General features: G+C 45.0%; 7 protein-coding genes, 1 long non-coding RNA gene and 2 pseudogenes across 18 annotated transcripts in view; 4 read left to right on the top strand and 6 right to left on the bottom strand.

The window, feature by feature from the left end:
• Sarnp (SAP domain containing ribonucleoprotein) overlaps nt 1–35,524 on the top strand; it is a 51,589-nt gene extending 16,065 nt beyond the window's left edge. The window contains exons 5-12 of one of the 2 annotated variants that reach the window (XR_007108467.1): nt 218–269; nt 1,320–1,393; nt 1,854–1,882; nt 5,598–5,623; nt 6,900–6,968; nt 26,172–26,259; nt 28,543–28,711; nt 33,712–35,524. Coding sequence is in view for 1 of the 2 variants with exons in the window: in XM_047550970.1 (XP_047406926.1) it covers nt 218–269; nt 1,320–1,393; nt 1,854–1,882; nt 5,598–5,623; nt 6,900–6,968; nt 26,172–26,259; nt 28,543–28,598 (394 nt within the window). In the remaining variant the exon portion in view is untranslated. Of the gene's footprint in view, nt 1–217; nt 270–1,319; nt 1,394–1,853; nt 1,883–5,597; nt 5,624–6,899; nt 6,969–26,171; nt 26,260–28,542; nt 28,845–33,711 lie in introns of those variants that run through there. The other variant, XM_047550970.1, reaches the window with a different exon arrangement.
• Nucleotides 9,462–43,671, bottom strand: Gdf11 (growth differentiation factor 11). Of its 3 annotated transcripts, none has more exons than XM_047550962.1 (4): nt 43,083–43,671; nt 37,536–37,933; nt 36,635–37,016; nt 9,462–9,712 (listed from the first exon to the last, which is right to left on the bottom strand). In XM_047550962.1, the coding sequence occupies exons 1-3, from the start codon at nt 43,522–43,524 to the stop codon at nt 36,636–36,638; spliced, it is 1,221 nt and encodes a 406-aa protein (XP_047406918.1). In that variant the 5' UTR covers nt 43,525–43,671; the 3' UTR covers nt 9,462–9,712; nt 36,635. The 3 variants fall into 3 exon arrangements, with proteins under 3 accessions (XP_047406918.1, XP_047406919.1, XP_047406920.1); XM_047550963.1 differs by lacking the exon at nt 9,462–9,712 and adding an exon at nt 31,399–31,541; XM_047550964.1 differs by lacking the exon at nt 9,462–9,712 and having other exon boundaries at nt 31,548–37,016; nt 37,536–37,703; nt 37,857–37,933.
• A 7,386-nt stretch (nt 43,672–51,057) lies between these two features.
• Nucleotides 51,058–58,124, bottom strand: LOC124983582 (uncharacterized). Its single transcript, XR_007108468.1, has 3 exons — nt 57,285–58,124; nt 54,150–54,287; nt 51,058–51,246 (listed from the first exon to the last, which is right to left on the bottom strand). It is a non-coding gene; the product is annotated as an uncharacterized LOC124983582 (long non-coding RNA).
• Cd63 (CD63 molecule) lies at nt 57,579–60,752 on the top strand. The gene is made up of 8 exons (XM_047550969.1): nt 57,579–57,663; nt 58,248–58,324; nt 59,242–59,430; nt 59,617–59,691; nt 59,785–59,880; nt 59,990–60,130; nt 60,337–60,420; nt 60,595–60,752. The coding sequence occupies exons 2-8, from the start codon at nt 58,259–58,261 to the stop codon at nt 60,658–60,660; spliced, it is 717 nt and encodes a 238-aa protein (XP_047406925.1). The 5' UTR covers nt 57,579–57,663; nt 58,248–58,258; the 3' UTR covers nt 60,661–60,752.
• Nucleotides 60,753–61,566: 814 nt separating this feature from the next.
• Rdh5 (retinol dehydrogenase 5) lies at nt 61,567–65,167 on the bottom strand. 4 transcript variants are annotated; one of them, XM_047550965.1, is made up of 5 exons: nt 65,050–65,167; nt 64,151–64,477; nt 63,702–63,960; nt 62,197–62,396; nt 61,567–61,921 (listed from the first exon to the last, which is right to left on the bottom strand). In XM_047550965.1, exons 2-5 carry the CDS (start codon nt 64,458–64,460, stop codon nt 61,698–61,700), a joined length of 993 nt encoding a protein of 330 aa, XP_047406921.1. In that variant the 5' UTR covers nt 64,461–64,477; nt 65,050–65,167; the 3' UTR covers nt 61,567–61,697. The 4 variants fall into 4 exon arrangements, with proteins under 4 accessions (XP_047406921.1, XP_047406924.1, XP_047406923.1 ...); XM_047550968.1 differs by having other exon boundaries at nt 62,197–62,360; XM_047550967.1 differs by having other exon boundaries at nt 65,054–65,160.
• Nucleotides 65,168–65,857: 690 nt separating this feature from the next.
• Nucleotides 65,858–69,901, bottom strand: Bloc1s1 (biogenesis of lysosomal organelles complex 1 subunit 1). The gene is made up of 4 exons (XM_047549339.1): nt 69,727–69,901; nt 68,928–69,000; nt 66,867–66,999; nt 65,858–66,049 (listed from the first exon to the last, which is right to left on the bottom strand). The coding sequence occupies exons 1-4, from the start codon at nt 69,785–69,787 to the stop codon at nt 65,939–65,941; spliced, it is 378 nt and encodes a 125-aa protein (XP_047405295.1). The 5' UTR covers nt 69,788–69,901; the 3' UTR covers nt 65,858–65,938.
• A 7,158-nt stretch (nt 69,902–77,059) lies between these two features.
• On the top strand, nt 77,060–95,882 carry Itga7 (integrin subunit alpha 7). Of its 5 annotated transcripts, none has more exons than XM_047549337.1 (26): nt 77,060–77,450; nt 81,760–81,887; nt 81,967–82,046; nt 82,941–83,196; nt 83,707–83,838; nt 84,112–84,231; nt 85,100–85,307; nt 85,435–85,628; nt 85,959–86,047; nt 86,165–86,292; nt 86,441–86,536; nt 86,709–86,770; nt 86,913–87,082; nt 87,491–87,640; nt 88,284–88,399; nt 88,945–89,137; nt 89,220–89,300; nt 89,389–89,468; nt 89,581–89,655; nt 89,812–89,914; nt 90,346–90,522; nt 90,673–90,804; nt 92,567–92,680; nt 92,905–93,003; nt 93,089–93,214; nt 95,206–95,882. In XM_047549337.1, exons 1-26 carry the CDS (start codon nt 77,245–77,247, stop codon nt 95,434–95,436), a joined length of 3,546 nt encoding a protein of 1,181 aa, XP_047405293.1. In that variant the 5' UTR covers nt 77,060–77,244; the 3' UTR covers nt 95,437–95,882. The 5 variants fall into 5 exon arrangements, with proteins under 5 accessions (XP_047405293.1, XP_047405292.1, XP_047405291.1 ...); XM_047549336.1 differs by lacking the exon at nt 83,707–83,838 and adding an exon at nt 94,158–94,270 and having other exon boundaries at nt 95,206–95,407; XM_047549335.1 differs by lacking the exon at nt 84,112–84,231 and adding an exon at nt 94,158–94,270 and having other exon boundaries at nt 95,206–95,407.
• On the bottom strand, nt 95,844–98,395 carry Tmt1b (thiol methyltransferase 1B). Its single transcript, XM_047549338.1, has 2 exons — nt 97,713–98,395; nt 95,844–96,618 (listed from the first exon to the last, which is right to left on the bottom strand). Exons 1-2 carry the CDS (start codon nt 98,208–98,210, stop codon nt 96,382–96,384), a joined length of 735 nt encoding a protein of 244 aa, XP_047405294.1. The 5' UTR covers nt 98,211–98,395; the 3' UTR covers nt 95,844–96,381.
• A 9,772-nt stretch (nt 98,396–108,167) lies between these two features.
• On the bottom strand, nt 108,168–108,464 carry LOC124982922 (allograft inflammatory factor 1-like; annotated as a pseudogene).
• Nucleotides 108,465–130,983: 22,519 nt separating this feature from the next.
• LOC124982921 (olfactory receptor 9-like) lies at nt 130,984–131,920 on the top strand (annotated as a pseudogene).
• The last annotated feature ends 7,006 nt before the right edge of the window (nt 131,921–138,926 follow it).

Here is a 138,926-nt window from a genome sequence, read left to right as displayed (position 1 = left end):
AGACTTCTTTCTTGATTACTTTCTTGTAGCTTAGTGTTATTTGAACTTTCTTTGTAGTAGGCGAAAACCAGAGTTTTAGTGGACTTCATATTTCTTTGGATTAAAGGGTAGCAGAGAGATATGGGCAGAGGACATGACTCAGGTGAATTCTTATGTATTTCTAAGGTTTTAGTTCAGAATATCAGTTTTCTGATATTTAAAAATCTTCCTTTTTCAGGGCAGCAGAGAAGAAGGTGGTAAAAATTACATCTGAAATGCCACAAACTGAGGTAAGTATTTTGCTCCTTGGTAGAACCATCTTCATTTCTGTTTCTTACCCTTTATTCTGTCTACAGCATCATTTTTTAAAATTTATACATAGGCAGAAAAATCAGTATTGACAGGTTTTGATGCTGATTTTTCTACCAGCTACTCTTAGAAAAATATTCAGACTGTCGTAGTGGTTAGTCACCTTTGAAGCTACAGTCATTGCATATAATTCTGTGACCTTAATGGTAAATCTCTAAGATGTTTACAAACCTCGGATTAGTTTGGGAGGGTTATACTTTGAAAAAGTAACAATGGTAAATATCCCTCTTAAATTGCCAGTAGGTGAGATTGAAATTTCTTTGGATTGTTTCCGAGATTTCTGATACCAGGTTCCAGGTGACATTTTGTGTTCAGTTTTTTACCTTTAAAGTAGAGAATTTATTAGACTCCTTTAGAATGCTGAGACAATGCTACCTCATTTCTAACTGAAATATTACCACTAGTATTGGAACCAAGCTATTCCTTTGATCCTTTTTCAAAGGTCAAACAAACACAGCTTTTGTGTTCTTGGTGTCATGCAAAATGTGGGTTTTATTTTATTTTATTCCTCCCTTTTGTTTTCAAAGGCATGAATATAATAATAGTCTTTTTGTGTTTGCTTTCTGGAAAGAGCTGTTCACATTAAGTCCTAGGATGGGCACAACCTGAAATCCTTTAGAATTGTCAGTGTTTTCGGTTTAGACCTTAAGAAATTACTCCTGATTTTTTTTTTTTTTTTTTTTTTTGTCTTTGTTTTTATTTTATTTATTTTATTTTATTTTTTTGCAATGCTAGGGATTGAACCCAGGGTCTTCTGCATGCTAAGCAAAGGCTCTACTGCTGAGCTACAGCCCTTTTTATTTTTTACTTTGAGACAGGATCATGTTAAGTTGATTAAGCAGGCTACAAACTTGAAATCTTCCTGCCTTAGCCTCCCTAGAAGTTGGGATTATAGGTGTGAGCCACTGCCTCTAACATTTTTTTAACCAGAAATTCAATTTTTCTCTTCTCTTTCATCTATTGTCACTTAGAGAATGCAGAAGAGGGCTGAACGATTCAATGTACCCGTGAGCTTGGAGAGTAAGAAAGCTGCTCGGGCAGCTAGGTGAGTGTCTTCACCCTTTTGAACCTGAAATGAGTGACAGGGTGAACATGTGGGGATGTAACCCTTGGTTTTAGATATAGTTGTTGATTTTAAGTAGAATAGTGACCCTGCTGAAAGGAAATGGAGTATATATTTGGCTCTATTTAGAATATCTCTGCTTATTTGGATGTAGTGGCTATAGATCATGCTTTATTTTTGAATAGAGTTTTTATAAATAGGTAAAAGTTAGGAATGTGCTACTTCTAGTTCCGATAAAGCTTCCTTGTAGCTTATTCTCTGGACTTTTGGTGAGAAGGAGGGGAAACCTCTTTCAAGGGGTTGTTAGAATTAGCTAATGATTGCAAAGTTTGAGATCACAAGCAAGAAGTGTCAGTCATGTGTACCATTGATGCACAGACAGCCAACCACGAGTGTGAACAGCTTCCTAAAATTTAGTTTGTTTTTGTTTTTCTTCTTATAGGTTTGGGATTGCTTCAGTTCCAACAAAAGGTAAGGATATAGAGATTATTCTAAGAAAGTTTTATTTATTTTGTTTCTTTTCTGACATAACATTTTATTTCTCTAAATTAAGGTAAACTTGTTAGCTATAGAAACCCTGATGAGGTTACATCATTTGCCTCTTTGCTTTAGGTAAAATCATAATTAAGCCTTCCTGAGTAAGAGAAGTTCTGAAATTATAAGAGAATAGGAGGAGGTCCCAACATTTGTCTTTCTTTCCTTGGACATCTTCAGTGAGTTGGGAGGCTGAAGCAGGAGGATTGAAAGTTCAAAGTCAGCCTCAGTGACTTAGCAAGACCCTAAGCAACTTATTGAGACCCTGTCTCTAAATAAAATATTTTAGAAAAGGGCTGGGGATGTGGCTTACTGGTTAAGTACCCCTGGTACCATAAAAAAAAATTTCTACTGCTTTGATTACTTATTCTAGTGCCTTATAGCATAAAATTATTATGTACCTATCAGTGTTGTGGGTTAATGTAAGTGGTAAAAGGGAAATAACTGGGCTGGGGTTGTGGCTCAGTGGAAGAGCACTTACCTTGTGTATAAATAAATTAAATAAAGGTCCATTGATAAAAAATATTTTTTTAAAAAAAGGGAAATAATTATCTTTTGCCTTAAGAATTTTACTTCTAGAAACTTAAATAATCTTGGATGTGCTTAAAGACTTAGCCATGAGGATTATCACAGCATTATTAATAGTGATAAGTAACTGGAAACAACTAAATATACAATAGAGAATTGTAGGACTGGGGATATAGCTCAGTTGGTAGAGTGCTTGCCTCATAAGCACAAGGCCCGGGTTCAATCCCCAGTACCGCAAAAAAAAAAAAAAAAAAAAAAAAAAAAAGAATTGTATAAATGAATGTGTGCCCTAGTATAGTAGAATATACTATATTAAAGATGATATTTAAACTGGGCATGATATTGCATGCCTGTAATCCCTGTACCTTGGGAGGCTAAGGCAGAGAGGATCACAAGTTTAAGGCTAGCCTCGCAACTTAGTTAGAACCTGTCTCAAAATTCATAGGGCTGGGGATGTTGCTCAGTGGTAGAGAGCCCCTTGGTTAATCCCTAGTGCTGTCCCCACACAAACACAAAAATTTTTTAAAAATGTCAGATATTAAGTGAAAAAAAAAGACAAGTTCAAAATTATAACATGTATGTTCCTATTTTAGTCATAAAAACTTGTGTGTATGGATAGGAAAAAAGGATTAGAAAGATGAATACTAAATTGATGGTACTCAACTATCTCTGGTTGGTGGAATTTTGAATAACTTCTTTTTGCTTATCTGTTTTTAAATATATATATGAATCTCCCTCCCCTCAGTACCCGGGATTGAAACCAGGGGTACTTTATCACTGAGTTACATCCCCAACCCTTTTTATTTCTTATTTTGAGACAAGATCTCACTAAATCACCCAGGCTGGCCTCAAACTTAAAATCTTCCTGCTTCAGCCTTCCAAGTTGCTGGGATTATAGGCTTGTGCCACTGTGCCTGGCTTGTCTTGTCTTTTTAAAATTTGTACAGCTATTTTTAAAAAAAGAATATAGCCCTTTTTTCCACAATTGAAAATGTAGTCAGTCTCCTGACCCTATTCCTAATTAGCTTTTAGTAATTTTAAGTGTGTTGATAAAACATCCCCTGGTGATCTTGTAGTAATTTGCTGTGCTTTTACTTGTTTTTTTTTAATTTTATCTTTTTTTTTATTAAAATCTGTTTTATTTTTACAGACTGCATTTTGATTCATTGTACACAAATGGGGTACAACTTTTCATTTCTATGGTTTACACAATGTAGATTCACACCATTCTTGTAATCATTCATATATATATAGGGTAATACTTTGTTTCATTCTACTATCTTTCTGTCCTCCACCCCCTTCTACCCCATTTTCCTCTACACCATCCAAAGTTCCTTCATTCTTCTCTTCCCCCGCCACCCCCACCCCCATTATATATTGTCATGGACTTATCAGAGAAAACATTCAGCCTTTGGTTTTTTGGGCTTGGCCTATTTCACTTAATTTGCTGTGCTTTTAAAAAGACCAAATTTTGGCCGCTATCACTTAAGTGTTTTAGAAACAACTTATTTTTGACTCTTTTAAGTTCTATCAAGAGAGGTATAGTAGAGTTGGTAAAGATACAGCAGAAATGACTAAAGATGGTGCTATTTGAAGAACAATAAAAGCCAAAGTAGAACATATAAAAAGGATTTATGTATATACATAACATTTGCAGTGTTTTTATATAATTCTGACACCTAGAACTATAGAATAATTCTTTAAAGAATAGAATTTGGGGGGCTGGGGAGATAGCTCAGTTGGTAGAGTGCTTGCCTTGCAAGCACAAGGCCGTGGGTTCGATCCCCAGCAACAACAACAACAAAAAAGAATAGAATTTGGGAACATTTAAGAAGAGGGTTTTGGGGGTTTTTTGTTGTTGTTGTTGTTTTTGTTTGTTTGTTTGTTTTAAATGAGAACATAAAAATACCTAACTGTTCCTTGTCGGTAAATTATGTTGAAGTTGAATTCAACTGGGCATGATGGTGTATGCCTATGCTCAAGAGGCTGAGGCAGGAGGAGTACAGGTTCAAGATTATCCTGGGCTTAGCAAGATCCAATCTGAAAATTAAATTTTTAGAAAAGGATATGGTGTAGCCAAGATGTAGAGTGCTTGCCTAGCACATGGGAGGCCCTGGGTTCAATTCCAAGTACTGCAAAAAAAAAAAACCCAAAAAAGCTAGAATCCATCCCTGAATGTTCACAATGGAACATTAGGGAATCCCTTGAGATTACTTAAAATAAGATTTCATAAAGATTAAAGTAAATAATTATTAACTAGGTTAGAGTTTGGCCTACAGACCAATTTATTGCTTGCTTCTTGGTAATAATTTCAGAACAGAATGTTAGCCTTAAGCAACCATAATTCCAGCTCATAGTAGTAGTTCTCCTAATTTGTTCAATCTCTTTTAAACAGTTTTACTGAGATGTAATCCACATACCATATAACTCATCCATTTAAAGTATATAATTCTTTGCTTTTTTTAGTTTATTCAAAGGATTATGCAATTATCACCAATCTAATTTTAGAACATTACACACCAACACCTATTAGCATCTATCCTCCCATTCTTCCTTCTGCCCTAGTCCTAAGCAACCACTGATTTATTTCTCTCTACATATACTTGATTTTGTATCATTGAAGTCATAACAATATGTGATCTTTTATGACTGGTTTCCTTCACTTATGTTTTTGAAGTTGATATTAAAGCATGTATCTATTCCATTCATTTTTATTGCTTATAATATTCCATGGTATGGATATATGACATTTTATTTATCCAATTGTCAATTGATAGATGTTTGGGTTGTTTTCACTCTTTATTTAGTATAAATAGTGCTTCTGTGGACATTTGTGTGGACATGTGTTTTCATTTCTCTTGGGCATATATCAAGGAGTGAAATTGCTAGATGATATGGTAACACTTTGTTTAAACTTTTGCAAAATTGCCAAACTGTTTTCAAAAATAGTAATACCACCAGCAGGGAATACAGACATGGTTTCTGGATGCATATTTTACCTTCTCTCATCATAGGATAAAGGGTATTTTTTCTCTGTGCTGCTTTTATGTTTTACTTGAAGACTGTTAACTTCCTTTCTGACTTCGAAAAATATTAAATAAAACTTCTTTATTTGCTTCATTAGGTCTGTCATCTGACACCAAGCCTATGGTATGAAATCTTTTTTTATCCCTTGAAGAGCGAGATTTTAACTCCATACAGTTAGTTCTAAAGTTAGAGACCCCTTCTCTCCCCAGATCAGAGGAAATTCATGAGTTTGGTAACTTTTCAGTACAGCGTTGTGTGTTCTGAATAATAAAAGAAAATTATTTTCTGGACATGGTGGCATATGCCTGGAATCCTGACTACTCAGGATACTGAGGCTGGAAGATTGCAAGGTCAGCCTGAGCAGCTTAATAAGACTCTGTGTCAAAAAAAAAAAACAAAACTGTGTGTGCATATATGTATCACATGCGCACACACGTAACTATATATTTGAGGTATGGCAAGTTCAGGAAAGTTGTCACGTCATGTTACTGTAGACATCCTTGTTAGTATTCCTCTTTTTGAAAAGATGAATAAATTTTGTTAGCTGGAGACATTCCCTTTGTTTTATGGTATTGATGTTTAAGGCCTTTTCCAGTGACTTTAGGTAATGTTTGATTCTTAATTACCACAAGAGGATCCATGGAAGCAAGTTATGAGGTCTGTTTGTAGATATTTTTAAAAATATTACTTATTAAATATAAAATCAGAGAGTAAAGAATGGTAGAATAAGAATGGCCTAGGCCATTGTAACTAGTCAGCATGTTTATAAAATGGAAACATAGTATGGTAAAATATGTTCAACTTTAAGAAATCTTACCCTTGGGGTTATAGTTCAGTATTGTAAGTGAAGCTGAAATATTTTTTTATTGTTGTTGTTGTTAATAAAAATGTCCTAAACAGCTTTACAATTACAACTCTCATTTGCCAAGGCTTCCAAGAAGAGTGAGGGGAGAGAGTTCATTTGGGTAGTGGTGGTACACTTGTCTTTTGAAGATGGTAACATCTGCAGTGGTCATTTTGTTTTGCTTGAAGATAGAGAACCATTTGCAGAGACTATGAAGGAATGAATAATTTTGGATTGTGAATGATGGGCTTTTTTGGAGGTAATGATTTATACATATGTTTGCTTTTCCAAGCAGTGTTTGGTCTACTTTGGTCATAAACTTTCCCTAGACTCTTGCCATCTTTGATGAATGAAGGAGGCAGGACTGAATCATTCACTGCATTTCAGAGAGGCCTTTTAATAATCAGTAGGATGGATGGGTGATGCTTAGTTTCCATATTTGGCCTGGGGTATCTTTGATGTTATAGGCTTATTTGAATTTTTAATTTTGAACCATAGTTTCTGCCTTCTCTATTTTCTATTTTGATTTTTTTAAATATCCCTGTGTTTTTGTAGGTTAACCTGGATAAGCTAAAGGAAAGAGCACAAAGATTTGGTTTGAATGTCTCTTCAATCTCTAGAAAGGTAATGTAGATTGGATAAGAGTGCTGTTTTTGCAATATTAGAACATCTTGGGAAGCTTACATAAATTGGAAATGACACTATTAATAATGTAGCTGGTTATATTTCATCCAGTCCTTTGAATATCGCCTCTCACTGACTAGTGGTACATTGTAGGAACTGTTTCACGAGCTAATTTTTTTGTTCTGCAGATTGTTTTCAGAGCTTTCACCCATGCTTTTAAAATATGATTTATATTTTTCTTGGCAAAGATGTTGAATACAGTAATGTTAAAACTTGTTAAATTCTCTTTTAACTTCTGATATAGGCATATGGAAATTAAACAATTAGGAGAAAACAGTCCTATCTTTAAGGTTGAAGTTACCAGAAACAGAATTTGGAGGTTTCAAACCAGAAAAATGATCATTTAAAAAAAAAACAAACAAAAATATTATTTCTGACTTTAATATAGAAGCATTAATTCTAGAAAGCTGTTCAAAGAAACTCACCTGATATTGGATATGTTTTTCACGTAGAGGGGGAAAAAATAGAAAACTAAGCACTGAAAGAAATCACTTGTGTCACTATGGAACATCAAACCTTGTACAGAGCTGTATTCCATCTTTCTTTCCTTTAGGTTACTTTTTTCAGTGCTGCAGATTGAATCCAGGGTCTCGTGTATACTAGGCAAGCACTTTGCCACTGAACTGTATCCCCAGTTCTTGGTTATATTTGTAGTGGTTTACCAGAAATATAACATCAGGTCTATTGCCTAGCATGATGTTGACAAGATCGTAGGTGTTCTGGTAGGAATACTTGCCAGTTTATGTGAAATAACAAAAAAAAAAAAAAAAAAAAAAAAAAAGGAGTTGGAAGATAGGCAGCTTATTTGATTCTTAAACTACCTGAAGCTTAATTGGGAAGAATTAGTATAAACCAAAAGTTATTTGTGTTATGATAGATGACTAAGGAGAGGCATCTCTTGGATCTGTGGTTCTGATTCTCATCTAGTTCCCTTTTGGTGTTGTCAGGGGACTGGAGAATGAACCCAGGACACCCTACCACAAGCTTATCCTCAACCTTATTGATTGATTGATGGATCGGTACTGGAGATTAAACCCAGGGGTGCTTAACCACAGAGCCACATTCCTAGCCCTTTCTGTATTTTATTTTGAGACAGGGTCTTGCTGAGTTACGTAGGACCTTGGTAAGTTGCTGGGGCTGGCCTTGAACTTGGTATCCTCCTGCCTCAACCTCCTGAGCCATTGGGATTATAAGGCGTGTGCAACCATATTTGGCTTAGCTCCTTTTGAATATGAAGGTTAGGTATTTGAGAACCTCAGAAGTAACTTCACCCCAACTTCTAGGAGAATTGTATGTGGATGTGTCTTCAGAATTTATAAAACTGAACATAATATGTCCTACTATTTAGGTCATATGACCACATTCTTGAGAAAAATCCTATCACGCTGTCTACCTAAGTTTTTTTTTTCTGTATTTTATTATAAGGATATTCGCCAGTTCTCTTTCCTCTTCTCTTCTCTAGAATCTTTCTTCCTATTTGACCTATTCATTTTTAGTCCACAGGAGGCTGAGTAAAACACATATATGTATGTATTACCTTTGTGACCTTGAGAAAATGACTAAACTTTCTTATTTTCATTTGTAGTTTAGAGTAGTGCCCAGCATCCTGATTGAGGAAAATAAATAATTGTATATTTAATCATTAATTCTGACCTAGTGACCCTCTGGCCCTCAATAAATGTTAGTTTTCTTTTTCTCTTACGTTTTTTGTTTTGTTTGGTTTTGGTTTTTTTGATACTAGGGATTGAACCCAGGTGTGGTTTACCACCGAGCTGTATCCCCAGCCCTTTTAATTTTTTATTTTGAGAAAGGATCTTATTCAGTTGTAGAGGCTAGCCTCAAACTTGTCATCCTCCTGCCCCAGCTCTTTTCTCTTAGTTCTGTTGATAAACTGGGTTTATTTAGTTAGTTTTTAAAAAATCAGTCTATTTTCTTACAGTGCTAGATGGAACATATGGCCTCACATGTGCTAAGTAAATGCTCTGTCACTGAGCTGTACCCCCAGCCCTGTAGCCCAGAATTCTTTTTTATACTTGTAGATAATATTAACAGTTTCAGAGTGAATCTGGAAGGAAGGAAGTTGGAAGAAAGGAAGTAAAAGAGGAAAAAGAAAGATTCTCTTTTTTTCAAGTAACTTTTTTTATTTGTATTTTTATTATTTATTTTTTATTTTTTATAATTGGTTATACATGACAGTAGAGAGTACTATGATCCAAGTAACTTTTTTCCTAGAACTTAGTGTTATATACCTAAATCCTAAAATTGTAACTGACTGAATTCTCTAGTGAGAATTGCCTGGATCTAAGTCTTGAGCTTAATTTGTCTATTGCTGGAAATGAGTTACTACCTTGAATTTGTTTGGTTGGCCAAAATTTATGACATGGTTAAGTTTATTTTTATCAAACAGCCATATTAGCATACTTCTGTTCACTTTGTCTTGAGGTTCTGGATTCCAGGATAACCTGTGTAATTTGGCCACTTGACTTTTAAGTTTTAAGTTCTCTGTAGATTTCCTGTAGTTATATACATATAGTAGACGTAGTGTGGAGATGCCACTTCTCTGTCCTAGTATTCCAAATGGGACAATGAGAAACCTGTCTCCTGTCTTCTCCATTGCACAGAGTTTTTGTTTCTTTGGTCCAGTTTAAGGTCCTGCTTGTTTGCTTTCTCTTCAGTAGATTTGGCTGCAGAGCAACATATATGAATAAAGGAAGGAAGTTATATGGGAGCAAATGAGCCAGGGTTCAAGTAATATTTATAACTGATTTTTTTAAAAGTCACACTCTTCATAATTTGGGTTTACAGCTTTATGTATTATAAATTCAAGGAAACTAAATCTCTGCTATTCTTCCTAGGCTGACTTTTGCATGACTGCACGTGTATTTTAGTTTTCAGCCCCATGAGTATACTATACACATTAGGCGCTACACAGAGTCTTAAAGAAATCTGGCTTCCCACACTAACCCACGCCCCAAAATCATCTTCTCCCTTTCTCCCTGACCAATAAAAGTCTGTCTGTTCATGTTTTTAGCCCAGCTTTCAGTGAATAGGATCCTATTGGTTTAGGATAATGGAAAGTGACAGGGCAAAGAATGGCACTGGCATTTATAGACATTTTTTACACAAGAGGCTGTAAATTGTCCCCTCCAACTCTTTGGACTATTGGAGGATAGAATGGCAAGCCTTTTTTTATATAAGCCTCATGGTGACTATGGGCTAAGAAATCTCCCACCTCCTCAAACAAAGCAAAACCCAGATAAATAAGATCTGCCTATTTGGTTCTGATTGATTACCAGTTTTGTTTTCAGTCTAGTGCTGAACTGTTTTTTTTCCCCCTGTTAGTTTTCCATGCCTGTCAAGAGAAGTAGTGTTTGGGTCAGTCCTATAAGTGAGGGATGAGACTTTGCCTGGCACATAGGAAACTAATCTTTAAAGGAGTGAGAATTGTATAGAGGAAATGATGATGTAAGCCAGCTGAGTTAATATTTGATGGTCAAAGGACATTAGTTTTGGTAAAAACTAAACCTAGGCTTAGAGCTGTAGTGTTAACTGATATAGCTACTTTGAGTAGATTACTTTTTTTTTTTTTTTTTAAACATTGGCACATTTGGGAAGGTGAAACTTAATAGTTTAGGAAGTTATAGGAAATTCATCTAGGTGTTTGTTTGGTTGGTTTTGGGTACCGAGTATTGAACTCAGGGGCACTTGATCACTGAGCCACATCCCCAGCCCTAATTTGTATTTTATTTAGAGACAGGGTCTCATTGAGTTGCTTAGCGCCTCGCTTTTGCTAAGGGTGACTTTGAACTCAAGATCCTCCTGCCTCAGCCTCATGAGTTGCTAAGATTACAGGGTACACCACTGTTCCTGGCTAAGAGGGTTATTTTAATAAAAAGTCTGAAGCTGGCTATGGTGGTACATGCCTGTAATCCCAGTGGCTTGTGAGGCTGAGCAGAAAGATCATGACTTCAAAGCCAGCCTCATTATTAGCAAGGTCCTAAGCAAGAGACCCTTTCTCTAAATAAAATATTTTTAAAGGGACTGGAGATGTGGCTCAGTGGATAAATGGGCCCTGGCTTCAATCCCTGGCACAGAAAACAAAGCAAAACAAAAAAACAAGTCTGGACTTGAATACTAGATTGTGGTTGATGTTCTCCTCTCTTCTCAGAAATATGCTGACTTGTGTTACTGTGGGGTGTGGGTGTGTGTGTGTGTGTGTGTGTGTGTGTTACTTGTAATTGAACCCAAAGGCACTCTACCTCAGCTACATCTCCAACTCTTTTTATATTTTATTTTGAGACAGGGTGTCACTGAATTGCCCAAGCTGACCTTGAACTTGTGATTCTCTTGCTTCAGCTTCCTCAGTAGCTCAGATCTTAGGCATGTGCCACCAGGCCAAGCTGTCTCTTGATTAGTAGTAGAAGGTATAGAGATCTTGTATCCCTATTGATCTTAGTACAGCTTCCTTTTTATTCTTGTAGAGTATTACTAGGTTTCCGAGTATTACTAGGTTTCACCTGCACTTGTGACTTTTCATATAGATAACTGTCTTAAGTTATCTTAAGGCCCATAAACTCTGAAAGCTACTTTTATCTGATTTTTTATTTTTGTCAGTTTTATTCCCTAATGATTATAGTCTGTGTAGCAATGTTAGAATATAAAAGGGTTATCTGTTTACTGACCAACTTGTTGAGAATGGTAACTGAAATATCCTTGAGTAGCTGCATCTATTATTTTCATGGGCTTTTTGTATTATATCTTTACTTGGTATCAGTAGGAGATGAACTCCTTCAGAGTGAGAGAGATATTAAACTTGCCTTTTTATTTTTCTTCTCTGGTTTTTTTTTCTTTGAAGAAGTTGTCACTAAAATGTGTTGCAATACCTAAAAAGAAAAACTGGACTAAAGAGTTAGTTCTGGGCATAGGAAAGCCCTAGTGTGTTATAGCAAACAAGTTCCATTTTTGCTGAGGAGCATCTGTATATGGGCTCAATTCTTACTCTTCTGGAAGACCTATTTGATTCTATATTGATATCCTTCCATCATTTGAAGTAAATGAAAAAATATTTGTTATTTGTTCCTCCCCTTTAGTGCTGTATTTTGGTCATTTAGTCATTGGGATGTGGAAAGAATGAAGTTCATAATATGGATTTAGAAGTTAGTTACCAGTTCTCAGAGGGCACATAATTAGGATTTGTTGATTTAGGTATGAATGTACAAATCTTTTCCAAAGGAAGTCTGTGGGGCCATGCATAGGACCTTGCCAACATGGAACTTTTAAGAACCTGTGGAATCCTAAGCTGTGGTGAGGAGTTTGGAATATTCTGAAAAGGAGTAGTGGTAGCTTGCTGAGTAGATTTGGGTTCTTTCCAGATATATTTAAGCAGCAGTTCCTAGTCCAAGTTCAAAATTTAATTCTCCATTCTCCTTTCTCATAGAACCAAAAAAGTGCAAATATTAGAAATATATGTGGAGGGAAAGTGTCCTTCTTTCTAGTCATCATATCTCATTGATAGGATGTTTGGCAGAATTTTTCATCAGTTTTTCCAAAAAATGCTTCTTCCATTTGGAAAATTATACTTCAATTTGATTAAACAGTAAGAAGGTATGAATCACTCATATACAGATGGTCTTTCCCCAACTTGCTTTAGTTCAACTTAACAATTTTTTATTGTTTGAATTTTTTTTTTTTTCTTAATGACCTGGGGATTGAACCCAGATGTGTTCTATCACTGACCTATATCCCCAGCCATTTTTTTTAAAAAAATGTTTTTCATTTTTGAGGCCAGTTCTCACTAAGTTGCTGAACTTGATGATCTTCCTGCTTCAGCCTCCCAAATTGCTGTGATGTTCAGTAGGCTAGGTATATTAAATGCATTTTTTACTTAAGATATTTTCAACTTACGATGTGCTTCTTGGGATATTACCCCATCTTAAGTAGAGGAGTATCTGTATATGGTGGATAGAGATAGCAATTGAGAGTGGATATCATTTCAGTAAGATTTAAGATCTGACCCCAAATAATTTTCAGTATTTCTCAATACTTTTAAGGCTCAACAAAAATCTAACCTCCTCTTTAAATTTCCTGCTAGTTCATAATACTTTGAAAATAAGTATTTGTGTTTTTTAAGGCAACCAACACAATGTTTAATCTTCTTTCTCTCTTTCTTCTCTTCCTCCTCTCCTTTGAGATAAAAATATACATGGTTCTTCCTACACCTGCTCAATGGAACAAACCTTGAGGGAGTGGTGAAGGAACAGTTTAAAGAAGAAACAATAGGGGAAACTCTCTGACCTCAGATTATCCTGTCATCTGGTTGTTCATTTGTCCTTGCTGAGGAACAGAACTTGTCTTTTGTATGTAGCACAAATACATCTTCACCTCCCTCCCTTCCCACTGCCCCCTTCCACTCACTCTTCTATTATGGTTCCAATCAATGATGTCATTATGTGTGCCATTCAACTGCTGTTGAACCACTTGGCTATAGGAATTTGGAAGAGCAAAGGAGCAGAATGTGATTTTTCTCTCTTGTGCCCAGGGCTCTTAAAAACATCCTAATTTTATCTGGAGAAATAGAAATTGAGTTTTTCTTTGCTTAGCTTCTCCTCCTATTTTCTTTCTATGTCCAAATCATCAGACGCACCCTTCACCTAGTCATGTTATTGAGGTGGGGGTGGGAGGATGGACAAGAAATGTTAGGGATATAAATTGAACACTCAAAGAGGAAAAGTTTTTAAAATTTAGAGAAGCAAGGTAAAAATTCTGATGCTAGGTCAACCTTCATGGTGGTATTTTGCCTTGTTTACCACACTGGATATTTTGGAAATTATTCATAAAGGGTTAAATTTCAGTAAAGGTTGAGACCACTAAGATCTTGTACCTTTTGATATTATTTTCTACTCTGATTTCTTTCACTGAGTTTGAACCCAAAGAGTCATAAGTTAGAAAATTTGTAGTAAGAAAAAAATACTTTTCCCCTGCTCAATACCTCACTCCTGCTGGTGGCATGTGCCTGTAATTCCAGCGACTTGGGAGGGTGAGGTAGGAAGATCACAAGTTCAGAGTCAGCCTCAGCAACTTAGTGAGTCCCCCAAGCAACTTAGTGAGACCCTATCTTTGCATAAAATATGAAAAAGGACTGGAGATGTGGCTCAGTGGTTGAGCACCCCTGGGTCCAATCCCTGTACCCAAAAACAAACAAACAAAAAAACCCAACACTCCTGCTGATGTTGGCATCCTTCTGGCATGTCAGAACTGATGACTTTGATAAAAAAAAACATCAACATTGACAACAAGTTTTATGCCTCTCTTTGGCCTCCTTTGCCCCAACAATAAACATGGCTTGGAAAAAGTGGGGAGTGCTGGGTTCTGTTGTCTTTTTTATTTTTAAATACCTTTAGTTGGTTTTGCCAGTCAGCTTCTCAGAATAGGATCATTCCCTGAGTGACAGTTTTAAAAAGAAAATGCTCTTCTTTTATTTGGCAGGTCGGGGGTTACCAGGGATTAAACTCAGGGGCACTTGACCACTGATCCACATCCCCAGCCCTATTTTGTATTTTGTTTAGAGCAGGGTCTCATTGAGCTGCTTAGTGCCTCGACATTGCTGAGGCTGGCTCTGAACTCACAATCCTCCTGCCTCATTCTCCTGCGTGGCCCACTGCACCCGGCGGAAAATGCCATTCTTAGTACATAAGGTAAATTATTTTTTAAATCACATTATGTCTGGTTGTTTATCTAGGTGCAGGTGTAACATTAGGGTCATCAGTGACTGGCCTGGCTTTTGTAAGTGTAATATCTGTCCATTCCCAGATATTTCCTAGCTGGAGGTGGTATGAGGGGTTTTTTGGTTTCTGTAGGGTTTTTGTTGTTGTTATTTTTGTTTTTGTTTTGTTTCGTTTTGTTGGTGTATATGTTACTAGAATTTTTTTGATGGGGGATAGGATATTTTGATGTTCAAAGGTACCTCAGTGAGAACTATAGAAGTTTAATAATATTTAAGATATATTTTAATACCTAAGAGGCTAAAACCTGAGTAATGCTGTTCTTTGAGCTGGTATTGATAAGGAGGGGTAATATTTTATACATACAGGCTCAGTTAAAATAAAATTTAATAATTACATGATAGTTCCCTTTGTTACGTATCATCAAAATAGTAAAATTGCTCTTCATGCCTAAGGGATGATGGTACTACTAAAGGCTCTGTTTTTATGTACTCTGAGATTCCATATTAAAATCTAGAAGGTATTAACTTTTCTTCCCTTCCCTTTTCCTTTACTATTTTCTCACAATTAAAAAAATCAATACAAAATCTTACTTTTTAATTCCCAGAGCAGGTGCTTAGGAGAAGAGTAGAAATGTATTTGCAGAGTATTCTACATTTGGAGTTAATGTGAAATATTGGATCTTTTTTTACTTTTTTTTTCCAGTGCTTATGATATTCTTTATTCAATTCACATAAAAAACATGCAGTATTAATATAAAACAGTACAATATTAGTGTAAAATATTCAGTATACATTAGAAAAACAAGTAATTAACACACAAACCCATTTTTAAAGGCCTTAATAGGCATAGCAAACATGTTTGGAATAGTATACTTTTTCAGAGCCTAAATTAACTGTGTTTATTAGCTCTTACCTCTTCTCATACCCTCTCAACTCTTCATTTTAAAAAAAAAGATTCTATTAGCCAATGGAAGCTTCTTTTTTTCGGTCTCATTTGTTTGTTTGTAATTTAACAGTGCCGCTGGGGTCTCGAACCCTGGTGTCCAGCACGGGAGGCAAGCTCTCTACATGATGGGCTATAACGCCAGCACACTGGAAGCTTCTTTTTTAAAGGAAGTTTAAAATAAAGAAGTTTTCTTAAGAAAAGAGAGCAAGCAAAAATGGTACCATGCATTTCCACAAAGAATACTGACATAACAAAGAACTTTATCTCTCTGAAAAATCCTCCTCTGATATAAGTGGATCAAGAAGCTTGACAAAGAGCGCTTCTGCACCTATACATCTGGAACAGTAAGTTACAGTGTTTAAGTTCCTTCAAACTTAACCATACCTTCCTTCCAAAGGAAGTAAGTATGCTCAATTTCTGATTTTACATACAAAAAAAAAATGAGCAAATATAAGCTACTTGACATAAAATGGATACTTTTACAGAAAATGTATTATTTCATCCTAGCAGAACATTTTCACAAAAACTGGACAAAGCACAATGTTTTAAAAAATTCAAACATATACATAAAACCTATGAAAAAGTAAAAAATATATATTGGGCTAAAGTCAGTGCTGTTTCTTCATTATGAAAAGTTAGGCCATCACTAAACAAAAGGGGCACACAAATAATCTGCACCCTAGGAGAAGCTTTAAAGAAACTCAAGTCCTATGAGCAGTGTGTATATGATAATAGGAGTTGCCTTAAGAAACCACAGTTCTATAGACAACTGAGCCTCATTAACAGGACATTGTATTTAACAGTTAAATAAGATTCAAGAAACTAAGATACACATAACTTAGATATAAAACTCTCTACCTTCCCAGGTCAAAAGGATATCAAATAAAAATAAAAATTTTAGACCAAAATCTTTTCAAAATGAAATAAGTACTAAGTACAGGTTAAGCTACTATTCTGACCTGCCACTTTATTAAAGATCAGTTATTGAATCTTTAAATCCCTAGCAATGCATATACTATTGAGAAGGAGATTATGTTTATGCTTGGTCTGAACTTTTAGAAAGTATTTATTGGTGGAGAGTTTATGAGGGTTTAAAGGAGAGGCAGTTATAGAATTCTTAGTACCCTGCCCCTGCTTAGGTATGTGATGGTTGAAGAAAAGGAGCATTTGGAAATGAACAGTTTTACAATGAGAGGCCATATAAGATAGACCTCTTTAGTGCTCTAAATGAATAAGCAGAATATGTGAGCCTTAGAAGAAGTCTTCCCCCACTTATTGATATTCCTCCTCTTTATTTGTATTGGTTCTATAGGGAAAAAAACAAAATCCTTTTCATACTTGGACCTACTTGCCTGTCTTTTGCTCCTGTGCACCTGAAGTGTGCCCTCATTTTGTTTTGGCATGTTTTTGTAAGAAATGAGGTCTGACTATGTTGCCTAGGCTGGCTTCCCAATGCCTGGGCGGCATCCTTTGGCACATTTTTCTTTTCTTTTCTTTTTTACATTTTTCTTGTATTGAACTGTCCTGGTGAAAAATTCTCTTTCCTTCTCTATTTGAATTCTAAGAAGGCATAAGATGGCACTACCCTTAGCCCTGTGTGATTCCTTCACAGCTCGCTTTTTACCTTGATATCCCTACAGCTGAGATGTCCTATTTGTAGGAATCATAAATTTTTGGAAGACCACTGGTGTTTGTGGAGGGAAATTGGAGCTGGATGGCCACCTTATTTTATTAGTAGAGAAATTTTAAAGTTTTTGGTCTAAGCCAGATGGGTTTAGTGTATACCTGGTGGTGGTGTAATAGGGGAGGCTGAGGCAGGAGGATTGCAAGTTGGAGGCCAGTTTGACAGTTTAGCAAGACCATTTCTGAATATAAAAATAAAATGGAGCGGGGATTGTAGATCAGTGGTAGAGCACTCCTAGGTTCATCCCACTACTGCCAAATATATATATTTGTGAGCATGTTTATACTTTGTCAAGGCCGTTTGCAATTGTTCCCAAATGTGGCTGCACAGGAGGATCACCAGGGGAACCCTTTTAAAAATATACCTCTGTAGGCCTGCTCTTTTGAGATTCTGATTTATGGTTGGGGTGAAGTCATGAATCTGCCTGCTGTGGGGGGTTTGAACCCAGGATGTTATGCAAAAGCCTTACCCCTGCATCCCAACCCTTGGAATCTGCATTTTTAAATACTCCAGGCAAAAAGCCTGTTTTCCCAGTACTCATTCTAAATTTCTGAATGCTCAGGTAACTGTCTTTTTTTGCCTCTTCGTTCTCTTTATGTTTTGAAGACAGCATTAATCTCCCTTCTAAAGTTTTAGCTTCCCTCTACTGACTTATTGACATTTCTGCCAAGCTGTGCATCGCTTATCCTTAAAAGCAGCAGTTTCCTGGCTTTTAAGGGAGGGAGGTGGAGACTTTTAATAGAAACTTGGTTTCCGGGGGTCTCAAGTGTGAAACCTTCATTTCCTCCACCTGCTTTGCTTTGTCCTACAATCAGCTAGAGCAAGACCGAGACGACCTCCTCTGGGGCTGAATAGAAGCGGGGGGGGGGGGGGGGGGGGGAGCTGGGGAAAGAACTTGATTTGGATGAAAGAAAAAAGATAGGAGCTAGTGAGGCAAAAGAGTGTTTGGGTTCTGAGCAGACTGTGATTTTGGGCTTCAGAATCTGTGAAGATAGGGGGGAGATACAGTTCTTAGTGGTTCTAATTCTGGTGTAGGTTTAAAGTTTCTAACCCCCTACTAGTCCTACAAATTTGGTTCTGATTTCATAGTTGGAGATTGCTGAGTTGTCAAGATGATTATATTGAAGAGGTGTTCGGTGAATGTATGTAGAGTGTTCAAGTATCTCTTTACCATGTTACTTGCTGAGGTGGCATACTCTACTAATTAGTTCTTCATCTTTTATTCTGCATAGGCTGTATGCATTGTTTTGGGTGGGTCTACCTCTTGTTCTGTGGTCTGACTGGCAGAGTGTCTCAAGAATAAAAAAAGTTTGGGCTGGGGCTGTAGCTCAGTGGTAGAGTGCTTGCCTTACTTGTGTGAGGCACTGGTTTCGATCTCAGCACCACATAAACATAAACAAATAAAAGTATAAAAAATACAAAAACATTACTTTAAAAAAAGAATTTAAAAAAGTTCAGATGGATTTCAGAAATTGGGGTAGGGAGGTGACAGCTGTGTGTTTAAGTATTGAAGTGTTTCTGAGAGAAAAACCATCAGTTGTTGTCATTCACCCTGTGAGTATGAAATTGAAAGTTCACCCTGGAGTGTTTCATAACCTTTACATCTGGGAAGTCAAGGCCATGTTGTCATTAATCTATCATCCCTTGCAAGCCCCCAGGCTCTGCTTTTCATCCTGCCATCAGTCATGTGGCAGTGAAATTCAGAAAAGTGACCATAAAGCTCCCTTTTTTGCCTCACTACATTCCCTTCCATTCCCTTGGAAAATCAGATTGGTTTGAGAACTGTTAACATCTTAGTGTGGTAATTCATTTACCAAAGTGGACAGTTTTTTTTGTTTTGTTCTGTTTTTTTTTTGTTTTGTTTTGTTTTTGTGTTTTTTTTTTTTTTTTTTTTTTTTTTTCAAAATATGACCATCTTGGATCACTGTAAGTCTTTCTTCCATTACTACAAGATGGTGGATGAGTTTGTTACACCAACCAGTAACAGTGCTTAGCTTGGTTAATTCTTTTGGTATCCTCAGAGAATATGAAGATATTTCTAATTTGAGTCTATTGGATACTTTCTTTTGTGTTCTTGGAAATTACTGAGTTCAAATGTCCTAAATATGCCTGGGTTACACTTTAGGTCATTGTTATGTTTCTCCTAGTTTCTTTTTATGATCCAGAGTGGCAGTGGTAATAAGATTGAAAAAAGTGAATGCTTTGAACACACAGCGATGGGGTGCTAATTACATCAAATTGTACTCCTTTTGGCAGAGCAAATAGCCCTAGCACACAGACTAGGAGCACTGTTCTTTATTATAGTCAGGATAAAATTTTTAAGTTTTGAAAAATGTCCTCTTGAATTTGAATCTTAAAGACACAAGTTGAGTTTGGAAACTAATGAAGTTATAACTCCATTTTGGGTAGAGTTATTAATATTGGTATTCTGCTAGAAAAAAAGAGGCAATTACTTTAGAAAACATCTATGGGATGGGGGCTGGGAATGTAGCTCATGGGTGTAGTGCTTGCCTGGCATGTGTGAGGCTTTGGGTTCTATACCCAGTATTGCAGAAAAAGAAGAAGAAGAAGAAAGGAGAGAGAAAAAACATCTATGGTATTTAACTGCCAATTGTTGCAGCTGATCTTCCGTTTGAGACTTAATTCCTGGCTACAGCACATGTGCCATGGAAACCATTGTCAAGAGTCCTTAATCTAAAATTTCTGGTTTTAACCTGGTATTTTCTTTTCATCTCTTTTTCCTTCTCAGAGCATTGAGGTATTTTAAAATAAACTCCCTTATATTTAATGAGGAGTAAATTCTGAAGGGACCAGCAACAACCTTGTAACTAACTGCATGCTTGCTTTCTAAGCTCCTACCTCTGGTTCTGATATTTGATTTTTTTCTCTCTAGATCTTATGTTTCTTTCATGTCAATACTTCTGGCCTCTCTTTTTCTTTCTTTCCCTTTTTTTTTTTAACCAGGTATTTAACCCAGGGGCATTTAACCACTGACCTACACCATTTTTTGTTTTGAGACAGGCTTTCACTAAGTTACTTAGGGCCTTGGTAAGTTGCTAAGGCTGGCTTTGAACTTGTGATCCTCCTGTCTCAACCTTAAGTTGTCCCAAGTTGCTGGGATTATGGAGTGTGCCACTACGTCTGGCTATCTGGCCTTTCTTTTATAATAGAAAAATTTTCAAATCACTTTCACAGAGACAAACCACACATTTGGCTCCAAATTTTAAAGTCAGCCAGTAGAAAGAGGGAAGCATAGTGCACTGTCCATAGTGATTCACAGGAGTTCACAAGGTAAAAACTAACAGGTTGCTGATGAAAAGCATGAATACTTTGGATCTAGGGATTAGAAAGAAAAATTTCCCACAGGTCCTCAATTCAGTAATACAAGGAACAACATACACATTTTTATAGTAACTTAGTGGTGAATATCTAAGCCTCATGAGACTGAGGATCTTTATCTTCTTCATCTGTATATTCCATGGCTGAAAACAGTCCCTGACCCAAAGTAGACATTCAGTTGACAATTTGAATGACTAATGAATTAATTAATTTTATGGTTGTAGCACTATTGAAAATGTTGATTTAAATCGAAGCCACAGCCAGGCATGGTAATGTGCCTATAATCCCAATGACTCAGGAGACTAAAGTAAGAGAATTGTATGTTGGAGGCTAACCTCAGCAATTTAACAAGACCCTGACTCAAGAAACAAAAGGAACTGAGGATGTAGCTCAGTGGTAAAGAGCCCCCCTGGGTTCAATCCCCAGTATCTAAAAAATTATAAATAATTGATGCCACATAAGTCAGCATGAGGTCTTCGGAGTACCTGAGATTGGGTCTATATAGAGGCTAGATTCCTACTCAGTCCTTTCAGATGTGTTAGGATATCTTTTTTTGTAGTCATTAATCCTTAGAGTTGATGAAATAGTAAAACTTGGTAGCCTAGATTTTCAGGGTCATAGAAAGAGAAGATGGTAGCCAGGTGCAGTGGTGCATGCTTGTAATCCCAGCCACTCTGGTGACTGAAGCAGGAGAATCACAAATTCAAGGCCTCTTTCGGCAACTTAGTGAAAAAGTAAAAAGGAGCCAGATACAATGGTGAACACCTATAATCCCAACTACTTAGGAGACCAAGGCAGCAGCATTGTAAGTTCAAGGCCAGCCTCAGCAACTTAGCAAGACCCTGTTTCAAAATTAAAAGTTAAAAAAGGGGTGGGGGCGTGGATGTTGCTCAGTGGTAAAGTGCCCCTTTAAATCGCCAGTACCAAAAAACAAACAAACAAATAAATAAATAAGACTAGGAATGTAGCTCAGTGGTAGAATGTCCCTGGGTTAGATCCCTAGAGCCCTCCCCACTACTCAAATAAATAAATACAGTAATAGCATTTCATGGGAGTATTTGGTTTTATTAAATATAGATCATGCCTTCTATTCTTATGGGTGTTCTCTCCTTTTTTGCCCAATTATTCCTCGTTTTATAAGTGAGACTTTAGAAAAGAAAAGCAAACAAGGGAGCTACTGGGTGCCATGAGTGTTGCGTGTGCTGAAATTATTGTCATCTGTCAGTTGGCTTGGTGTGTTAAATCTTGAGGAGGGAGAGGGTGGGACAGGGAGTGAAATATATAGATTAATCTGAACATCTAGAGCCTACATTTGGTCAGTGAGGACAGGTTTCTCTTCTAATTTTGGATGCAAGTTGTATGTTTTAAGGAGTGTGCACTTGATAGGAAATAAAGCACTTTGGATTCAAGCACTTTTCCTCCTGGACAAGATTATGCACAGGAAGAAAAAGATTTTTAGTAGTTGAGGGTTTGGAAGAGGGAATTGAGAGAGTGATGAAGAAGGGAAAGGTTTACAAATGCATGACACTGAGTTAGAGAGGTCAGTACTGTCTGCAGATGTATAACCCCATTTGTGCTCTTGAGCATGGCCTCAGGGAGCATTGGCCTGATGAATGCAGAGAGAGATGCGTTTTGATCGAGGTAATTTCCCTCAGATGGGTCTCACCATCCCATGAATCAAAACCTGTCAGCAAGGAGCTAAAGATGGAGTGAAGTTTATTGTACGTTTGTTTCCATGTGACACCGTCACGCTAGAAGGGTCAAGTGAGAAAGATCATTAAAACTGTGTTGATTTACTGGGCCTCTTATGCACTTTCCCTGCAGGGCAAGGAGGAAAGAGGCTGTAAGATGCGACCTGAGGGGTGCTGGGTTGGGGAGGAAAAGGCAGGCTGTTTGTTGTAGGTGGGGAAAGCAGTGTTAGCCACCCCACCCCTGATGAGTTTGGAGCAGATGCTCTGCCTGGATCTCTAGGAGAAGCCCCCAAAATCTGATTAAAAAGGGAAGCTCCTGGGGAAATCTCTTGATACTAGCCTTAGTGACTAGAGAAGTTTATCCTCACCTCCTCTTCCTGATGCTTGTTCTTTCCTCATCTTTCAACTCAAAAGGAAATACAGGAGATTTAATTTAGAATTCAAATTCTCCATTTCAGGATATAGCAAAATAAAGTATAAGGAAAAAGATTGCCTCCCCCACTTGCCAAATGGATGTAACTTTATGGTGAACTTTATGAAGTGAGTGACCTAGGGTCTGTACCAAGATAAAGGCCAGGTTTCATCAGTAGTGTGTCCTCTGTGATTTGAACTTGCCGAAGTACTCCTAGCACTGAATTGAATGAAGAAGAAAGCAAGCTCATGGTGGTACTTCAGCATGATGTTGGTCTATTCCTGCATCTCTTTTTATTCCCCCCAAACTGGTTCTCATTATGAAATCTCCATTTGTATCCACTTTTATCTTAGTGGTAATAGACAAAAGCAAGGAGAAACTTTCCCCCTTGATAGTGAAAATATGGTGGGGTTTTGTGTTTATTTGAAATGCTTCTTAACAGAGTCAGTTAGCCAAAATTTGAAACAAATTGAGGTGGAAAGAAACTTTAGAGTAAGATTACTAAGTGGAGTCTTTTCTGTGAATGTTTACTTAGTTTATAAAGTGGAGGCAAATAGTATAGTAGGAAGGTGATGGGATCCTAGTGTTGATGATTTATATGAGTGATATGGAAATGGTTAAAGTGCTTCACACCTACTTTTAGGTAAGGGTCTTGATTATCCTTTTCCTTTGAGAATTAAGCAATTCCTGTGTTTTGTTACTATTCTTTCAAAGAAATACTTATGTGTGATAGCAGAAGAGATGGTGAAATTAGGAGTAGGTTCTTGAGTACAGTTTCCTGGGATCCAATCCTGACAATGTCATTATTTGTGAGATTTTGGCAAGTTTTTTAATCATTCTAAGCCCCAGTTTTCATATCTGTGAGATGAATTTAATCATAATGCCTACTTTATAGGATTGGTATACAAAGTAAATGTATTACTGCATGTAAAGAACTCCACACAGTACCTGGCATATTGGAAGCCCTCAAATGTTAGTGACTATAATATTACTGTTATTTTTCTATATGACAAGAATACTTCTCTTTTTCTTGTAACCTGGCTTAGTGTTTTATAGTACTTTAGATTATAGTAAATGGGCACCTAGCATAGATTTACTGATAGTTATAAAAACGGTGGAAAAACTGTGTAGGCAACGGTTTATTGTAGTAATATACTTTGTTTAAATAACTCCTCTGTAGGATTATTCACTCCTTCATGGCCCTCAAGCTTTCTTGGCTCCCTGCCTATTCACTAGAAAGAAGGCACAGCAAAAGGGAGAAAATAAACTGAAAGAATCAAAGACTAAGATAGTATTCCCAATGGCACTGTTCACGAAGCTGGATTAATTAAATAAGTTGAGCACAGAATGCTGGATAACTGCCCTGCTTTTAACTGTAGAGATGGCTGCTGTGGTCATAGGGACAAAGACAATTCCTTGGTGGGTGAAAGTAAAGTAGAGATATGATTTTTTTTTTTTTTTTTTTTTTTTTTTTTTAGGTTTTTTGATTACTTTGCCCTTTTTTTTTTTTTTTTTTAAGCTTTTTTTTAAATGTGGTGCTGAGGATCAAATCCATTGCCTCACATGTGCTAGGCAAGCACTCTACCTCTGAGCTACAACCCCAGCCCTTACCTTTGCTTTTGACTCTGTAGTTTTGGGACACCAAAGACACAGCCTGCCTATAGACTGTAGGGATATAAATTCCTTGTGGAATATAATTTCCACATAGAAAAAAGCTCATTTAAAGCATGCTCTGTGGGGTTGGTGAGTATGTCTGTATGGAATAGAAGGGATCTTGAGATTGAGAAGATGGGATCTTTGAATAGATGGCCAAGTTTTAGAAAATCCTCCTGCGGGAAGAACACCTGGGGAGCCCATGTGATATTTACAAATCCTGAGACTGAGCTTTTGATTACTGGTAACTAGCTGTGGAGGGGAAGGTGAAGGTTAAAGTAACTTAAAATGGATAAATAAAATAGTAATGTTTTGGTCCTGATGGGAATATATCCAGGACTATTATATTGAACAATGTTGGATGTAAACAGTGGTCAGGTTTTTCTTACCTCTTTTTTTTTTTTTCTGTGGTGTTGGTGATTGGATCCAGGACTTGGTGCATGTATAGGACAAGTGCTTTACCACTAAACTATGAATCCATCTCAGCAACTCAGTCTTAAAATAGCTATAAGTAGCTGGGTATGGTGGCCATGCCTGTAATTCCAGCAGCTTGAGAGGCAAAGGCAAGAAAATTGCAAGTTCAAGGTCAACCTCTGGCAATTTAACACAGACTGTCTCTGCATTTAAAAATAAAAGGGCTGGGAATGGGGATGTAACTAAGTGTTAGACACTCCCCGGGTTCAAGCCCCAGTGCTGTGGTGGTGGGGGTGTAACCATGTCCAACTCAGTCACTTTGACTCAACCTTTTTTCAAAATACTTTCAACTGTTCAGAAACTTTTCTGTGACTTTTTGGGGTTGTTTCCAAACACTTGACTTTCTTTATAAGTTCAAAAACACCACTGTGACTCTCTTCCCCTTCCATTCCCTGGTAAGTAAATGGAACTTGTTGGTAGTATTCAACAAGAAACTTGGATTACCTATGCAGAATTTATTCAGTCAAATCTCAGTTTTTCCATATCTTTGAGCTGCCAAAATTTCTTGAGCAGAGAAGTTTGTTTTATAGATTTTTCTGCCGTTTCTCCACTTTCGTTAAGAGTATTGAAGCCCTACCTAAAATTAATTTTTTTAGTCATTCTAGGTACAGTAATGCTGTTATTACTGTTTTTTTTTGTTGCTATAATGAAATAACTGAGGCTGGATAACTTATTTAGCTCCCAGTATTAGATGCCGAAAGTCTGAACATCGTAGTGAGGATCCATACATGTGCCAAATGACATCATGGTGGGAGTGCATGTGGGAGGAAGAGGTAGTATTTCCAGATTGGAAAACAGAACATGACTCAAAAGTCAGACTTGCCAGGTGTGATGGCACATGCTTGTAATCACAGTGACTCAGGAGGCTGAGACAGAAGGATTATAAGATCGAGGCCAGCCTTGACAAGTTATTGAAACCCTGTCTTCAAAATAGAAAATAAAAAGGGACTGGGGATATAACTCAATATAACTCAATGATAAAGCACTGCTGGGTTCAATTACTAATACTGCGCCCCCCCCAAAAAGATCCCATCAACTCTCAATATCTCTAAACTATACCAGTAGCATATTCAGTTTCTTGTCTGTCTTTTCTGTTTGTGTGATCCTTATCTTGGTTACAAAGTTAGCTTGCAAATTATAATCAGTGAATTATAATTTAATTTCTATTTACTTTGATTAGGAAACTAGCTTATTACAACCATTTTCCTTGTCCCTGAACAGTCTGAAGATGATGAAAAGCTGAAAAAGAGGAAGGAGCGATTTGGAATTGTCCAAGTTCAGCTGGAACTGGAACACAGAAGATACAGAGGTGAAATATTCTTTGAATACTCCATAGACCTCTAATGGAAAATTAGGGTGAATACATGAATGGACAGAATACCTCTGTTTCTCCAGCCTACTTCTTTAATTCCTACAGGATAAGTCATTGCCTTTTACTTGGGGTCTGACATCACAGGAATTGAATCAATATACATTCCGATTTTAAAAACTAGCTCTGCCACTTTATCTTACTTATAAGTTACAGTACTTTGCTGAATCTTTGTTTCATCATCAAGGAAGTGTAGATAATATACTTACCTCAAAGTAGAATTTCAAGGATGAAATGATACTATGTGAACACTTGGAGTGATGCCTGTTGTGTTTTAAGTATTGAATAAGTAATAGTGTATATTCTTACTGGCATATTTCTTTTGATAATTTAATAAAGCTACCTCCAACCTAGACATAAGTATAATTGTGCCTAGCTTCCTCTGGAATAGGACAGTGGACACAAATCACAAATGAGACTTATTCTAATTACTTTGGTGGTTTTTTGCAGTGCTTGGGTTTGAACTCTACTTCTGAGTCAGTCCTGGCCCCAGCTCTCATTCTTAACCACTTTGTTTACAAAATAAGAGTAGTTTTTTACCCTCAAAGGTTTGTATTCATCCATGCCTCAGGTTCCACTGGAGTAACTCACATTGACAAGATTCAACATTGAGGACAATGTTGATTTGCTGATTTGAAACTATCTGTAATGGAGACAAGGTATCCATTACAGTACACCTGGGGTTGTACATAAAGTTGAAGTAATGAGTATTTGTAGAGTTACAGAAAGTTTGGAGTGGCAAAGAATTTGGAACATTCTTTAAACTTCCATTTAAGGGCTGGGGATATAGCTCAGTTGGTAGAGTGCTTTCCCTGCAAAGCACAAGGCCCTGGGTTCAATCCCCAGCACCGCAAAAAACAACAAAAAAACTTCCATTTAATTCAGGTTTTCTTCCCTCCATCTGCTTCTGGAGATAGCCTCCAAATTTTGTTTCCTTACACAAATTCTTACTAAGTTTCTTTATGAACAAATGTCAGAGTTGATCTTGTAGATAAGCCTGAAAACTATAGTCAGATCAGTTTGCACTCTCTACTTGAAAAAAACTAAAGGAAGTTTGTATTCTTTGTGCTTCTGAGACTAAATGTCACCTGTTGTAAGTATCCATTTACTCTCTGATTTACCAGAACGAGCTTGAAGTAAACAGGTTTGATTTAATTTTGGTTGATGTTACTTCCTTCTTGCCAAAGAAATTATTGTTAAACCAGGCATGCTTGCTAAGTAGGTACACTTGGCCTCTCACAAGTTAAGGAGGTTGTGGATTGGGTAGCAAGGAACAGTGGCTTTTTTTTTTTTTTTGATACTGGGGATTGAACCCAGGGCCTTGTGCTTACGGGGCAAGCACTCTGCCAACTGAGCTATATCCCAGGCCAGAACAGTGGCTTTTATTAGAGTCAGCGTAGGTAGTGGAGCCATAACTTTTGTGGCTAATGAAGTTCATATGAGGATTTTTGATTCCAGAGAACTGTGTTAGAAGTCCAGGTGGGATGCGCTGGGCTTGTGCATATTCATCTTTCTTTTTAAATTATAAAGATTAGACCTTTTGCATGAATGGGCTGAAAAGGGGCTCCCACTTTGCTAGAGTGGTGGTTGTGAGAATGAAGAACTCAGTGCTGTTTAGAGTCATTCCCAGAAGGAAAAGACCCCACCTCCTCATCCCATTGCTTAATTTTGTGGCCCTTCTCCAGAGTTGCCTCTGTTTTAAGGTCCATAACAAGGAGTCATCTGCAAACACTGTCCCCTCCCTAAATTTATTCTGTTAGCATTGAAGATTTATTTTCTTTTCTGTGGATTAGAGGCCTGAGGAGTAGCTACTTCTGGGCCTGACTGCCCAGAAGGGCATCCTCACCCCCTCCTTGAATAGCATTGGTTAATCCTTTGTTCCCTGAAATCTTCATCTCCCCACTGAATACTTTCCCCATCCTATTCAGGGCCCTGTCTCCTTTAGAAAATCTTTCCATTTTCTATTACTAGTCTCCTTTGCTCCCGTCCCTTCCCACATCCCATAATCTTTCCTTCTCACCCTCCTTTCTCACTAAATCTCTCCAGCTCTAACTGGATAACTGAAGAGATTCAGGAATGGAATCTCTGGCTGCAAAGCTTAAAGTCAAGGTCATCCCTTCTTTGATCTTGTGACAGTTCATGTGAGTTTGGATTAAAGCAGCCAGGAACCTGGGCTACTGTTGTCTTACAAAATATTTTTTTCTTCTTGCTTTTTCCTTGCAGGCAAAGAAGAGGAAAAGAGCAGAGCGCTTTGGGATTGCGTGATGAAAAGTTTTTGATGCTTTCTGTTCTCCTGTGGTTTCCATTTCTGATTCTTCTTGGTCACATGTATACCTAAATGCACAGTCATGTGCCTACGTCCTGCCTCGCAGTGAGGGAGCATGTACCCCAGGTACATCAGTGAACTCCAGCAGCAATTAACGTACTGTTGTTCCAACTTTAAGGTTCTTGTGGTTTTGTTTTTAATTATTTTGCTTGTTAATAAAAAAATAGAAAAGAACAATGTGTTTTATTAGGTGCTTCTCCTGTAAGTTCTTGGAGCCAGATTAGGTCAGATAAGGGGAGCTTTGGGGGCAAATATGGGGATTTAGAATGTCTTTATCCCTTAGAAAAGAAGACAAGGTAGAATATGAGTCTACCCTTTAAGCCTATTTATTACCTTTACTCATACTCACAGGCATCCTTTTACCTCTTTAACTTCTATAAAGAGGTCAAGTTACTCCCTGAATCTTTGCTTTAGCAGGTTGGAGTGACCCATAGAGATAAAATAGGGAGAACATGGGAGGTTTTAAGAGATAGAAAGAATATAAATACCAGGACTAATGACTTATAATTCCCTACTGTAAACTAATAACAAAGTCTTGTTGTTGGATAAAATGGAACCCAGAATCCTATAGTAGGAAGGACACTATTTTCCATGTGGCCTAGCATGATAATTGGTTCCAGCATAAATCACTGTGTGGGACCTTGTTGGTTTTACAGTTCAGGAAGATAGGCTGGATGTCCCTCAGAGATAGAAGAAATATAGGGATTCAAAGCACGAAAGAGAATATCAGAAATGTTGAACATTAAACATTATTACTTAACTAATTGGGAACATAAAGAATGGGACTAGAAGCTGCCTTTTTTTTTTTTTTTTTTTTTCCTCCTCCCTTCAGGGGTGGGATTGAACCCAGGGTCTTGCATGTGAGAGGCCAGTGAAGTACCACTGAGCAATACCCCAGCTTCTGCTTTTTGTTAAGCCCTGGGCTAGTTTATCATCTGTTGCAGAAGGATACTATGCAGTTTTGGTCATAATGTTTCATGGATATTACTGAAATTCATTTTCCTTGCTGAGCCTTCTACTTGGGAGAGGTTTGACTCCTCAAGCAGGCTGCTTGTTTGCATTTGAAGTTTCTTATAAATCTAAGACTTGGTAGTCTTTTTGGATGTTTGGTGTAGAGTATCTCCTCTTAATCTTTATATTTGGACATCTATAGAAGAATTTTTTTTGTGTGTGTGGGGGCGGGTAGGATTATAAAATATACAAGCCTGGTATCTTACCTGAAGAATTTGCTCCCATGATTAACTCTTACATTGCTGTAGCTTGTAATCTTTGTCTTTAATTCTATGAAAACCTGCCTGGTTTTGTGATTAGTAGAAAGGTGATGATTTATTCAAATTTTCTCACATTAAGAATCTCTTTAGGGCTGGGGAGATAGCTCAGCTGGTAGAGTGCTTGCCTTGCAAGCACAAGACCCTGAGTTCGATCCCCAGTACCAAAAAAAAAAAAGAATCTCTTTATTTCTGCCAAGTCTATGGTTGGTGACAAGGGTAAGGATACTTTAGGAAAACTGTACCTTGGAGGGCAGATCCAAAGGTTGCCTATTTGTTGTAAATTTTGCCCCATCTGAGACGCTGGAGAAATGAACAAGAAGGAAAGTTGGTTAAATTTTTGTCACATCTTCAACCAGATAAACCTTATATATGGAGTGACTTTCCCTTCCTTCCTGTTAGTCTGTTCTGTTTGCCTCCCTTTCTTGACTTCAGGCTTTGATCTCAGAACTAGCTTTTTTCTCTCTTTCCTGTGTCTTCATCTGAAAACAACCAAGAGAATTGTTCAGTTTTGTAATATAGGGGAGATTATAGATTCAGTGAGGATTTCTTACCCTAGGATGGTTTGGAGGGAAAAAAAAAAAAGGAATAGAGTAGAGGCTAATAATGGGTCCCTCAGAAATTTTCTTTACTTTGTCTCTGTAGCCTAAATATATTCAGCCTTATTCTCTAGATTCTTTTCTTCAAACTCTTACCATTTTCTTTACTCAGCTCATTTCTCCATACCCCACTGTGTGTGTGTGTGCGCGTGTGTGTGTGTGTAAGTAACCCAGGAGCATTCTACCACTGAATTGCATCCCCAACCCGTGTCAGTTTTTGAGACAGGATTTCACTTAATTGCCAAGGCTAGCCTCGAACTTGTGGTCCTCCTTCCTGAGTTGCTGGGATTACTGGCATGCACCACTATGCCCAGCTTCCCTAAATCTTTGACACTGTTTTCCTGTCAGTCAGAAGAACATAACACCAAGTCGTCTTTTCTGTCTCAGTGTAGTCATTCCACACATAACTTTTTGTGCATGAATAGTTTAAAATGCTCAAAATTGGAAATTTTTTTCCCCCTGAATTTCAAATAGTTAAGTCCATTTTGTTTGCCTAACAGAACAGACACCTAGGCTTATAATTCTTATCTGGGATCCAGATATCCTTCCTTCTTATCCCTCAATCTCACTCCTGTACATCCAAATGTGGTTAGTTGACTCCAATCTTTTCCTTGCTATAAAGCTGTGACATTCTCCACATACCTGGAAGCTCTTAATGAGGGAGTCTATAAAAGCTGTGGAGAGAACTAGCTTCCTTAGCTGTAAATCTGCACCTTTTTATGGTTCTCCAGGATCATTCTCTTCACCACCATCACCCTAAGCTGCCCTTCCCCCCAATCCAGCTCTTGAGAACTACTGGAGATAGGCTAGAAACTTCTGTGTGGGCAAAGGCTATAGGAAGGAAGGGGTGAATAAGGACACAGCTTCTTGGTGTTTTGTTGTTTGTTTTTATATTTTGAGACAGCATTACACTATGTTGCCTGTATTGCTCAAGCTGGCCTCAGACTGGCAGTTCTCTTGCTGTAACTGGGACTGTGGGTACACCCCACTGTGCCAGACCTCTTCTTGGTGTTGAGCTGAGTTCTTTTGCTGTGTATAACATGAGAAACAGATGAGGAGGTAGGGAGGAATTTAGATAAATAAAAGAGAGTCTCCCTTCCGCCCCCAGTATTGAGGATTGAACCCAGGAGGGGCACTCTACCACTGAGCTACATCCCTAGCCCCCAAAATTTTGAGATAGGGTCTGAGTTGCCCAGGCCTCGAATTTGTGATCCCCTTCAGACTCACCTTCCTGAGTAGCTGGGATTACAGGTGCGCATCATTGTACCTTGCTTCTCTGTTCTCATGTGAGGCCTGACAGGCAATTCTGCTTCTGATTATTAAAATTCCCCCCTACATTCTAACCTCCCTTTCTCTTGCTGTTTCGACTCTTGTTTTTTCCTCCAAAGGAATTGTAAGTGACAGGTTTCATGCCTTTGCAGACCCTTTGAACCCAAGGTGTTCCTGAGTTTGTCATCTCTTTCCTCACTATTGTCCCCATATTTTGTTCTCTCTCATATCACTATTAATAGATTAGAGTGTAATATGTATAGTAACTATTTAGTTTTAATCCCTTAGTCTGTCACAGTAGCTCTGTGACCCTGGGCAAATTACTTAATCATTTTGTGACTCTCTTCAGACTTTATATCAGTAGGAACTCTGTTGTGAAGGTTACTATGAAAATTAAGTGATACTATCATATTGTGAACTCAGCACAATTTGTTTACTATAGTTTGCTTAATAATCATTGAAAAATATTAGCTCTTAATTTTACAAGGGTAAAATCAAAATTTAGAACATTTTTTTACAAATTCTAGATAGGGAATGGTGGATGAGTTTGGGCCTGCATATATATACATACATGTGCTTATGCAGTTGTATTTGGGGGTTTGGAGACTTGGAAGATGGGAAGAGTTCTAGTTGTTCTCTTAATCTTCAGCTCATGGTTAGGAAAGCTGACATTGTCACCCAGGGCATTGACTTTCCTGTATCTGTCACACTATATACCAGAGACTTAAATGCTACAGTGCTTGCTATTTCTTAGTTTGGGGTATGCCCCACACATCCTAAACTGAGCAAAAGCAAATGATAGGATAGATACTAATGCTCTTGGAGAGTGTTTTGGGAAAAGGAGAAATGATTTAAAACTCATCTTACAATTCCTTTTGTATTTCCTTTCAATTTGGGAAACAAATGAGTAGTAGGGGGAGAAAACCCATTTTGACTTAGGCCAAAAGCTAGGAATAAAACTGTGGATAAAGCAGTTCCTTAAAGGGAGGATGCAGTGCATGACACTCTATTACTTACCCAGTCCCAGTCTGTTTTATAGTTGGTATGAGTTGGGGTCATGCTGGTGGAATGGACAAAGCAGGGAAAGCTGGTGGCACATTGAACCCTTAGTATCCCTGCTCCTCGTTCTGGATCATGGTGGTGTCACAGGAGCTATCCTTATGTTGTTATTTGATATGTCAGGGAAGAGTTTTGCTACCCCCAACTTTTAACATCCTGGGAATTCCCCTCTAGGTATATGGGACTTCTTGGTACAGTGGACTCAAAGAATATTTGAAATGCTTACTCACTTTTGTTATGCAAAGTAAATGCCTGTCAGTTTGTTTCATGGATTTTGGTGAAACTGTTGAGGAAACCTAAGATCAGGGACTGTAGAATAGCAGACATTAGCTGGATTGTCTCAGAACTTCAGATTTTTCTGTTCTATGGAGGCTGGGAGAGCTTTGTAATCTGGGACTGTTTTGAATCAAGCTCTTCAGAAAGAAAACCCTTCCTTTCCCAGCCTCTGTCCAACTCCCTTGAATTGCATGTCTCAACCCTTATCCCCAAGCACTAAGTGTTTTGTTGTTGTTTAAAGTACAGGGATTGAACCCAAGGGTATTCTACCACTGAGCCACATCCCCAATCCTTTTTATTTTTTTATTTTGAGGTAGGTCTTGCTAAGTTGCTGAGGCTGGCCTCAAACTTGTGATCTTTTAGCCTCCGCCTCCTGTGATGCTGGGGTTACAAGTGTGCACTACACACCCAGCTCCTTAAGTGTTTTTTCTTTTGCTCCAAGGACCCCATCTTCTTAGTTCTAGAGCAAAAGTTTTCCTCTCTTAGATCCTCTTCAATTCCTGGTCTCCAAGATGTAAATGTGGCGCTTGATCAGGGAGAAGAGCTTGGCACTGATTTCTAAACTCTTTGACTGCTTTTATTTTTCTTTTTTCAGGTTCAAGTGCTGGATTGTGTCATGTGACCATCCCAAAACTCAGAGCACCCTATGGCCATCTTTGCCCTCTTGTCACATAACTTGAAAACTACCTGATGGCCTTTTTGCAGTGGTTCCCTCCAGGAAGCCTTGATCTCAGTGAAGAAGTCCTTTCCTGGCATTCCTTTCAGCCCCATACTCCTCAGACACCCTTAACAAACAAAGGCAATCACACACACGATGTAACAAATACACAAAGTAAATAATTACACCAATAATGATATGTTCAGAGGGGACTGGCCAGGTCCACACATAAGGTGGGGGAAAGGTGCCAGCCCCCACTGTGTTGCTGGGTTGTGTCCCCAAGCTTTTTTATCCCATGCCTCTTTGGGGATAGGGAAGAACGGGGGACTGAAACTTCAGCTCAGATTTATATTCGTTAGACAAATGACCCCTTTCCTGACCCTGCAAAGGTCTTTATTTGGTGGTATTAAAGGGGTAGTTTTTTTAAGTATCCCCATGTTTAATGCCCCAGCTGTCTAGATTTTGTAGAGGGAAGTTACCTAATGTTTATTGCCCAGTCCCCACCCTGTTCAAGATCAAGAGGTATTTGACCTTGTAGGGAAGCATGTGCTATTCTTCTTTCTGCTCCTCTCCTTCCACCAAGGAAATGTGAATGGTCAGGTATATCTTGTTTTTCAAGACTGGGGCAGAAGGATGAATAGGGCCAGAGAGGAGAGACTTGGGGTTAACGTAGCTGCTATATGGAAGGTGAGTTGAAAAGCTTAAGGGTCCCTGCCCATTCCTCTCCTGAAACACCTTCTCATTTCTCACTATGAGATAGAAGTAAGATGCTAAATTTCACCAGCATCACCTTCCCAAGGGTGGTCACCATACCTTTGCCCCTTCAATGGTCTGATCCAAGCAGGAGAGACATGCGCTCAGGAAGAACAAGCCTTCCAGGTCTGCTATCCGGCTTGGGCTTTACTTCAATTCAGTACTGTTTCTGCCAGACCATAACTGATGGCTCTACTTAAGAGTACAATTTTGCTGTAGGTCTCTCTCCCCTCCCCCCCATCCCCTCCCGCTTCCTGACATCCTTAGGCTCTTGCCTAGAGCCAAGAGGTCTGCTGGTGAGGTATGGATAGGGTGTGGAGATTCCCAACTCCTTGGCTTCAAGCACTGTCCATCTGAGAGGCAGGGGAACTTGTACTCTCTGAAGCCTGTGACTCCTCTAAGCCTCACATATCTTCACCACTACTCTGGTGCCCTGGTTATCTTGTCCCACAGCGAGAGGTATTTTATGTCCATAAAGTGCCCGTGGTAAGTGCTCAGAATTCATCTCTTGGCTGTGGCGGGTGCTGCCATTTCTCATTCCATCGAGGGGAAGAAACTGAGGCACAGTGAGTCCAGAGGAGAGTGAGTCAGGATTGTGGGAGGAATGAATTGGCCCAGCTAGTGACTTGAAGTGGCAACGAGTTTCTGCCTGCTTCCTTGCCTTTCCAAACAAGGGAATCTCCTTCCTTCCCATCCTTTACTGTTAAATGGCCTTATCAGATGCCATTCCCCACTGAACTGTCCCCTCCCTGCTTCCAGGTACTGCTATACTTCAAAAATAAAAGATAAAAATTATAGACACTCTGCTTCCTTGTTCTCCCTCCTTCCACCCTGAGCTTTGGGGGTGGGGGACTACAATATCCCCCCTCCAGAATCCCTTCCACCTTGGTCTACAGACTCTATTCCCTAGCCCAGAGCAGTGATTTGGATTCAAATGCCCTGTAACCTTCAGCCTCTTTACTACTCCTTTGTTGACCCTTCCTAATCTTTCCCAGACCTGGGGGACTCTGGGATCTCATTTTTATTGACCTGAAGATAGAGGCTGGGAGCAGGGGCATTCCACAGGCTCTTTGGTCTCTCTCGGCTGAGGGTAATTTGGGCATAAACAGGCTGTACCTTCTGACTAAATAAATCAATACCTTGAAGAAGGTGGGCCTGAGGGTTAGCTTAGTGGCTCTCTTATAGATCCTGGATGTTGAGGACTTCCTCTCCCCATCCCAGCTCTTAAATCCTAACCTCTTACTATTTCCATGGCCACTCAGTTCAACCCATTTGGCTCAAGGTTAGTTAGGGTGCTTATGGGTTAGAAACACATATATCAGCCCTCTTGCCCTTACTCCCATTCCCAACCCTGAAGGTTTTATACAAGTGCTTAAGTGGGTGGGTGTTGGGGAAGAGCAGGGTTTGGGCATAAGGGACATATTGGGCAGGGGCCCTCCCATTCCAGTAAAGCCAAGTACCCAAAAAGAAAAAGGAAAAAAAAAAAAAAAAGTCACAATAAATAAATAAATAAAATTCCCAAATCCTTACTTCTGCCCCTGCCCTCGCTTCCCTCCCCCTGGCTATTGTTGGAGGGAGAGAGGGAAGATGCTAAGAATGGATTTTGATTTCCTCTCCTACTGGGTAGTCAGGGGATCTCCCCAAACTATACCAAGCCCCTCACCTTGCCAGTGGAAGAAAGGAGGTTTGGTGTGGGGCTTTCATTTATTACTCCATTTCCGTCTCTTTCTCATTGTTTGTCTCTGCCTAGTCTTGTCTCTTCTGCCTCTCTATTCCTTTGCCTTCTCAGTGCTGCTCTGTTTGTTCCTCTGTCTTTATCCCTCTGTCTCTACCTCTGTCTCTACATCTCTCTGTCTTCTTGCCAAACCTTCTTACCTGCAAACCTCAAACACTCCACCCTAACCATGTCCCTTCTTTCCTGCTTCCCCAACCCCTTGTCCCTCAACCCCCACCTGCCTCCCTCTGTTGTATTGCACACTGCTTGGTCAGGGAACAAGGTGTGATGTTCATGGAAAGAGGTGGAGGGAGCTCTAGGGCTTGGGGAGTTGGGGGCCAGGGCTGGGGTCTCAGGGTAGGGTCTGTGGGGAAGGCATCCACTGTCCCCCACCTTAGGAGCAGCCACAACGATCCACCACCATGCCAGGGATCTTGCCGTAGATAATCTGCTGTTTGTCATTGAAGTAGAGCATGTTGATTGGGGACATCTTGGTAGGGGTGCAGCAGGGCCCAGCAGAGCCTCTTGGATTGGCCTGTTGCACCAAATGAGTATGCGGATACTTTTGCATGAACATGTACTCGCACTGGCCGGAGCAGTAGTTGGCCTTGTAGCGCTTAGGTGCGATGATCCAGTCCCAACCAAAAGCCTCAAAGTCCACTGTGAGGGGATATCTGCAGCAGCGGGACTCACTTGAATGCTCATCACAATCCAGGCCTAGGTTCCGCCGGGACCGTTTTGTGTTCTCTAGGACTCGAAGCTCCATGAAAGGATGCTGAAGGTCAGGGAGAGGGGAAAGAGATGTGACATAGCCCTGAATTGTCCCTCTTCCCTAATTTTTTTCTCTCCCCCATCTGCCTCTCAATAGGGGCATCAGAACAGAAACCGTTGACTTCTTGGCTTTTCCATTGCTCCCACCCCCAGCCCCAGCTCACTTTTCTTGCCATCTAGCACCTCTCAACTCAACCTTCCCTAATTTCTTCCTCTCTTGGCATCCTGGCCTTCATTAGCCCCTTGGCTCAGGGCCTCATCAATGGCCAGTTTTGGTGTTCCCATGAATCTCCCATTAACTGACACCTTTACCCAAATCCAGTTTTCAGCTGTTGCCTGGCTTGGCTCCCTGAAAAGTGATAGTTGCCACCCCACCCTTCAGCTCCTCTAGAATCAGCTCCCGGCCTGAGAAATAACACTGGTCTCCACCTCCTTTCACATTCCTAGTCTACTTTTTCTAACATCCCCACCTCCTCAGGGCCAGGTTACACATGTCCACCACCACTTCAGGCCCCCTGCTCACCAGCCCCTCAGCTCCTGGCCCCAGAGAGGTGACAGCCAGGTCTGTGCCACTGGGATCAAAGGCGTTGATCTCGATGCCCCAGTTGCTCTGTGGCTGGCGGAACCAGCTGTGTAGCACTTGCTTGAAGTCGATGCTCTGCCAGTGGCCGGAGCGCGAGTGCAGCTCAATCTTGAGTGAACGGATACGGATGTGACGGCGGCCTCCACCCCCTCCCCCTGCGGTCCCTTCCCCAGTTAGGGGTTTCAGTCGCAAAATCTGCAGGTAGACTGTGGCTGGGCGGGGCACAGGCCGAAGGTACACCCACAGCTGTGCCTTCAGTACCTTTGTGAACATCACCTTGGGGCTGAAGTGGAAATGGCAACAGAGAGGACTGCCATCTGTCTGCACTGCAGGATCCGCTGATAAGAGAGAAGGGAGCACAACATCAGCAAAGGGTATTTGTGGAAAGGATCAGCAGTCCTGGTTGGCATTGGCAGTTTGCACTCCTCAGCCTGAGTTTTCCAGCTTTGTTTCTCTCCTGTGCCTATCTTGTGGACGATCTGTATGGGGTCTCTAGTACTGAAAACAGTGCCTCCTCACTTTGGATGAGGGCTGTCAGGGCTTACTGCTCTGTACCAATTCCCTAATCCATTTACTTACCCTAATGCATAGGTTCCCCCCTACCAGATAACCTGCAGAGATAGTGGGTAATTCTTCCTTCATCTACATCCTTCCCTTCCTCCAACCATTCCTAGAATGTAAAACTCCAGCTTTTTCTGAATCTTTAATCTCCTCATAGAAGCCATACCTCTTACCACACCTGCTGTCCTTAGGTCACCTTGCCCCATTTCTGCTGATCTGTCTGATGGGCAGGTAGAAACTAGTATCCCCCCAGCAGAAAAAAAAAAAAGAAGAAAAGGTGAAAAAAGGTGGCCTCAGGGTCCAGAGAGAGAATGTAAGCTAAATTTAACTTAAAAATATACCCAGAATTCAGATCTAGGCTGTGTCATTCCCAGTAGCAAATCCACCAGAATGTAACTATCCAAGCACATCTTATACATCTAACTCCTCATTTCTTCTCCCCTAAAAAGTTTCCTTAGCTGCTTTCTTATCACCACCACCACAACTGCCTCAGCTTTTGAGGAAGGGAAAAATGTATTTCTTCCTATTTGCCCAACGCATCAGAAATAATAATTCAACACACCAAATCAAATATAATCAGCAAGGTACAGTTGGTACATGCCTATAATACCAGTTGTTCAAGGAGGCTGAGTTAGGAGGATCACAAGTCTAAGACCAGCCTTAGCAACTTAGCAAGACTGTCTCAAATTTAGCACTGGGTACAGTGGCACACCGCTGTAATCCCAGTGAAAGGGCTCAGTGGTAGAGCAAGTGCCCGGCATGTAGGTGACCCTGGGTTCAATCCCTAGCACCACAAACAAAATTCTCATCAATAGCTTTTTCTCCCTTGAGTTTCCTTTGGTTTTTTGGTCCAGTGCCAGCAAATCTACAAAGGTTCAGCATCCCATCTTTATATCGTGACCCTTTTCCCCTTGTTCTGGACCATAAATCAAACCTTGGAGATTAAGGATGATGCTCAATATATCTCTCTGCTCCCAGCTTCTCCCAGTTCCCTTTCCTAATCTCTTAGTTTGGGAATGCCCTCAATCATGTCTCTCTGGACAAGAATTCCATTCTCACTGCAGATAGGATGATTCTGGAATGAGCTTTGCTAAGTCCATATTGCTATGGTGAAGAACTTCAGGTAGGCCCTTAGGTATCATGCCCAGGTCTCACATTCTGTGTAGTCATGAAGAACTTAACATTCATCAACACTATCCCACCCAACTCCAGGAGAGGGAGGACCTTCTGAATGGGATAGGGAGGAAAGTCCTTAATAATCTTCATATTTCAGGACACAATACACAAAGTCCTCTGCAGCATCTTTTCCCTTGGTTCTCCGAGGTGCAGTGCTCTGGTAGTCCTCCCGTTTATCCTACTGGCTGGTGCTTCACTTCAATGATGATATAATACAGTGGAAATTCAGAGATTAGGAAAGTAGCTGGGGCAGGGAAGCTACTGGTGAGCTCTGGAATGACAAGCAATAATCCAAATGGCATATTATGCCCAATTTAGCATAGGAAATGTCTATTTCTCGCTATTAGATACTCATGTATTTTGCTCACCATTGGAGCTTTAGTGCTTCTTATAGTACCAAACGGTATTCAATACATACAGGCTGAATGAAACTCCCAATTTTCAGTTTCACAGGCAAGTGCTTGAGAGTTCTTCCTAAACTATCTTTTGGTTACAGAATTGAAGTGGGTTTAACCACTGCTTGGACTCCTCATCTGACCTTCCCTATAAGACTTCCTGGTATGATACTAATGATTCTGGATTCATAAAGGTGCCGAGCATTAAAGAATGTGAAAATAGTAGTAGCTTCTCAATAAATGTTTGGTTTTCTAAGCTCTAAACATACCCTACTACATTAGCTGACCTAGGATTTGAAGATGAGGGACTGGGCATCAGAGCCTTTAATTCCTTCAGATAAAGGATTCCCCACGCCAGGGAATCCTCATACACTTCTCTCCCAGTGGGTGGGGGACAGTCAGTGCTACTAGAGAACAGGACATAGTTAGAAAGTAAAGGGAAGGGTAAAGAGTCAGGAGAAAGACTGGAAAAGGTGAGGGAATTAAGAATCAAGAAGAGCCAGGAATGAAGTCAAGTTAATAGATATAAGAAGAGAAATGGAGATAGTAGAAAGATCTTCGTGAGAGAAGAAGAATAAGTTTGGGAGTTAGAGAACACCAGGGTTGAGTAGAAAGGAGTGGGTAGGGGTTAAAAAGCTAGAGGTGGGAGGAAACTAAACCTGGTGGGGTAAAGATAAGAGGACAGAAAAGGTAGAGAGAGAGGGAGGAACAAAGAATAAGCAGGTAGAGCTACAGAGGAACAGGGCTTGAAAGAGTCCCCAACACAGCTCTGGTGGGTGGGGAGGGGAGGGGGCCACATATGTGTTGGATTGATCTGGTTGGTGGTAGGCAGCAGGTCAGGTTTAGTAGGCGGTGCTGCTGGGGGAGAGAGGTCATTGCACTATTTTCAGCAAAAGCCCAACCCCCCTCCCTACTTACTGCCTCCCCTTTCCACCCCCAACTACACACCCTTTCCCAACCCAGGCTAGAAGGCCTAGGGGCAGGAGGTTGGGCTGAGAGGGCAGGGGCCTCTCAGTATGGGGAGGAGAGAGAAACTGAGGGGCTGGGCTTGGCTCCCATAAGGGCAGGGGGCTGGGTTCCCAGGATGAAGGCTGGGGTGGGAGAGCCTGAGAGGGTAGAGGGAACTAGGGCAAGCAAAGCAGTCTAGGCGAGGTGGGGGCTGGGGTCCAGGGTTGAAGGCTGGGGGAGGGGAGACAGGGGGAGGGGAGCAGAGGCCATCTCTGCTGACAAACACCTCCCCCGATTAGCAGAGCACAAGTCTCTTATTAAAGCGGGTCCCTGGGGATTAGACTATAAAAGTCTCTTTTTCCTTTTCCCCTCTCTCCCTGCCCCCCTCCCCTCCACTCCCCCTCCCTCTCTTAAGAGCTCAGCTAGGCTCTTAAAGGGGACGTACAATACCTGGCTGGAGACCCAGTTCCCTAGTTACCCAAGTGCTGGGTTGGTGGCACAAGAGTGAAAGTTGGGTGAGACCCCAACTGCTGGTGCCCCCTTCAGTCTTAACCTGCATTGCCCAATTCATGCATACAGGGTCTCCTCACTTCCTGCATCCCCATTACCAGAGCTAATTCTGAGCTCAGGCCTATAGCTAAGGAATGCTAGGCAGAGTGTGGAGCAAGGGGAAGTCCATGGCCATGTCACCCATCCTGGAAATTCTCACACACTATACCACACAGACGAGAGCATCTTTTCCCTCTGCAACCTTCATCTTCTTCCAACAAACTATTGATCAGAATTCCTCTACAACTGTTTCCTTGAATCCCCACCCCCACCCCTGCCCTGGGTCAATCTCAGACTGACCCTAGCTTCCATAAGCAGAAGTCTTTTTTTTTTTTTTTTAATTTTTTTTAGTTGTTTATGGACCTTTATTTTATTCATTTGTTTATATGTGGTGCTAAGAATCGAACCCAGTGCCTCACACATGCTAGGCAAGTGCTCTACGACTGAACCACAACCCCAGCCCTATAAGCAGAAGTCTTAAGAACAGAAGGGAGACTGAGGAACTGAAGATCAGATCTCCACTCCTTGGTGCGACACCCTGCGCGCTGCGCGCACGCATACACACACACACACACACACACACACACACACACAAATCCATTTAGTTTCCTGGTTTTCTTTACAGTCTTGATTAAGTACTGTGGAGTTTAGTTCCACAAAAATGCATTTGGCATTACCAGGTATGAAGCCTCCCAGATGCACACCTGGGTTCCTGTGCCTCTCCTATGGGTGTGGGCCACTAGGACTCCCCTCAGCCCCCAGCTTTTTATGACCCATCTGCCAATAAACCAGTCTCCCCCCTCTTCTGTTCAGAGCCATAAACCAAACTGGGGGTGGGGGGACCTTGCCAAGCTACTAGGGAATAAGGGAGGGCCTGGTTCCCTGGAGTTGAAGAGTAGGGTGAGACCCAGGGGGGAGGGGCAGAGGGAGTCACCTGACCCTAGGGAGAGATAGAGTTGGGGGTAGCAGTATTGGCCTGGATTTTCCAGGCCATAAAATTTCAAAGCGGCTCATGTCTATTAACGTGTTCATCTTCCTTTGGCCAGGGACTCGGATGCCTGGGTCTCCCCTAACACCCATCCAGTTCTATCTCATTCTCCCTGGGTCTTCCTCTCTCTTAAGTCCAGTTGCCATGGGGCCAGTGAACAAGGGACAGAACACTTAGGTTGAAGTAACCAAATGGTTGTCCTTAAGCTCCCAGCGCAATGGAGTTATCTGAGATCGGTCGGTACCAAGAAGGCACAGCTTTTCTGGCCCCTTGGGATACCCAGTGTGAGACACGGCTCAGGATGGAAAGGGTGCCAGCTGGGCTGCCAGGAGGAACACAGGGTTCTGAGATCCTATTCCTGGGGCAGAGAGGGGCACTCGGTTCTCTGCAGCCTGGTGGGCGCGTTGCGGAGCATGGGGCGGAGGAGTTGGTGCCAGGACGATGGGAAGACAGAGAGCACTGCGGCCCAGCCCGGAGCCTCCCGATTCTGTTCTCTAGTCATCACCTCCCCGTGGCCCATTAGGACACAGTATCTGCCCTGTCCCCAAAGCTGCGGGTCCCAGCTTCCCCCCACCCCTGACTCCTTTAACGTGGGTCTTTCTCGCACCCCGGGGGGGAGGCAGTATCTTGCAACCCGTCCCGATTGCCCCCTCCCACCTCCAGGAATAGGGCCTGCACACAACTCCGCTGCCCAGCTTCACCGCTCGAAAAAGTTCTGTGGACTAGCCCCGGTTCCCCAATCCATCAAGTTTTCGCAGAAAAAGCTTCCGGGCCGAGGCAGTCGGGAGCGCCCGGCTTGGAAGCAAGCGAGAGGCGCCCTTCCCAGAGCCGAGGCAGCAACATACCGCTCGAGCCCCGAAGCCCACTTACTCTCCTGGGCCATGCTAATGACGGTCTCGGTGGTGGCGTGGTACTCGTCTTCCTCCAGGAAGTCCTCGGGCTGCAGCGCGTCGCCCTGGAAGTCATGCAGGTCCAGGATCTGCTGCAGCGGCGGCGCCTTGGGCAGCAGCTGCTTCACCACCTCGCGGCTGATGTTGGGCGCCTCCTTGAGCCGCAGTTTGCTTAGGATTTGCGACTTGATGCTCTCCAGGCGCAGCTCACGGCTATGCTGCCGCCACACGCACACGGGGCAGCCGTCCGGCTCGGGCGCCACGGACGGGGCCGGCCGACTGGAACGCTCCCCCCCGGCCCCGGCCGCCGCCGCCGCCGCCGCCGCCGCCGCCGCCACGGGGCCCTCGGCCGCCTCCCCCCGGGGCCGCAGCTCCAGGGCGAGGAGCAGGAAGCCCAGCAGCAGCGGGGCCGCGAGCACCATGCTGGAGGGGAGGGGAGGAGGACTGGGGGGCGGGGACGCCGGAGTCCCGCAGGGAGGGGGCGGAGGGAAGAGGGAGGGAGGAGGAGGGGGTCCGGGCGGCGCGGGATTGGGGGCTGCCCGGCCGAGGGGGGGCCGGGGGGCCGGGGGCGGCGGGCGCGCGGGCGGGGCGGGCGAGCGGCCGGGGCGGGCGGCTGGGGGGGCCCGAGCCCGGGCCGGGCCCTTTATAGCCCCGGCCCCCGTGTCGTCAGCGGCCGCGATTGGCTGCGGAGCCAACAAAAGAGGTAGCGCTGTCATCCGAGGCGAGAGAGGGAGCCGGAGAGAGCGGAGGAAAAGAGAGAGGGAGGGAGCGAGGGAGCAAGGGCCCAGAGAAAGGTGAAGAGACAGAAGAGGGGGAGGGGGTAGGTATAGAGGGAAAGTCAGAGTCAGAGAGACCAAGGAGAGACCGAGAGATAAGGGCAGAAGAGCCAAATCTAGAGAGATAGGAAGAGGAGACAGAGGGAGAGACAAAGGAGGGAAAAGAAGAGTCGGAGGGGGCAAGATACAGAGGTGAGACTTAGCTAGGGAGAATAAGAGAAGGGGTAGAGTTAGGGTGGAGAGAGTCAGAAACAAAGATGTCCAGAGAGAGGTGAGGCCGGACAAGAGAAGACTGAGGTCTACAGAGCAGGCCAGGAAAGATGAGGGAACATAGAGATGGGAACAGGGGCAGAGGAACTGATAGGGCAGAGACCAGTAACCTAGGAAAGACAAAGAGAGAGGGCCAGATTGGGAGATACCAAGGGAGCCCCTGAGGAGGCAAACCAGAGGATCAGGGCAAAAGCAGACTCCTCAGGGAAAGGGTGGTAGCCACAAGAGTCAACCCTGTAGGAGCACAGAGAGCCCCAGGGGGAATAGGTGAAGAACTTGAGTTCAAAAGAGCCCCAGCTACCAAAGGTAGCCAAAGAAGATGTTTAAAGAAGACATGGGGAGCCAGGCTTGGTGGTTACACACCTGCAATCCTGGCCACTAGTGATACTGAGATAGGAGAATTGCAAGTTTGAGGCCAGCCTGGGCAAATTTAGCAAGACCCTGTCTCAAAACAAAAAAATTAAAGGGCTAGGGACTTAGCTCAGTGGTAGAGCACTCTGGGTTCAATCCCAAGTACCTCCCAAAATGATTAATAAACTAATAAATTAATTAACATAAAATGAAGAACAAAATAATGAGGGAACAGGCAGTAGCAGGCAGGGTGGTACACCTGTTATCCAGTGCTACTCAGGAGGTTGAAGCAGGAAGATGCAAATTTGAAGCCAACCTGTGTAATTTAATAAAACCCGTCTCACAATAAAGTTTTTTTTTGTTTGTTTTTTGGTTTTTGGTTTTTTTTGTTTTGTTTTGTTTTGGTTTTTTGGGTTTTTTTTTAAGCTCACTGGTAGAGGACTTGCCCACCAAGTATAAGACCTTGAGTTCAATACCCAGTATTCCCGGTATCCCCGGTCCCACCCAAACAACAACAAAAAACCATGGAAGGCTGGGCATTGTGGCACTCACCTTTAAACCCAGCTAGTGGGGGGAGGCTGAAGCAGGAGGAAGCAGGAGGTAAGTTTAAGGCCAGCCCGGGCAATTTAGTGAGACTCTGTTTCAAACTAAAAAAATAAAAAGAACTCGGGATGTAGCCCAGTGACTTAGCACCTTGGTTTCAATCTCTACTATGGCAGGGTTGGGAGAGCCATGAAGGAAGACAATTTATTAGAGGGATCAGGGAGATTAGGAAAGGGACAACCAGAGAAGTTGGGAAAGTGGTGGGACACTGATAAGAGGAACAAGTACAGCTGGGGTTTAACAGAGCAAAGGGAGTCAGCAAACTGGAAAGTTGGACCTGGGTCCCTGGAGGCAGGAGCTGGAGGAGGGAGGGCTGAAGGCCACTATACTTTGGAGAGGAATCTAGACCTATGGATTTCTAGCTATGCCATTGGACCTGCGGGATCTCAGACACCCGAGAAGGGGCTCAAAGTTGCAAGGGTGAAGATAGGAGAAAAGTCTACTGTCAGATGTCTGAGTTGTAGGCAGCAAATTACAAAGGGAGAAACCAAGAGGTGGTCATCTTCATGTATGACCATGGATAAAGCCAGAAGGCAGAGTGAAAGAATGCCGAGTGATAAAATTCTTTAAAGGTGCTTAACTTCTGATGCTGGATGCCTCTTCCCAGACCTTAGTTTCTCTAAGCTGCTGCTATCATTTCTTCCTCCTCCTCCTCTTCCTCCTCCCCCTCCTCTTTTTCCTCCTTCTCTTTTGAGGAAAAAAAAAAAGAAGTTTCCCAGGCTGAACTCTAACTTGCCATCTATCTGCTGCAGCCTCTTGTGTAGCTGGGGTTGCAGACGTGTGCCACCACAACACCCAGCTCCAGCCTTATTTCTGTTCTTGTTTTTATGGCAGTGGCAACTGAACTCAGGGGTACTTTACCATTGAGCTACATCCCCAGCCCTTTTGATTTTTTTAAATTTTGAGACTGGGTCTTGCTCAATTGTTCATGACTTCGCTAAATTGCTGAGACTGGCTTTTGAACTTGCCATCCTCCTGCCTCAGCCTCCTAAAGTGCTGGGATTACAGGCATGCACCACTGCTCTAGGCACTTCTCCAGGTTTGTTGAGTAAATGTATGAATTTCGTTATTGAGCTGCTCAGACCAAGCAGAGGGTTTTTTTTTTTTTTTTTTTTGAAATTCGAGCCCAATAAAATATTTTAAAGTTGACTTTGTATAAGCATAAGAGCAAAGGTGGTTGGGGAACTGGAGTGGAATAAGGAAGAAACTGAGGGTTCAGGTGTGAGGGGAGGGGCTAGGAAAAACAACCCAAGGAACTTTTATGTATGTATGTATGTATGTATGTATGTACGTACGTACTGGGGATTGAACTCAGGGCACTCAACCACTGAGCCACATCCCCAGCTCTATTTTGTATTTTATTTAGAGACAGGGTCTCACTGAGTTCCTTAGTGCCTCACTTTTGCTAAGGCTGGTTTTGAACTCACAATCCTCCTGCCTCATCCTCCAGAGCTGCTGGAATTACAGGCTTATGCCACCTCGCCCCATGCCAAGGAATTTTTAATAGATGATCCATTCCTGTGGGGAGCAGGAACTGAGACAACAAGGGAATGGACAAAAAATTTAAACAGCTGGTTCCTTCCATTGCCTTGGACCAAGATATGGGTATCTCAGAATTTTGTTTATTTTTATTTTATTTTATTTTTTTACCTATAATTTGGGGATCACAATACCTACCCTCAACTGGTTGTGATGATTATAGAGTAGTCAATAGAGGTGTTCATGGACTTTGTGTTTGTGTGTGTCTGTGTGTGTATTTGTATGCACGTGGTATGGGGCATTGAACCCATGGCCTAACACATGCTAGGCAAGTGCTCTACCATGGAGCTATAGCCTTATTCCTTTAAAAAATTATATATACATATATAATGTATATATATATACATGTATACATATATAATATATGTATATATATATATATATATATATACTAAAACTGGTGATTATACTCACAGGTGCTTTACCACTGAACTATATCCCCAGTCCTTTTTATTTTTACACAGGGTCTCACTAAATTGCTGAGGGTCTTGCTAAGTTGCTGAGGCTGGCCTTGAACTTGTGATCTTTCTGCTTAAGCCTCCTGAATCGCTTGGATTACATGCATGTGCCTCTAAGATGGTTAAAAAATTGATATTTTGAAACAGTGTCTTGCCGAGTTACCCAGACTGGCCTCAAACTTGTAATCCTCCTGCCTCTGCTTCATGAGTAGAGTAGCTGGGATTATAGGTATGTGCCATTGTGCCTGACTTTTTTTCTCATTAATGATTCTTTTTCTTTCCTTTCTGATCTCCCAAAGTCTTTACCACCTATTCTGGTATGTTCTATCATCCAAAATGTTTGTATGATGTTACATCCTCAACAAATTTGTAAACACCTTGAAAGGAGAGGTGGTATCACCTCCTTCTGCTCCTTTAAAGAAGGTAGCACATGGGCTGGGGGTGTAGCTCAGTGATAGAGTGTTTGCCTAGCATGTGTGAGCCCTGGATTTGAGTCCCAGTATTTCAAAAATGATTAAATAAATAAGAAGACAGCCCAAACTTTACTTCCTCACCAAACATGAGTATAATGCAAGTGTAAAGAGAAATGATATGCAAAGATAAGACTCAGGGAACAGATAGTCCAGACAAGACAATAAGTAAACAGTATCAGCCCAAACTCCAGGACAGATAGATGCCTCCTGAATATGTCCATCTGAATGACACAAGGCACCTCAAACAGCATAGTTGGGAAACTCCTTCTTTTCCCTAAAATGTGACACACCTGTGGTTTTGTTTTGTTTTGTTTTGGTACCAGAGATTGAATCCAGGGGAGCTTAACCACTGAACTACATCCTCAGTCCTTTTTTATTTTTTAGTTTGAAACAGTCTCCCTAGGTTCCTGAGGCTGGCTTTGAACTTGTGATCCTTCTGCTTCAACCTCCTGAGCCACTGAGATTACAGACATGTCATTGCACCTGGCTCACCTGCAGTTTTTATTTAGTGAATGGCAACCACCTAGGTTAGTTACCTGGAAGTAGTATTCCATTCTTCTTACACTCTTGAATCATACAGGCTTTTCTTCTTCACAGAACAACTCCTTGGCTGGGGGTGGAGTTCAGTGGTAGAATGTGTGCTTAGTATGTTTGAGTTCCAGGGGTAGATACCCAGCACCCAACTCCTCCTGGGGAAAATCTCTTGACCAAATTTACTCTTTCCTTAGCTCTCAGTATAGTTGAGATTTAGGCATGACACACAGGTGTCCTTTGACTACGACGACAAGGCTGCCTGGGCTCCAGTTCCAGCAGATCCCCTTTTCTGACTGTGTGAACTTCAATAATTTCTAGTACTCTACCACTGAGGGGCACTCTACCTTGAACTACATCCCCATCCCTTTTTATGTGTTTGTTTTTGAGACATGGTCTCACTAATTTGCCAGGCTGGCCTTGAACTTGTGATCCTCCTGCCTCAGCTTCCCACGTAGTTGAAATTACAGGTATGTGTGTGCCCAGCTTTGAAAGTTCTTTAAAGTCTTTAAATAAGATTCCTTATTTGTAAGATGAAGATACAAATATTGTACCTATTTAATAGGATTATAAGGATTAAATACATGATGATATCAATCTAAATGTGCTAAATATGCTTACCCCAATTTATAACCATCACACTGTGAAACTCAAGAGAGCATTAACTTTTTCACCAAAGTTTTCCTTAGTTGCTTTATATACAACAATGAATGAACCTTGGTAAGTAGAACTGGTCAGAGTTGGGTGGGGGAGAGAAAACTGTACATTTGTATCCATGAGGGGTTTCTGTTTTCTGCCAAATACCAGGGACTTAAAATTAGGAACAGTTCGGTGAGACAGAAATGATTTCCATCTCCTGGCTCTCTCCCCACTGACTACAGGTAATCCACTAAATTGACAAGACTGCCATCTGGTGGTAGAGTTTAGGATGCCCGTTCCTTGTAGGTGGAACTAAAATCACCGTGGGTTTTTCTTATTTGTGCTTTGCAGATTTTCATTTTAGATTGTGTCTCCCCTGCCCCTGGGGATGGAACCCAGGAGTTCATGCATATTTGACACGCTCTCTACTATTGAGCTACATCTCCAGCCCAAAGAGTTCTACATCATAATGCCTTGTCTTTTTTCTAACCCCTCATAGATCTTGCCTCTTTCCTTGAGTTCCTTCAGGTTTAGTCCTGTTGGATTCCCCCGAGTTGAAGGAACTAACCCCTAGGAGGTTTCTTTTAGGAGCTCAGAACTCCAGCTGCCCCAGACCCAGTCCTGAAGAGGGGGCCCTGATGGTTTTATGAAAAAGGAGTCAGTAGACAGTACACTTTAGCATCTTTGTTATCCCAGTACATGCTAACCATAGCTTGGAGTCCAGTCCACTGTCCTAGTCTCCCAGGCAATTGTCTCCTTCCTAGGGGTGCCCCACTCCTGGTGTTACCCAGATAACCTTCAGGCCCGCCTCCATTAAGGTCCTGACTTGTTCATAGCAAATGTGGGATGGGGTCTAGGGGAGGCATTTAGATTTGAAGGTTGTGAGCTGTCGCTAGAGGAGATGGTGTTGCTGGGGAAGTGAATGAAGTTTCAGGACCTGGAGGAGGGAAAGTTGTGCTGGTGCATCCTCATCCTCTTTAGAGGGTTTCTTAACATTCTTAGGAAGCTGATGCAGCTCCTGAGAACCTATCACCAGAGTTAGAGGCTAGAGAAGCCTGAGCCACTAGAGGTGCTGCTGCCAGAATAGGGGAACCACTTTAAAGGAGGAGGGACTTCCGCTATCCTGCATCCCTATGGTGCAGGCCACCTCCACCTCAGACTGCCTTGTCCATCAGAGTTGGGCACTAGATTTCTCTTTCTTTCTTTCCTCCCTCCCACCTGTCTCTCTCTTTTCTGGTATTGGGGTTTGAACCTAGGGACGCTCTACCACTGAGCTACATCCCTAGCCCCTTTAAAATTTCTTTTGAGACAGGTCTTGTTAAGTTGCCGAGGCTGGCCCTGAACTTTCGATCTCCTGCCTCAGCCTTCTGAGTTGCTGGGATTCCATTGCATGTGCCACTGCACCGGGTGGGAGTAGGAAATTTCCTCTTCTCCCCAGAGAGGATCCCCAATCTTAATTGCCTCTCCCTTTTTTTATGTTCCTAAAGGTCCTATTTTGGGGGTTAGTGAACTCATTCCTTGGCATGTGGGGACTTTCTCAAGAAGGGAGGAGCTGGGTGATTGAGCTATAGCCACAGAGTGAGGGGTAGAGGCCTCCCTAAGGGCCACTTGTGCCTCTGGGAATGTGGAGACGTTTTTTCTGGGCTGGGGGTTGTATAGGGTTGTTGGAATGGACCCTTCCCAGGCCTCTGACTATGTAATTATTGTCCTCTCATCCTCTCCCACACTGGGCTCTAAACCCTATAATTATCTTGCCTGAGTCTCTTGGCAGCGCTGTTAACCTCTTTAACCCCAAGGTCCTCTAAGAGAAGTTGGGGATTGAAAGAAGAGAACCAGAGAGTTTGCATTTGAAGCTGTGGTGATGGTAGTATAGATCTGATACCAATGGAGAACTCCAAGAATCATTGGGGGTTATGATTTCCTTTGCTTCTGGTCTCCCAGAGGAACCCCCACCCCACCTCCTGGTCTCCCTCATCATCTTAGGGAATGAACCAGCTTTCTAACTCCACTGGAGGCACACACCTTCCTCTCTTCCTCTCTTTACTTTTTTTTTTTTTTTTTTTGGGGGGGGGGTTGCTGGGGATTGAACCCAGGGCCTTGTGCTTACAAGGCAAGCACTCTACCGACTGAGCTATCTCCCCAGCCCCCTCTTTTTTTTTTTTTCCTTTATTTTTTTGGTACTGGAGATTGAACCCAGGGGTGCTTAACCACTGAGCTACATCAGTAGACCTTTTTACTTTTTATTTTGAGATGGTTTTGCGAAGTTGCTCAGGGCCTTGCTAAATTGCTGAGGCTGGCTTTGAACTTGCGATCCTCCTGCCTCAGCTACCTCTAGATCTCCACTTTTGCTCTTCTCAGGTCTCCCTACCTCTTCCCTGTCTTTCTCACTGATTGCTTCCTCTCAGGTCAATGGTGAGGTCCTTATTGAAGGCCCTGGTGGAGTTGATGGTCACAGCTGACTGCATTGCCTAGCCTTGCCAGCAGGAGGTGCCACATTCCAGCTCCTGGTCAAAGAAAAGGTGGGGTCTCAGAACAATGTCTGCTTCTCTGGGGATATCAAAATTCCAGCAGATGGGCTGATCCAGGAGGTTAGAAAGCATGACCTGGATTCCAGGTAAGGGAAGCTGGAGAGAAGCAGAGGGCAACTGGAGGCAGAAGCGGTAGGAGGAAATTCATTCTCTAGCGGGTAAGTAAGGAGAGTATAGGCAAAGCAGATCAAAGTTGTTGCCAGATGAGGCATGGTATATTTATGCATGTATGTGTTTGTGTACGTGTTTGTGTGTGTGTGTGTGTGGGAGGCGGGAAATAGCATTGGTAAGGGCATGAGGACAATCAAAGGGTGTGGCTAAGAATGGGAACCAGAAATAAGAGATGTAAAGGCAGGACAAATGGCTCTGGGCTCTGCCTAGGGGTGCCAGTAAGTCCACACCCCATTCCAACCTTTCCTCTTCTCACTCCTAGTTCTCTGAGCTGTGAGACCAGATTCTTATGGAGGAATCCAAATGGTTTGAGAATAGCCGGGGTGAGTGCTTTCCCCGCAAGACCCTCAGCCCCTGCCTAGGCCTTTGGTCTTTCAATCCCAAGGAACAGACCTGAGATAGCCACCTAGCCCCAGTATTGCCTCTTAATTTTTCCCATGTTCCTTTCAGGAGAAATGTTAGTTGTGAGACTGACTCTCAGGTGGAGACTGCTGTGCTTCTATGCCAGGTCCTGGACCAGAACTACAAGCAGATGGGATCCTCGCTGAGGTGGTGCGCAGGGAAGCCATGAACTTGAACAAGGCTCCTGTGCTGAAGTCTCTAGACCCTGTCTACTCTTCAACTGAGCATTTGGATCAAATCCACCCCCCGCCTTTTTTTGTCCTGGAACTGGCCATTGAACCCACAGGTACCCTACTATTGAACTATACCCTCGGCCCTTTTTATTATTTATTTATTTATTTTTGGTATCAGGGATTGAACCCAGGGGCATTTAACCATATCCCCGGTCATTTTTATTTTTTATTTTGAGACAGGGTCTTGCTAAGTTGCTTAGGGCTTCATATAGAGTTTGTACAGGATTTGAGGCTGGCTTTGAACTCACAATCCTCCTGCCTCAGCCTCCCCAGTTGCTGGGATTACAGGAGTGCACCACCATACCCAGCTTATTTTTGAGACAAATTCTCATTAAATTTCCCAGGCTGTTCTCAAACTTGTGATTTTCCTGCCTGGGCCTCCTAAGTAGCTGGGATTACAGGCATGTGCCACCAGGCCTGGCTAACTCATCATTAATGGTGTCATTGACTGGGAGGAAGCTGGAACAGGAGCCAGGGAAGATGGGGAGAATGAGGAGGCAGAAGTCAGAGTCTGGAGGTCCAAGAAATAAGGAAAGGAATAAAGACAGGTCCCTGAAGACAGTCTTGCAAAGGGTTGGATGGGGTGGAGTGTGGGGTGGATTTGGAATAGGAGTTGGGCCCTGGGACTTGGCTTGAAGAATTGGACCAAGGCCAGAGTGGTAGGAGGGGCAGAAGGAGGCTGGGTTGTTCTTTCCAACCTCTATATTGTTACCTCAGTTGGGGTGGGATGTCTAGATACTTCTCAAAGCAAAATCATTTTAATTTTCATGAGTCTAAAAACAGACTATGAGACTGGGCATGTGGCACACACCTGCAATCCCAGTGTCTCAGGAGGTTAAGGCAGGAGGATTGCAAATTCAAGGTCAGCGTGGGCAATTTAGCCAGACCCTATCTCAAAATAAAAAGTAAAAAAGGGCTGGGGATGTAGCTCAGTGGTAAAGGTCCCCTGAATTCAATCCCCCATACTGTATATAACAACAACAACAGAGTATGATAAACCCTGATCACTTTTTAGGTACTGTGGATCCAACCTAGTACCTCATGCATGTGAGGCAAGCACTCTATCATTGAGCTGTATCCCCAGACCTAGCATTTTCATTCTTTTTCTTTATTTTGGGGTACATGAACCCAGGGGCAGTTAACCACTGAGTCACACTCCCAGCCCATTTTTATTTTTTAATTTGAGGTAGTATCTCACTAAATTGCTTAGGATCTCGCTAAGTTGCTGAGGCTAGCTTTGAACTTGCAGTCATTCTGCTTCAGCCTCCTGAGCTGTTGGGATTACAGGCATGTGCCACTGTGCCTGACTCATTCTTTATTTTTTCTTGGTGCTGGGGATAGAACCTAGGGCTTTGCACGTGCTAGGCAAGAGTTCTGCCACTGAGCTATATCTCCAACCCCTGCCTTAATCATTTTTTTTTTTTCCCAGTGCTGGGGATCAAACTCAGGTCCTTGCACATGCAGGACAGGTGCTCTACCGCTGAGTTACACCCCTAGCCATTTTCTTTATTTATTTGTTTTGTGGTACTGGGGTTTGAACCTGGGGAGTTCTACCACTGAGCCACCTTCATAGCCCCTTTTATTTTTTATTTTTGGTTAGGGTATTGCTAAATTGCCCAGACTGGCCTTGAACTTGTGATTCTTCTGAAAAGCTGGGATTATAGGCATGCACCACTGTGCCCAGCTCCATTTTATTTTTGAGTTGAGACAGGATCTCATGGTGTTGCCCAGGCTGACCTCAAGCTTGCAATTCTGCCTTAGCCTCCTGAGTAGCTGGGATTACAGGTATGTGCTCCCACACTGGCTTGCTTTATCATTCTTCAGGTAACAAAATCAATCTTAATTTTTTCTGTGATCCTCAGAACTGCCTTATGAGATGGGGAAGGACTCTGTTTTCCTCCTGCTCAACTGGGAGGAGGCTGAGGGCAAGAGTTTAGCCAGGATCACCCCCTGTTGAGACCTGGCAGAACCAGGTCAAATACCAGAGTTTCTCCCTCAGGAGTGTCCTACTTGGGTTAGGTGTAATGAGCCTACCTAGTACTGGAGTAGGTATATCAAGACCCTGGTCCTTACCTGCAGGTTACTGCTGACGAGTGGCTTCATCTCTCTGAGTTCCACTTCCCTTGCAGTGAGAACATAAGGACTTTGGCAGTGTGTTCTCTCCTGGGTACTACAGTGATCTAGTCCTTCCATCATGAAGCATGTGGCCTCCTTAGACAATGGGGGAACAGTCAGAACTGACCACCCACAGTGACTAAAGCATCCCCACCTCTTCCCCAGACTCTAGCAACCAGTACCTCAGTGATGAGGTCACTTGAGAGCCATTCTGGGGTATCTTTCCCTCCAGGCTGCAAAGGTGTCTGTCAGACTCTGGGGAACCAATGCTGGAGATGGTCAATGAGTCTTTCTAGCAGCAGGACCTGCAGGTTTGCACCTTATTTTGATTTAAACTTGGAATCTGGGAGCTGTTATTAAGCACCAGTGCCTCCTCCTTGTCCAAAGCTAGGGCCTCTTGGTTTAAATTTCAGGCCCCCAATTCAGACCCAAACTCTCTCTCTCTTTTTCTTTTTCTTTTTCTTTTTTTTTTTTTTTTTTTTTTTTTGCGGTGCTGGGGATCAAACCCAGGGCCTTGCAAGGCAAGCACTCTACTGACTGAGCTATCTCCCCAGCCTCAGATCCAAACTCTTGACTTTAAATTCCAGTCTTTCAACTGGCCCTGGGTAGAGGCATTGGTAGAGCTGCAGGGTGGATTGGCTTTGCTTGGTGGGGAGGGACAAGGGTCCCTGGCCCAACTTACCTACCACTAGCCAGTGCCAGGCACCCAAGGGGCAGCAGTCTGGGTCAGTGTGACTTGGTGGCATATCTGTAGGCACACTTGGAGTAGGTGTTGGAGGCTCTGAAGGATGTAATGTGAAGGGCGAGATGTGAGGTCAGCCCCTTCTCCACTCAGAGGTCCTTCTGCCCTGTAGCCCAGCAGATACATGGGGCTGTGTGTTGACTTTCCAGGATGTAGGAGTGGACTGTTCTTTTATTATTATTATCATGGTAAAATACATATAACATGAAAATAACCATTTTAACTATTTTTTAGAGTACACTCATACTGTTGTGTGTATTCATATTGTTGTACGATCATCACCACCATCCATCTTCAGAACTTTTTCACCTTTTTTAACTGAAACTCTGTACCCATTAAACTAACTCTCCATGTGTCCCTCACCCCAGCACATGGCAACCACTTTACTCTCTGTCTCTGAGTTTGACTCAGAATAGGCTATTCTTAGCCTCTCCTTCCAACTCTACACAGACTCGTTCTCTGGGGGTCTCCCTGGCCTGCCTGTCACTGCTTTACCAAGTTGCTGCCAAAACTGTGCATTTGCCATAGTTTGCCTCTACTCCTCCCCTGGTGCTCCTTTAGGAGGGCCCCATTCTCTTGACCTTCACCTTACTCTTCCTCCACCTAGCTGGATGTCTCCAATTCCTCCCTTTATTCCTGGACCCAGCAGGTGCTCTTGACATTGCTCTGGAGACCATACCACCAAATGACCTTCTCTTGCTTATCACCCAAAGTTGACCTTCCTACACTACTTAGTACTTCTGGCCACTTCTTGTTTTCCACTTCTTGTCTTGGTCTCCTGGAGAAAGGGAGAAAATATAGGCTTTGGAAACTCCAGAGATCTGGGTTGAAATCCTGATTGCCTTTTACTAGCTTGGACTATGGATATTAATATACTATGTTTCGAAGTCTCAGTTTCTTTATTTCTAAATCAAGAAAAATAGACAGGTGTGGGAGTGTATACCTGTTAATCCCAGCAGCTTGGGAGACTGAGGCAGGAGGATCTCAAGTTCAAAGTCAGCCTCAGCAATTTAGCAAGTTTCTCAGTAACTTAGTGAGAACTTGTCTCAAAATAAAAAATAAAATAAAAAAAAAAAGGGCTGGGGATGTGGCCTAGTGGTTAAATGCCCTTGTGTTCAATTCTTCAGTTCAGTTGACCCTCTTCTTGTCTCAAGAACGGCTTGCCCCTTTATTGTTTATTTCCTCAACCTCTGTGAAATTCCCTCTTCTACTCTTTGTCCCTCTGAGCTCATCCAGCTGCAGGAGGGGCTTCTACCTTTCTTCATGATAGACAGAACTTGGTTCTGCCTCCACCCAGAGGGCAGGTCTGCTGTCTTTCTCTCTGTGTTCCACATGCTTAGCACATGCCTGGCATCTAGTGGCAGGACAAAAAAGCAATCCAAATCAACCAAACAAAAAAAAAACCTGATAAATAATTCTTTCTTTGGCATCCTGACTCCTCCTCCACAGACTGCCTGCCATGATAAGGGAAGCAAGGTCCACAATGGAATTGGTATAATCTGCTGGAAGGGTGTGATCCTGGTAACTGGTTCTCAGCCAAGGGTGGATGCCTTCCCTTTGCTCTTATAGTTTCCTTTTTTGTGCACCCCGTAGACCAAGATTAAGGAAGTGGCTCCTGAAGTAGAACCTTAAGAACCTGAGGAATAGGGGCCCAGACTCGGCGGGTGAAGGCTGGTCCTTTACATCCTTTAACCTGTTCATACCAGCGCCTTCTAGGGACCACTAGTGGCAAACAGGAAAGGAGGCAGCTGTACCCATCCCCCTTTCAGTCTCACCTAGCTTTGTCTTCTGGGATGAAAAGGGTTGTCTGCAGGAATGAGATGGGGAAATCCAGAAGATACAAACCTCCCCTGCCTAGTGTCCTCCCCCACAACCCCATATCACGGTCTGATCCGTAGCAGGGGAGTACAGACTGTCCATCTTCCCCCAGAGGGAGGGACCCGACTTTTGACATATGATTGAGGATGGCCCTGGATAAAGGCCTTCTCCCCATTTTTCGGTTCAGGAGCCCTGGAAGATGAAGAAACTGTGCTAACAGAAGGGGACATGAACACCCCCTGCGGCCCCCCCCCCCGCCCCCCGCATGCTAGAAATGTTGGGAGACTCCCAGGACTTGATGCCAGGGACTTTCTGGAAGTGTTTATTCAGGCCCCACCCGTTCAATCCATAGCTTTCTGCAGACTCGGGGATTGGAGCGGGGGCTTAAACAGAAAGCGCGAGGATCCGGGTGGGGTCTCTGGGTGATGAAGGATGAGGCTTCTCGGAGACCACCTATTCAATTTGCCCCAGCTTGGCAGTCTGGGTGCTTAGAGGGCAACTCTGGGGTCGTCCATCCTTCCTTTGGCTCTTACCAGCCTCCTCTGCTTCCAAGAACGAAAGAGAACCAGGCGGTGCTCCGTCCTGCTTCCACAAGGGACCCGGGCACAGTGAAGTGCTGCCCTGGGTGCCTTCCCTTTTGGGGGGCGAGCGCTGGCTTCCGGGTAGAGGCCACGTGGCCCTGGCCGGGCGGGGGGCTCGGCCCTCCCTTTGCTGACCGTGGTGACTCAGGCCGCAGCTGTTCCCGCGTCACATGAGGAGGCTGGCGGCCACCGGGCGGGGAGGCGGCGGGGGAGGGGGCTGTGGCTGGAGCCGGGGCGGGGCCGCGCGGCAGGCGGGGCAGGAGCTGGGGGGCGCAGCTAGAGAGCCCCTGAGTCGCGGCGGGAGAGGAGCGCAGAGCCTCCGGGAGCCCAGGTGAGGCCGCGGGGCCCTCGGCGGACGTGGGCCTGGTTGGGGAGACCACTTCGAGTGTCCTCTTCCAGGGGCTCGCTCCAGCCTCCGAATACCCGCCCCGAGCTCCACGCCTCTCCCGAGACCCTCGAGTAACTGTGCTTAAAAGTTCGAGGAGCCTGGGCAGGATGGGGTGGGGGCGCCGGCCGCACTTTTTTCGCGGGGAGGACAGCACCCAGCGGAAAGAGGCTGGGGGTCGGGTTGGGCCGAAGACTGTCTTTCGGGGTTACTTGGGCGGGAAGGGGGTGTTTGACGCCTGCGGGCGGCGGGCAGAGGGTCGGCATCAGGCTCGAGCCCTGCGGGCGCCCTCGCGTCTATCCCGGGCTCCGGAGGCGGCAGGGGAGGTCCGGGCTTCGCGGCTGTAGCCCCCACACCTCTCCGGCCGCCGAGCAGAGGGGGCTGGGAGACGTGGATCTGACCGCGGGTTTCCGGGTGGGAGGGGCCGGGAATGGGGGCCGGGCAGGGAAGGCCTCGAGGGCCGGCGGGGAGCCCGGAAGCCCCGGCCCCCCTCGGCCCCTTCTAATCCCCCCGCCCTCCCTCTGCCCCAGGCCCAGCAGCCATGGCGGTGGAAGGAGGAATGAAATGTGTCAAGTTCTTGCTCTACGTTCTTCTGCTGGCCTTTTGCGTGAGTGGGGAAGGGGAACGATGGAGGCGCGCTGGCAGGGTGCAGGGAGCCCAGGCACAGGAGTGCTGAGGGCTGAGGGACTAAGAATAAAAGCAGCTGGAGACCAGATGTGGAAAGAAAGCCCAGGGAAAGGGCCGAAGGTGGAGCGGACACCCCCTCCTCCAGCTTTCAGGGACTCCTGAGGCTAGTTTGGACCGAGAATGGCCAAACTGGATGTGCAACACCCCCACCCCCACTTCTCCTGGCCCTTCCTGTCTGGTGACCCAACCACTTGTGATATGGGGCAGTGGGGCAACCGCCAACGGCCTGATGCTATCGCCACGAGGCTTTCCTCCACTCCTCACCCTGCTCATCCCTCTCCATTCCCTTTTCACACTTCCTCCCTGCCAGCTGATTGAGGATGAGGAAGGGCTCTGCCCACCTTAATTTGTTTCTGCCCTGGACTCCTCCCTGGGATCCTAGCCTGAGAGGCTACTACTGTTTGTTCAGGGAGGGGCACACCACTCTTGCCCCTTTTCCCTCCTTTCTACTCCCTGTCTTGAGGACCTTAGTCACTGGAAGGTAGTGAGGGGGCAGATCTGGGAGGGAATCTGGCTAGGAACCCTGGGGGCCTAGTGCTACTTTTAGGTCAGGAATGTGTGCCCTGGGGTCAAGGCTTTCTGTGTACTTCGCTTTTTTGCATGGGTCACCCCCTGGCTAAAGAGCTGTTTAAAGGAAGTCCTGGCTTCAGGCCTCCTTCTCCCTGAGTGCCTTGAACAGATCCCGTCTTCATTGTGGGTCAAGGATGGGAATCTCCCTGTCCCTAGTCCAAAGTTTCCTAGAGGTGTGAGAATCTCTCTTTTGGATGGGGTCCTCCCTGTGTCCCTGTCCTGCTGTATTGTGGTTCTGGTCCAATCCTCACTTGCCTTCCCCTTCAGGCCTGTGCAGTGGGATTGATCGTTGTGGGTATAGCAGCCCAGCTTCTCCTGAGTCAAACCATAACCCATGGGGCTACTCCTGGTACTCTGTTGCCTGTGGTCATCATTGCAGTGGGTGCCTTCCTCTTCCTGGTGGCCTTTGTGGGCTGCTGTGGGGCCTGCAAGGAGAACTACTGTCTTATGATCACGGTGAGTGGGACTAGCATGGGTGCCTGAGAGTGCCAGAGGGCATTTCTATGGTCGGGGCTCACTAGGGTGGCAAGGTGAGGTGGGCTTGGGAGGAGGACCTCTGCAAGCTTTCCAAGGACTGGCTGGGCCAGAGCAGGTCTTTTTCATCCAGACTCCAAACCTGACTCCCATCCTTTGCTCATGCAGTTTGCCATCTTCCTGACTCTTATCACGCTAGTGGAGGTGGCTGTGGCCATTGCTGGCTATGTGTTTAAAGACAAGGTAAGCAGGGCATAAGGGGAGAGCCCTGCCTTGTGCTGCTCTGGGACCCCGATGTCTAAATTTTGCCCTCAACAACTCTCTTCTTACTCTAAGGTCATAACAGAGTTTAATAAGGACTTTCAGCAGCAGATGCAGAATTACCCGAAAAACAATGATACAGTTTTGATCCTGGACAAGATGCAGAAAGATGTGAGTGGGGCTGCTGGGAATAGGAATAATGTGGGAAGGGGATTCTTGTTTCTATACTGAAGATGATGATTCACTTAGCATATTTCCTCCCATATTTCTCTACTCCCAGTTTAAATGCTGTGGGGCTACTAACTACACAGATTGGGAGAACATACCCAGTATGGGGAAGAACCGAGTCCCTGACTCCTGCTGCATCAATGTCACTGTGGGCTGTGGAACTGATTTCAACCAGCATGCAATCAATACCCAGGTAGGGGGAAGACTGAGATAGTATGGGACTTAGGAAATCTGGGAAATGTTTAAGAGATAGGGTAGTTAACAGGGCAGGGATGGGGAGGGCTATGAGAATTCTGGGGCTGGGGGAAAGGACAGAGGGTTTGGGAAGAGACAAGAGGGGCCAATGAAAGTATATAGATGTTTCAGATGGCTTTGCCTTGTGTTCCTGCCTCCCTACAGGGCTGTGTGGAGAGGATTGGGACCTGGCTGAGGAAGAATGTGCTGGTGGTGGCTGCAGCAGCCCTGGGCATTGCTTTTGTAGAGGTGAGAAGCCCTGGGCAGAGGCTGGGACCTCTGGGTTGGGGACAGAGAAAATGGGGAGGAGGGTACTGGCTTGGGGGACAGGGAGTTTTGAGTGTGTTTGGGATCTTGTGGCTGTGTCCTAGATAGCTTGGCCTTCTGAATCTTATCTGCCCTCTTCTCCATCTTTCCTTCTAGGTCCTAGGAATTGTCTTTGCCTGCTGCCTTGTGAAGAGTATCCGAAGTGGATATGAAGTAATGTAGGCGGTCTGGTCTCTTCAGCCCCTCTAGGGGAGTGGAATAGAATCTTTCAGGTTTTCCAATTAAACGGATTATTTTTTCAGACCAAAAAGAGATGTTTTCAGTTTGTCTTAGAGTGATCTTTGAGCCATTTTCTTTCCTTTTTCCATGTTCCTTGTCCTCTGGAAACTTTCTCTGTGTGTAGCTCTGGGAGAGGCAGGCCTGAGTTGAGGGGTGTTTGGGAAAGGAGGATTTTGCCAAAGGTCTTGGTCTGGTTGGGGGTGGGAGAAGTGGGGATCCTAGAGGAGGCCGTGGCCCAGTGCCTACCTTGTCTTGTGCTCCCAGGCTTAGCACTGGAACATTCATGAAGCTACCTTGTATAAGCCAAAGGGATTTTTCACCAAGGTCCTACCTGGTAGAGCCCAGTCCATATCCTCCACGTATATCTCTCTGGCCTTCTGTACACCTCTGAGGGCCAGCAAACTCCTTCCCCCTCTAGTCCTCAAGGGGATCTTGCCTCTTTCAGAGTGGTGATAACATGCTTGAGACCTGTGAGACTAGTGTCCCTCATTTTTCACTCAATAGGTGAATTTAAGTGAGTATTGCCTTCTATTAAAACCACCCAATCTGGCCCTGAACCCTCTTCATCACCTACTCTTCTCCCCCAGGAAAAATAGATAAGGACATTCCTACTACAAATACAAAATTGTAACCTTACTCTATGTAGAAAAATACCAGAAAAGTGCCTTCTAGTGGCCATCCTTCCACATGCAACTTCAAATGTCACCTATAGATGCAAGGCAATTCCCTTATGCCCCCAAGTGGGTGCTAGCTGTTTTGCAGGCACTGAACAGGCCAGAGACTGGGCAGTAAAACAGCTTAGGGTAGTTAGCACTTAAATGGGGTCAGTTTCCCACTGGACACCTTCATTTTGCCTGCCTACTGTTTTTATTTTTTAACAATACACATTCAGTGTCTATTTTGTGTCAGGAAGTACCAGGGTGGGGACAGAAATAAAAGTCCTTGCCCTTGAAAAACAGTCTGTTGTTGGTAGGGTGGATTCAGTAGACTGACTGGGAAGGCTTGGGAAGGACCCAGGCGAGCACAGCATCCACCAGGCTCGCTGGCAGGTAAGAAGCAGGCAGCCAGAGCAGCTTGGCGTCCCAGCCTGGGCTATAGCGGGTTCGGGGGTGACGAGCAGTCAGGGCATGTTCCACACATTTGCTCACTTTGGTTAGGTCCGGGTCACAGATCAGGTTCATGATGCGTCGCTGCACTTTCAGGTCTGCAGCCCCATGAATGGTTGCAATTAGCATCACTTCCCCACTCCACCCCATCTTAGGCCCTATTTTCTAGATCCTTGGGCTTGTTGCCCCATAGAGATGAATCTTCACTTCCTTCCCCATTTTGGGGAGAGGGCAGGTTCTATCTAGTCTGGACACTTTCCTAGGGCCTTCCATTTATAAACCCTCCCACCTCCTCCTCCCAGCTGATGAGGGTCTGGCCTTTCTGGTCCTCTCATTTCTCTTTGTGTACCCCTGTATGCGCCCAGCTACTCACACGTGGTGAGGAAGGCCTCCCCATAGTGGGCCTGCATGGCTGGAGGTAGTCTTGCCCAGCAGGCCTGCAGGGTGTTCTCCAAACTCTCCAGGTTGGTCACAGGGGTTCGGAAGAAGCCAGGCTCCACGATGGAGACGCGTACCCCAAAAGAAGCCACATCCCGCCTGGAGTGTGGGTAGAGAGGTTTCTGGGTTCTTGCCCTATAGGGAGGGGACTTTCAGGGACATAGATGGGGAATCTTAAGATGGAAAGTTATCACAGGCCAGGGACATGAGTCCTGGTAGAGAGACTCCTGATATCTGGGACAAGGGGCTAGTGGGGTAAAGGGAGAGAGGTGTGTGTATCATGGGAGTCAAACCTAGGGCATTGTGTATACCAGTCCAGCGCTTTATCACTAAACTATGCCTCTGCCCAAGGGAGGTATTTTTCATGTCTATAATTCAGAGCAAGGGCCAGACAACTTTCTAAAAGGGCCTGATAGCAAATATTTTAGGTACTGCAGGCCAAGAAACAAAGTTAATGGTATTATTAGGTAGTTATATAACCATTTATAACTCTTTAAAAATGCAAAAACCATTATTGGCAAGATATCGAGAATTACTGCTTGCCAATTCTTGATCTAACAGAACCCATTCCCTAGCTCCCAAAACACAGGATTGAGTCCTGAGTGCTGGACATGTAATCTAATGGGGAGAGTATCAATATATCCTACTACCCTTACCCAGATGCACAGATCTAAGGAAAAATATGTGTTATATGATGCCAACTGCAAAATTAAAGACTAAGGGACAAGGACAAAAGTAGACATTAAAACGATCTGCTGAGTGATAGTGGTGAGGGCCAGCTTCCTTAGAAGGTGTGCTCAGCTTGTACAACTTGGGCTTCGCTCCAAATTCAGGCCCTGCTGCTCCCCTGTAGTCCTCAGCAAGACTCCTTGGTGCTTCCATGGGACTTTTGAATGTTATTTAAAGATGAGGGGCAGGAGAACATTAAGACCAAGCTCCACAGGCAAGCAGACCTGGGGGTAGAGGTCCCAGTGCTTCCATAATGAGTTTTGTATTTATAGCTACTCTTACAGGATTGTTGGGGGAATAAAATGAGAAAATGTAATGTAAAGCTACTTACTTATTCAAGTAACTGGTAGTAGTAGTTTTGCTTCTCCTGATAATGATAGCAAGCTTTTTTTTTGAGTATTTACTATGTTCCAGGTACTGTTGGGATCTTACATATACCTCATTTCATTCCCAATATCCACAAGGCAGGTCTTCTTGTCCTGATCTAATAATCGAGGAAAGACTGGAAAAAGACAGTAACCTACCTAAGGTCATAAAGCTTGCAAAAATGCTGGGCTATGAACCCATGAAGTCCAGCCCTAACCTCTTTCCCTGTCAACCTTCCTTGGTGTTATCCTAATCATCTCTGTGGATCAATGCCAAGCAGGCACCAACACGAATGTTCAGTGGGCTGCCTGTTTGGCTTGGAGCCCAGAATCCTGCACCCCTCACCTCAGGCTGTCAGAGAAGGCCTCCAGGCCAAACTTGGAGACACAGTAGCCCCCGCCATTGGCTGCCAGGCGACCTAGGACGCTGGTGATGTTGATCACCCGGCCTCGGGCCTTTTGTAGCAGGGGCAGTAGGGCAAGGGTGACCCCGATGGGACCCATCGTGTTCACATCCAGCACCCGATGGAAATCATCCCGTGTCAGCCATGGTGTGGGTCCGATGATACCAGCCACACCAGCATTATTCACCAGACCAAAAAGCCCTGTGGGGAGACCAAATGGGGTTTGTGTGTGTGTGTGTGTGTATGTTGGGGTGGCAGGGTGAGACATTTCCATGTTCTCTTCTTCCTGGGAGGATCTGAACATTGTTTCTCCCCACTAGTACCTCTAGCTTGGGGTAATTGGGACCAGGAACACACCATACCATGTTCCTGGTGGCTTTACCAAACTTACCTGCTTCCCTAACATGTGTCTCCACCCATTTTGCTACACGCTGGACACTTTGGGGATCAGTGACATCCAGCAGGGTGGTATGGAGGCGGGAGGAGGCCATCTGTTGTAGGGTCTCTGCACCAGAAGGGGTCAGGCAGCTGGCCAAGACTCGGAAGCCCCTCTGGTCCAGTCGCAGTGCCAGAAGGCGCCCGAAGCCTGAGTCGCAGCCGGTGATGAAGATGAAGGCATCGCTGGCAGGCAGGCTCTGCCGGTCCCTCAGAAACCACAGCACTGCCCAGAGCAAGGCACCCAGCAACACAAGCAGCCACATGGCTGGACCCGAATGACCTGCAGGTGGCAGCCCAGGCTGAGCAAGAAGACTTGTTCTTTATTTTGGCCCCAAAGCCCGTGCCTTTAACATCCTTTCTAGCTGAAGTGACTGGTCTGAACAGACTGAGAAATTATCTGCTTGGCAGATAATTGGCAAAGTATGGCTTATTGGGCAAAACAAAGATGTGGGCAGACCCTATATTTGTGGCTAACTAAAAGGATGAGCTGGGTCCTGTGTGCAGACCTGCCCCGTGGGAGCAGAGAGATCTTGTTTGCTCACACCTTTTCTCCTACTAAACCAGGGCCACTGGAAACTCTTAAGTATAACCTGAGCCTTATTTTTGGAACCATATGTAGGGCCAAGAGCCCTGCATTTCGGTCATGATGGCCCCAAGCTTGCTGTGTAATGGTAGGTATCTTTCTGTGTCTCTGAATCTATTTTCTCATCAGCAAGCTGGGTTACCACCCCAGGCCCACTCAGAATTGTGGAGGATCAGACATAATGTGTGAGGAAGTATGTTCAAAGCTTTGAGTTATCAATACATATCTAGTCTTCCTGTAACACCCCCAACTCCCACTGTCCCACTTACCTACTCTGGGGAAAGCTGGCAGATATTACAACGTGTGAAGCTGCTCTCTTAAACAGAAGTAAGAGACTTTGCTTTCAGTCTTCCCAGGCTCCCACACTAGCTGCAGCTAAGTCCAAAGTCCAGAGTGGGTGGACTTGGGAGTCAGGAGTGTTAAGTGTACATGTGATGGGGAAGGGGAGGGTCAAGGAGGAGGAGCTAGGGCGGCTGGAGACTGTGTGACTGAAGGGAGGTCTTGGCAGAAACCAGATTTGTCCAGGCCACCTCCTGGGGCTATCTTTCTCAGCCTGGGTTCCTGATTATTTATGCCATGGGCTCTCAGGAGGAGGAAGCTATCAAGGATGGCAGCTGCTCCTCTCTGTTGGTGGCTCTGAACCTGTCATTCCTCTGCATTCTCTGTCCTGAAGTGCCCCCAAGAATTAATCTTCCACCTGGTCTAGACTCATGACACTGCTTAGCGCCAGCCTGGGAGAGGCCACGAGCACGTGGAGAGGCAGAAAGCCAGAGATGGGGACTAGGCCTGCTCTTTGTCTTATTTCTCCTCTGCAGGAAACTGAAGTCTGGAACTAGGAAGCATGGGGCACTGGAAACTCTTAAGTATAACCAGAACCTTCTCTCCAGAGGTGTGGGAAACTTCCACCCTCTGCTTACCCAAAGGAACCTGCATGAGGCCTGAGGAGAAGAGAATTGGGATAGTAAGAGGAAGCCAGTTCCACCCTTTATCAGAAAGGCACCTCTCCCTCAGGGAAACCTCTGAATTCTCTTCTTCCAACCTCACATTGAAGCTAGTAGCTCCTTAACACACACCACATAGAAATGGACACTTGAGTTTTATTCATCAGTTACCTCTGTGGGTGAGGCATGAGGGGTAAGGTAGAGGAGGGAAGAAGGGCTAGGAGGGGGCAGACTGCAGCTGCCCTTTGTAGACATATTCCAGTGCAGTGGCAATTGTGCGCATATCCAGTTCGATGCTCCGAGCCCAGTTCTCTACATCCCCGATTTCCTGGGAAGGATGAGAGGAGGGATGGAGCCCAGGAATCAGGGTGGGTAGGGTGGGTACAGTGGTTCCCAGTGTGGGCACATTTTTATTCATCTTCTGAAAAGGTCTTTACTTGGATCTACTAACGACTTTTATTTTATTTTTTATTTTTATTTTTTGTGGCAGTAGATTGAAACCAGGGATACTCTACTACTGAGCTACACCTCCAGACCTTTTAAAAGAACTTTAAATCTTGAGTTGCTGAGGCTGGCCTAGAATTTGCAATCCTTTTGCCTCAGCCCCACAAGTAGCTAGGATTACAGGAGTGTGTCACTGCATCTAGCTCTTCTCTCTCTCTCTCTCTCTCTCTCTCTCTCTTTATTCCAGGTTGGCCTTGAATTCCTGGAATCAAGTAATCCTCCTGCCTCAACCCTTTTGAGTAGCTGGGATTACAGGTGCACTTCACAGAGCTGGGCATGTTTTGAGCACTTTTTCCTTTTTTATATCTTATTTATAGACACGGTCTTGCTGAGTTGCTTAGGGCCTCACTAAATTGCTGAGGCTGACTTTGAATTCTCCATCCTCCTGGCTCAGCCTCCCGAGTTGCTGGGATTACAGGCATGAACCATTGGGCCTAGCTGAGCATTTTTTCTTTCTTTTATTCAGTCTAGGGATTGGCCCTGTACTACTACTTCCACCCCGCAGTCCCTGCTTTTATTTCTTTCTCTAGCTTCTCTGATAGAGGTATCTGAGACAATACCCACTTCCTCCTAACTCAAGGCCTGAGGTAACCAGACTGGAGGCAGCCAGTGGGAGTTGTGACACGGGGAGTGTGGCCCACCTTGAGTGCTTGGTTGAAGTTCTCCACCATCCCGATCCACTGGCCTGTCTGCTTGGCAAACTGGGCAGCCTGGACCTGAAGGGTCTTCACCTCATGGTCCAGCTTTCTCTGGTTCATGTAGGCCTGGGCCACACTAAGAGTTGGAGGAGGGAGAAGGTTAGCTCATCCACCCTGTGGGGAGTGGTCTCCACGAATAATATTCCACTGTAGTTGGGAGGCCAGTTAGGAGTTAGGGTTGGGGAAAATCTTAAGATTTTTGGCTCTTCATATATGTAATGCAAATGACTACCAGTACATGCAAATGAAGCCAGTTTTTTCTTCCACTCCCAGGATTCCCAAGAGAGTCAAGTTGGGAGCTCACTAGAAACATACCATCTCCTATTCCCCAAAGGAGTTCCTGCAGCTGGGTAGGGGAAGGGAGGGTTAACCTGGGGGGACATCCCTGAGGAAAACGGGGGTGTGGCGATGCTGGGAAAATTCAGCAGCAGGGACACATCTGGCAATGACTAGAAGTCCAGGGATCTGTGCAAGAAGTTGGGAAGGGAATTGGGACCCTCTCTGAATCTGGGGTGGGATGGGAGAGCAAACCCTCTTCCCCAGAAGCCCTGGTTCAGGAGAGGATATACAGGGGTTTCTTCTTGGCTCTGTGTCTTTCCTAACTCTTCTTTCGCCCACACAGATGAGAGAAAACACACACTCCAGGCAATCATTTTCTCTTCTCCTCAATCAAGATGCTGGCTGCAGTTACTATTGCTACTACTGGATTGATGTCCCCAATTCTCCAACAATGTTTTTTGCTTCCCTCTTCCCTGCAACGATTATTCATCCTTCCTTATTGGTTAATTAATCTTTCACCCCCTTACCCCAAAGCTCTAGGTCAGCCAGGAGAGTTCATATCCGGTGCCCACTGGAATGTGTGGGGGTTGAAGGAGACAAGGGATTAGGGGGGTCAAGAGAGTGGGCAGAACACCTGACAAGGGCTGAGATAGACTAAGCCTTTGTTTTCCTTTCTGGGGTATAAGAGGAACCGTGGGCAGCAACACAAAACCCTTTCTAATCTGGCTTTGGCTTAGCTGCCCTCCAAGCTGAAAGTGGGGTGGCCTCTAGCAAAGAAAAGAGAGAAAAGCCTGGGCCAACTGCACAAATGGTGGCACAGCACAGCCCAGGAGGCGCCAATGTGGGAGGGAGAAGGGACAAAAACCTGCTCCTCCTCTTTGGGAAACAGCACTGAGTGAAGAGAGCTGTCTGGAGGAAAGGGAGATTAGAGGTCCCAACCACAGCCATAGACTTCCTTTCCCCTCATCTCCCCCCAGATGAGTAATGAAGATGACCCCAGCCCCTGCATGACTCCCTTGGATGACTCAGTCTCTGGATTCACAACCAAGCTGTTTTAATTGCCCTGGGGTGGAAAGTAGCACACTGCCTCCTTCCTTCCAACAGAGGATCAAATCAAAACCTCTGTACTCTTCTGAGTCACTAAGGGTCAAGAGACAAAATTCTTTGTTCCTTCCCAAGTCTTTGGCGATTATTGGCATTCTCATTTAGGGCTGGGGCAGGGGGTCATCTCTGGAGACGCAGGAGGGCAGGAGACAGCCTGGCTCTGTCCTAGCTCCTGGCATAGTTTCCACCTTCACCCCCACCAGCTGTGCCATCTCTTTCCTGCCAGCTGTTGCTCAGGCTTGCCAGGGGTGGTAGGTGGAGGAAGGGTGGTAAGCTATGGTGAAGAAGGGTGTTCTCTCACAAAAGTGACAGCTGGACTTGGAAAGGCAAAGGGATGTGGGCAGATGGCATCAAGCTGTAAGTGCCAGGCAAGTTAATGTGAGGAGTGGGAAATCTGGCCGCCTCTCTAACCACTGCAGCTGCTCCTCCCTCACCCAGTGTTAGTGGTCAGAACTGACTTCAATCTCTTTCCACAAAGTTGAAATGGGAGGCCAGGGTAGAATAGGGGAACGAATGGGGCATCCCAACCCTTTAAGAGCAGTCTGAGGGTCAGACACCTTGTTAGTGCCTGACTTGGGTGGGTGGGGGAGGGACCTGGTGTTGATGGGAAGAGGTTCATACCCCACATTGAGGTGATCCACCAAAGCTTCTGTCAGGCAGGTCGCTGCAGTGATAGCCTCGCGCCTCCTCTTCTCTAGGGGTGGGGGAAAAGGGATTGGAGACTTGGTTTTTGAGGGGTGGTGCCAAAAGTTCCTCACTTGCCCATTACTGTTCTGCTAGTTCTCCGAACATCCGACTAATCTGAGAATACCCTAGTTTAAAAGGATCTTGCAAAGCATAAAGTAATCCCCATTCATTTTAGAAATGAGAAAAATGATACCCTGAGAGGGGAAGGGCCGCACTCGGGGACACCAACGAGTCAGTTCCAGCACCCAGGACTCCTGACTCCCAGGTCTTCTTTCTCCACTCTCTTGGCTAAAGAATCTGTAACTCCGGGATTCCCAGCCTAGATTTAGGAAAAGCAGCGCCCCATCTCCTGGGTGGTTTCGGGCCTCCTAGTATCCAGTCTCTGGGAGGTCCCTGACACCCTCCTCCCTGCAGCACAGTTCCTGCCCACTTCCAGGAAGATAGGCTACCCGGACCAATGGCAAGGCGTCCCTGAGCAAGGGGCGGGGTTAGGGTGACGCCGAGGCGGGGATCGGGGGAGTTGCCGAGGGGACTGGAGAGTTGCCAAAGGGACTGGAGCCCGTTGGCCCCGGAATGAAATTCCAAAAAAGCCGCCCCTTAATTCTCTCCTCTACACCCGGTGCCCGCCAGGCCTAGCCCTTCCCTGGATCTGGGCTGTTACTCGAGGTCTAGGCCTGCGGTGGAAGCTAGGCCGCGGCCGGGGACGAAAAGGCCGACAGGACATGCGGCTCACCCTGCAGCTCCTTGCGCTCATTCTGCTTGGCCTGGTGCTCTTTGAGCAGGCGGGACAGCATGGTCGCGACGGGGCTGGGGGTTGGGCACGCCGGCCCCCCTCCTGCTGCCGGAGCTGGACTGCACCTCGGTTCCCGCGGGGCCGGGGTCACGTGACCACAATGTCACGTGAGGTCGGGAACCGCCCTCTTTTAGAGATGTGGGTGGTTGGTTAGTGAAGATCTTGACGATTCCAGCCTAGAAGATTGGCACGGCCGATGAGCTCTTTTCTTTATTGGGAGCTCACTTTGGTGAGTGTTGGAAGGAGTTTTCTTTAGGACCCATATTGCAGAGCCAGTTTTTAACATCTCCCTTGGTTCTCAGGCGTTGCCAGGCTGTCCATCACGGTTCGGTTGTTGGGGCAGCAGAGGCTCCCTGGACTCATTGAAATTCTTTTCCTTCCCTCGCCTTACCTCCTGGCAGTATTGGCCGGTTCTCAGTTGATTCTCACCTCCCTCTCTCTACATGAGAACGCTTTCCTCTCTTCCAACCCATTCTGTTCTCACCACACCGCCGAGGTCCCTCAACTCTGGTTGATCATTGTAGAGAAGCATTTTAGACACTTCAAGAGGCCTTCTCGGGAGGTTTGCTAATTTGGCGGACTCCGTGTGGTGAATGTACAATTCCATCTCTGTCCTTTTGTGGTCAGGGAATGCGAACCCATTTTAGTCTCAGCAGAAGTGCTGCCGCCAAAGTAAAAGGTAAATTATACAACGCCTCTCTGAACTGAAGAGGAATGTTTCCAGGATTAACTCCAACAAGAAAAATTATAAACATCATCAATATATTGCTGTTGCTACAATGACTCTTGGTGTATCTTTTTCTTTTTTTCCTTTCTTTAAGGAAAAAAAAAAAAACTTGTTTAGAGATGGGACTCTCGCTTTGTTGCCCAGTCTAGTCTCAAATTCGCTGTTCCACTGCCTCAGCCTCCTTAGTACTGGCACCCAGCTCTTAATGCATCTTCCACTAACATGCTGAGTGACTTTGGGCAGTTTGCTTATCCACTCTGGATTTTAGTTTTCTCTTTAGTAAAATAAGGGGATTGTATTAAATAAGTGATTCTCAACCCTGAATAAACACTAGAATCACATGGGGAAGCTTTCATTTATTTATTTATTTTTTGCGTTACTGGGTATCTACATCTGATCTACATCCCCACTTCTTTAAAATAAAAAACAAGAAAAAATTTTTTGTGGGTACAGGGTTTGTCCAAGTTGCTGAGGCTAGCCTCAAACTTGGTGATCCTTCTGCCCTAGCCTCCAGAGTAACTGGGATTACAGGTGTGCATTACTGGGGAGGTCCCTGGGGGAGTTTTTAAAAAAATTACTTGATCTAAAATGTATTAAATAGATTCTCTGAGAGGTGAAGCCTAGACATCAGTATTTTATAAAAGGCTGTTTGAGTGATTCTAATGTGCACCGAGTGTTTAGAATCACTGGGCTAAATCACATCTAAGACTTTCCAACTTTGACATGCATGCATTTAATGATTCAGTGGCAGAATTAAAATTTATTTCATATATCAACTATCAGGAGAGGATAAATGAGTACTGGTTGTGTTAGAATAAAACATTCTTCTTTAATTTTATGAACAAGAGTTAAGAATTATTGATTGGTTGGTTGATTCAGCTATATGCAGAATAGTACCTTAAATCCTGAGAGATGTGCAACTATAAAAAGATAAGTGAGGGGGCTGGGGAGATAGCTCAGTTGGTAGAGTGCTTGCCTTGCAAGCACAAGGCCCTGGGTTCAATCCCCAGCACTGCCAAAAAAAAAAAAAAAAAAAAGATAAGTGAGGAGAAGCACATGAAATGTTTAAGTGGAAGCATAAAGCAGAACATTAAGTGCCAGAATAATAATTTTCAATAGGGATTGGGGTATAGCTCAGTGGTAGAGTTTGCCTGGAATGTGGGAGGCCCTGGGTTTCATCTCCAACATTGCCAAAAAAAAAAAGAAATCTAAGTACAAGTGTTGGATACTGTGTATGTAAGTGTCTGTGTGCTCATTTGTATATTACAAACATTTCCAATATTTCCTGAGTACTTACAAGAGGTTAAGCACTTTACATGTTTTAATTTATTTAATCCCTCAAACAATCCTGTAATATTATTGTTGTCTCCAATTTGCGAGGAAAAATCAGAGGTATGGAACATAAAAGTAATGAAGCTCAACAGCGGTAGGGCTAGGGTACCAATTCCAGCTGTGACACCAGAGGCTGAGTGTAACCACTCTATACTGCTTAATTCATGGGAGAGACCCCAGGAGGAGAGGCCCAGATGCGCTTCTCAAGGAAGCTCCCTGTGTGGTCACTATGCCCCTCGAGTTTGTAGGGCATGAGCGGGAGGGAATCCTGGCAGGGGAGGAGTGTTTGGGAAGAGGCTCTGCTCCAGAGAAGGGCTGATCAATAGAAGCGGGAAGAGTGAGAGCATCATAGGGCAGCCTGGCCCAGTTCTCCCCCCTCTCTGGCTTCTGCTTCCATCTGCAGTGAGCAAGCAAAATAGAGGCAGGTTGGAAGGTGTGTGGTGCTTCATTCCAAGTTGTGGGACTTGGGAGGGAATGACTTGGGCTGGCAGGGGTGCCAGAGATGGTGACGTGGTACAAATGAAACAGAGGGTGAGGGCTCAAGGGAGTTGGTGTTGGGGGCTTCAGGGATGAGTCTATGAAAAGATTAGGCTGACTCAGGGAGAGTGTCAGCCTCATCCTCTGTTACCCTCACCGCTCTTGGCACGTCTCCCAACATTTTCACAATCAGGTTAGAGACTGCATGGATTCTGTAGACATTAGCCCTGCCTGCCTCTCCTATACACTGGCTGTTCCTTTGCCCTAGTGTTGGACAGTGAACTTTATCTGGTGACCCATGTGATCTCTCCAGAGTGATCCTCCATGTTTTCTTTTCCCAGGTCCTTGTTGTTCACTGTCTAACCTCAGTTTCTGCTGGGGGTGAAGCTCTGATCCACCTGTCTGTGGTACAGATGGACTCAAGTTGCACACATATCCAGAGACTGACTCTTGAAATTTGAAGTCTCTTTTCTGCCTACCTCTCCCTATAATTTATACCCAGATTCTTTTTCCTTAGACAGAATGAATGCAACTCCATGGTAATTTTTCATTAATTTCCTTGTTCCTTGGAGATATATCTTAGAATTATTATTATTATTTTTTTTCATACTGGGGATTGAACTCAGGGGCACTTATCCACTAAGCCACATCCCTAACCCTATTTTGTATTTAATTTAGAGACAGGGTCTCACTAAGTTGCTTAGGACCTGGCTAAGTTGCTGCGGCTGGCCTTGAACTCAGGATTCTCCTGCTTCAGCCTCCCAAGCTGCTGGGATTACAGGTGTGCACCACCATGCCTGGATTAAAATTAGTTTTAATTAGGAAACTCCAAACTGATTGACTGGGAAAGCACTAGGGATGGAAGTTGTTGAGTTGTTAGGGGTTGGATGAGGACTGAGGAAAACCATGGAGAAAGTGGAGAAGGCTTTTGCATACTGGGAAATCTGGCTGGGCTTCAAGTGAGGGGGCCGTTGGTGGTGTGGCCAAGTTCCAAATGTTGGCCTGAAGCCAGGGCTCAAAGAAAAGGGGCCCTCAAGATGGTCTAAATGGCTCCCTGTGGGAAGTGACCTTCCAGTTCTCCTCTCCCAAGATGCAAGAGTATCTCTTAGATCCTCAAAGACTATAGCAGTCAAGCCATTTCCCCATAGACTCCCCCAATCACATTTATGTTCTTTCTCTCACAGCCACTCCCAGAGTTCAAACTTTGGCTACAGCGAGAATTTAGAGAGCAGGAAGGAGGAATCTAGTGCTGGCGAGGCGGGTGGGGTGAGAAAGTCTTCATGCTGTGCATTCTGGGGAGGGAAAACCTGACCCTGGGACCTATGCTTCAAGCCTCTGTTGCCAAATGAGGTGGAGGGAGAAGTTAACCCTGGAGTGTGTGTTCTGGAAGTGTTTGTTTGTAAGCTAGAGACAATGGCTGGAAAAAGTGTGATCCAGGGAGATGAAATTAGGGATCCCAGATGGAGGGGGAGGAGGTATTAGAGGGAGAGGGAATGGAGAAACCCTTATTTTCCATTCAGACAAAGGCCAAAGTCTTTGCTGGTCTGGACATTTCTCAATGTTTGAAGAATTTTGAAATTATTTTGAAATAATTTTGAACTCAGAGGAAGTTGCAAAAATAGTACATGAGGTCCTGTGTACCCTTCATTCAGTTTCCCCCAGTGGTGACATCATATATAACTGGTAGAACAATATCAAAACCAGGAATTTTTTTTTTTTTTTTGGGTGCTAGGGATCAAACTCAGGGCCTTGTGCTTACAAGGCAAGCACTCTACCAACTGAGCTATCTCCCCAGCCCCTAAAACCAGGAATTTGACATTGGTACAGAATTGCTAACTAGCCCACAGGACTTATTCAATTTTCACCATTCACGCTTCTATTCATTTGTATGTACGTAGTACTATGCAGTTTTATCCCATGTATCCCTCAGCTCAACCCCAAGTAGATAAGTAGATTTCTCCTAAAGCAGCATTGAGACCAGAATGTTGGAGTAGAACATAATATTGTATTGAGAATTGAATTAAAAACCATTGCTTGAGTTGGGGGATGTAGCTCAGTGATGCAGCATCTGTTTAATCATGCACAAGGCTTGAGGCCCTGGGTTCAATCCCCAGCCCTCCAGCCAACAAATAACCCCCCAACAATACTGATACTACATTATTCCACTCATACAGCATTTTCAAATGACAAAAACTATAGAGATGAAGAACATATTAATGGTTTCCAGGGCACAAAGATGGGTGGGTCCATTATAAAGGGATAGCAGAACAGCATAAGGGATCTCCTTTATAGAAATGAGCTCTGTATCTTGATTATGTTCCATTCCAACATTACGGTCTCAATTCTGCTTTAGGGAAAATCTACTTGTCTAAATTTACTAGGCTGCTCTAGTGTTCTTGTGAGTTACCAGCCCTCCCTTGCCCCACTATTTATAGACGGGCTAATTTGGGTGGCCAATCTCTTCTGCTTCTTCCTCCTGTGGCATGTGAGGTGACTTCTCAAATATTTGGGCAGAGGAGGTCAGACGCAGATTCTTGGCATCTGATTTCACCCTTAGATTTATCAGAAGCCAGGGGAGTGGGAACAGAGGCAGGCAAAAGCTGCAGGTGCAGGGAGGAAGGCGGCAGGGGCTCTAACGGTTTTATGGCCTGGGTTAAGAGGTCTGGACTGGAAGTTAGATGTCCTGAGTTCCATCCTGATTTTGCTATTCTGCATTCTCTTACCAGCTTCTCTCTACTGTCTGGGCTCTGAGAAAAAAGATGGAGAGGGCATGTCTGGGGGATAATGAAGGTAGAATCCTGGTCAGCACATGTATTTCCTTCATAGCACTTGTTTAGAGAGGAACTACTGCCCTGTCGAGGATGTCCACAGGTGAAGTATTACAAAAACAGAGGGCCAAATCATCAAACGTATTTTAACTTACCTGGAGCAAGGATTGTCCCAGGCCAGCAGACTGAGAACCCACCTTTTTTTTTTTTCTACAAAAAAGTATGATTTTGAATAAAGAATCAGGTGAGACAAAGGGGTCATGGGAAGAGGCAGTAAGTAGGATACATATTGAAACTCTGAGGAAAGGAAAGGAGAGAATCATAAGAATATGAAGAATATGAGAGCAATTGAAGGGCAGAGACATTAGTGACATTGAGAAATAATCTGAGAAAGATTCCAAGTGTAACAGAGAGAAGGGAGGGGGGCAAACATAGAATTTGTGATAGACAAAAACAGAGAGAAGGGAAAGACGGACATTTGAATAAACATGACCTATATCCAGCAAGAAAGAAAAGTGGAAAGGTAAAGTAGGAGCCTGCAAAGTTCCAGTTTTGCCAAATTATTTCCTATCTTTTCTCCTGGCCCCATTTCTGGATTGGAGTTATAAATAGCAGAGAGTTGGAAAACGTCCCCTTTGCTTCTGTCCCAGGCTGGGGGGAAGGGAGAGGAAGAGGGACAGGCCATTCGGTCCCTGTGGAGATCCCTCTTCTGCCCCACCCACCTCTTGTCTGAGCCAGCCCAGGACTCTGGTCCTCTAGTGTACTTCCCCTTTGATGCATGGGAAGTGTACAGTCCTGGGAAATCTGGTAGCTGAGACACCCTTTCCATCCTTCAGTCTCTTGGGTCCAGTCTCTTTCATCCCTGCCCTTGTTTGACACCCTCAGTCTTTGTTGATCAAATTATTGCCATTCTTTCGCCTTCTTTTCTCCATTTTTCTATTCGTTACCCTCTCTGTACCTCCGGAGTTGTTCTTTCTGCAACCTTGCATCTGCCTTTTTCCTCTGTTCCCTTGAATGCTGGAAATGTGCGGGGCGTGGCAGCGCAGGGCTGTAATTCCAACCCCTCGGGAGGCTGAGGCAGGAGGATCACAAGTTGAAAGCCAGCCTCAGCAATTCAGCGAGGCGCTAAATAACTTAGAACCTGTATCAAAATAAAAATAAAAATAAATAAAAATGGTTGGGGTTGTGGCTCAATGATTAAGCGCCCCTGGGTTCTTTCCTTGGTACCAAAAGAAAAGAAAATGCCAACCATGCAGTTAGCATTGCCTCAGTCATTGACGGTCTCTGGGAGGTGGGAAGTGGTTCTTCAGCAACCTAAGGTATCCTCTGTGCGACGGTGGGGAGGCGGGATCGCTAAGGGACCATACCCCCAGCGTCTCTCCCCTTTCTTCTCTCTTTTTTTTTTTTTTTTTTTTTTTTTTTTATCTTTTTCTCTTTTTTTTTTTTATTTTTTTTACGTTTACATAGGGTAATGATGTTTATTATATTTTTCCCCTCCCCCCCACCCCTCCCACCCCTCCCACCCCTCCCACCCCTCTTTTCCCTCTACACAGTCCTTCTTTCCTTCATTCTTACTGCTCTCCTTAGCCTAACTCTAAACCTAACCCTAAACCTAATCTTCTCTCTTTTTATGTGTACAACTCTTTTCCCAGGTTGTCCTTCGGTCTCATGCCACTTCTCACTCTCTTCTGCTCCTGTTTGTACTTCTTTCTCCCCATTTCTAGGCGCCATCTCCGCCTCTTTAGGGTGGGAATGCGGGGGAACGGGGAGGAGTGGAAAGCATTGGGGTGGGGCGGACCTGGTGTTGGGCTGGAGGGAACAAGGGCTACTTCCCACTGAAGGTCTGGGCATCTGGGCCGGAGTCTCCACCTGCCGCGGGAAAGAGAGGGCGGGGCAGAGGGCGGGGCTTGGGCGGCACCCCTGGACTAGGAGGCGGGAGCGCGCGTGGACTCGCGAGCTGCGGCGCTGTGGTTGTACTAGCCGGTGCTGGTGCTGCGAAGGGGCGGCAGAGGGAGGGGCGGCCGGGCGAAAACTCGGAAGACCCCTGAAAGACCAGCTAGACTTCGGAAACTGGAGACACGCCCGGGGAGACCTGTGTTTTCTTTGCACTGTTTGTTCTTTGCATTGTTGGGGAGCGCTCACGGGATTCGTCCCATGGCCGGTACTCGGAGCTGCGATTCTTGGGGGGGCCCTGGGATTTGGTACCTTCTTGGTTCCTTGTTCGTCGGACTGTTTTTTCCACGGGCTGTCGCCTTCAATCTGGATGTGATGGGCGCTCTGCGCAAGGAAGGAGAGCCAGGCAGCCTCTTCGGCTTCTCCGTGGCCCTGCATCGGCAGTTGCAGCCCAGACCCCAGAGTTGGTGAGTCACCACCCCCGCCCAGAATCCCCAGGCCCAAGCCACAGATCACCCCTCCCCCCAACTCTCCAGTCACCTCTTCTATCTTCAAACTCTACCAAGACCTATGCTGCCCAGAGACATCCCACACCCCACCCTGGAGACTTGCCTCATCTGTCTTGGGTCTAGAGCCTACCTCAACCCAGGTCCTGAGACCCAGAATCTTGGCTTTGGGAGAGCGTGGCACTTATCTTGGCAAGGAACCATCTCCTTTTGCCTTTTCCCTTAATTCGCATCCTTGTTCCAGCTCCAGGGTCTCAGACTCCCCTCCTTTAGAGGATTAAATTCCCTTAGGAAGGGAGGCCGACCATTCTGTCTCCACTTAGGGCAGAAGGAAAGGGAAGGGACAGAGAGGATGAGGGTGCCATGGGAGGGATGGGGGGTAAGACTCCAGAAATAACTTCCTGCCAGAGCATTGCTGTGGGATGGGGTGAGGGCTTCAGGACACTGGAAGGCCAGGAGAGAGCAGCTGCCACTTCTGTGGCTCAAGGCAACAGGAAGATTGGAAGACTGGGAGGGCCTGGCAACCTGCAGTGGTGGTTTGGTGACAGAGTGGCAGAAAACAGTCTCCAAAGTAGTGGCGGTGGTGGTGGCAGCGGCGGCGGCGGCGGCGGCAGCAGCAGCAGCAGCAGCAGCAGCAGCAGCAGCAGCAAGAGAGATCCAGGAAGGATGCTGGCCAGGCTGCTTCCTTTCCTCTCCCTTAGGAAATTTCCAACTCCAAAAATTTCAGCAGGGGAGGAGTGAGGGGTAGAGGACGATTCTAGTTCTCATCTCATCAGTTCAGGACCCCTGGGAGATGGACACAGTTAGGTGGGGCTTGCTGCTGGTCATGCTTCCTGTACTCTTGGCTCTTACTACATGTAAGAAGAGAGACAAGAAAGGGAAGAAAGCTTCCCACCCCCATCCCGCCAGGGGGTCGTCTCTCTCTTCAACCAGTGCCTAAGAAATGTTAAATGTCCATTACTGGGATCAATGCTGTCCACTGGGACTGCTGCCTTCCCATTATTGCCCTGGGGGCAGAGGGCAGGGATAAGAGCTTATTTCTCCTTAGCTACTGGAGGTGGGGGCTAGCTCTAATCTTTCTTGTTCCATTATCACTGTCGTCTGGGAACAGGGTTGGTGGCCCCTAAAACTTTGAGATGTATAAAGGAACTAACTTCACCTTTTCTTCAGGCTGCCATCCCTTCCTCCCTCATCTCTGTCTCATTCCCTCCCCTTCTTCTCTTTTCCCCATCTGCCAGAGTTCCAGGACTGGAGGCCTTTTTAGGACATGCTGAACTCAGAGCTATTTCCAGGCAAATTCTAGGTTATTTTTAATAGCTTGGTCTCTTGTTATTTCCCCCTCCTCTCTGAATATGGCTCCTGATTTTGTCTCCCAGAGAAAGCCAAGCTGGGGGACATTTACAGAGTGGTCTGACTGCTTAACCTTGTCTTTTTTCCCGGCAGGGGGCGCTCTGTTGCTTGGTGGCGCTAAGAGGTCAGGTACCTTGCTCAGTCCCTAGCTTTTAGTTTCAAGGGCTATCCTTAGCATCCACTGATGGAAAGGCTCCGGATAAGACTTTGAGGTCTAATCTTCTTATTTTGCTCTGTGGTAATTTCCATCAACTGTGAAATGGAGATAAACAATTGTACTACCACATAGGGTTATTTGGGGATTAAGATATATATATATATATAATATATATATATATAATATATATATATATATAATATATATATATATATATTGCTTAGAATAGTGCACAGCTATAGTAGGTGTTATGAAAGTGTTCGTAGTTCTGCTATTCTTATACTGTGATCCACAGAACTAGAGAAAAGTTTTAGTGCCTTACAGGATTCCTGAGTCTAAAGGCTTGGCTTGAGACCCCAAGTCTGAGCTAGTCTGCCAGGTCAAGTCACCTTCCCAGCAGGCCACCCAGATTGAAGAGGGTCAGAGAGGGGCCGGACTTGGGCAGGAGCCCCCATGTGTGGAGAATTGAGAAGTGCAGGGGTATTGGGCTACTCCTTCTTTTGCACTTAGATGGGCCCCTAGGGGGTCCCCCTGCCTCCAGCTGCCAACCCTTTTTTTCCTCTCTGTGGTGGGTACAGCTGTGGTTACCCTTCTGTCTAGGGGCCTGGGCGGTCAGGACTCATGGGATGGATCCAGAAAGGTGTGGCTGGGGCCAGAGGTGGAGGGGCTGAGGAGGCCATGTGTGTGTGCTCTTGTTCCAGGAAGAATTGGCTGATCTCTTTCCTCATCAAGAGCAGGGTTGGGCTTGTCTATACACTCACTTTCCTTTCTCCACATAGGTCCCTCCCTTCTTCCCTACTCCTAGCTTCTAGGGGAGATGTAAGCATGAAACACTTCAGTTTCTCTGAGTCCTTAACTATGTCCTGACCAGCTGAGGTACAGGTCTCTGTGAGTCCACTTTGTGGTACCAGGAATTGAATCTAGGGCTTTGGGTATGCCAAGCAGACACTCTACCACTGAGTTACATCGCCACCTTATCTTGATACTCCTATGGAGTAAGCACAAAGATGAATAGGACAGCCCCAGGCTTCCAAGAGATGACCCCTGTGTTTGGAGGTTGGGGGCACTGCTGAGTAGTCTGGAGGCTGATATTTGTTTGCACAGAGCCCTGTCATCTAGATTCTTTTGTGCTCAGAGTACCCTCCTTTCCCTTTCCTCCTCTTCTTTCCTAGAGTGGTCTAAAGTATTCTGAAGACAGGCCAGTCATTGGGTGGAGTGACCTTAAGTAATGGAGTTGAGTAGACATAGATTTGAATTCCAGCAAGCCTCCTTACTGTCTTTGAATAGAGTTTCCTCATCTGGAAGACAAGAAAAGAATCCTTGTCTCATAAAATTGTTGTGAGGATAAATGGGATAATGAACGTGGCTTGCCTTGCCTGATGTCTGGCACTTATGTGGAGAGTGATAAACATTATTTTCTCATATTCCTTGTTATCTAGCATAGATTCTGACCCATAGTAGGTGATGAATAAATACCACTTCCTTGCCTTACCAGTGCCTGACACAGGGTTCGGCATATGATAGGGTGTCAATAAATAGTTGTTAAATGAATGCTGAATGTGTGTCCTCTTCCCTGTTGCTCCCCATCCCCCTTGACACTGGCTCTGACATGGGATGACAGCTGCTAAGAGACGAGGAGGAGTTGTGGGAAGGGAGAATGGCTCTGTGCCCTCCCCCAACCCCATCAGAACTGGCATGATGCCCCACAGATGCCTGTCTGTAATATTGCCCTACAGTTTTGGGCCTTGCCCCCCAGGAAGGGAGATGGAATAAGAGTGTGGGTGAGAGGCCTTGAGGTTTGTCCTACTGCCACTTTTGAGTGTTTCCTTCTGCAAAGAGAGGACCCATGTGGCCAGTCGGGGGTTGCTGGCTCACCTCACCCCTCTTTCACTCCTGGCTTGGGGGCTTAGCCCCAGGGGACCCAGGCAGCCTCCATTCCCAGCGTAGTCCTCCCCTGGGGAAGATGCCTTGGCTGTGATCATGGAAAATTGTCCTGCCAAGAAAGCTGTAGCTGGGAAAGAGGCTGAAGGGGAGGTGGAGAGAAGACTGGGTGGGGGCAGGGGATGAGAGGAGAGAAGAGGACCATGAATGTGGGAGGAGAAGGAAGAATGGGGAAGGGGATTTAGGATGTGGAGAGGAGAATGAGGGTAGGATCGGTGACAGAATGAGAAACTTGTCCCTACAGCCAGAGTGACTGATCGAATCCTGGGCTGGCAGAGCTGCTGATGGTAGTGGGAGGGGGTGTGTTTGCTGGGCCCCTGATGAGGGAGAAGAAGGCCCATATCTAGCTTCTTGCCTGGCCTCTGAAGCTGGTCCCTGAGCCACACTGTGGTGTCACTCTGGGACCCTGTTGCTCTTGCTCCCAGCATTCTTGGCATTTCTGGCAGCATTTCAATTGAATGAGGGTTGGGGAGGAGGGCAGAGCCTGGGGATGGGGCCAAGCAGCGGGTAGGGAAGGCCTAGGCAGGAGCAGGTGCTGGGAACAGGCGGTTCTTTCAAACAAGCAGTGCCAGACAGGCTGCTCCTGTTGGTGAGTTTGTGTTTGTGTGTGTATCTGCTCTGTGTGTCAGTCCTTCGCCCAGAAAGTATGTGACATGATGACTGTAAGACCCAGGGTATTGGTCTGTTCTCACCAGAATTTGAGAAAAATCACTCCCCCCCGTCTCTTTAGTCCTTGAACACTGCTTGGCCCCGGGGCCCGGGCAGTTCAGGGGAGGTTGGAGCACACTGACCTCTAACTCTGGCCTCTGCCCCATTGTGCAGGCTGCTGGTGGGTGCTCCCCAGGCCCTAGCTCTTCCTGGGCAGCAGGCAAATCGCACTGGAGGCCTCTTCGCTTGCCCCCTGAGCCTGGAAGAGACTGACTGCTACAGAGTGGACATTGACCGAGGAGGTGCGGCCCTGCTGGGTGGAGTGGGGGAGAGGAGTTGGCCTCCTTTTCTCTTCCCTAATTTCCAGTGTTTTGTCTCCAGCTGATGTGCAAAAGGAGAGCAAGGAGAACCAGTGGTTGGGAGTCAGTGTTCGGAGCCAGGGACCTGGGGGCAAGATTGTTGTGAGTATTCCATGTTGTGACTGACTGCAGGGATGATGATGACACTGCCCGCGGTGATCGTGTATGCTGTGTCACTTGCCCAGGTGTGCTTACGGAGCACAAGCTGGGCACATAGTATGACTCCCAGGACCTCCAGAAGATACAAATAAATATAAGACGTGGTCCCTGTTCCTAAGAAATCGAAAAACATCTAACTGTTCGTTCATCCACTCATCTATTTGTCAAACTGTTATGGAGACCCTTTTAAGCATAAGGAATTGTGCTAGTTACTGAGAGAGGAAATACAAGGACAATGGAAGGCTTGGTCCCTGCCAGATAGTTTTGGGGATCTTCATTCTGTCTTTTGTATGTCTCTCTGGGTCTTTTGCTAACATGCATAGGCACATAATTATCAAGACCGGTTACCACAGGGGTGAATATGGTTACCATTAAGTGAGAGGTCCAGTCCCCAGCCCATAAGTACAGAGGAGGAGTGGAAGAGGACTCTGGCAGTGTAATGATTTGTCCTGGACTTTTAGGAATAGGTCAGGCCTGGAGAGTGAAGAGAGAAGATGGTTCTTTGTAAATGAGGTGGTGCTCTTAAAAGGTCCAGGGACAGGGCCAAGCTTAGCATATTGCAGGATTGTGATCAGACCACATCCTGTGTCTGTGGGTGCCTAGGCAGAATGTGGAATGAGGATGACTTCCTGAGAGGGCAAGGAAGTGAGTGCAGAAGGGATACTGGGTAATGCTAGGACCTGCTTAACACCGGCTGGGCCGTGGTGCTCCAGTGATGTTGGCATCTGGGTGTCTGTATGTGTGTGTGATGCGTCTGCCAAATGTCTGCATGTGGGCAGCATGCAGATCCCTGGTCCACACAGGAAATAAATGACCTTTCTTGCCTTCTTTCCATAGACCTGTGCACATAGATATGAGTCAAGGCAGCGAGTAGACCAGATCCTGGAGACGAGGGATGTGATTGGTCGCTGCTTTGTGCTAAGCCAGGACTTGGCCATCCGTGATGAGCTGGATGGTGGGGAGTGGAAGTTCTGTGAGGGGCGCCCCCAGGGCCATGAACAATTTGGGTTCTGCCAGCAGGGCACAGCTGCTGCCTTCTCTCCCGACAGCCACTACCTCCTCTTTGGGGCTCCAGGAACTTATAACTGGAAGGGTGAGTCATTCCTTAGGGAGCAGGCAGAAGGGGACCAAAACTTCCTCTTACCTCAGAGATGGGGTTGCAGACAGCAGGTGGCCAAGCATGACCACGCTTTCACTGGCATGTTGCCCTGGGGCACTTCTGTGCCTTCTACTCCCATCATGCCCAGCAAACACATGAACGGGGTATCTCCTCTTCTCGCATGGTCAAATGTTCCTCCACATGCTGGCATGAGTCCCCATATGCACGGCTGGGTCTGCTCACCCAGCCAGGGCTTGCTTGCTCCGACACGCAGCCCCGCCCTCTTCACTGCCATTCCTGCCTCCGCACGCTGCTGTTGGCTGAGCTGACACTCGGTGAGTGTGATGCCAAGCCCAGGGGACCCCAGGATGCTTGGGTTAGGGAGGGGGGTGAAGATGGGACTGGAAAGGAGAGGAAGGGCTTCCTCATGTGCCTAACTCAGTGTCCCACCCAAGGGGTGCTCCTTGCTCCCTGCTCTAGGCACTAACAGGACTGTCCTTGCAGGCACGGCCAGGGTGGAGCTCTGTGTGCAGGGCTCGGCGGACCTGGCACACCTGGACGACGGGCCCTACGAGGCGGGGGGTGAGAAGGAGCAGGACCCCCGCCTCATCCCGGTCCCTGCCAACAGCTACTTTGGTAGGGACCCTTCCCTGGCCCAGAGCCACTCTAACCCTCTGCTCCTCTCTCGTCCTCCCCACCCCCATACTCCCATCCTTCTGTCTCTGTCTCTGTTTGTCTCTCACCCTCTCTTATGTCTGTTCTCTTCATCTCTTTCATTTTCTTCCTCTACCTCTTCCTCTTCCACCTTCTTCTGGCTTTTTTGTCTGGCTCTCTCTCCTTGCTCTGTGGTCCTTCCTCTGGATGTCTCTTCCCTGGTGTCTCTTCCCCACCTCCCCCCCACCCCCACAGGGTTGCTTTTTGTGACCAACATTGATAGCTCAGACCCTGACCAGCTGGTGTATAAAACTTTGGATCCTGCTGACCGGCTCCCAGGACCAGCCGGAGACTTGGCCTTGAATAGCTACTTAGGTTTGTAAGCTCCCACCTCCTGGGCCCTGGGGGCTTGGCCCTGGCCTTCTCTTTCCCCAGGGAACATTCTTTTCCTGCCCTGCCCTACCAACACGCACCCAAGGCCCAAATTGCAGAGAAGACCTGGGTCTAGTGACTAGGCCCAGGAAGAGGAGGCTTCAGGGGTGACAACCTTGAGGCTGTCAGTGAGGGGTCTTCGTGGAGGAAATCCAGATGAAGTGAAAGGGACAGGCTGAGACTGTCCTGGGAAGGACAGTGCTGACCTCTGGTGGGGGGGCCTTTCTCTAAGGGATTGATGGTGGGCCCACACTGGGGACAGGTCTAACTTGTTGGTAAGTCGCTCCATTTTCTCATCTACATCCCTCTGCTGAGGAGAAAGAGGCCTGAGAGACATTTGGGTGAAGCAGGTTCTTCCCTGCTTGCCCGAGTCTCCCTCCCACGTGAAGACTTCTCCTCCTGTCAGGGTGGTGGGAGTGGGGCTGAAGAAGCTGCACTGGATGGGCCTGGGGCCTCCTAGGGTGTGTAGATATGGGCATTGCCTCAGCCCAGCTCCTGTCCCCGTGCCCCTCCCACTGCCCAGTCATCTGGGCTTCTCTGTCATTGCCTTTTTTTTTTCCCTCCTTAGTCCCTGAGGCTGACCTCATCATACTTCTTGTGCCACACTCCAGCCTCTGGGTCAGGAGCGGGTGGGAGGGCTGCCAGACCCCTGCAGGAGGAGAAAGAGCAGTCCAGCTATGGTGGTGATGACTTGGGGGCACCTTTACCTTCTGGCTCCAGACCTGAAGGGGCAGGGGTTGGGGGAGCTGGGGTGCACCTGGCTTCTGAGTCTTAGGGAAACACTAACTGGTAAGTCACCCCTCACTCCTAGGCTTCTCCATCGACTCTGGGAAGGGTCTGGTGCGAGCAGAAGAACTGAGCTTTGTGGCAGGGGCCCCCCGTGCCAACCACAAGGGTGCCGTGGTCATTCTGCGCAAAGACAGTGCCAGTCGCCTAGTGCCCGAAGTGATGCTATCTGGGGAGCGCCTGACCTCTGGCTTTGGCTACTCGCTGGCTGTGACTGATCTGAACAATGATGGGTGAGAGTGGGCAAGGGGAGTGGGGCCTAGGGGTTGGAGTCCAGGAGGTAATAGTGACTTTGGGCCTCTTCTCTTGACTCCCTTGCCCTAGGAGGACCCCACACTGACTGTCTCCCTTTCTCCATAGCTGGCCAGATCTGATAGTGGGTGCCCCTTACTTCTTTGAGCGCCAAGAAGAGCTGGGGGGAGCTGTGTATGTGTATATGAACCAGGGTGGTCACTGGACAGAGATCTCCCCACTCCGGCTCTGTGGTTCCCCTGACTCTATGTTCGGGATAAGCCTGGCTGTCCTGGGGGACCTCAACCAAGATGGCTTCCCAGGTGCGATTGGGAACAGAAAAGATCCAGTGGAGGGAGGGGGTTAGGGGAGGGATGGGAAGCCCCTCAGAGGTCATGGGGGTGGTCTTCTGAGGGCTTAGAAAGAGGATTCTGGGCTCACATCTGAATTTTAGTATGCTTTGTAACCTTTTTGAGCTAGTATCTGAAGGGAGTTGCTGAGGGGATTAAAAATGTTGTGTGCGAGGTGCCTGGGACTTTGCAGCTTCCCAATACAATATAGAATGCATTATACAGAACTGAGTGCCTGAGAGAAACTGGGGCCTGGCCTTGTCCACCCCTTCCGCAGTGTGCTACCTTTCCCCATACCCCCAGATATCGCTGTGGGAGCTCCCTTTGATGGGGATGGGAAGGTCTTCATCTACCATGGGAGCAGCCTGGGGGTGGTCGTCAAGCCTTCACAGGTGAGGAGGAGGGAATGGATGTGGGTGGAATAAGGGCCATAAGGGCAGGGGAGGCAGGTAGGGGAGGCAGTTGGGGGAGATGGGGTTCAGCAAAGGAGGCTGACAGCTGGTCCCCAGGTGCTGGAGGGCGAGGCTGTGGGCATCAAGAGCTTCGGCTACTCTCTGTCGGGCGGCCTGGACATGGATGGGAACCATTACCCTGACCTGCTGGTGGGCTCCCTGGCAGACACTGTCGCACTCTTCAGGTAAGCCGCTTCCTCTCATCTGCCTTCTACCTCCCTGAGGCCATCATCCCCTCCCTGTAACTCTGACCCTCACTCCGAGTCTGAAGCTGAAGAGCGTCCGGCCTCCTGTCCTCATGTTTCTTGCACCCTGGACTCCCCATTCCCCTAGGGCAAGGCCAGTTCTCCATGTCTCCCATGAGGTCTTCATTGCTCCCCGAGCCATTGACCTAGAACAGCCCAACTGTGCTGGTGGCCACTCAGTCTGGTGAGGTGGGATCCAAGGAGGGCAGAGGAAGCTACCAAGGTCTAATTTCCCTGTCCCTGTCTCTCTCCAGTTTGGGACTGGAAACTGGGCTGTCACAGGAATGGGCAGGGTGGGTCTGGGATCTTGGCCCATCAGCCTTGTTTGGCTCAGAAGCCACCCTTTGCCCCCACAGTGTGGACCTAAGGATCTGTTTCAGCTACATTGCAGTCCCCAGCAGCTACAGCCCTATTGTGGGTGAGCAGGGTCCTCTCCCTCTGGTCATCCCATTGGGTTTCCAGGAGGGTCATTCCAGGGTGGAGAGGAGGGAACCTTGGGGACAGAGTCAGAGGGAGACATTCCCAACTCATGGCCCCTCTCCTCTCCCCACACACCACAGCCCTGGATTATGTGTTAGATGGGGACACAGACAGGAGGCTCCGGGGCCAGGTTCCACGCGTGACCTTCCTGAGCCGTAGTCCGGATGACCCTAAGCACCAGGCCTCAGGCACTGTGTGGCTAAAGCACCAGCATGACCGAGTCTGTGGTGACACCATGTTCCAGCTGCAGGTGGACACTGATCCCTAGCCTGAGTGTCATTGTCTTTGCATGTCTTCTCCTTGAGTCCTCTTAGCTGCTTCTGACACTCACACTTCATTCTGAGATCTAGACTCACTCTAAGAAACTTCCCTTGTAGCCTCACCTTCTCACTGCTGCCTGCTTGTGTCTCCTGTACTCTCTGGAGGTGGAGATGGCAGGTTCCATTTTCACATCTAGTCCTCAGTGCCCTAAATCCTGCGTTGCCTTCCTTCCCTAATGCAGTCCCTCTCCCTCTTCCTTGCTCAGTTCTCCACCTTTGTCCTTTATCTTCCTAAACTTCTTTCAAGTTTCAGAATCTGTCCTAGATCTGACTGGGGCCTCGGGCAGGGCTGGGGCCTGGAGGTCGTTCCAGTGAGGAACAATCTTTCCTCTTCTCAGGACAATGTCAAAGACAAACTTCGGGCCATTGTGGTGACGTTGTCCTACAGTCTCCAGACCCCTCGGCTCCGGCGACAGGCGCTTGGCCAGGGATTGCCCCCAGTGGCCCCCATACTCAATGCCCACCAACCAAGCACCCAGCGGGCAGAGGTGAGCATGGGAAGAGGTGCTGGGAGGGGCAGAGATCCTAGCCCCCACCAGTGACACCCATTCATTGCTTGCAAAGCTCTTCCACACGTCACCCCAGTAGTTCCTCATGTCTCTAGGTGCTATAACAAGTAGATCCCCAGACATAACATGGCCCAAATGGCCACATGTTTCTAGTCCAGGGGGGTGGTGTTCTTCCAATCCCTGTAGTCATTTAGGGTCCCAGGCTGATGGGGGTCTGTCATCAAAAGTGGCCACACCATCAAATGTGGCCTCCAAGATCCTTCTGGCCTTTCAGCTAGAAGAGGGAAATATGAAGCTCCTGGCACAGGTCTCACAGGCATCCCGGGAGTGGTCCCCTCACCACTCTCCTTGTCCTCGATGTGGAATTCAGTACCTGCAGTTGAAGCTGGGGAAATGTAGTCTAGCCATGCACTGACCTGCTGGTCTCTACCACAGCATGGCAAGACACCCATCACTGAGCAGCTCAGAGTGGCTAAGTGACCATCCCGATACCACACAGCTAGTAAGCAGCAGATCTGGGTTGTTTAATCCTGTGATACTCTAACCCACCATATGCCTTGGTGACACATTTAGCCTCTGCCTTGACCCTTAGGAATGACCTTCTCCTCAAATCTCTTTCCAGATCCACTTTCTGAAGCAAGGCTGTGGTGAAGACAAGATCTGCCAGAGCAATCTGCAGCTGGTGCATGCCCGTTTCTGTGCCCGGGTCAGCGACACAGAATTCCAGCCTCTGCCCATGTGAGAGGGGTGGGGAGCATGTGGAAGGGGGAGAGATGGCAAGAGCTCAAGAAATGGGATGATGTGCCCTCAGGAAGACCAGGCAGAGGGAGGGATCTTGCAGAGAGAGGACCAGGTGGCCATCCAGAAGACTGAGAATTGAGTCAATGATGGGGGCCAGAGGGACCAGGCAGGCCTGGCATAAGTAACAATCCTTTACAACAACACAATAACAATAGAGTTTACATACATCTCATTGTTTTTAGTCTTCACAAATGTAAGGTAGGAATTATTAGTCCCATTTTATAGATAGAGAACTGAGGCCCAGAGAGGTTAAGGTTACTTGCCCAAGGTAAGAAGTAGTGGACTGGGATGAGAACAGAGATCCTCTGGCTCTCAGTGGTGCACAGAAAAACCTGACTTGGATTGGTGTAAGATCTAGGAGACCTGGGATGGGAGGAGAGGCAGCAGTGTGCACTGGGTGTGTGTGGGGTGGAAGGGGAGGCTGGAATGGAGAGGCAGGGAAAGGGTTCTGATCCTAGAGTGAGTGAGATCTGACCCTTCAGGGATGTGGATGGAACAACAGCGCTGTTTGCACTGAGTGGACAGCCAGTCATTGGTCTTGAGCTGATGGTCACCAACCTTCCCTCGGACCCAGCCCAGCCTCAGGCTGATGGGGATGATGCTCATGAAGCCCAGCTCCTGGTCACCCTCCCTGCCTCACTGCACTATTCAGGAGTCCGGGCCCTGGATCCTGCGGTGAGGGGCCTGGGCAGGGTTGAGTGGGGTCTCGAGGGGCTCCAGTAGCCCAAACTCACCTTCCCTTCCTTCCCTACTCCAGGAGAAGCCGCTCTGCCTGACTAATGAGAATGCCTCCCATGTCGAGTGTGAGCTGGGGAACCCGATGAAGAGAGGTGCCCAGGTCAGCACACCTGCCCTTAGTCCTGTCTGAGTGGCTGCTCCTCAGTCTCCTAGTGCTCCTCTGACTCTCTCGTTCCACTGTGGCCTAGGTCACCTTCTACCTCATCCTCAGTACCTCTGGGATCACCATTGAGACCACAGAACTGGAGGTGGAGCTGCTGTTGGCCACGTAAGCCTGGTGGGGCAGGATGGTGGCAGGGTGGTAGCAGCTGGACTGGCCTCATGGATCCCATGGAGGTGCCTGTGCCTGCTGCTCACATGTGCCCCTGTCCACATGCCAGGATCAGTGAGCAGGAGCTGCATCCGGTGTCTGCTCGAGCCCGTGTCTTCATTGAGCTGCCTTTGTCCATTGCAGGGTAAGCCCTGCTCAAGTGGGCACTCTGCAGAGGGCGGGAGTATCACCACTCTGAAACCCTGGCCCGGGCTCTGTCTCCCCTGTCCTTACCCTTCTGGCTCTCCATTCAGCCAGACCCCAGGCTTCCTCAGCCCCTGTTCTGACCCCTCCATACCAGGGTGGCTGTACCGCAGCAACTCTTCTTCTCCGGTGTGGTGAGGGGTGAGAGTGCCATGCGGTCTGAGCGGGATGTGGGCAGCAAGGTCAAGTATGAGGTCACGGTAAGTGTCCTGGTATGTGGGCCCTCCATGGCCTTCCTCCCTTCTTGGCCCAGAGGAGAGGCTGGGACATGTCTGAGGGACCACATGGTCCAGTGAGTTTGGGGCCTTTACCCTCCACCTGGATCTCGGCTGTGGGCATAGGTGCTGGGGCCTCAGCTGACCAGCTCCTGGTTCTTTTGACTGGCCATCTCTCTCCTGGTCTGAGGGATGGGACACTGGGGAAAAGTTGATGTCTGTCATTAGAATTCTATCTGGGGCCTCTCTTGCACCTGCTCAGGACACCTCCAGGGAGAAAATGGTGCCTTGTCGGGTCTAGATCCCAAGTCCTTGCTGAAACTGTGCTCTTGATGCCCTGCGCTCAGCTTGTCCCTTCATCTCTGTGGGTTTAGGGTCTGCTCAGAAACGGAGCTCCCTTCCTTCCATTCCCATAGGTCTCCAACCAAGGCCAGTCGCTCAACACCCTGGGCTCTGCCTTCCTCAACATCATGTGGCCCCACGAGATTGCCAATGGGAAGTGGCTGCTGTATCCCATGCGAGTGGAGCTGGAGGGCGGGCAGGGGCCTGGGCAGAAAGGGCTTTGTTCCCCTAGGCCCAACATCCTCCGCCTGGTGAGGTTTAGGCAGGGTAGGCCGGGTAAGACTTGGGAGGGATGTTATGGGTCTGGGGTAGCAGGTGGGGGTGGTGGGGGAAGAGATGTGAGCGCAGGATCACTGTGTTTGGAGGGCCATTCACTGGTCCTTCCCTTCCCATGTATCCAGGACGTGGACAGCAGGGACAGGAGGCGGCGCGAGCTGGAGCAGCCGGAGCATCAGGAGCCTCCTGAGCAGCTGGTGCCCAGTACGTCCTGGTGGCCGGTGTCCTCTGCTGAGAAGAAGAAAAACATTACCCTGGTGAGGGAAGGGTGAACACAGTGCAGCCACAATTGGGGCATAGTGGGATAGGGAACGCCACCGGGGTACAGAGCTTCAGGGTGGCAGGCATTCAGGGAGAGTGGCCTGTCACGACGTGCTAGTCAGACACCTAGGGCAAAGATGAGTTGAGAAGACAGTTTGCAGCACAGCTGGAGGGGGGGTGCCCACAGACTCCCCAGCTCTTAAGTGCTCACTCCAAGCAGGGCACTTGACCTGTAGTCAGTTAGTTAGCTGAGCAGTCCATTCTCCTCATATTTATATAAAATATTACATTTTGTAGGGACAGAATAGGTCTTTGAGATCTGTTTATTGTTTGTTTGTTTTTAATAGTGCTAGGGTTGAACCCAGGGCCTTATGTGTCCTAGGCAGGTGCTCTAACAGAGTTACAACCCCAGTTTTTTTAAAAAGTTTTATTTTTGAGACAGGGTCTTATTAAGTTGCTGAGGCTGACCTCAATCTTTGGCCTTACAATCTTTGGCCTTAGCCTCTGAGTTGCTTGGATTACAGGCATGCACCACTGCACCTAGCTCCTTGATGATTCTCAAGAATATGATATATTGTTATCAGCTAAGGTCATTCATGATGTACAGTAATAGAGCTCTTGAGTTTGTTACTCCTGCCTGACTGAAACTGTACCCTTTGATCAATACTTCTTTATGCACGCCCACCTGTCCAGCCCCTGCTCTAACCATTCTACACCTACATCTGAGTTCACCTCTTTTAGATTCCACATATGGGTGAGATCAGGTGGTATTTGTCTTTCAGTGCCTGGTTTGTTTCACTTAACATATGAAATAGATTCTTTTACACAAAATTAAGGCAGACAGTCTTGCTTTTAAAACAAATTGACTAAGGACTCTTGAGTTGCTCAAAAGTTGCGAAATAAAGGACAACTCAAAGTACTTCAAGCACCCTCAAAGTCATTCTTTTGTGAATGAACTGTGGCATGATGAATATAACATTTGTGCAAATAGGTTATTAGTGGCAACTTGGCCAAATGGATTTAGGTCAGTCTTGGAAGGAGCAATCTGAGTTCCTGTCCTCCCAGCAGATCCTGTGTGACTTTCCTCCTCCTTCAGTGAGTTTGAGCTCAGTGCAGGCCTGTGGTTTTGCCTAATATGGACCTGTCTTGCAATACCTGCTTTACAACTTAATGGTTTTGCTAGCTGGTCACCTGGCCTCTTTGGTCCTCAATTTTCTCCTTTGAAAAATGTTACTAATGCTGGGCTTGGTGGTACATGCCTGTAATCCCAGCAATTCAGAAGGCTGAAGCAGGAGGGAGGTCACCCTGAGCAAATTATTGAGATCCTGCCTTGAAATAAAAAATACAAAGGGCTGGAGATGTGACTCAGTGGTAGAGCATCCCTGGGTTCAATCCCCAGTACTTCAAAAGAAAAAAAAAATTAATAATATGCACTGTGCAGAAGTTATGAAGCTTAAATGAGATATAATTGCTGCCAGATAGTAGGTGCTCAATAAACGAGACTATCATAATGCAGCATAAGCATCAATTGGAGAAGTTACTGCCTTTTTCTGTGAAGAGATCCCCTCTGTGCCCCTCATGCATTTCAAAGCCAAATAGCTCAGATTTGGGGTAGGCAGCTATTTTGCAACATAGGGTTAATTTGGGAAGACTTCCTGGAGGAGGGAAGTTTGAGGTCCTGAAAGGAGAATGGGAGAGATGGCAGGCTCAGTGGGGTGGGGCTGAGCAGCTCTGAGTCCTGCCTGTCCTTGTCCTCAGGACTGCGCACGGGGTACAGCAAACTGTGTGGTATTCAGCTGTCCACTCTACAGCTTTGACCGCGCGGCTGTGCTGCATGTCTGGGGCCGCCTCTGGAATAGCACCTTTCTGGAGGTGAGAGCATGGCTGGGGCTGCGGGATGGGTTTTCTGCTTCCTCAACAGCCCCACTGGGATTCCCTTCTACCTTGTCCTTGTCCAAGGGCAGCACATTCCTAAACCAAGCCAGACAGAAACACCTTTGGTGTTGGGTAATATCCCATTCATAATTTCAGGAGCTGGGGGGATGTCAGGGGAACATGGGGCATGTAGGAGAGGGTCTCCTTCCCCACTCCTTTAGGAGTACTCGACTGTGAAGTCCCTGGAAGTGATTGTCCGAGCCAACATCACGGTGAAGTCCTCCATCAAGAACCTGCTGCTCAGAGATGCCTCCACAGTGGTGAGCTGCAGGGCTGGGCTGGGTGGTTGGGGGACTCTCTTTCCTTCTCCTTCCACCTCTCGCTCCATTAACCCCTTGTCCCCAGATTCCAGTGATGGTGTATTTGGACCCCATGGCGGTGGTGGCAGAAGGAGTCCCCTGGTGGGTCATCCTCCTGGCTGTGCTGGCAGGGCTGCTGGTGCTAGCCCTGCTGGTGCTGCTCCTGTGGAAGGTGAGGCTTGGGGAGGGGGTGCCTGCTAGAGGCTGGACTTCCTGGTTGGGCAGGCAGACATTTAAACTGCGGCTCTCTCATTCACCCTCATACCCATGTATTCAGCAAATCTACATTAAGTACTGATCCTGCATGCACCAGGAACTCTATCCAGCCTTGGGTGTTTCAAAGATAAGTCAGATGCAGATCTTGTCCTCAGGAATTTTGTAGTGTAGTGGGGTTATTGAGCCTCACAGTCAAGGCAGAAGGGGTTGAGTTGAGAAAGGGGGAGTTCAGAGGAAGGGAGACTCAGGGGCAGACGGCTCTGGAGCTGGGCCTTAGAGGAAAGGGAGGTAGTAGAATCTGGGGAGATGGGTGGGTGGGGCCTGAATCTTCCAGAAAGCCTACGGTAGGCAAAGCTATGGAGCCTTGGAAGTATGGTCTGATTTAACGAGTGTGGCAGTGAAAACTGGAAAGAAAACTGGCCAAAAGGCCACCAAGCGTGGAGAACTAGTTCCAGGGAGCTGCCTTCCCTGGACTCTGAGCTTCATATACCAGGTCCACATGGTACACACCCAGCTGTAACAGGATCCCTTTGGCATCTGGGGCTCAATGTAAAATCATACACATACCCACCCACATGTCAGTACAGGCAATCACAAACATCACCAGGGCTCATCATTCCTGAGCCACATACCATATCTGCAGATGGATGTAGAACAATACATGTCCCTGGGCTCTGTGGGGCACTGCCATACCTCCCACCTGTTCCCTGGGATAGATCACAGACTGAGCGCACCCTTTGGCAAGTCTACCCAGTCTTAGGGGAGATCGATGGCCTCATGAAACTGGCCTCAGGATGCCTGCCCGCTGCACCCATGGGAAACAGCAGAGAAAAGGCCTCCTCCGTCTTCAGTCTTTCCACCCTCTGCCTCTTTTGCCCCCTCCTCCCTCAACTTCCCAGTGCGGCTTCTTCCACCGGAGCAGTCAGAGCTCATCTTTCCCCACCAACTATCACAGAGCCCATCTGGCCGTGCAGCCCTCGGCCATGGAAGTTGGGGGCCCAGGGACTGTGGGGTAACTTGTGTGTGTGCATGAGTGTGTGTGCAATATGTGTGTGTCTGTGGGTATGTATGTATGTGAGAATGAGTAGAGCTCCCAGCATTCAGGGATCGGGAATAAGGAATGTGTTTGCATGAGGATGATGTAAGTCCTAGTGATGGAGGTGACACATAATTAGGAGGCTGAAGTTATAAGGGTACGTGTACAGAGTAGAGCATGCACTAAGATCTGGGTGGGCTCATGGGGGCTGAGCATGTAGGAGTGTGGGGAGGTTCCATGCACGTCTCCTGTGGGCACGAGTGTGCAGAGGTGAATGTGCAAGGAGATGTTGTGCAGCCTGAGCTTGTAGGAGTCTTGGGCAGCTCTGTGTGTGAGTGCGAAAAGGCCACATCACCATCTTGGTGTGTAGGACCAGCATGGTCATGATGTAAGGAGGGAATGGAGTACTGTATTCATGGAGGAGAGGGCCCTGCCTAAGGGGGATGCTACCCAGTGTGCAAGCACACAGGGTGTAAGTGTAAGGTTTGAAGGGGTCTCTTGCAGGTATGCAGGGGTTGAGGAAGCCATTTTCCTTCTCGGCTCTCTTTAGTGTTCTGGGGGATGCTAGTGGGTGTCTTAAGAAGCTTGGGTAGGGTAGAAACCTTGGGAGTTGGAGGTCCTAATGTTCCACCTTCAAGGCTCCCTTTCAGAGGCTGAAGGAGATTTCCTTGGTCCTGCTCCTCAGCCCCCTCTTGGTCTTCCTCTTGCTGTGAATGAGAACCTGGGGCGCTGGCACTGGTGGGACCCTGGGTGCTGCCCATGGTGCTGGATGCTGGCTAGCCTGTCTCTTCTGCTTCAGCTGATTGTTGCTGTCCCAGGGAAGGTGGGGCAAGGCTCTGTGCTGTGCTGGGTGTCTGTCCCTGGGACCTCAGCCCTGCAGCTCCTCATGGTCTGGCTTGGCGTCCTTACAGATGGGATTCTTCAAGCGGGCAAAGCACCCTGAAGCCACCGTGCCCCAGTACCATGCCGTGAAGATCCCTCGTGAAGATCGGCAACAGTTCAAGGAAGAGAAGACAGGGACCATCTTGAGGAGCAACTGGGGCAGCCCCCGGCGGGAGAGTCCTGACGCACACCCCATCCTGGCTACTGATGGGCACCCTGAGCTGGGCTCTGAGGTGCATCCTGTGCCAGGCACTGCCTAGCTTCCTTGGTCCCAGCCTGGCCCACAGGTCCCCTCCATCTCTTCCTGAGTAGCTCCTCTGGATGAAGAGGGTGGAATCAGTTGCTGACATCTAGATTTGGCAGGATCTGCTTTCTCAGGAGCACAGGCCTCTCCCACCCATGAGAACCACACTCAAACCTCCCCTCAGAATGCTGTGAGAAAGAGGGTGTATCAGGGATGGGGCTGTGGGGCAGGGAGGGAAGGCAGGGATGTCCTGCTGCAGGTGGGGAGGAGGGATCCCCGTCCCTCCCTCCGCCACTCACCCTGTGTAACCTGTCTCCCCCAAAGTGCCTTGGCCGGAGGGTCAGGGAGGAGACTGTGTCACTGACTCGGGGGCTCCTCCCTCCTCAGTTTCCCTTCTCCTCTGACCTTAGTTTGCTGCAACAGTCTAGTGGATTTTGTTTATTTATTAAAAAATATTTGAAGACAAAACCTCTGGCCTTTTTGCTAAGTACTGCTCCCTCGTCCCCAGGGTTTCCCCTTCTCTCTGGCACCCCCACAGCTCAGGACAGAGGCAGTAGTGGGGAGGGAGGCTTAGGTAGCCTGGCAGGGTTGCAGGAACATCAGAGGAGTCTAAGGGGCACATCAGAGTAGCCTAAGGAGTGCAGGGGAACTTTACCTTGGGGACAAGGGGACGGCATGGGAGCGGTCCTAGGAGGTGGGTGGGTGAAGTCTTGGAATTTTCAGTTAAGGGATGACAGGGTAAAATGACGTCCTCCCTTTGGTCAGGGTAGGAATAGGTCTTTTCTTGGAGCTAGAGGTTCCCCTAGGGCAGAGGCGGGAGAGAGGAGCTAGGGGAGGATGGTGGTGGGAGCGGCTGCTCTCATTCTTGACCAGATCCCTCTCAGCAGAAGACAGATTTGGCTGTGGACGGCTTGTTCTGACTGGGGACGGGGTAGGGGAGCAGATGACCACCTGGGGAAGCTTATTTCACAGCCTTCCCCATGATGTGGGGCCCAACAGGTAACCATTTGAGGGGAGGGGGCTGTCGTTCCATTTGGATCTCAGAGAACTGGGCGTCCTCCAGGTCCTTCCAGGTCTCTCTGGTGAGGCAACAGCCGTCCCCAATGTGTTTCCAGGTGGGCTCAAAAACCTGCTGCCACATGAAGGCCCAGCTTCCTCGAGGATAAGCCACATGCTCCCAGAAGAACAGCACTCCTCCCTGGGAGAGAGGAGAGGGCTAGTGTCGCTTAGCTGCTCGGTCCTGTTCCAGAAACTTGGAAACCATCCTACGCTCCTCTCTCATCAAACCTGTCAAATCTGAGTGAAGTGGGAGCAGCTGGTCTGAGAGTTCATGGAGTAAACCATCCTCTTTGACATTTTCTGCAATCCCTTCTCCTTCCCTCCTCAAAGTGCCTGTGAAGAACCTCTTGTAGCTGAGGGGGAAATGACTGCTGAGAGATGGTTAAAGAATGCCCAGGGGTTCTGCACAGTCGGGCAGACAGAGGGCCGCTAAGAAACAGGCCAGACGCTCACTGTATACAGATGCACCAGGCCTCCCTACCAAGACTCAGGTGCACTCCATAGCTACTTCCCGGACATCTCCAACATCCCAGGGAGGCCCAGGCCCGGCCTGATGACCATAGGGGGTTCCTCCAGCTCTTCTCTACCCACTAGACTCCCCTTAGTGACTCACTCACCCCCGTGCTCTTAATTAGCAGCTACAGGCTGGTGATGTCCGAATCTCTACCTCCACGCTGCATCTTTTTCCGCCTTCCAGTTCTAGACTTCTAGCAGCCTGCATGGTCTCTCTGCTTGGCTGTCGCAGCAGCTCCTGGGACCTAATGAGCCCCCGACAGTGCTCTTCCATTCCAGCAAACACTAGCACCCATTACCTCTTCAGTTGCTCATGCTGGAAACTTGGAAACCATCCTACAGTCCTCTGTCTCCATGCCCAGCTCGAAATCTTACGGGTCAAAACATCTTGTGAATTCTACTCCCCCTAGTACCTCTACTGGGACATGTATTTCCCCCACCCCTCCATGCTCTGTTTAATCCCTCTGATCTCAATTTAAATGTCACTTCCTTAGGTGACTTCTGCTCCTGCCTCCACTTCTTGTTAGGTGATCCTCCTGCGTGTCCCACAGCATCCTGTTGTGCCCCAACATGGTCACATCTCTTATTAAGCAGCAGGTGGAGATGGTGGGGTGTCTAATGTACTAGTACCTCAGATTCCCCCTCCTGGGCCCCCAAACTCTGGGGTGGCCAACGCTGTGCTTGCCTGCCCCAGGCCCACACCCCTCCCACCCTGCTCACCGGCCTCAGCACTCTCTGGACTTCCTGCAGGACCCTCTTTGGGCTCTGCACAGAGCACAGCACCAGAGTGCAGACCACCACGTCCATGGAGCCATCAGCCACTTGTTTCATGTCCTCGCCAGGAGCCACCACAAACCGCTCATATCGGAGGTGCCTGTTCTCAGCCATGCTCTTTGTCAGGAACTTCTCAAAGTGGGGGTTTGGGTCCAGGCAGGTGACCCTGCAGCCAGGAGGATAGAACTGGAAGTTGGCACCAGTGCCGCAGCCCAGGTCCAGCAGGGCCACCTTCCCAGAGGTTCTCATCAGCTCCTTTATCTGGCCGAAGAGCTCCCGTTTCTTGCTCTCCATCTTGCGGTTGGCATTGTCAGCCAGCATGGCCATCAGGTAGGGGAAGTAGCTTTTGCACAGGGGCTGCCAGAAGCCCAGCAGAGCCATCAGGTGCAGGGGCAGTGTCAGGAGCAGCATGAGCAGCTGCAGGAGCAAGACCAGGACGTCCATGGCACCAGCTCCAGGTGGTGCTCCTGCTGGGGCACTGGTTTTTTTCTCTGCCCAGCTTTTGCGTCAACCAGTCTCCCCTCCTTCTGCTTTAGGACTTTGCTCCTTGTTTCCGGATTGGCAATCTTCCTTACAGGGTGGGGAGGGTGTGTGGAATTCCTCCAGAAGGCCCTGGTTTCACATGGCTATGGGTTTTTCAGAAGTTTTATGTGGGGTGAGGGGACAGGTGATACCTGTGTTCTGGGGAGCTCTGCCCAGCTGAAGAGGGTGGCATGTGCTGACTCACCTCAGAGGGAAATAGGAAGGGGGGCCAGGGGTTATATCTCAGATTACTGTTTCATGGGAGCCAAATGCTAGAGAACAGCTGAGTCATGGGGGATGTCCTAGTCTCATTCTGATCCTAGGTCTGCTTCCATTGGTTGTGCAAGCTGCAAATTCTGGTAGGGTTTCCCAGGCACACCCTCAGGGTTTGATAAACTGTAACAGGCCTTTGCCCCACATGGAGGCCAAACAGAATGTTCAGAGTTAGGCCTGATTGGTCATAAGAAGGAGGGCGGTTACTGGTCAAAAGAAAGGCATTTTCTGAGCTTACTGGTAGTTATTATTATTATCCAAGGCCTCCAGGCTCCAGAAATAGAAGAAAAGGAGGGGGAAAAAAAAAGCAGAGTACAGGTGAAATTAAGAGACCTAGGTTCTAAAAAATCTTAGTTCTGCTACTTAGTTCTGTGTTCCCTTGGGCAAGCGTTTTTACTTTCTGGGTTTCAATTCATCATAAAGAAAATTTATATAAAATAGGGAGTATAAGGAGAGGCTGGAGGGCCTCACACAATTTCCAGGTGTCCCTGTGCTTTCACATTTGTGTGATCTAAGAAAAGTGGAGTAAGCAGCAGGAAGCAGGTGACCCTGGGTGTCCTCACAGCTCCCTGAGGACCCGATCACAGTCTAGGACGGAAACCCCCATGGCTTCAGGTCCAGGCCAAAGATTGCCGTTGAAGCAGGGGAGTCATAGACACCAGGCTTGGGTCACAGGCATCTTAGCACAGAGTCCCCAGGTCTCAGGTAATTAGTGGTGGCTTCGCTGTTGGATGAAGGCTCCCTCAGCATCTTGGGAGCAGCTCCCCATACAGAGTACTGAAGGCTGGACACCAATTGCGTAGTGGTCAAAGGAGATTTTTTTTGGTACTAGAAATTGCTGGGGTGCTCTACTAGTGAGCTACATCCCCAGACTTTTTGTTTTTTATTTTGAGACAGGGTCTCACTAAATTGTCCAGGCAATCCTCCTGCCTCAGTCTCCTGAATAACTTGGGATTACAGGTGTATGCCACTGCACCTGGCCCAAAGGAAGTATTGTAAAGATCGGGTCATGTAGACATGGAACATTTTGTAAATGTATTCTTGGTTATTTTACCTTTTTTTTGTAATTATAAAAATGAGTCTGTTCTTCATTTTTTGGATTTCCCAGGTACAAAATGATATGTGGAAATAATGATAATTTTACTTCTTCCTTTTCAATTTTGGTATCTTGTTTTTCTCTTGCTTAATGTTAACAATGTTAAATAGTGGGATGGACACTAAATTCCTTTTCTTGTTCCTGAAATTAATGGGAATACTTCTAATAATTTCGCATAGGTAGTTGTTCATCTGTATTGTTCGAGCCTCTTGCCCATCTTTTTATACTTTGCTGGGGTTACGAGTGTGCGAATTAAATTTCTGCCTCCTGACTTGCTGGCTTCCTTGTGGGTTCTGTCCATAGTTGGCACTGGCAGGAGAGCAGATGGCTGAGGAAGAGGGTGTCCTCCTGCTTCTGGCTGGCTGTGGGGGCAGGTGTGGGCAGCGGCGGAGCTGGAGCAGCAGTGGGATCGGGAGGTCCCAGCTGCATCTTCCTGAGCCAGAGGCTGCATCTTTTCAGTAGTTGCAGCTCGGGTTGAGGTGGCCCGTCTTTGGCAGATCTTTAGAACATACGACAGTGTTGACAACAGGACAGCCTCAGGAGTCTGGGCGCCAGCTGAGGGTTGTTGGTGACTTATGCTCTTCAGATATCATTTCTTCTTCCTTTCCACTCCTTGACCTTCCAACTTTTCTCTTTGGTTATTTCATGTCGTTAACATATCTGTGACTAGTTCTTCCGTGATGTAATGGAAATTGAACCCAGGGCATTGTGCACAGTAGGCAAGCGCTCCACCAAAGGACTACACCCTCACCCTTTTCGTTTTATTTTGAGACGGGGTCACACTAAGTTACCCAGGGTGACCTCCAACTTCTGATCCTCCTGCCTTAGCCTTTTAAGTAGCTGCCATTAAGGATGCGTGTCACTATGTCTGGCTACATTATATTTCTTATGTTTGAAACCATGAGAGTGGTCTCTGTTTGGGTGACTTGACCTTGACTAGTATGCCCATAAATAATGATGTAAGCCAGGTGTGGTGTTGCATTCCTGTAATCACAGCAACTCCAGGAGGCTGAGGCAGGAGGTTCACAAGTTGGAGGCCAGCCTCAGTAACTTAGTAAGACTCTGTCTCAAAATTAAAAGGACTGGGGATGTAGCTCAGTGGTAGAGATCCCTGGGTTCAATCCCCAGTACTGCAAAACAAAACAACAAGAAGGAAAGATACCCCCCACCCCTTCAACACACACACACACATACACACACACATGCACACACACAACCAAACCAAACCAAACCCCAAACACCAAAAACAAAACAAAACAAAATAAAAAAGATGCAGCCTTTGGAATTGAGATATTTAAATTGTGTTAAGTGAGTATTGAGATGAATGTTTCATATCAGATTGCCCGTGTTCAAACCTCTTACAACTCCTTTTCCACCTTTACTCTCAACAGATGAATTTGCCTTATCCTTTATTATTACCATCTAGGGGTGCTGGGTTTCTTGTCTCTCTTCAGCAAAGAATTGAAGAATGAGACAGATAGTAAGCAAGAAGTAGATTTATTGAAAGGCAACAGAGATACAGAGAGAGACTTCTCTGAAGAGAAGGGGCCCCAGAGCTGGGAATCTGGTGGGGGAGGTTTGGTCTGTTCTTTTTATGGTCTCTGGAATCTCCTCCCTTCCTTACCTCCTCCCTGTGCACCCTCTTCTCACTATTATTGATTGGTGCCTCCTCTGTCCACTGGTCTGTTACAGTTTTTCTATTGGATCCCCCGGTTTAGGAGTACAAGTATGGAAGAGTCTGTCCGACTGGGCCCCCAGCTTGTGTCCACTGAGCACTTTAGTCAAGCAGGAAGCTGACCTCATCAGTAGACCCTCGCCATGCTCTTGTGTTCTGGCCCTACCCCCAGCTTCCTCTTGCCGTCTTGCCCGGACTGCCTAAGCCCTTCTGTATCTCCCTCATGATAGGAGCTGTCAGATGTAAACTTCTTTATTTTCTGTTATACGACTTACCTATGGGGGCAGCGGTGTGGCTCAGTGGTAGAGCACTTGCGTAGCACGTGTGAGGCACTGGGTTCGATCATCAGCACCACATAGAAATAAATAAGAAGGTATTGTTCCCATCTACAACCAAAAAAAGTGGTGTTTGGGGGGAGAGAAGAAGGCGGATTGGCGGGAAGTGGCTTTTCTCATCTCTCCGTGACTCAGGGCTCAAACTGTGAGAAAACAACCTCTCTGTGAAGCGAGTGTTAAAAAAAAAAAAAAAAAAAAAAAAAAAAAAAAAAAAAAGCACTCCCCTGACAGAGGGCCTTGAAGACGGGGAAATTCTGGGTACATCAGACAAGGCTAAGGAACAGAATCGGGGGCTGAGCTCCTGAGGGGAGCGGGCAAAATTAATACGCAAGGTCGGAAACCACCGAAAAGTGCTGGGAAAGTCTGGGTGTGGGGAATCCTTGGATGGAAGGGCCCTGGGCTGCCCCACAGGCTATTCGGCTCACTAAACTGGTGCATGAGTTAGCCAGCGGAGCTCGGGCGCCCAAACTGGAGACGTTGTGGTACATCCTTGCGCAGTGGTTCCAACTCGGACCCGGAGCTTAGATTCATGCGTTGGGGGCTGAGTCCAATACGTGAATCAGGCAGGTGCCAACCGCGAGATCTAAACGAAGCCTAGCAAATCAGGAGAATCTCTGGCATGCAGAATTTCTGGCACGGAAACAGTTTTAGCCGGGAGCAGTAGAGATCAGAGAGGCCAGAGAAAGCCCTCCCTCCCCGCTCCGAAAAGAGCAGTATCTGCAAAGAACAGAATGGGGGAAGGACCCAGCACCCCTTCCCAACAATGGTGGCCTGGGGAGAAAAGTGGGGTACTGTCCTAGAAATTCAATGATGCCTCATAACTCCCAGTGCAGTAAAACAGTTGGGGCAGTACCTGACCCTGACTCTGACCCTAGGAGTTTCACTTGCAGAAACTCATCTCACAGAATCCAGCAGGAACAATACCTTGGAAGTATCTTCCTCAGCTCCTCACACCATCCCGCTGGGAAGGGAAGCTGAGAAACAGAAAGTCAGTTGGCACAGACGGTGGGCAAATACTCTCATTGACTATTCTGTTATTTTGTTTTTGTTTTGTTTTGAATGTGTACTGATTGATACATGATGGACATTTATACATTTGTGCACGTACATATTTGTTTCTGCTTTTTCATTTTTAGCATTTCTTGAAGGTACTTATTTTTCCATGCTCTGTTTTTTGAGGGTTAGGGGGTTTTGATTAGTATATTTTGTATCCTCTGTCACCTCAAGTTTCCTTCCTGTTGTTGTTAAAATTTTTATTTTATGGAAGAGCTTTATTGAGGTATAATTCATACACAATAAAATCCACCCATTTAAATTGCACAATTCAGGGATTTTCAGATGTTCACAGAGTTGGGCAATCGTCACTATAATCAATTTTAGAACACTTTCATTGCACCTAAAAGGGCCCTGTGCCTAGCAGTCACTCTGCTTTCCTTTCAGCCCCTCCCCCCCCAACTTTGTCTCTGTAATTTACCTGTTCTACATTTTTTTTTTTTTTTTTTTTTTTGCCGTGCTGGAGATTTGAACCCAGGGCCTTGTGCTTGCAAGGCAAGCGCTCTACCAACTGAGCTATATCCCCAGCCCTGTTCTACATATTTCTTATAATTGGAATCCCAATATACGTGTCCTTTGTGACCAGCTTCTTTCACTCTGCACAATGTTCCCAAGGTTCAGCTGTGTTGCAGCCTGTACAAATACACTTCCTTTTAATCTTTTTATTCCCAAGTTAAGTTCCATTGTGTAGATGTGCCATACTAAATTTATCCATTCACCAATTGATGAATATTTGAGTCATTTTCACTTTTTGGCTATTTTGAATAACACTGCTGTGAATTCTTAGTTTTATCTGTTCTTTCTCCTAAATCATTAATTTCTGACTCTTCATAAATCGTTCAACATATTAATAAGCTCTAATATATTTTATGTTAAAATCTAACCCTTGGGCTGGGACTGTAGCTCAGTGGCAGAGGGCTTGCCTCGCGTATGTGAGGCACTGGGTTCGATCCTCAGCACCACATGAAAATAAACAAAGAAAAAAAAAGGCATCGTGTCCATCTACAACTGCCAAAAACAACAACAACAACAACAACAACAACAACAACAAACTAACCCTCTTTTGACTCCACATCTCACTTTCACTACCACTCCTTTATATAGCTTTATTTCAAAGTCATGCCTCTTGAGTCATCTGTTTAAGTTATATTGATTTCCTCACCTCCGATTTGCTTTCCCTCCCTCTCCAACATATCACTCTATTTTTTTGTTTGTCTGATTTATTTCCAATCTGTAGAGGTGATATCCCACATCACACAAACTTACACGCACCTACAGACAAATAACTTCATTCACCTTCATTCCTTTTGAGTCACAGGAACAAAGTCATCCTTAGCAGTCCTCGCATTGCTGGTTTTGTTAGTTAGATATGGTCCTTTTCAGAAGTCCCAAGAAGTTGGGCCCTTAGACAGGGAAGGAAGAGTCCTAGAGTTAATAGTCATAACTTGAAATACATACAGACACTCCTTTTCAGGGACCACTCTTTTAAAATTCATTTTTATTGGTACATTATAATTAAACATAATTTTGGGACAGGGTGTGGTAGCACACGCCTGTAATCCCACCTGTTCGGCAAGTCGAGGGTGGAGAATCACAAATTCAAGGCAAGCCTGGGCAACTTAGTAAGACCCTGTCTCAAAATAAAAAAAAAAAAAACCACAAAGGCTGTGATGTAGCTCAGGATATACACTTAACGTGGGTTCATTGTAGCATATTCATACATGCACATAATGAAATTTGATCAGTTTCATTTCCCAGTACCATATCTTTCTCTCCTGGTCCCCTTCCTGTACTTCTCTCCTGTTCTCCCTTCTATTTTCATGATCTCTTCTCCCTCTTTTTACTTTTTCCCCCTCTAGCTTCTATATATGAGAGAAAAAAATACCCCTTGACTTTCTGAGTTTGGTTTATTTCACTCAACATTATATTCTCCAGTTCCAACCATTTTCCTGCAAACGACATAATTTTGTTCTTTACATTGAATGTGACTCCATTGTGTATATGTACCTAATTTTCTTTATTCATTCATCTGTTGATGGGTATGTAGGCTGTTTCCATAAGTTTTGACTACGGTGAATTGCACTGCTATAAACATGAGTATGAGGGAATCACTATATTATGTTGATTTTAGTTCTTTTGGATAAATACTAAGAAGTGGGATAGCTGGGTCATAGGGTGGTTTCATTCTTTGTCTTCTTGGGGACCTCCATAATGACCTCCATAGTGTTTGTACTAATTTATAATCCCACCAACAGTATATAAGTGTTTCTTTTCCCCCAAACCCTCATCAGCTTTTATTATTTGTATTCTAGGTGATTGCTGTTCTAACTGGAATGAAATGGAATCTCAGTGTAGTTCGATTTCATTTCTATGAGGGCTAAAGATGCTGAACATTTTTTCATGTTTGTTGGCCATTCATATTTCTTCTTTTCAGAAGTGTCTAGTTCATAAACCTACTTATTGATTGGGCTGTTTTTGGGTGTTAAGTTTTTTGAGCTCTTTATATATTCTGCATATTAATCTTTTCTTGGAAGAATACTGGCAAAATATTTCTCCCATTCGTTAGGTTCTCTCTTCTTCCTTGGCTGTGAAGAAGCTTTTTAATTTGATGTCTTCTTGTTTATTAATTCTTGGTTTTATTTTCTGAGTTTTAGTAGCCCTTATTGAGGAAGTCAGTGCCTGAGCCTGTATGTTGGGGTGTTGACCCTATGTTTTCTGGCAGTTGCAGATTTTTTAGTTTAATTCCTACGTCTTTAATCCTCTTTGAGTTGATTTTTCGCAGGGTGAGATATAGGGATCTAGTTTCATTCTTCAACATGTAGATATCCAGTCTTCCCGGGACCATTTGCGAAAAGGCTGTTTTTTCTCCAATGTATGTTTTTGGCCTTTGCAGAGGCCACTCTTGAGAACCTCTCTCCTGTGGTTGAGTTCTAAGAAATGGTGAGGAGACTGATGAGGTCCTTCCATTCAGTGAAAGAACCTTCCTGCATTTCAAGAGACTGGAGGCACCCTTTTTGTTCCTCCCTCAAGGAGGCTTCCTGTGGTCTCATCAGCTGGGGAATCCACTGAAATAAACATGGCCAGTTCTATCTTCCTCTCTGAGCAAGGAACAGGCACATGAATATGGGGGGAGTCAAGGAAGGTTTGATCTTCCTCAAAAGTTCCCTCCTGACCCTGAGTTGGGAGGCAAGAAGAAGGGGTGGGGACAGAGAGTTGCTAATGTAATATCTCAGAAAAATAAAAACAAAAAACCATGGCAGAGGTGTGGATGAGAATGTGTTTTTATATTTGTAGGCAGGAATGTTTTCCTGGAGTTTGAACTTCAACTAGGCCTGTCTTTGAGATAGCTCTTTAGGCTGAAGATCAGCCAGTCATGGCTAAATGATCTTGCTCCTGAACTGGTTGAGACCAGACCTATCCATGTCCTCTTGCCCTACCTGGTCTACGCCCTTCAGCTGCTGTGAAGACAGCACCCTTTGATTATGGGTCTATAAGGAGCCACAGGGATTCCATAGTGGCTCAACAACTCCCAGTCCTTTCCAAACTCCAGTCCTTCAGATTTTGCAAGGGCTTCTCCAAGACTCTTCCCTAGTCTTAGGCCCAGCTAGACTCTCCCCGCTACTCCCAGGACTACAGGGCAGTTGCCCTATATTCCCCCACTTCCCAACATTCACTTCACTGCCATTGTCTGACTCTGAGTTCCCCATTAGTCTCTAAATTCCTTGAGTCTGTCTATTTCATGGTTGGTTTCTGAACTCTTGTCCTATAACAATTGCTTAAGTTCAGTGAATGAGTGCACCCATGTCCTGAGTGCATAGGTAAAGGAGCTCAGGACACAGGTAGGGGCAAGACTAAGGTCCCTATTCAGTCAAGATGGGGCAGCTCCCTGCATGAGTTCTGAGAAGCAGGTTTCTGAGGCTTGGTCAGGAAGCTGTAGGGAAGACAGCAGAGGCAGGCCTGGTCCTAACCCAACACATGACACTGATTCAGAGGTCCTAGGAGGGTGAGTCCTGGCACACGACCTTCAGAGAGAGTATTGGCTTGGGAGCTTACCCCTCTTTATCCCATTCCTGTTTTCAACACTGACTAAGGCAGCCCAGGGTGAGGTACAGGGGGGTATTGGCCCCCTGAGCTCTTGTCCAGGCTCTTCCATCTCCAAATGACCTTGGGCAAAGCATTTAACCTGTGCAAAGCATTTGACTGCAGTCAAATGAGAGGACCAGCCTAGCTACCTTACAAGGGGGAATCAGGACTCTAAAATCCTGTGAGTTCCCAGATGACCTCAATCCAACCCCTCAGGCCATGGTTTTGAGCAACTTGGAAAGGGAGAGGTGAGTCAGAGGGACAGAGGACACAGAACATGTCAGGTCAAAGTGGGAGGACTTAAAGCTTATAAGAGGTGCTCATTAAATACCAGTTGAATGATTGAATGAATGAACTTTGTGAATCTGGTAGGAAGGCAAATTAAGGAAGTGTAGTTGGGTTTCAAGCAGATCGTTGTCAGGTAGGCAGCCTCCTATCTCTCAGCTCTTGGCTTAACAGTGGTACTGACTTTTGCCATTAGCATTTTGCTCCCCATTCTCCCATCTTGGTGCCCTCAGAATCCTCCCTCAGAGGTGGGACTGTGATGAGTTGATCCTCCCCTAAGGCCCTGCTCTCACCTGTGTCTTTGAAGCCCTTTGCTGCCTTAATGTGGGGTTGCACTGTCCTTCCAAGCTGCCCATAAAGTCGTGATCAGAGAGCAAGGTTGGAGGGCTCCTTCTTGAAGGGCTCAAATTGCCAAGCTCCTTCGCTTCTCACCTTTCATGTCATTGAGGGGAGTCACTTGGGCTGATGGAGCACTGAGTGGCCACATCCTGGACCAGCCAGGAGCATGGGGCGCATGGAGTTGTCCAAGGAAAGCCTAAGGAGACCCTGAAGCATTGTTTCTACTCCAGGGTCTTCTGAGGGTGGCCTGGGGTCCTCAGTTGGGCCAGACCGGTGAGCCTGGGTTTAGCTCAGGCACATCCTGGAGGATGGACAGCACTGTCTCCAGGAGTGGGGACCACAGGCTTCCAGCCTCCCTGCTGGGGCCCTGCCCTCTGTGGTTTTTGGTTTGATGTCTCCACTTCAGTACAGGAAGGGGGAAAGTTGGGAAGGAGAGAGGAGGGGAACTAAGACTAAGACTTCCCCATCTAGAGCCCCTTTAAGGCAAATAATTTATGCTTTTCAAAGAGCTTGATGAAACAAAAGAACAAAACAAACCCATGATGATCAAGCAAATGAATAAGATGAATCACAATGAGACAAGATGGGCAATGAGGAGGATGGAAGAGCAGAGTAGGGATATCTGGGTAGGACCTCAGAAGAGGCTAGCAGTGTGTCTCCCTGGGGCTGCTCTCGGTTGTCTGTCCCTTCTAAGATCAGAACTAACTTGAGAACAACTGACTGCTTCCCCAGTATCATATTCACCAAGTCTCAGTAGGAGATGGTTTCACTGACTCTGTCATCTTTGAGATGGTTTTCTTCATCTCCAGATGGGTCCCCAAGACCAAGCTTCTCCATAATCCTCTTTAAAGATATCAGTTTGAATGCCATACTTGTTTTTGAAGGCTGTGAGCCTTTCTAGTAGGTTCTTTTCATCCCTGTACTTCTGGTCACAGAGAAAACCCTGGTTGATCTTGGTCAGATTCCTCTCCCTGCTGGACTTTAAGCAAGTCAAACATCTTCTCTCCTTGGACCCTGTTGCTGAGTGTGAATGACATGGTGTTCTTTGGGTTCCTTCAAGGTCATGGTGAGGGATGAGGCGGGGTGGCACTTGGTCTGAGCTTTGGCACTGTGTCCAATCCATCACTCTAAAATGAACTGTTCTTATCACAGTTGTTTCCACATTTCCAGCTCCAGCAAATAGTCCCTGTTCTTATTTGACCTCTTAACAGCTTCAGAAGCAACTGGCTACGACCACTTCCCCAGCTGTCCTAACATCACAGTCTTGTTTCTGTACCACTCCCCTGCCTGTTCTTTCTAGATCATTGAGGGCCTTACATACCCATCTAAAGAGTGTGGCTCTTGTACAACAGGAAGCTGGAAAAAGTGAGCCTACTTGAAACATTTCTCTTATGATTGGTTTAGGGAAGGAAGGAAGATTGGTTTGGGAGGTTAGGAGATCATTTGAGAGAAAATTTGCAGTGGTCAGAGGGAGGGATAATGAAAAATGGAGTAATAGTGCTGGGGACAGAGAGGAAGATTATCTATGGGTTAAGAAAATCGTATTTTTTTATTTTAAAAAAATTATTAAAATATGCATAACATAAAATTATAATTTAAAGGGCTAGGACATGTATAGCCTAGTAATAAAACTATGTTAAAGACTGGGAGATAGCTCAGTCGGTAGAGTTCTTGCCTTGAAAGCACAAGGCCCTGACACCAAAACAAAAACAAACAAAAACCAAAACACAAAAATCCCAAACCGCAAATGATCATTTGAACTCTCTCTGAATGTACAGTAGTTCAGTGGTATTAAGTACATTTGCACTGTTGTGCAACCATCATGACACATCTCTAGAACCTTTTAATCTTCCCAAATTGAACCTCTGTATCATCAAACAGTAATTTTATATCAGTCCTGGCCACCATCAAACACTGATAATTCTTAGCAGATTATTCTGAGAGTTCTGACTCTGGTCACTGGATACAAGTTCCCAGAATAAGGAGTTTGTTTGTATTTTTTAAATTTTCTTTTTTCTTTTTTTTAAACTTTTGATTCATTGTACATGAATGGGGTACAACTGTTGTTTCTCTGGTTGTATGCTGTTTGTTTTTTTTAAGGTAGTGAATTTAAGTCACCTGTAGTGGTATGCACCTGTAATCCTAGTTACTTGGGATGCTGAGGCAGGAGGAACAGAAGTTTGAGCTCAGCCTGGAAACTAGTGAGATCCAGTCTCAAAATAGAATAAAAAGGGGATAGGGATGTAGTTCAGTGATAGAGTACCCCTGGGTTCAATCTCTAGTACTGAAAAACAAAAACAAACAAAACAAAACCCAAAAAACTCCAAAAGTTAGTGAATTTGGTTCTGGCATGCTGACTTGAGGTAGAAATGTCACCGAGCAGTTAGATATATGTCTGGAACGTCAAAGAGTATTTTAAGTGCAGCTAAATATTTGAGGCCCAGCAAAGTAGAAGTAGGATCTAGTCTCACACCCCAAAACAGCAACTCATACTGTCTTCTCTGATTTGGTTGGATGTAATCAAGTCTGCAAACCAAGGACCTGGGAGTCCCATTGTCTCATCTCCAACCCCATTCAATCCATCACTAAATCCTGGCATGTATGTATTTCCGAATCCTTTCTAAGTGTTCCCTCTTTCTTATCTCAGCCACCACACCATCTGCAATTTGGATCATGAAATCGGCTTTGATATTTTCATTTCCATTTTCTGCACAGTCACCAGGCGTGTTATACTTAAAAACCAAACATGACTGCGCCATGATCTTATTTAAAAATCATAATGGTTTCCTCTTTGTCCTGAGATTAACCTCCAAGCACCTGTCTATGGCAGACAAGGTGCTCTGTGGTGAGCCCTGATCCACACCTAACCTCAGCCTTCTCCCACCCAGCCTGCTCCTCTGCCTGGGGGTACCTTAGACTTCATTTGACTCACTCCCTTTTTTTGTTAGACTCTGCTCAGGTTCCTCTTTTCCCAGAATGGCTTTCCTGGTGACTTCCTAACTCTGCTGGGGTTATGGGCCTCTTTTTCCCTCCACATCATATACAGATACTATTATTGTATTTACTCCATTGTCTGAAAAGATTTATGTCTGTTTCCTTTAATGGTTTGTTGGCTTATTGAGCATAAAGACTATCTCACGCATTTCCGTGGCTCCAACAGAGAAATAATCAATCATGCTTGCAGGATGAATGAACGCTGTAAAGGGACCAAATGGTTGAGTAGTAAACAAAACAAACATATAGGAAACTATTAAGTGAAATTCAAAGTAATACTGTATGTGATTATTGCAAAAGACATATGGGACAGAGTCCAAGTTTCATGGGCTGAAGGGTGCTGTAAGGGAATATATTCTCCTTTTCCCTTGGTGGAAATCAGGAGTGTTGTTACTGTGAACTGTTTCCTCCCCCACCCCCACAAAACTGCAGTAATTAATATTGTAGAAGTTTGCTACTCAAAGTATGTCCCCTGGACCAATAATACTGGTTTCACTTATAGAAATACAGATGATTGACCTCCACTCTAGACCTGTTAAGCCTAAATCTGCATTTTTTTTTTTTTTTTTTTTTTGGTGCTGGGGATTGAACCCAAGGCCTTGTGCTTACAAGGCAAGCACTCTACCGACTGAGCTATCTCCCCAGCCCCTAAATCTGCATTTTAACAAGACCTCCAGGTCATTTACACATGCTTTCCAGTTAGAGAAGCACTGTTCTGGAAATATTGGCTGGGAAAGGTGATAGAGTCTATAAACTCAGGATCCTTAGTGACTTTCTCTGGCACAGGAAGCACAGCTCTGTGGGTTTGGCTGACCAGCTGCTGGAGCTTGACCTTCAGAAGGCCTATAGCAGAGGACGCAAATCTAGTAGGTATGCCTGATGGACAGATCTGGAGACTGCACCTCACAGGCAGGGTCAAATAGGAGCTGTCTCTGGGACAGAGCTTGGCTGAATAGGCCCAAAGAAAGTTCAGCCAAGATCAGGCGGACTAGGTGTGGCTGGAAGTTGACATAGATGGAATTGTTGGGCGAGAGGCCTGGTCAGTGAGCAAGGTCAGGGACAGAACATTAGCTGAGGCAATTTCTGGGGTTGGGGCAGGGATTGGGGCTGGGTGCTAAACTCAGAGGGTCAGGGATAGGGTGAACTTCAGGAATGGGGCAAGGTTCAGTGTTGTGAGTAGGGTTAGGACGTCTAATGCAAACATCATTCTTGTAATCCAAAACAATACTTTCACATTTTGAAGAAATGGCAGTTAAAATGCCCTGCTTTATGTTGCAGTTAGCAGACTTTTGGGTCTCCTCTGGTCATAAGGACAACTTACCAAGGGAATGAGGAAAATTTGCAAAAGAGCACATGCTGCCCAGCACCCTGGAGTCTTTTTATATACATTTGTTGTTTTACTACTGCATGTTGCTAGCTCTCTTGTGTTTCAGTATGTTTCATATTTCACAGCAAAAATAATTGAAGCCACCAGATATGAATTATGATTTGAACCATGGTACGTGTTAGGAAGTTAAGACCTTTTTTCCTTCTGTCAGTGGTAGAGTTGTAGATCAGTATTTGGAGTTTGCACCCAGGACCTGGGAGGAGTTGAGTGACCTAACAGAGCTACTGCAGGCTAGGGTGAAGTCAAGGATTCCTTACTGTGGTCATCTGAGGCTTATCATTTTGCAACAAATAGGGTGAAAATATTTTTTTTGGCAGGGAGCAGGGGTGGTGCTGGGGATTGAATCCAGGGGCACTCAACCACTGAGCCACATCCCCAGCCCTATTTGTATTTTATTTAGAGACAGGGTTTCACTGAATTGCTTAGCACCTCGCTTTTACTGAGGCTGGCTTTGAACTCATGATCCTCCTGTCTCAGCCTCCCGAGCTGCTTGGATTGCAGGAGTAAGCCACCTCCCTTGACTGAAAATCATTAAAAAAAAAAAAAAAAATTATTTGTTCTAATTGGTTGTACATGACAGTAGAGTACATTTTGACACATTGTACACAAATGGAGCATAACTTCTCATTCCTCTGGTTGAACATGGTGCTGAGTCACACCAGTAGTGTAATCATACACATATATAGGGTAATAATGTCTATCTCATCTACCCTCCTTCCCATCCCTACTGCCCCCACTCCCCTCTGCATAATCCAAAGTTTCTTCATTCTTCCCTATCTCCCCTACTCCCCAACTATGGATCAGCATCCACTTATCGGAGAAAACATTTGGTCTTTGGTTTTTTGGGATTGGTTTATTTAACTTAGCATGATATTCTCTAGTTGAAAATCTTAACATTAGGGATAATATTTGCTTTTTCTCTCTCTGTCACTGTCTCTCTCTTTTTGCAGTACAGGGACTGAACCCAGGGGTGCTCTACCACTGGGCTACATCCCCCGCCTTTTTATTTATTTATTTTAAATTTTGAGACAGATTCACATTACTGTATATGCTTTCTGAATACAAAACCATATTTTATTGATCTGGGATTGATTATTACTATGATGAGGTGTGCTTGCTTTTGGTAATTATTTTCTTTTTCTTTTTCTTTCTTTTTTTTTTTTTTTTTGTGGTGCTGGGGATTGAACCCCAGGCTTGTACAGACTAGGCAAGGGCTGTACCACTGAGCTATATTCCAAGCTCCAGTGTGCTTACTTTTTAGGTAACTTGACTGCATCATGCATTGTCTATTTCATTCATGGAACCAAAGATAGCTCCTACCCATTTGGGATTTGGTAAGATCTGGCCAGAGAAAACTTCTGTTATCATTCGGCCCAAATCTGAAGCTTAAACATGGAATGAGAAAGAGAAAAATATCCGTAAGAAACCCATTTTTTCCTTAAAACCCATTTTTTTTTTGCTTATGTGATGATGGGAAGGAGCTATTTACTAATTATTTTTTTAAGCAAGTGCCTGTTATTTATTTATAGTTCATTAAACTTATATTTTTATTAGTTCATTTTTAGTTATACATAACATTAGGGTTCATTATGACATAATTATACAAGCATAGGTATAATTCACTCTAATTCAGTCCCGAGTACTTCCCCTTCCCCTCTCCTCCCTCCCTGCTTCCTTTCTTTTACTCTATTCATCTTTTTTTCTAACCTATTTCTTTTTCCATTTATTTATGGTTTTTTTTTTTTTTTTTAGAATTAGTGCCTTGTGGTTATACATAAAGGTAAGATTCACTGTGATGTATTCATATATGTACACAGGAAAGTTTGGTGAGATTCATTTCACTGTTCTTCCCATTTCTTTCTTTCCTCTCCCTCAATCCCCTTCTTCTTACTTATCTCCTATTTTCATGGAATTCCCTACCCCCTTGCACTTTTTTTCCTTTCCTATTGTGGTCTAACTTCTGCATATTGGAAAACATTTGACCTTTGGCTTTCTGGGTCTGGCTCATTTCACTTAACATATGGTCCCCAGTTCCACCCAGTTACTGGCAAATAATTTTACTCTTCTTTGTGGCTGAGTGTATATACTGCATTCTCTTTATCCATTCATCTGTTGACACCTAGGCTGGTTCCACAGCTTGGCTATTGTGACAAACATTGATGTGGCTGCATCCTTACAGCATGCTGATTTTAGATCTTTTGATATTTACTGATGAGTGGGATAGATAGGTTATGGAGGTTCTATTCCTAGTTTTTTGAGCAATCTCCATGCTGCTGGGACTGAGTTATTTCAGATAAAGTCACACTGAACTACTTTGTAATAGTACCCTACCCAGACAGGAAAGGGACAGTGTAAATCTCTACTATAGCACTGGGAGTGAATTTTCTCTCACCCATAAGTCTGGGCAGGCAGGAGGAACACGAACAGGGACTGAGATGTAGCTAGGATGGGGGAGAATGCAATTCTTCCCACCCCAGGAGTTTGCTAGGAGAGCCTAGTTTCCTAGGACCCATTAGATCCACTGAGCGGAAGTGGTTCTCCTGGCGAGAGAGAACTTGAGGCTGATTTATCTGAATTTTCACTTCCTTCCTTCCAAGGGGGAGCAAAGAACTCTCTGGTAGAGCAGCAATAGGGGTCATCTTAATCATTCAGAGAACAAGAAGAACTGTGACCTGAGTCTTGTATTCATGAAAGACCTCAAATATAGACTTTGTTATTATTGCCAAATAAAGTCACACTGCCTTTGTATTTATTGGTTGTATTAAAAAAATTGTTTTGTGTTACCACTGAGTTATACCTCCATCCCTTCTTTATTTTTATTTTGATACAGGGTCTTGCCAAGTTGCTGAGGCTGGCTTCAAATTTGTAATCTTTCTGTTTCAGTCTCCTGAGTTCCTGGAATTACAGGTATACATCACCATGACTGGCTTGTATACAAAATTTTGATTGGTTAAAAATAAACAGGGGCTGGGGTTGTAGCTCAGTGGTGGAGTACTTGCCGGGCATGTGTGAAGCACTGGGTTCGATTCTTAGCACCACAGATACATAAATGAATAAAATAAAGGTCTATCAACATCTAAAAATATTAAAAAAAATAAACAGTGAAAATATACTACTATATTAGTAACTCTGGCATTTAAAAATGTTCTTTTAAAATTTTTTGTTGGTGAATTAAAATTATTCATCTCATTATGCCATATCGGTATAAGTACATGACATATTTTGATCAATCTCATTCCCTAGTACTTTCCCTTTCTGTAAAAACAAAAATTTTAAGTATAACTACAGCCTGAAAAATAGAAGAAATCTAGTCCTTTCTAGCCCCTGAGTGGCCTTGCCTGCCATTCCCAAGTTATAGACAGAAATGAGCTATAACAGTTGTTAAACATCACTTATGGTTCTGTGTGTCCTAACACAGTGTGGAAGATCGCATTCCTCTTTTAAGATAGGCACTAACAACAAAGGAAACCATGAGTGACAATCTCATGAACCATGTCAATAGTTTGCAACCTAAACTGGCACCTGGGAACTCCAGTCCTGCCTGGCTCAGAGACACTGCCTTCCAGGGCTGTTGAACTTCCCTATCCCCAGTATCCTGGTCCTGGGGAGACAGGTCATCCTGAGGCTTCATATCTCTGGGCAGAAGTCATTGAAAGCTTTTTTTGTTTGTTTCTTAATATAAATTGTATCGTGTATATTTAAGATACACAACATGACATTACGAGATACAGATAGAGTAAAATGGTCACTCCAGTGAAGCAAGTGAATATAGCTATCATCCCACATGGTCCCTTCCCCACTCTCTTTCTTTAAAATTTAACTTGATCTTATTTTTTATTTGTTCTTTTAGTTATACATTACAGTAGAATGTATTTTGACATTTTATACATACACGCGTTAAACTTTTTCTGATTAGGATCTTGTCCCACTCTTGCCGCACTCTCTTTTTTGTGTGTGTGTGTGGCAAGAGCAGCTCAAATCTACTCATGTAGCAAATATCATGGGTACAATATTATTGACTGTAGTCTTCATGTTACAGTAAATCTCTATACTTGTTCATTCTACATATCTGCTTTGTACCCTTTGACCTACTTCTCCTCATTTCCTCCTTTTCACCCTGTCCCTGGTAACTGTTGTCCCCCCTCCCGCTTGGATCATTAAAGTCTTTTATTTATTAATTTTATTGGTGCATTATAATTACACACAGTAGTGGGATTTATTGTTACACATTTGGTAACCACTGTTTTAGTCTCACTGGGTGTGTGTGTGTGTGTGTGTGTGTGTGTGTGTATTTGGTATTGGAGATTGAACCCAGGGTGCTTGACTATTGAGTTACATTCCCAGCCCTTTTTATTTTTTATTTTGAGACAGGGTTTCACGAAGTTGCTTAGGGCTTCACTAAGTTGGTCATGCTGGCCTTGAACTTGTTGACTCTCTTGCCTCAGTCTCCCAAGTCACAGGGATTACAGGTGAGTGCCACTGTGTTTTCTCTCTGGGTATTTTTTTTTTTTTTTAATTCACACATAGGAGAGATCATGCAATATTTTCATCTGTCTGGCTTATTTCACTCAGCATAATGTCTTCCAATTTTATCCATGTTGTGACAAATGGCAGGGTCTCCATTTTTGAGACTGAATAATATTCCATTGTTTGTACATGCTACAGTTTCTTTATCCTGTTGACAGACACTTAGTTTATTTTCATATTTTGGCTATTTTGACTAATGCTAGAATGAACTTGGGAGTGCAGATATCTTTATGCAGTAGTGATTTCATTTCCTTTGGGTATATTTCCAGAAAAAGGGATTGCTGGATCCTGTGGTAGTTCTGTTTTCAATTTCTTTAGTAACTTCCATACTGTTTTGGAACTCTAGGAATTAACTAAAGGCTTACAAAATTCGAGGAGGGTTTTTTTTCCCCAAGGAAAATTGCTATTGTATGAAGAGTGAGCTTTGTGATGTTTTATCTTTATTTGTTTTTGTGGTACTGGGGATTGAACCTATGGGTGTTCTACTACTGAATTACATCTCTAGTTCTTTTTTTTTGTTCTTGTTTTGGAACAGGGTCTCCCAAAATCAACAAGGATCTCTTTTAACATTGAATCCTACCCCAGCCTCCAGGGTTGCTGGAATTTTAGTAGTGTACCACCATGTCTGGCCTCTGTGATGCTTAACTAGCCCTGTTCCCATATCCTCTTTCCAGTTCAGTGGTAGTCTTGAAACCAGCAGCCTCAGAAGCCCTCGTAGCCATGGGAGGTAGTAGAGTATGTTTCCAGCTGACCTCCAGAGAATTGTCACCATCTGGAAGACCCCAGGAAAAGCTCCATTTATAGAGCTTGTCTGTATTTAGTCACTGGTAGCATTGGTCAAATTATCAGTGGCAATTTTTAAAACTGCAGCTGCCTGAGGGGGTGATACCCATTAATGCAAACAATAGACCGGCCACAACCTTTTGAAGAAAACCCCAGGATGTCCCTAGGGGTTTTAAACAGCTCTTACTTATTCCTGGGGGCACAGAAGGCAACATGGATACGTGCAGTTTTGCCTCTCTCTCCTCTGGTTTACCTTGAGGCTCTCTGCAGCAGGAAGTGAAGTCCAGGTCAGATTTATAACTGCTGGAGGGCTAGGGTGTAGCTCAGTGGTAAAGTATGTTCCTAGCATGCCCAAGGCCTTGGGTTCTATCCCCACTACCAAACAACAACAAACTGCGGCTGTACTGAAGTCATCACAAACACGCACTCAGCAAAGGAGTGGGGGAATTTACTTGTCAAAGGCATTTAAAGGAATCTCAATTTCATTATTAGCTGACTGGTAAGCTAGGCAAGCAGAGACTTCGGTGTATACACGTGACAAAGAGTACAGATATTATGGAATTAATCCAAGCAAGCCACTAAACCAACAAATAGGAGAAGGAGCAGCAGTAGCAGCAGCCAGAACAACAGACAGCAACAACGAAAATTCCTGAGGGAGTGGAATCTGACTACCAGAGTTGCCACATTTTATTGTTTAAAACATCCAGTTTTCAATAAAAAATTGTGAGAGCTGAAAAGAAATGAGAGTATGACCTACACAGGGGGAAAAAAGCAGTCAACAGGGTGGCTTCCCTGCAGAAGCCTAGACATTGGACTAACTAGACAGATAATATTTCCTTATAATTATTTTTGTTTCTATAAGGTTAGTAGTGATATCTCCTCTTTCATTGTTAATTTTAGTAAATTTTTTTTTTTTTTTTTTTTTTTTTTTTTTTGCGATACTAGGGATTGAATCTGGAGGTATTTAACCACTAAGTCACATCCCTAGCTTTTTTTTTTTTTTTTTAAATTTTGAGACAGGGTCTTGCTAAGTTGTTTAAGACCTTGCTAAGTTGCTGAGGCTGGCCTTGAACTTGTGATCCTCTTCCTCCATCTCCGGAGTTGCTGGTATTACAGGTGTGAATGGCCCCCTGATTTTAGTAATTTGATTTTTTTCTCTCATTTTTCTTGGTTAGGCTAGTTAAAAGTTTAACTTTGTTATTTCAAAGAGACTTTTTATTTATTGATACTCTATTTTCTACTTTATTTATTTATACTCTAATCTGTATTTCTTTCATGATAGATTGAACCTGTTGCCATCCTAAAATGATCTTCTGCATCTATAGCAACAATTTTTGTCTTAAACTCTATTTTCTTTGGCCTGATATTAGTACAGTCACTTAGAAATAGTGCCTCCAAAAGATATGAAGCAAACCCTGACCAAACTGAAGAGAGAAATAGATAGTTCCACAAAAATAGTTAAAGACGTTTACATTCTATTTTAAAAAAAGATAGAACAACTAGTCAGAGGATCAACTAGAAAAAATAAAACAGTACTATAAACTAGACTTAACCGACACCTGTAGAACAGTTTATCTGAAAGCAGCAGAATACACATTCTTTCCGCATGTACATGAAACATTTTTTTGGGATAGAACACATCTTAAATCACAAAATAAGGCCCAATCAATTTAAAAGGATTCAAATCATACCAAGTATGTTCTCTGAACACAATGGAATATAAAGAAATTTGGGGTGTTCACAAAATATGTAGAAATTAAATGTCTTGTTCTTAAATAGCTAAATTGGTCAAGGAAGAAAATACATAGCTGTAAACATCTATATAGTAATAGTAAACTTTTCCAAATGAAAAAGTTTTTATGCTTCTAAGAACACCATCAATCAAGTAAAAAGATAATCCACAGAAGAAAATATTTGCAAGTTGTGTCTGATAAGAGACTTGTATCCAGAATACACAAAACTATCTTACAATCTTTTAATCTAATTTAAAAAAGGGAAAATGGGTGCCAGGGTTGTAGCTCAGTGGTAGAGCACTTGCCCCTCATGTATAAGTCACTGGGTTCAATCCTTGGTACCACATAAAAATAAAGGTAATGTGTCCAAATACAACTAAAAAATACTTAAAAAAAAGGGAAAAGGGATTGAATAAGACTTTTCTCCAAGGAAGATATTAAAAAAAACTAATAAGTACATAAAAGATGCTCAACATTATTAGCCATCGGAAAATGAAAATCAAAACCACAATAAGATACCACTTACACATACTAGAATGACTAAAATAAAGACAACAACAAATGTTGATGGAGTTGTGGGGAAATTGGAATCCTCACTCACTCTAGTGGAAATGTAAAATGCTGCAACCATTTTGAAAAACTATTTGACAGTTCCTTAAGATATTAAACATAGGGGCTGGGGTTGGGGCTTGGTGGTAAAGTGTTTGCCTAGCATGTGTGAGACCCTGGGTTTGATCCCAGCACCATATAAGAAAATAAATAAAAAATATAAAGATACTGTGTCCATCTACAACAACAAAAAATATTAAACATAAAGTTGCCCTATGACCCAACAATTTCATTCTGAGTTATATACTCCTCAAAATGAAAAAAACTTGTACATGAGTGTGTGTAGTAGAATTATTTATAACAGACTCAAGGTGTAAACAACTCCAATGCTATGAACCGATGAAGGAATAAATAAAATACATCCATACAATGGAATATTATTTGGCAATAAAAAGAATTGCAGTACTGACACATGCCCCAACATTGATGAATCTTGAATACAAGATACTGAGTGAAAGAAGCAAGTTATAAAAGGTCAGACATTGAATAATTATTCTTCTTTTTTGTACTGGGGATTGAACCCAGGGCCTTGTGTATGCTAGGGAAGCACTCTACCACTGAACTGTGCCCCCAAGTACCCTGCCCCTTTTAAACTTTTGAGACAGGGTCTTGCTAAATTTCTGAGACTGACCTTGAACTTGTGAGCCTCCTGCCTCAGACTGCCGAATTTCTAGGATTACAGGCTTATGGCGCTGTGCCTGCCTTATGAATAATTCTTTTACACAAAATGCCCAGGATAGGTGAATACAGAGAGACACTAGGTTAGTGGTCGCTGGGAGGTGGGGAAAGGGAAGAATGGGGTTTGACGGCGGAGGGGCATGGAGTTACTCTTTGGCATGATGAAAATGTTGTACAATTGCATCGCAGTGACGGTTGAGCGATGTGTGAACATACTAAAAACCACTGAATTGCGTATGTTAAGTGAGTGGATTTTATGGTACATAAATTACACCTCAGTAAAACTGTAAAAATAATAAAAATAAAACTAGGTGTTCCTTCTTTGCTTCTCTACATTTAAAAAAAAAAAAAAGGAGCAATGATTTCTGCCCTTGGATCATTGGTTCTCAACTGGGGGCAATTTTGTCTCCCAGGAGACACTGGCAATGTCTGGAGACATTTTGGTGTCACTATTGGAGGGAGAGAAGGATGCTACTGCTGTCGGGTGGATGGAGACCAGGCATGCTGCTAAACATCCTAGGATGCACCACCAAGCCCCACAACAAAGAGTTACCTGGTCCCAAAGTCAATAGTGCTGAGGTTGAGAAATTTTGCCTTGATCAAGCTCCATCAGGAGAGAATACAGGGAGCATCCTATTTATCCCGCAGCAGCAGAGGTCCTTTGGTACAGAGGCATCCCTTGTGTTGAGGGAAGTTGTCTCATACATCTTAGAAAACTCACTGTCAAGGTAATGGTAAGGCTGTGGACCATAGGCATCTCTCTAGGAGTGGCCTTGGGAGAAATTTCTGTCTGGCTTTAGTTCCAAGAATAGTTGTACTTTCTCTGTGTAATCTGTCTCTGTTTTATCTCATGGACACCATTAACTCAAGAATGGGATCAGACTGTCCTTTTTGGGTTGGTTGCTAAAAAGTTTTGAGCCAAATTTGTGGCCCACCCTTAGGAAAGGCATAGATCTTACTTTAGACAATTTTTAGTTTCATTCTGAACTCGGTTTTGCATCACTAACTTTCTTTTAAAAACTTTATTTTCTTAAACTATTAAATTTTGCCACCTTATGGTGTTTTATATGTTATGGTAATCTATTTATGCTGTGAACTCTTATTGAAAGTAAGTATAAACAATAGGGGTGTCCTTAGCTATGAGATCAGGGTAGAAGGAAGTAGTAACTGGGCAGAGTTGTGGGTGGTGTGACAGAGGCATAGTGGGAACTGTGGCAGGGATGAATGACCTGCCCCTGGGGTGGACTCTCTCCTGCTCCAGGATCTGGCTTGATGGTAGGAGTCAGGGTGTGAGAATTGGGGGACTTCTTGAGGAGGTCAGCTGTAACTGGGTTGCTTTGTAGGACACTGCAGTCTTTTGGTGTTATAAAGAGTTGGGTTTTCCAAGGATAGATAGCAGATGTGGGGACAGAGCTGGTGGGAGCTGGGGGTCTCAAGATGGGCAGAACTGTGTGCTGGAGAGTATCTTGGGGTTACTGTCCAGGGATTTGACTTTTAGGTTTTAGGTCTCAGCTCCATCCTTGTTGGCCAAGTGACTTTTTAATCACTTGGCTCCTAAGTTTTTTTTTTTTTTTTTTTTTTTTTTTTAAATCACTGAAACAGGCCAGTGATTAATACTGCCAGGTCTCTCTCTCTAGGGTTGGTGTGAGGCCAAAAGGGATAATGCAGGGAAATTGCTCAAGTGATCTATTCAGATTAGGATGCCATTTTTTTTTTTTTTCTATTTTAAATGTTGAGCGCAAGATTAATTGTGGAGTTTTTGTGGCTGTAATTACTGCTATGCTGCTGGAGATGTTTCATTTGTAGCAGGTTAATTACTGCTGCAGAGGCACTGGGGGCTACGAAGCTGGGGCGCAGACCTGAGGGAGACAGTGAAACTTGGTTGACCCGAGGGAATTAATTAAAGCTTCTCCAGCAGCCACAGGGAGAAAGGATTTGTTAATCATTAAGTTGCATCCGGTTGGATGCAAGTTACTGCTCAGACTTGAAGTGTAAGAAGGATCTCAGGGGGTTGAAGAGGCTCTACCCTGTCCCAAATGTTCTCTCTCAGGAGCTCTTAACCCCTCTGAGATCTTCGTTTACCCATTCTCCCTAAGAAAGCAAGCTTGGCCCAGAAGAGTCCGGAAGTGCTGGGGCTCAGAGTAAAGGCTTTCTCAGCCTTACATCTTTTTTCATGATCTCTAGGGAAGAGAATACCACAATTCTAGCTTCTTCAATGTGTGGGTAATGTCTTCGGCATGAGGCCAGTTTCATCTTCTAATCTTTGTGGGGTTGACCAGCAGCCTCTGGTCCCCTTTCTTATTTTCTCATTATCCTCCAGTTCATTTTCCCTCTCCTTGGCTTCCCCCACGTCCTTCTGCCAGTACACACCCCAAATACTGCAGCACCTCACCTACACACATATCAGAATGGAAACATCCCACTTGTGGTGAGAGAGACTCCTGCTCTCTGCTCATTGGCACTTGGGGGGCATCAGGGAAGTTCTGCCCTTGTCTCTGGACGTGTTTTCCTCTCTCTTGCCAGTGCCACTTGTTGCACCCTCTTTGCTTTGGCCTCAGTGTGCCTGCTGCTCCCTAGGGTCTCATGTAGAACATTGAGTTCTGCTGCTGAGGCAGAAACTTGGAAGAAGCTTCTGTCCTTGGGCATGTTACGGTTTGTAGATGAGGTATACCCCAAAGCTCCTGTTAATGTAGGAATATTCAGAAATAAAATGATCAGATTATGAGAGCTGTAACTTAATCAGTCCATCTTAGTTTGAAGGGACTGGCTTGTAACTGTAGGTATGTGGGGCATGGATGGAGGAGGTAGATCACTGGGGGTGTACCCTGGAAGGGGCATCTTCCCTGTGGCCTCTTCTCTTTCTCTCACTCTCTGCTTCCTGATCCCAGTATGAATTGAGCAGCTTTCCTCTGCTGGGCCCTTCCTCCATGAGGAGATTCTTCACAACCGGCCCAAAGCAATGAAGTTGGCCATCTATGGACTGAAACCTCTGAAACTGAGTCCCAAATAAATTTTTTCTTCTCTAAGTTGTTCTTGTTGGTCATTTTCGCATTTGAAACAAAAAGCTAATTAAAACAGGGCATGTGACTGGAAACATCTGTTCATCTGATACACTGATGGCCTCATGTAGGCCTCCGAGCCTTACACATTGGATTTTATCTTCATTGTCTGAGGTTCTGTCTTCCAAGTGGTCTAGTCTTTTGGTGATGCTTTCCATTGAGTTTTTTATTTGGTTTATTGTTTCCTTCATTTCAAGAATTTCTGTTTGGTTTTTTTGAGAATCTCTATCTCTTTGTTGAAATGATCTTTTGCTTCCTGCAGTTGCTCTTTCAGCTTATTGGTATTATCATTCATTGCCTGCATTTGCTCTCTTATCTCATCCTTTGCTTCGAGAATCATCTTAATCATGTATAATCTGAAGTCCTTTTCTGACATTTCTTCTAACATACTGTCATTGGATTCTATTAATATGGAATCTAGATTTGTTTGGATCATTTTCTTCCCTTGTTTTTTCATGTTGTTCATGTATCTTCCCCTCTAGTAGTGCAGATCTGAGGTATTGCAGATTTCCCCCTATAGGCTTATAGTGGCCCTATAGGTTTCCAAAGCCCTTTCTTTAAGGGGAGATCAATATTAGCAGTGCCCAATTCAGACACTATGCAATCCTAGACCAAATAGCCCCTAGGAGGACAATAACAAAATTGTCATAATAAACAGAATGAGTTCAAATATTATCTTCAGTAAAACAAACAGATTTGCAATAAGGTCTGCAGTTTCAAATGGAGGACAAAGAGGGATGTAGAATGTGGCTGTTAATGGGATAAGAAAAGAATATACAGAAGTTAGATAGTAGATAATAGAAGTTAGATAATAGAAGTAGATAATATAAAGGGTGAGAGTGTAATCAAAAGAAATTGGATGTTAGCATGCAAAAAAGGGAGAAAGAGACTCTGAGGGAACAGGTAAACAAAAGGAAAAGAGAGCAAGAAAAGTAAAGAAATAAAACTTAAATTTTTTCAATAAGGAGAAAAAAGAAAATCTACAATATAACAGTCATATAGTAATGAAACTTCCCAGAGTTCAGTAGCCTGATGCATGAGAGGTACCTGACAATGAGCTTCAAGCCTCTAGCAGGCGTCTCAGGATGGGATTTGCCCCACATAAAGATCGGAGCTACAGCTTCCAGGATTATCCAAGATGACTGCTCTGGCTTTGAAACGTGTTGGCAAATGGGGAGCTGCAGTTCAGGGTGTGGCCGTGGTCAGCAGGAGGTCCTGGAGGCGGGATGCAGTTGGTCAGGCAGGAGTCCTGGAGGCGGGGTGTGTTTGGTATGGTTGTGGGATCCTGGAGGCCGGTTGCAATCAGTCAGTCTGGGGTCCCGGTGATAGGACGCAGTCAGTTGGTCTGGGGGTCTTGGCGGCAGGGAGCAGTCAGTCGATGTGAGGGCCCTAGAGGCAGGGAGTGATGGGTCAGGCTGAAGGGATCCTGGACACAGGGCTCAGTCAGTCTGGCCAGGGGTCCTATGGGGCCTGGCTGTTGTCTCAAAATGGCGGCAGCCACGTGTGATCAAACCTGCTGGTACTGTGACAGTGAACTTCCAGGCAACAGCAGGCAGCTGGTGGTCCACTGGCGGTTGGCGATCAGTTTGCTGACTGTTGTTGGACAATCGGGAGGTGAACCTTGTGCGTTGGGTGATCGATAGGAGTAAGGCAGACGTTGGACAGGCAAGAGGCAGGCAAATGGCAGATGATAGGCGCGTGACAGTGAGCAATCTGCACTCAAAAAAACGCGTTGATATGCTGGCAGACTGCAGGTGATCACAGCAGACAAATGGGGTAAACAGCAGGGGATCAATAAGCAGCAAAAACTGTCTTACCAAGAAATAGATATCCTCTGCTTGAAACCGGAGTTACGGAGCGACCCTCATTGGATTTTAGGGAAATATGTGCCTGGGATCTTGCCACCACTGAAATGCCTTTAGACCCTCAGGGACCCAGCTGTGATACCTTACCACCAATGTGCTCTTCCTTCCCCTGAGCTTTGATCCCTGGATTGAACCTCAAACTCTGTGATGGAACAGGGCTGATTGGAGCAGCTCCTGTTACTATTGGGGATTGATCTGGAGCTTTCCTGGTGACTCTAATAGTTGGATTGCTACTACACACACACACACACACACACACACACATACACACTCCACACACATGTGGGCACACAAGATACACATCCACAGAACTGCAGTAGACAAGTTGGTAGAACAGAGACCTAGAGAGACCCTGACCAGTCCTAGCTCTGTCCCTTGGTGACTATGGAAAAATTACATATTCCCTCCATCTTTGTTTCCTCTTCTGTAACATGATGGAATTAGAGCAGGCATCTCCAAGGCATCTTCTTTCTGTGACCTAGATGCAGAAAGATCACACAGACATGTGTGCTGGGTGTTGGATTTGGAGGTTGGGTTTATAGCATTCAGTTATATGGCTTTGGGGGCAGATGGACTGGTTTGAGTTGTGACTCTGTTTCTGCCAGTCTGTATGACCTCGGACAAGATGTTTTAACTCTATTAGCCCAGTTTCCTTACCTGTGGTGTGGGATTATTTAAACCTTATTGTATTAGGATTAAAGGAGGTAATTTATGTAATGTGGCTATGTCCTATATGTTATACATGTTATTACCAGACTTAGCTCTGCCAAAATAAGTTCTTCCTTCTTTTTTAAAAAAATGCTTTTACTAGTGCATTATGGTCCTACACAATAGTTAGGTTCATTTTGACATGATCATACATGTGTGGAATTTAATTTGCTCGATTTTTGCCCCCCCCTTTCCTCTCTCCTCCCCTATGTCCCTTCCTCTACTCTTTTAGTCTTCCTTCTATGTATTTATTTATTTTAAAAAAATTTGTGCTTTATAGATATACAGAAAGGTGGAATTCACTGTGGTACATTTATACATGCACATAGCACAATTTTATCAAATTAATTCCACATTTCCTCCCCTTTCCCATCCTCTGCTTTCTCTCTCAATCTCCGTTTTCTACTCCATTGATCTTCCCTCTGTCCTTAGGAGATCACACACTCCTCTTTTCCCCTTACTTTGCTCTAGCTTCCACATGTGAGAGAAAACATTCAATCCTTGACTTTCTGAGTCTGGTTTATTTCACTTAACATGATGTTGTCTGGTTCCATTTACCAGTAAATGCCATAATTTCATTCTTTTTTTATGGCCAAGTGAAACTACATTGTGTATATATACTACATTTTCCTAACCCATACATTTGTTGACCTGGGCTGGATCCATAGCTTGGTTATTGTGAATTGCACTGCTATAAACATTGATGTGGCCATATCACAATAGTATACTGATTTTAGTTCTTTAGGATATCTGGGTCATATGGTGGAGCTGTTCCTAGTGTTTTCAGGAATGATCTCCATAGTGGTTGTACTAATTTATAACTCCACCAACAATGGATGAGTGTACTTCCCCCGCCCCCCATATCCTTGACAGCATTTATTATAATTTGTATTCTTGGTAATTACCATTCTGACTGGAGTGAGATGAAATCTTAGTGTAGTTTTGATCTGCATTTTCCTGGTTGCTAGAGATATTAAACATTAAAAAATATTTGTTGGTCATTTGCATTTCTTCTTTTGAGAAATGTGTTTGGTTCTTTTGCCCATTTATTGATTTTTTTTGGGGGGGTTATGTTTTTTGAGTTCTTTATATATTCTGGATATTAATCCTCCATTGCAGGAGTAACTGGCAGAGATTTTCCCCCATTTCGTAGGATCTCTCTTCACACTCTCAATCACTTCCTTTGTTGTGCAGAAGCTTTTAAATTTGGTGCCATTCCACTTATTAATTCTTGGTTTTATTTCTTGAGCTTTAGGGTTCTTGTTAAGGAAGTCAGTGGTTGCACCAATATGATAGAGTGTTGACCCTATGTTTTCTTCTAGCAGTTGAAAAGTTTGTGGTCTAATTCCTAAGTGTTTGATCCACTTGTATTGACTTTTGGAAAGGACAAGAGATAGGGATTCTCTTACATATGGATATCCAGTTTCTCCAGTACCATTTGTTAAAAGGCTATATTTTCTCCAATATTAACTTGCTCCATTTCTGTCCCTGGAGTCCCCTCTCTCCCTTCCCTCTTCTTCTCTGCCCCTATTCCTCTTTCTGCACTCTACTGGTCTTCCTTCTATTTATTTATCTATTTTTAATGGGTGCTTTATACATAAAGGTGGATTTCACTGTGGTGTATTTATCTGCACAGAGCAGAATATTTGCTTTCAGTTTTTCTCCATTCAGTACAATGTTGGCTTTGGGTTTATCACATAAACAGACTTTATAATATTGAGGTCAATTCCTTCTATCCTTAAGTTCTCCAGCATTTTTTTTTAAAAACATGAATGGGTGCTGGATTTTATCAAAGGCCCAAAAGGAGTTTTTCTTGACCTTAATTTCTTTTTGTGAGGACTGAGAGTACAGGTAGATCTTCAAGGCCCTTCCTCTTACCTTTCCTCATCAAACACAGTTCAGGTAGTGTTTAAGGTGGCTTTTCAGAGAATAAACCACAAGGAGGCAGTGTGATCTTATTTACAAGAACGCCAGAATCCTGCTGCTCCAGAACTGTGCAGACTTCGGGGGGGGGGGGGGGGGATAAGAAAAACCCACTAACCCCCCAAAAAATCTTTCTTTTTGGTTCATTTTCCAGGATCCACCACGCCGATTTTTGTTTATAACTCCTTTTAATTGGAAACTACAGACGTGTTGAACTTTACAAACTGGGAAAAACCTCCAGCACTCGTTTGGAGGTTCCAGCGAGGGACTAAAGCCACTCCTACACCCTTGCCCCAAGAATGGTCCTTCTCTATTGGGGAAGGTCGTCCTCTTCCACTGAAGGCTCAGCTTTGGGAGGGAGTGAGGGAGGAAGGGGACACACACCTAGCCAGACTGATCAGCCAAATCAACCTGGTGCGGTAACAGATGTTGTAACCAGACCCGCCCATTCCGCGATTCGCTGGTAGACTCCAGCCCCTGCCCCTACTGGGGACTGAACCCAGGACCTCACGCATGCTAGGCTATCGCCCTGCTGAGCCACATCCCCAGGCCTGCCTGTAGCTTTCTACCAGGCATACGTTTGAAAAACGGACAGCGACAACTGGAAACATTCACTGTTGACCTAATTAAGAAACTCGAACTCGTGATAAAATATTTTCAAAGATATAAAAGTAGGCATAATTGAATTAAAAGTAAGCATAATTAATTGAAAATAATTTAGACACTAAAATATCAAGATAAATTGGTTCCATCATTTTATTTTAATGTTTATATAGTTTTTTACTTTTCGTATGATCAGTGAATCTAAAATATATTAAAAACTTCAAAAACAAAAAGAACATATCTAATACCCCTAATCCATTTCACTTAGAGCCTCTCATTCATTGTCAGTACCTTGGTTGGTCAGTTTGTCTGTCTGTCAGATAAACTTGTCCGTTTATCTATCTATCTATCATCTTTAATCTATCTTAATACAAATTTTAATTGAAAACTTAATGTTTTTATCTTGTTTTATCACTTGCCAATATATTCTAAACTTCTTTCCATGTCAGCAAAGAAACTTTTTTGGATAACAGGAATTGAACCCAGGGGTGCTTAACTACTACTCAGTTGCTTTTGTAGCCCTTTTTTATATTTTATCTAAAGACAGGTTCTCACTGAGTTGCTTAGGGTCTTTGCTAATTTGCTGAGGCTGGTTTTGAACTTGTGGTCCTCCTGCCTCAGTCTCCAGAGCCACTGGATTACAGGTGTACATCACCTCACCCAGCTAATAAACTTTAAAGAGTAACATTTTATTTTAGGGTAGCTTTGGATTTACAGAAAAATTGTGTAAGAGAGCATGTAAGAATTCCCACATATCCTACATTCAGTTTTCTCTCTTGGTAGCATCTTAAATTAATATGTGCATATTTCACAATTTATTAACCTATATTGATTTATAATGGTTAACTGAAGTTCATATTTCATTCAGATTTCTTGAGTTTTTACTTAATGTACTTTTCCTGTAACTATTACATTACATTTTAGTTGTCATTTTTTTTAGTTTCTTAGTCTTTTCTTGTGTTGGTGAACTTGAAAGTTTTGAGAAGTCTCAACTGGAATCTGTCTGATGTTTTCCTCTCGTGATTAGCCTGGGGTTATGGGAGGAAGGCCACAGAGGTGAAGTGCTCTTTTCTTCAAATCATATTAAAGGCAAGTGCTATCGGACTGATTTATCAGTGTTGATGCTGACCGTGGTCACCTGCATGGGGAGGTGGTGGGCAAGTGGCTCCACTGCCTACCCGTCTCCCTCCTCTTTCTATAGAAAATGCACAGTCCACACTTAAGGGGTAGGGAGTGTGTTTTCCCTCTTTGAGGGCAAACTACCTGCATAAATTCTTTGGAATTTAAACACTTTAAACTTGTTTGTTTATCTAAACTTAAATTTAAACAATTAAAATTTATTTTCAGAATAAATAAAAATTTTCACAATCTAAGAAAAAAAAAAAAAAATAACCCAAGTAAAGAACAGGCTGCTTTGAACTAGAAGGATCTCCCTAGATCACTAAATCCGACACGAGCCTGTGGCAGTGAAGAACATATCTTTTTCATTTAAATGATACATGTAATTTGAAGGTATTTATTCATTGCGTCGTTAGTGACTGAGGCATCCTCTTGGGTCACCTTTGTGGTCCCCTGCTGGAGGGGAAGCCATCTGCCCCACCAAGATCTAAGACAGACTTTCCTGTTTCTGAAGTTCAGAGAACACTGCAGCCTCTTTCAGCAGCTGGGGAGTGGTTTGAATCCTGGGCTGGGTTGAGAGTTGCTATTTCAACAGTTCTTTTCTCCGAGGATTAGCACTATTTTACAAAAAGGGTTTTTAAAAAAGTTCTTTCCAGACAGTGGAAAGAAGGCTAGGAACTAACTCGGATGGGCTGGGCAGACGGCAGCTCTGGGGACAGTGGACTGAGCAGTCCAGCCTACAGAAACTGACCAGGGAGTTAGAACACGGAGCCCAACTTCATTCATGCCTTGCTGACGGACCCTGGGTACATGCCAGCCCCTCCACATTGATCTCTGTTGTCCTTGGGCGGAGATCGGGGATGCTCTACACCTGGGCCTGCTGGCAGGCAGTTTAGCACTGAGATGTGGCAGGAGGAAGCCACTTCCTCCCTCCTTCTTCATTTCCCCCATCCACTTTCCCTCTCCACCCTCTGCTCTGGGAACCAGGCTCTCGGGAGGATTGAGTTACTATGCTCAGGAGGCACGTTCTGAGGGCCGTGGGACCTCTCTGCAGGTAAAAGCTGCACAGGTTCTCGGCCTTTGGCCTTCAGTCCTGTGTCTTCTCTCTCTCACTCTCACTCTTTGCTGTCATTTCTACTCACTCTCTGCTCAGGGTGGATCCATTTTTCTTTCAGTCTCTTCCTGCAGCTTTGTTTATTCTCTCTGTTCACCCAACTTTTCTGCCCGTATTCTCAACCACTTTCTTCCAGTGAACTCCTTTGCTCCTAGAATCCAGAACCCAGGCAGGTGGAATAAACCACCTTGGTGTTTGTCAAATACTCAGCATCCAGGACGGTCTGCAATCTTCCCTCTAACTGCCCTGGTTTATCTTCCTCCTTCTCTGAGGCATTCCTCTGGGAAGGAGTCAAAGCAGGCTGGGTGTGCTCACACATCCTACTCCCAAGAGCTGGGATGTTCTTATGGACTTTCCCACATCTTCTCTGCTGCAGCCCTTGTCTTTTCCCAGCTACCTCCTGCTGCTTCGTGAGCCCGATTTTGTTTATTTTTTCCAGTCTGGCTTTGGGGACATGGAGGGTGGCAATGGCACAGCAGTAACTGAGTTTGTTTTGATGGGGTTCTCAGGTTTTGGCTCTTTCTGGTGCCCTCTGTTTTGGGGGTTGCTCTGCATTTACTTGATCACCTTGCTGGGCAACTCCCCGATCGTAGTCCTGACGCTGGCAGACTCCGCCCTGCATTCCCCCTTGTACTTCTTCCTTCGCCACTTCTCCCTGGTGGAGATCCTATATACCACCACCATTGTGCCTAGGATGCTGGCTGACCTCCTCTCCTCCCGCCCGACCATCCCACGGGCCAGTTGCTTCACCCAGCTGTATTTCTTTGCCCTCTTTGGCGTCACCGAATGCTGCTTGCTCACTGTCATGGCCTATGACCCGTATGCCGCCATCTGCCGGCCGCTGCGCCATCCCACCCTGATGAAGTGGGTGGCGTGTGTTGGCATGGTGTGGGCCTCCTACCTCATGGGTGTCATCACTGGCACCACTCACTCCATCTTCATCTTCGCCTTGCCCTTCCACGGTGCCAGCACTGTGCATCACTTCCTGTGTGACATCCTGCCTGTGCTGAGACTGGCTAGTGGGAGCACCTTCTAGGGTGAAGTGGAGAATCTTGCTGTCAGGTGGCCTTTATCCTGATCCCCTTCTCACGGATTGTGGTCTCCTATGTGTATTCTTGCCACTATCCTTGGGGTTGCGACAACCCTGGGGCGTAGAAAAGTCTTCTCTACATGTTCTTCCCACCTGTTTGTGGTCATGCTCCTTTTTGGGACTGGGACTATTGCCTATATGAAGCCTCAGGCAGGCTCCTTTCGGGACACAGACCAGAAACCTTGCTGTCTTCTACACAGTTGTCACCCCTATGTTAAACCCTTTTATCTACCCTCTGAGGAACAAGGAGGTCACAGGGGCCATGAGGAGGCTCATGAAGAGATACCTTTGGAGCCCTTGACCCCGCTTCCTGCTTCCCGAATTTCTGGAGATAAAGGTCTGATCTCTGGCTGTTTTCGAGAAGGAGGAGAAGCTAGGACCTGCAGTCCACAGGGCCTAGCCTGCTCTGTGTTGGTGTGAGTGTGGGTTTCCTTGCTCCACCCAGCATGAGGGCCCAACGCACCAACGTGTTGCTCACAGCTCTGCTTCTGGGGCTTGTTCCTATGGCCTTGACCCGACTTGACTGTAGGCGCAGAGCTAGGCAAACATACACTTGAGCTATTCTTCTTCCTACTTCTCCCAGAGACTCCTCATTGCCAGCCTTTCTCTCTGGCATCCGGTACCTCTGCTGCAACAAAAGCTCCTTTACTCCAGTGCGATGACTAGCCTGGGTGTCTGCGGTGCCAGGGAAGGAAAAGGGGCAGGGAGTAGTTGGTTTGAATTTGGAAGTTCAGGAGATGGGTCTTGGTGCTGCTTGCTCTGGCAGCATTTGTCCAGTTACTTTGCTCCTGACTGACAACCTCTTTCCTGGGGTCCCTGAGATGCTGATGTTCTCGGCTGGACCTCTTTGCCCAACCCCTTGACAGACTTGCTTTTCATTTCTCTCTCTTTTCCTAGGGTAGACATACACATCCATCTCTTTTCCCTGGCTCTGATCAGAAGGTCTGATTTAGACCTTACACTACCAAAATGAAACTTTGGTTTCTAGCAATATTTCTGCTTGGAGTCCACTTAAATTTTTTGGTCAGAGGGATCAGCAACCATTTTATTTTTTCTTGGGAAGTCAGTTCTTAATGTTTCATAAATTCTCCTTCAGTTAGAAGCCACAGAAGGAAATCATTCAAGGTACAACGAATGAGGACCTTTAAATAGCATTGATTATTTTCCTTTCCCAGTTTACAAAAATTACACTGTTAATTGCAGAGAATTTTGCATTTAGAAGAAAAGAAAATAAATATTAATATTTTGTTGGTAATAATGTCCTTGGGAAATTACTGTACCCTGTTTTATTCTGTATATATATATATATATATATATATATATATATATATATACATATTTCTAAGAACTAAAAATGAGATTATATTGTCTAAATTGCTTTGTAATAGTCACTTTCTACTTTATTAAACTATATTTTAAATTGTACCATATCAGGAGACTTCTAAAACATGCTTTTAATATCTAAAATACTTACAAGGATGTCCTATAATTTTAAACAATCTCCTATCATTGAATTAAATTTTTTTTTGTAAATATTGTTGAAATAGATATGGTTATACTTACAACTTTGTATATTTATCTTATGCTTTCCTTAGCACAAAATTCTAGAAATGGAAATGGTGAACCAAAATGTTTCTGAAACATTCTGCCAAATTACCCGCCACAAGAATTTTTGTTGTTTTATAGTCCAATCAAATGCCCTTTTCTCACAATTTTCAGGGCACGGAAATGGACTAAGAATCAGGAATGAGTTGGGACTGGAGGACTCAGAGAAGAGAAGGATGGGGAAAGGTACAGATTGATATTTAATATTCTTACGAGGCAGAAAGAATTCAATGAGAAGATATGGCCTTGTTTTTCCTCAGTTTACTGAGGACAGAGTGATATGAATCATAAGGCATCAGAATTAGACCCAAGGAAGTGCTTTCTGATAGATTTGGTGTTTGAATAAAACAAGGAGTGAGACTTTGCCTTTTCCCTCTGTTCTGAGCTGGGAGTGGAGGCAACAGAAGAAGGATATGATGAAATTGGACTTATTGGCTCTGAGTAGCTTCCTGCTTCTCCCACCCAGTGTGGCAACCATCAGCTCGAGAGTCCTTATTTTCAAGGTTCTCAGTTAAAATACAGGGAACCCAATTAAATTCAAATTTCAGGTGAACAACAAATAAGTTGTTAGAATGTCTCTTGAAATATTTAGCCTGAAGGATCTGGATTATTTTATATTTCTGGGGAAAGAAATATTTTGAACATGCTTACATTAAAAAAAATCATTCATTGTTTATCAGAAATCCAAATTTAGCCAGGTGTTCTGTATTTTTATTTTCAAAACTGACAACCCTATCCTCAGGTTCTGTTCAAGCAGGGCTGGAACTGTATTCAGTTAGAGGTGAGAATCTAAGTAGAAATCTCTGATCAACTCTATTTAGGAAGAAGGAATGGTTTCCTTTGATGTGAATTCTGTGCAGGACCAGAATTCCATTCTTAATACATGTGTGAACAGTGGCCCTCTCTATCTAAAATCAGGATTATAATAGTTTCTGTGTGCCACATGATTGTCATGAGAATCAAATGTAGCCTTCCCCTGTCCCCCTTTACCATGTACTTTCTTTGCATTACCTGACATTTCCTTCTTTCTTTGCTTATGACTTCTCTTCCGTCACTAAAATGTAGTGTCCCATTGTTCACCTGTGTATTCCTGGCACCTATAACAGTGTCTGGAACATAGTAGATGATCAATAAATATTTGTAAAATAGGCAAACAAATAGATATAAGAAAACTACTTAGCAAAGTGAAATATCAAAGATGAACTAATCTGTTTCAGTTGCTCTATGATAGCTAGTACTATCATTTCTATTGTCATGAACTTCATAAAGTTTTTAGATGGTGTAACAATTCTGGACTTTCCCATTAAAAAAATCTTCCTAAATGAACTGGAAAGTCTAAGGTGTGTCATGTTGAAGAGAGGAAAGGAAGAGTTGTGTATGGGATTTGGAGTAGAAGGGATTTGGAAAAGACAAAATCCCAGTGCAAGCTATGAGGGGGACAACTGAGAAGGGATCAGATGGGCCATTCTTTAGAGGCCCTTAGAGAGAAGCAAGGGGGCTGTAAACAATTCTGGAGAAAAATGGACTCTGGTAGTTTATGGCATTGAAAGAGATTCTGGAGAACCAGGATTAGAAAATGGTTGGGAACCTAGAGAGGCTGAGAGGCCAGAGCTGTGGCTAAGGTTGGGATGCTGCTGGCAGCGCCCTCACTGGTTATGGAGATTTCCCTGGCACTGTTCTGGTGCTGTTGATTCCGGGCCCTGGTACCCACTGTTATCATCAACACGAGTTGTAAACTTTCCTCTGCTTCTTTGCATCACTCGCACCCTATTCAAAGTCTAAGGTGGAAGCCTCCACTAGGACTAGCGAGGGTCACAGGCCTGTGTCCTGGCTGTCAGGGTTTAGGGAAGACAGTAATTTTGCCCTATGGGCTTTTGTCGACATGGGTGGAGCTTTTCTTCCCACAAAGATCTCCAAACCAAAGAGAATTCCAAGTTGGGTTCTTAGCAGTGGAGGTAACTGGGTTAGCCTGGTGGAGAACGCCCTTGTTGTTGAGTTTCATACATGGCCTCCTTTTTTTTTTTTTTTTTTTGGTCTTGCTGGTGATTTAACCTAGGGTCTCATACATGCTAGGCAAGCACTTGACCACTGAGCCACATCTCTATTCCCTTTTATACTCTTTTAAAATTTTATTTTGTGACGGTCTCACTCTGTTGTCCAAGCTGGTCTAGAATTTGTGATTCTCCTGCCTCAGCCTCCCAAGTTGCTGGGATTACCAGCGGATGCCACCAATCCCAGCTGCATGACCTCCTCTCTTGCCATTATGAGCACTTTATTTACAGTCTCATTAAGAATGACCGGGGAGTGGTTTGCTGAGGAATGTGGTAGATACAATTTTCTTTTGCCTTCCGTACAAGCTTGGGTCCCACCTAAATTCACCACTTCCCATTATGGATGCAGTGCTCTTGGGGACACATAGCTTTAGGCTGGTGCAATTGTCCATGGTCACCTGTTACCTGGTGGTCAGGTGTTCAGTATATACTGTTGACCACATTAGGCCTTCTGTGATTTGGACAAGATTCCCCAGAAGTCCCTACATAAAGATTTCATTCCAGCTTTGTGGTATTGGGAGGTGGCTGTGGATTTTTAATAGGAGGAACTTGGTGTGTGGTTCTTGTGTCATTGGAGGCATGGTCTTGAAGAGCATGTGGGACTCCAGTCTCTCAGTCTCTTTTGACTTCCTGGCTGGAGATGTGACTGCTTGTGTCAACGAAAGCTTCTGTTTTGCCATCTAGTGCCCTCACCAGAGGCCCGACCCATAGGGGCCTTCTGATATTAGACTCAAAACCTCAGAATTATGAGCTAAATAAGCCATTTCTCCTTACTAAGTTCATTGTCTCATTGTAGTAACACAAAACTGACTAAGAGCAGTTTCACAAAAAGATGCCAATTCTTTGCCCTAAAGGGTGAAGTTTGGATCCCAAACCTCTGATGCACTCTTCAGATTTACCTCAGGCTCCAGTACCACTGACACTGAGCATCTATGTTAGTCAACTTTCCATTGTTGTGACAAAATACCTGAGAAAATCAACTAAAGGAAGGAAAAATTTACTTTGTCTCATAGTTTTAGGGGTTTCAGTCCACAATCACTTGGCTCTGTTGTTTCTGGGCTTGTAGTAAGGTGGAGATCCAGAGGGGAAACAGGCAGTAGAGCAAGGCTACTCAACTTGTGGTGGCTAGGAAGGAGAGAGGTGTTTGGCGGGGGTGTGGGGAGGAAGGAAAGGTCAGTGGACAAGATACATCCTTCAAGGGTCATGCTTCCAGTGACCTACTTCCTTCAACTGGGCCCCATCTCCCAAAGTTCTTATCCCTACCAACAGCCATTTAAGTAACAAATCCATCAACAGATTAATTCATTGATGAGTTAAAGCCCTCATGGTTCAATTACTTCCCAGAGGCTGCATCTCTGAACACTGCTGCACTGGGTACCAAGGCTTCAACACATGGACTTTTGGGGAACATTTCAGATCTAAGCCATAACAGCCTCTTATAGTCTGTGGGGTAGTTGAGAAGCCCTCATGGCAGAACTGCAATCTGGACCAGCTAGAGAGCCTTTTATTGCTCTGTCTCTTAAGACATAAGTGAGCTCAACCCAGTGAGTTGGAATACACCTGTAATTCCAGTGACTCAGGAAGCTGGGGCAGGAGGATTGCAAGTTTGAGGCCAGCGTGGGCAACTTAGTGAGACCCTATCTCAAAACAAAAAATAAAAAGGGCCAAAGATGTAGCTCAGTTGGTAGAGTACCCTTGGGTTCAAAGCCTGGTATTGAAAAAAAAAATCTGGTAAGTGGGTTGAAATAGCACATCAAAATGGGATATATGTCACTATGTCACTTCCAAAATTCAGAGAATCACAGGTGATCTTTTTCTTATTGTAGGGAGAAAAAGGTAAGGCAATTTCACTTAACATTTGAGGAGTTATCTAGACACATCCAGACATCCCTGGAAAACTAGTGAGGTGGCAGGTCCTTTAATTTTATGGGATTTATCTCCCACTTTCTGGTATGAATGTATATCTAGAGTGCCTGCCATTTTCTTCTCTCCAGGTGTTATCGGCATAGTCTCATCAATACGATGGACCAGGGTGGTGTCCTGTGGGATGGTGAGATGATCAACAAGCTTGGGAACTAAGTGGCTGCACAGAGCTAGAGGTCAGATGCAATCTTGAGGCAAGACAAGAAAGGCCCTAAAGGGTGAAGGCACTTGTGTCCTGCCAGGAGAGAGCCCAGTGTTGCTGGAGTCCTCTGGGTATAGGTAATATTTGCACACCCTGTCTAGGTGAGAGCAAGTGGCCCCCTGACAGGTGAGGTCGTCCTGCTCCTCTCTGTTACTAGTCTCCTTTTCTTCCTCCTGCCCCTCTGTTTTATTCTCCTTAGCTCCTTGTCCACCCTCATCTTTCTACTTTTTCTGACTCACATTATCAGAGGGAGAATTCATAGGGTAGAGGGTTCAAGTGAGTTCTAGAGTTGGACACAAGTCTGTTACTTCCCAGCTGTGTTAGCTAAGGAAAGTTGCCAAGGCCTCTGTGCTTCTTTTCCAGCCTCTGTTATCTATTCTCCATGCCACAGCTAGAATGATCCTTTAGAAACTCAGATCTGATCTTGTCATTCAGGATGAGCCCCCAGGTTTCCAAGTGAACAATATTCTTCATGATCTGTATGGGTGTAGTAGGTGGGGGCACACCTAATTATTCGGATCCTCAGGTTTTCTACAAGGTGAAGGGAGGTTTTATTCTACCTCCAGAAGGAAACCAGGGTAGAAATGCTCTGACTTTTGTCTCTGGCCCCTCACTTCTTCTTCATGGGAAGGGGAGTAACTTTACCAATTGATGTTCTGTCTGGAGCATTTTTTCCCCCAGGTTGACTGGCCTTTGGCTGCACTTATCCTTTTCTCCTTCAAATGTTGAGCCCTCACTTGGAATGACCTGTAATTCGTACAGATCCTCTGCCTATAATTGAGGGGTGATGATAAATGTGGGGAATAAAAATCTGATTTAGTCAGCTTTTATACTGCTGAGATCAAAAGACCTGAAAATGACAATTAGAGGAGGAAAAGTTTATTTGGGGGCTCTCCAAAGATGGAGGAAAGTGACTCAGGTCATGACAGCAGGGAAGAGAGAGAGAGAGAGAGAGAGAGAGAGAGAGAGAGAGGGAGAGAGAGAGAGAAACTCTCCTCACCACACAAAATATAAACCCCCAAAGGCATGTCTCCAATGACCCACCCCTTCCAGCCACACCTTACCTGCTTTTAGTTACCACTCAGTTAATGCCTCTCAGGAATTAATTCACTGATTGAGTTAAGGCTCTCATAAATCATCTCACCTCTAAACTTTCTTGCAATGTCTCACATATGGGCTTTTGGCAGGGATACCTCATATCAAAACCATTACAAGCTCATTTTGACTTCAGGTTCAAGCTCCAATTCAGCTCCACTAGTGACAAAGCTGATGTCTTGCTCCCCACTTAATTCCAGTATCTATTTCCTTGTTGGTTGAAGGCCCAAAAGGAAGAGATGCATGGTGATCTGGTTTGAGTGTTCTCCCAAAGGCTCATGTTGGGAGCTTGGGTCCTCAGCACAGTGATGTTGGGAGGTGGGGCCCAGTGCAAAGTTGTTAGGTCATTGGGGGTGCTATCCTTGAAAAGGACTAGCTCAGTTACTTCTTCCGAAAGGGTTGTTTTAAATAGCAAGACTGGTTCCATCCTG

This window comes from Sciurus carolinensis, chromosome 4, assembly GCF_902686445.1.
Source record: "Sciurus carolinensis chromosome 4, mSciCar1.2, whole genome shotgun sequence".
Taxonomy (NCBI): domain Eukaryota; kingdom Metazoa; phylum Chordata; class Mammalia; order Rodentia; family Sciuridae; genus Sciurus; species Sciurus carolinensis.
The sequence above is the reverse complement of the archived record's forward strand: the minus strand, read 5'-3'. Positions and strand labels throughout refer to the sequence as shown.

What these genes read in the sequence shown, in the direction of transcription:
- Bloc1s1 (XM_047549339.1), bottom strand. Translation starts at nt 69,787, where the DNA reads ATGCTGTCCCGCCTGCTCAAAGAGCACCAGGCCAAGCAGAATGAGCGC. An exon ending in TGAGCGCAAGGAGCTGCAGG is followed by an intron (nt 69,001 to 69,726) that starts GTGAGCCGCATG and finishes CCCCACCCCTAG; the next exon opens with AGAAGAGGAGGCGCGAGGCT. An exon ending in ACTTCAACCAAGCACTCAAG is followed by an intron (nt 66,050 to 66,866) that starts GTGGGCCACACT and finishes CATCCTTCCCAG; the next exon opens with GAAATCGGGGATGTAGAGAA.
- Rdh5 (XM_047550965.1), bottom strand. Translation starts at nt 64,460, where the DNA reads ATGTGGCTGCTTGTGTTGCTGGGTGCCTTGCTCTGGGCAGTGCTGTGG. An exon ending in GACACATGTTAGGGAAGCAG is followed by an intron (nt 63,961 to 64,150) that starts GTAAGTTTGGTA and finishes GTCTCCCCACAG; the next exon opens with GGCTTTTTGGTCTGGTGAAT. An exon ending in GGAGGCCTTCCTCACCACGT is followed by an intron (nt 61,922 to 62,196) that starts GTGAGTAGCTGG and finishes ATGGGGCTGCAG; the next exon opens with ACCTGAAAGTGCAGCGACGC.
- Tmt1b (XM_047549338.1), bottom strand. Translation starts at nt 98,210, where the DNA reads ATGGACGTCCTGGTCTTGCTCCTGCAGCTGCTCATGCTGCTCCTGACA. An exon ending in TCCAGAGAGTGCTGAGGCCG is followed by an intron (nt 96,619 to 97,712) that starts GTGAGCAGGGTG and finishes CCTCTCTCCCAG; the next exon opens with GGAGGAGTGCTGTTCTTCTG.
- Itga7 (XM_047549337.1), top strand. Translation starts at nt 77,245, where the DNA reads ATGGCCGGTACTCGGAGCTGCGATTCTTGGGGGGGCCCTGGGATTTGG. An exon ending in ACACCATGTTCCAGCTGCAG is followed by an intron (nt 87,083 to 87,490) that starts GTGGACACTGAT and finishes TCCTCTTCTCAG; the next exon opens with GACAATGTCAAAGACAAACT. An exon ending in AGGTCAAGTATGAGGTCACG is followed by an intron (nt 89,915 to 90,345) that starts GTAAGTGTCCTG and finishes CCATTCCCATAG; the next exon opens with GTCTCCAACCAAGGCCAGTC.
- Gdf11 (XM_047550962.1), bottom strand. Translation starts at nt 43,524, where the DNA reads ATGGTGCTCGCGGCCCCGCTGCTGCTGGGCTTCCTGCTCCTCGCCCTG. An exon ending in CATTAGCATGGCCCAGGAGA is followed by an intron (nt 37,934 to 43,082) that starts GTAAGTGGGCTT and finishes CTCTCTTATCAG; the next exon opens with CGGATCCTGCAGTGCAGACA. An exon ending in GGCCAGGAGCTGAGGGGCTG is followed by an intron (nt 37,017 to 37,535) that starts GTGAGCAGGGGG and finishes CCTGACCTTCAG; the next exon opens with CATCCTTTCATGGAGCTTCG.
- Cd63 (XM_047550969.1), top strand. Translation starts at nt 58,259, where the DNA reads ATGGCGGTGGAAGGAGGAATGAAATGTGTCAAGTTCTTGCTCTACGTT. An exon ending in AGCATGCAATCAATACCCAG is followed by an intron (nt 60,131 to 60,336) that starts GTAGGGGGAAGA and finishes GCCTCCCTACAG; the next exon opens with GGCTGTGTGGAGAGGATTGG. An exon ending in TGGGCATTGCTTTTGTAGAG is followed by an intron (nt 60,421 to 60,594) that starts GTGAGAAGCCCT and finishes CTTTCCTTCTAG; the next exon opens with GTCCTAGGAATTGTCTTTGC.